The 125,197-nt window shown below is 41.0% G+C and overlaps 1 protein-coding gene across 2 annotated transcripts; it reads left to right on the top strand.

Annotated features, from left to right (window-relative positions):
* The first annotated feature begins 65,212 nt into the window (after positions 1 to 65,212).
* On the top strand, positions 65,213 to 124,442 carry LOC116986398 (translocating chain-associated membrane protein 1-like 1). 2 transcript variants are annotated; one of them, XM_033041884.1, is made up of 11 exons: positions 65,213 to 65,541; positions 89,978 to 90,041; positions 95,508 to 95,626; positions 105,271 to 105,387; positions 105,478 to 105,536; positions 109,287 to 109,371; positions 111,468 to 111,538; positions 114,708 to 114,812; positions 116,443 to 116,586; positions 117,981 to 118,138; positions 120,976 to 124,442. In XM_033041884.1, the coding sequence occupies exons 1-11, from the start codon at positions 65,422 to 65,424 to the stop codon at positions 121,047 to 121,049; spliced, it is 1,116 nt and encodes a 371-aa protein (XP_032897775.1). In that variant the 5' UTR covers positions 65,213 to 65,421; the 3' UTR covers positions 121,050 to 124,442. The 2 variants fall into 2 exon arrangements, with proteins under 2 accessions (XP_032897775.1, XP_032897776.1); XM_033041885.1 differs by lacking the exon at positions 65,213 to 65,541 and adding an exon at positions 75,606 to 75,784 and having other exon boundaries at positions 120,976 to 123,185.
* Positions 124,443 to 125,197: the final 755 nt, after the last annotated feature.

Genomic DNA, 125,197 nt, shown 5'->3' with positions numbered 1-125,197 from the left:
CTCCGAGTGCTCGTGTTTTCCTCCCACATCTCAAAGACGTGTGGGTTTGTAGTTTAATTGACCTCTGTACAATTACCCTAACATGCAGGGAATGGATGAGAACGTGGGATAACTGGCATGAATGGGTGATTGATGGTCAGGGTGGACTTGGTGAGCAGAAGGGCCTGAGTACATTGTTTCTCTAAACTAAACTGTTTATGAGATTGTTTATGCTCTACTATTAACCATTTTGCAGTTGATTCCATGGTTAGGTTGCAGATCAGAATTGAAGACCACAAAAAAACCCAAAGCATTATCAGTTTCTCTTTCCACAGATGCTGCTTGACCTGCACTGTTTATTTTACCAGCTTTTTATGTTTTCAATTTCAAATTTGGATGTTGTTCATAGATGGTCTTTCATTCTTCTTTATATTTTCTTGGTTTTTGTAATCAATTTCAAATTATAACCATGAAATAATATGGGGTGATGCAGCTTGATAAATTACAAAGTATCAGAGCATGAATTGGACACACTCGGATGTTACTATACCTGCTCTTTACTCGAATTGGCTAAACCAGGTTTTTTCTTCTTTTTTTTTGGACTCAATGATTCATCTTGTGGAGAATGCCCATTTGAAGATGGCTGCGGGCTAAGCTGCTTTCTTTTCAGACCCGTACGTTCTCCCGAACCAAGATCTGAAAAACTCTAAACATTAAACCAAGCAAGCTTCATTCATCATGGCAACAAAATGACCATGTTCTATTAAGAGAAAACATCTTCAGAAACCTAAGGAAGATTCTTTTTTCATCGTAATTGGTGAGTCTCAGTTAAGTTGACCCTTCTGTCCCAGGTAAAATGCACTATCATAAAATCAATTCTTTGTGTTTCCCCTGACCTAGTCGGAGTACTGTACCAACATGTACAAATATCCTTAGGCATGTTAATGAACCATAGGAAACTGACTACTGAATATTGTTATATAAATTTAAAATGGCAGTCTTATCAACCATAGCTATGGATCAAACTATCTGGGAATACAAATTCAAAAGTAGAAATCGTAAGCATAAGGAAAAAATTAATAATCATAGAGCTATACAGCATGGAACCATGCCCTTCTCCAACTTCCACATGCCGACCAGATGCCACATCAATGCCAGCCCCACTTGCCCATGTTTCGCAAACATTTCCAGCAAAAATGAAAATTGGCTGTGCAATATATAGTACCACAGACATTTGCTATGATGTAGTTAGCGTAAGCGAGTGCAGCTCCATTGTGTTAGAAGAGAGAAAACTAAAAAGGGTTTAAATATCTTTGTTTTGGATGGATTCTTATAACTTACCACCAAGTCATACATACATTTCTCAGTTAATTAAATATTTTCTTCAATATAATGTCTGTGCAGGTAAGTGCTAATGCATTACTTGCTGCCATTGTAAAGCAGATTCAAAGCTGCACATTTTTACACAGTGTACATCCTTTTTAATGACCAATTACTTTTGCCTCAACAGGGTGATAATTTACTCATAGTCCCCAAACCACTCTCTTTAGGTGGGCAGAAAACCCTGTTTCTGTAATTCTGTATCTCTAAACTAAACTAAGTGCATTCACCCTATCCATTTCGCCTCATGATTTTATAAACCTTTATATGATCACCCTTTAGCATCCTGCAGGTAGTCGGTAAGGACTCCATAGTCAGGATCGAATCTGGGTTTCTGGCGCGGTAAGGCAACAACTCTACCACTGTACTGTCCTGTCATAGAATCATATTGCACAGAAAACAGACCCCTTTAACGCAACACATCCACGTCGATCAAGATGCCCCATCTAAGCAATACCCAATTGCCTGCACATGGCATATATTCCTCTAAACCTTTCCTATCCATGTATCTGTCCAAATGTATTTTAGATGTTATAACCTGTGTGGGTCTGTATTTGGATCATACTTGCATTGTGGACCATCGGGGGGCGCCCGTAATGGCCACCTCAGCCAGCAGTCTGTCGTCCCTTCTCTGTTTTTATTATTTAAGTATGTCTTGAATGTTAGTTTTAAATGTCTCTTGGTATGTTTTATGTGGGGGGTGTGGGGGAGGATCAGGGGAAACCTTTTTCAGTCACTTACCTCGACTGAGATGCGATTTTTCTCCGTGTTGCATCTCTGCCCCCCTTTGCAGCCTACAATGTGGAGTGGTGCGGCCTTTCCTGGAGACCGGCCCGGAGCTTCAAGTCACGGGTGCTGCGCGGACTTACCATCGCAGAGCCTGGGATCTTTTGCCGAGTACCGCCAGTGTTGGAGCTCCGACCGCAGGGGCTGTGGACTTTTAAACACCGTGAAGCAGCGGTCTCCAGTAAGAAACGGCCGACTCAGGAGCTCCATAGTGTTCCGATCCTTCCTTACGACGGAGTTTCGATCATCCCGACGAGAGGGCTTGAACAGTGGACCGTCGGCAACGGCCCTGTTCAAAGGCCCTGACCATGGGTGAACAAAGGAGGAAGATGACTGAACTTTATTGCCTTCCATCACAGTGAGGAATGTTGATTCCACTGTGGTGGATGTTTATGTTAAACTTTATTTTATGTGCTGTGTGTATTTTTGCTTTTTACGTAGTATGGCTGTATGGTAACTCAAATTTCACTGTACCTTAATTGGTACATGTAACAATTAAATTGAATCTTGAATTTTGAATCGTGAACCTCAATTACTTCATCTGGCAGCACATTCCATATTCTCTGTGAAAACATTAACTCTCTGGATCCTATTAAATCTTTGCTCTCACTTTAAACCCTCTAATTCTTGATTCCCCTGCCCTTGGAAAAAGAGCACATTGGCGCAGCTGATGGAGTTGCTGTTTCAAAGCACCATAGACCCAGGTTTGATCCTGATTTCAGATGTTTTCTGTGTGGGGTTTGCATGTTCTCCCTGTGACCGCATAGGTTTCCTCCGGGTGCTCTGGTTTCCTCCCCCAATCACAAAGACATGCAGCTTTCTTGGTTAATTGGCCACTGTACAATTGCCCCTAAGGTGGAGGGAATGGACGAGGAAAGTGGGATAACATAGAAATAGTGTGAACGAGTGATTGATGGTCGGCATGGACTCAGTGGGCCAAGGGCCTGTGTCCATGCTGCATCTCTAAACTAAACTGTGTGTATTCATCCTTTCTATTCCCCTCATGATTTTATTCACCTCCATTAGAGGCAACTCCGGTAGAGTTGCTGCCTCACGACGCCAGAGACCCGTGTTCAATCTTCTCTATGGGTGCTGTTTGTACTGTGTTTGTACGTTCTCCCCGTGACCACATGGGTTTCTCCAGGTGCTCTGGTTTCCTCCCACATCCCAAAACGTGCGGGATTATAAGTTAATTGGCTTGTAAATCATCCCTAGTGTGTAGGATAGTGTTAGTGTACGGGGATCGCTGGTTGGCACGGACTCGATGGGCTGAAAGGCCTGATTGCGTGCTGTATATCTAAACTAAACTGAAATCATCGTTTAGCACGCTGCACTCCAAGGAATAATCCAAGCCTGCCCAACCTTTCCCTACATCTCAGGCCTTCACAGTTGTGATGCTCACTTTCAGATAGCTGACCACATCATCTCTTCTGTCTTCATGTCTCTTCTTCAGGTGCCCAAATTCGACTTGATATTTATCATTCTATCCAGTGCTGGCTCTCTGGTCCACATATCCTCACAGCATATGCCATCATGATGAAATTATTTAACACTTAATACATAATAAATGTCTATCCTTCATAATGCTACTGCATTAGATTTATTTAGAAGAAATTTGGGACTGAATTGTCATACTGTTTGCTTTTTTTTGTATTGTTTTTTCAAATTATACAGAGGAATTGGAACACTTTCACAATAGTGATATATTTTACAATAATGTTATCTTTCTTCTTATAAAGTGAAAACACAAAGATTTCTATCGCAAAATAAGTGTGATTCTAAAGGGCCTGTCCCACTTGGCCGTCATTTGCGCGCCATTTACGCGACCTGGTCGCGTGTGGGTAGCGCGGGATGGGCGCATGGAGTGGCGTGGAGGAGTGTGGAGTTGCGCGCGGTATTTCGTCCTGTATGAAATCTTCGCGCGCCACCGGCCTGTCGCATAAATGACGGCCAAGTGGGACAGGGTTACGTTTCGGGTCAAATGGGTGACGTTTCGTTTCGAGACCCTTCTTCAGACTGAAACATCATCCATTCCTTCTCTCCAGAGATGCTGCCGTTCCCGCTGAGTTACTCCTGCATTTTGTGTCTATCTTCAATTTAAACCAGCATCTGCAGTTCCTTCCCACAGATTAATTTGGTCTGCAGCTTGCTACTTTTCATTCACCTCTTTTTTTGAATAGGGGCATTACATCTGACGACTGTCGCGCGTCAGTCACTACCGGCCTGTCGCGTAAATGACAGCCAAGTGGGACAGGCCCTTTAGTCCAGTATTTGAAGACAATCTTGCCAGAACTGGTGATCACTGACTGTTCCCCTTATTTTTCCTTTTAAAAAAAGACAGGCACAATTCAAATGCCAATTATCACAAGAGGTATCCCATTGGTCTTTTACTTCTTTTGAAAAACCTTATGGTGAACAATAGAATCCAACTCTTAGTTTATTGACCAATAAACCACTTAAACAAGAATTCCTACAGTCATCCAAAAATTGAATATCAGAAAGCAATCCCCTCTAGCTTAAACTTCATTTTAAGCCAGAAGGCAGAAATGCTTACTTTGTTGCCAAATACGTATCTGACCAACTGGCAAAATCTATTAATCTTGCTCTAAAGGAAAAAAAGGTCTAGATTAATTCCCAATTAATTCCCAATTAAAACATTGGAAATCTTCTGCAGATTGTTCTGCATATTTCCAGTGATTTATAAGTTTACAATCTGCTCAGCACAACATAGGGCAGGAACAGAGACAATACTGACTGAATGTTAAACTATTTTTTAAACTTATCACAACTCTTGGAAACAGAAAAATTCTAACTGGTCAATAGTTTCTGAGGCCAAACTTGAATATCACTAAATTGTAACACCCTGAACTGTTCCATTGTTCTAGGATCAGTCATGGAAAGCTTATATCTGCAAGATCTGCATTTTCAAAGCCAAAGCCTGCATTCTAGAGCTTGGTGTTATTTCATGTGGTTGGTATGCCTAAAATTCAACCATGAAACATTCTGACACTAGGCCCAGAGAAAGTTTACATGTTTGAGGGTCAACTGCATAGAATGCCCAAACATATCTTCACTACATTATCAATATGAAGGGAAAACATATTTGTTTTGTTTTTTAAATCAGAAGGTAGCCAAGTTGTAGAAATGGTAAATTCTTATTCCAAGATGTAGCTAAATGTATCTTTAATACAAAAAAATGGTTTTGCCCCTCACTAGGTGTCCTTGAAAGAATAAGGCTTGGCTAAGAATAAATGATTGATTGATGATTGAAAGATACAGAATGGAAACAGGCCATTCGGGCCTGCTAGTCCACGCCGACCATCATTCACCCGTTCTGTGTTATTCCCACTTTGGAATCCACTACCTACACCCTAGGACAATTTGCGGCGGCAAACTAACCTACAAATTCCCACAATTTTGGGACATAGGAAACCAGAGTATCAGGAGGAAACCCACACGGTCACAGGGAGAATGTGCAAACTCCCTGAGGCCTGGCCACTGGTGCTGTAAGGCAGCAGCTCTAATGGAAAAATAGGCAAATGGAGGACAAAAACACATGCAGCAAGGAATAAAATCTAAACAAAACCTAAACAAAATCTATATTCTAAACTTTCAATTCAGATTTACAATAGTACAATATATTTTACAAGATCCTTAATAAAACAATCCAAACATGAAGTTTCACAAGAACTATCAAGTAAAATTTGACTCCATTGCACAAGGTCAAGTGATTAAAAGCCTGCTCAAAATGATAATCTGAAAGAGAGGCAGACAGCTTTAAAGATTGAATTCTAGGTTTTAGGTTTTAGCAGCTGAAGTTATGGCCAGCATAGGTAAGGACATTAGAATAAGTGTCAGGATGCAAGAATGAGAAATGTCCAGATACCTCACAAGGTTGCAAAAAGCTACATAGATTGGAATGGTGACATCATAAAGAGACTTGAAAACAAGGATCAAAACTGTAAAATAACTATAAACACACATGCAAACCAATATGATCTGACACATATAGACCACTCAAGAAAGCTAGGATTTCAATAGAACAAGTACCTCATGATTTTCACAATACATGAGCCATTCTAGATAGATGATGAGCAGATTAATATGAAGAAGTTTCTTGACCTACCTCTTGATCTGGTTGAGATCTCCATCCCCTTCACCTCCTCCTCCCCCCTCTCTTCTCCTCCTTCTTCCTCTTCCTCTTCTTCTATTTCTTCTTCTTCTTCTTCCCCCTCCTCCTCCTCCTCCTCCTCCTCCTCGTCCTCGTCCTCCTCGTCCTGTTTAGGCGGGTCCTCAGCCAAACTATACAAACGGAAACGAGAGACCAACACAGTTTTAGACAATCATCGCACAAAATTATATTTCACAAACAATAATATTTTGTTAAAAGCGTACATTTCATTCGAATACCATGCAAGAAATTACAGGTCTTCCGCAAATTACGTTGGCACAATTTATGGATGCTTTGTACATGCTAAGGAGTGGGAACAAGGCATTTCTGCTCGCCTTCTCTTCCACATCCCCACCCCTGAGCAGTAACGATGGAGGACTGGGTTGAGCCAAGCGGAGCTGGGAATGACCCACTCACTCAGAGTTAATGAAGTCGGTTGACGATTACTCTTCCCAGGACTGCTCACTCTCCCGACACACCTGCCTCTGTGATCCTCTCCCACACGCTGTTTCATTTCGTTTCTAGCTTACAAACAATTCTCAGAAAACAAAACTAGAGACTTCCTGTACCTTTTAATGCTTCCCTCAAATCCCTAACTTGAAAGCCTGCAGACTTGCATGGCGGATATTCCAAATAGCAACTTATGGCCAATGCTGTGTGGTTCCTTTGTCTTCAATAATAAAAAGAGACATTTCAGTTTACATTTGTCTAATCTCTCATTGTGCAAGACACAGCCCTGGAATTTTCAGTGGTATCATTAATCATCCTGTTTTGCAGATTCCCCTATGGTCTCACCCCTCTTAAACTTGGTCATGAAATATAGGGCTGGACAAAGTTATGTGTGCTCCTCAGTTCTGGCCTTAAGTCCATCTTGGCTTTCTTCCACTCTGTCTACCCATAACCATGCAATTCAATTTAATTTGTCAAGATCCTAAGTGGAAGAATGAAATGAAAAAAAACAATGCTGAAGGAACTCAGCAGATCAGCTAGCATAGACACAAAATACTGGGAGTAACTCAGCAGGACAGGCAGCATCTCTGGTGAGAAGGAATGGGTGACATTTCATGTCAAGGGAAACAGGGTCTCGACCCGAAACGTCACCTATTCCTTCTCTCCAGAGATGCTGCCTGTCCCGCTGAGTTACTCCAGCATTTTGTGTCTACCTTCTGTAATTTATTGTTAGTGTTCAGACTATGGGCACAAGTACCAAGATTGGATACTGTAAATGCTGGCAGCTATTTCCTGGCAAATAAATTGCATCCCAAAATTGTTATATTGGTGATGCATTGTTAGCATCTCACTGATGTTGGTCAGAAAAATGCTCTATAATGCCACGCAATGCCATGGGTTACACGTAGCTACTTCCTCACAATTAGGATTGATCATTTGCAATGTTTTTTTAGATATGGGTACACAATGATTAAATATGTTCAGTTTCAATGTTGAACATAGACAATGGCAGGTTGAGGTTTACGAACAAACAACCCTAGGAGTTGAAAACGTGCCGATATGTAATTCATACCTCAGGACAATTCAGAGCCTTCACTAGCAGAGGGAAAATCCCAGGGTAAAGAGAGTGAAAAAAAAGAGAAAGATTGTGACGAAGGAATGCACAATTAAATTGCCCGTGACATTCATGGGCAGCAGCCCGTGTCATTTGTATTTTTCAGTTCATTGTTTTCTCATCGAAATAATTTTGACTCAGTTGCAATGCTTTAATTATTTTTCTTTTACACAATGTGAATGAATCAAAGTCACTGCAAAGATAATTAACCGGCCCTGCTGGCAAAAACTGAAAAAACCTGTTAGGTTTTCCAGTCATTACAAAATATCCCCTATGTTTACTGTATTGAAAAAGACACAGGATATTTCTCTCTGTAAAATGATGTAATGGGATATTTTATAGACTTTGACCTTAAATAAAGATGTCAGTACAAAATAAGAAACCACAAGAGACTTGAAATATAATTTATAAAAAAGTGATTCTTTAAAAACCCCTAACATTGTCAGGGTCAGGGGGAAACAAATGCAGCTTTCATTTGGGTGGGTGAGGGAATTAGCAGATGTGACAAGCAGATGTAGATCAAGTCAACTCACAGTATTCCCTCAAAGGTATATTCTGCTCCCCACAGTGAATGGTTAGTGGTAGGCGTATTAGGCAAATTAACAGAACCTCAAATCTGTAGGTCTGATCTTTTTATTTTTTCTCTGACTATACATTACGTGTTATTTTGAATGAAACAGAAAACCTGCAATGATGTATTGGCCACAAAATGACTTCCTTGTGCAGTCATACTGAGCAAAGGTCTATATTCACATTACATACTTTGAATGTAAGCAAATTAATATTAACAGCATCATGCAATCAGCAAAGGAGTATATGATAAGGATCAATGAACATTTACTGCATGATAGTCATACCTTTAATATCTTATCTGTCCAAACTAACTCAAATGGGAAAATGCATTTATGGTTTAATTGTGAAATATTTCAACAGGAAAGAAGGGTCTTGATGCACATTGTGTCTACCCAGCACTTCTTATACCACATAACCATTAAAAAAAGTCCCAATTCATAAGCCAATTGTCCCTTGGTTTTAGAGGTAGTGAATAACCATGCATCAGCAGATTGCCATCAAAATATTTTTGCACTGGATGTATTTGCTTATTAAATATAAAAACAGAAATCATGTTAGCAGTGATTAACTGAGCTGCTTTGCATGTACCATTATCAACCATTTACTTGCCCTCAGTGCACAATGTTTACAATATGCAGTCTAAAAATGGAGCCTGGCACACAGTCTGTTCCTATCTGTGCCTAAAATGGTGGCACCCTCCATAATCACTTCAGCAATTGTCAAGCTTGCAAACCTGTACCACAGAACGATTTAAGATACAATTACATTTATTAAATCAAAAGATAACAACTGTATCAGATTGCACTGCAAAACAACCACTAAACTGCATGTAGCCAACACTTAATTCAGGAAATATTTAGCACAGAACATAAACAAAGTCAAAAGAACGTTTCACTGGTATTAAAAGCCAGTTAGAACCTTAAAGGAAAATATCTTTGGCTGTAAACTGAAGGCAAGTAAAATGTATTTGGTTCTGTACAGCTTAACAAATATAGCCCCAAATCTTAAAATACAACTGAAAAGATGTTTATGGCCTTGAAATATTTACAGAGAAAGCAGCTCTATTGTAGATACAGATATGGGAGACTTGTTCAAACTGGTTTGAACCAGCTTTTTACCTTGGGCATGACATCTGCTTTTCCTAGACACTGAATTACATCATTATTTTAATCAATTTAAAACAATTTTGCTTTTGGTCTCTGCTACAGCATTTACAACAATATTATGTAGAATTGAGCTGAGTGCACATCCCAAGAGGGTTCTGGGCATAAGGAGTCAATGCACTGGGCTGTCTGTTCTTGTCTCACAGTTTGTACAGCATATCCCATCAACACCAAATATAAACTGTTAACAAAACAGAAAAAATTGCTCATTTTTAGCCGTGTCGTGTATGTTACATAAATGACAGAGTATCACACCTTTTAACTGTTAAAAATATATAAAGTTCTTCAGCTTGGCTGAAATTACCTTGTTGTTGGTGGAACAAAGATGGAGGAAATTTCCAGAAGGCCTTTCTGAGTCCAGCTACTGCGATTGTCAATCTTTAACATATTCTGCACAGCTATTGGCTAAATGCTGCACGGTGAGACAGGATTGGTTTGCAGTGAAAAGCAGTACAGCGGCTGCTACCTTGTTACAGACAGCATCTTTCTGCATTGCAGCCTAGATTATAAGAAACAGCAAAGTATATGTGCAGCTGACTGGCAGACAGATGCACAGAGACTTTAGGGGAGTGAGAGGAAAATTTAAGCCTGCCAAAAAAAAACACAAATAAAGCCATGTTCAGTCATTCATGGCATAGCGTTGATACGGTTTCCACAATTATGATGGTCCTGTTCTTGCATGTAGGCCCTTTTGGCACAGCCATGTTTGTACTGTGCTGAAAATACTGACAAAAGAAGATCTAGGTAGGTCCTGCGAATGCATGCAATTCCCCAGGTACAGGAACTGTAAAGGCCATACCCTGTGCATTTTTGGAGTATAGGGGTTGTCATGCAGAGAATAACTCGAGTATGTATGATGCCAGCTGCTACATTTTAAACTAAGTTTGACAAAATATTTATATTTATACGAGATTCAGGCCTTGTATTGAGGATGAATATCTGAATGTAGCAATAAACTGATATGTCGTGTATTAAAACAATCTTCTCAGTTAGTAATCATTCCAACGTCCAAACAGATTCCAATTGACAATCGCCGTTTGCACAAAAATAAAGCTTACTCATGAGACAGATGGTTTAAGGAAAACATCAGATCATCTGACTAAGAGAGAATTACTAATTCTCTGTCTGATCTGTCATCTCTTTAGGCCCCCAGTAGATTTTTGAACCACATTTCTGTTATTTTCCTTTTGAGGAAAGAGAAAAAGGGTGGCCATTTTGTACAATAGTTTTAAAACTCAATTTGGTGCTTTTGGATGTTCAATTTAGTTTATTTCCTCGCTCCCTCCCCCACCTTGTGCTGCTGACTGCCTGCACAGATCCCACTTGAATTCAGCTAGCGTTACAATGAACACACATTGCCAGAGAGCACGCACTCATTGTCTTGCCTTCGAATCACTCTGACAAACAAAGACTTAATAATGCGCAACACCTCATGACTTCTTTTCCTCCTACAGTGTATGGCATATAAAAACGCAAAATGTACAGTAACACTACTTCCTGATCTAGCTGGTGCAATTAAGGCCATTCAAGTTTTTTTTTAGTCATGTACACCGTCAGTAATACATGTTAGTCAGCAGGCAAACTTGCTGTTAGATCACAACCATAAATCACACGTTTGCAGCATTGTCACAGACCAGGAAAGTTTTCTTGCTACTTGGGAACTACATTAAATTCTGCGTACACATTTGAAGTTAACATAAATGCTACAAATCTAACACTTTGAAAATTTACAAAATAAGAACTTTAAAACACTAACGTGTTGCAGACATTTTTTGAGGAGAGACAGCTGGAGGCGAGGTGTAACAGGAAGTTATTTCAATACAACTAAGAGCACAAATATTTAAAGAAGCCTGTAATACTGTGGACAAAGATAGCAGTGTAGATTTAGGAGAAACAGCACCAAGAGTCTGAAGTTAAACTCAAGGTATAAGAGGGATCATCATTATCAAAATCAATATGAATAATTTATATTTGTGCGGTTACTTTAATCATCTTCTTAAGAATGTTATGAAATAAAAGTTAACCCAAAGCCACAAAAATAATGACGAGAACTGATGACCAAAACCTTTGCAACAGAGACAGGTTTTTAGGAGCACGTCAAAAAGGACACTTGAGAGGCAAGGAGGAAACTACAGATCTAGACAATTGAAGTCATGTCCACCATTTGTGGAATGTTTTAAGTTCAGGAATGATCAAAATGCCAGAATCAGCAGACTTCTGGCATCTCATGCGATTACAGAACTGGATGACCCACATCAACAAGTGAGGCACAGAATGGGAATATAATCCAGAACAGGATTGAAAGGATTTGAAGAAAGTAGCAGTGGGGTTGAGAGTCTGATAGTTGCAATCATCATAGTGACCAATAAATATGAGCAATGAATGCATGGGAAATAACCTTAGCATGCATTTCATGTTGGATTTTAGATTAACTGTACAGTTTAAGTCAGTGACTTACCTCCTGACTTGTCAATATCTTTCTATCATCTAAAAAGTACAATTTAGAAGTGGGGTTGACATACACTCCAATTACCTGGATGATTGTGCTCTAACAATACAGGAGAAGTTCAACAGTGCCACGAGGACAACAGTGAACTACTTGATTAGAACCTCACACACTATCTTGCAAATTCATTCAATTTTACTATCTTACACTGTGGCTACTGTACAACTCCATCTATTGGATCCATTGCAACAACTCACTAAAGCTTCCTCCACAGTAGGGTTGCCAACTTTCTCACTCCCAAATAAGGGACAAAAGAACAAAATACGGGACAAATTCCTAACGGCAATTCGTTGACCGACTTGGCTGTGGCTGGGTGAATGATGAGTTTGCCCAGGTGCTGGACTGCACACAAAGCCCAGCCGGCCTGCCAGCTGAGGAGTTTTGGCCCGTGTGACGTCGCGTGCAAAGTCCAGCACCCCATCCAACTCATGAACCGATGATCAGCCAGGAGAAGGAGGGGTGGTGATGTCGGCGGTAAGCAAAGGTCCGAAGGTCGGACAGCTGGTCGGGCTGCCGAGGGGGCCATGGGCGAGGCACTGCTGCTGCACTCCATGGGCTGCACTACGTCGGGACGGGTGGGGTGGCGCAGGACGCGGTGCTCCGACCCGTCCCCTCGACCCGAGTAGTAGCAGTCAAATACGAGACAAGGGCGGTCCCCTACGAGACAAAGCAATTTAGCCCAAAAAACGGGATGTCCCAGCTAATACTGGACATTTAGTAACCCTACTCCACAGACATCCTAAAGCTGTGATCTCTACCACCTAGATAGTCTAGGGCAGGCCCCATCGCAGAAGCGTCCACGTCACGGGGCTGGAAACTGGAAGTATTCCGAGCTAATTCTGCTACCACCGTCATCTATTGCAACTTGATGGCTCCTACTGATTGTAGTCGGAAGCTTGCGTCCTTTTCAGGACAGACGATGACAGCGATGTCAACATTTGAAACATGGAAGATGAACACAAAAAGAAGTAGTAGTTCAGGACAGCAGATACATGCAAACAGCCAGCTCTCCCAGCAAGTCAACCCTCCATTTAAAGATTTAAGAGAGAGTTAGATAGAGCTCTGGGGTCTAGTGGAGTCAAGGGATATGGGGAGAAGGCAGGCACGGGTTATTGATAGGGGACGATCAGCCATGATCACAATGAATGGCGGTGCTGGCTGGAAGGGCCGAATGGCCTCCTCCTGCACCTATTTTCTATGTTTCTATGTTTCCATTCAGGGTTGGGTGGCGTATTATCAATCTACTGTGGATGCTCAGTTAAAAAAAAGTCACAAAACACCCAATGCAATTGCACCATGTAAATACCTTCAGCACAAGTATTGTAGCAGTTCACTAGCATTTTCTCACAGGCAATTTGAGATGGGTAATAAATATTGGCCTTAACTGCAGTACCTACATCTCATGAATTAAAAGCAATCACTGTAAAGGATACCGGCAAGGATGCAAACAATGGCAGCATTTAGGGGGGGGGGGGGGGGGGGGGGGGGATATCATGAACGGAATAAGGACATAAAGAATACCATAAACATTAAAAGGTAGAAATATAAGGGGCAAAATTCCAGTGTTGAAAAACATGCATCTTGATAAGAAAGAGTTCAGCTGAACACTGGTGAGAATGTCAAGGCTGTAGAAACAGAATGGAGTCAAAGCTAAAGACACAAAGCTGCCACTAAAGATCAGCCAGTCACACAAAGAAAATCTCTAAAATGTGTAATCTGGGAGGTCAGTACTGTTGCAAGAGGATGAATACGGGTTCACAAAGCAGCTTTAACATCGTAAAATCAAAATATGACAAATCCACCCAAGGAGATTTTTTATTAATTCAAACATAGGGTTTAATATGGCCGATGTGAGAGACAGTCAAAGACAGAGAGGACAAATGTAAGAAAGGAAATTTAGGAAAATAGCGTCCAGAAATCTGAATTCATGATGTCATGAGTCAAAATCAGAGTTGCAAAAGAACCAAAGCTGCATCAGCAAAGATCGCGGAGGGTTTTAGGCCTGGCTAATGTTACAAGGATGAAGAGTAAAACTATTGAGAGATTGCAAATATAAGGATTTTGAGAATGAGTGTATTGGTGGACCACGACCAATACAATTGTGAGCTGTGTACTGCTCGCTAAGTGGGATTTGATGCCAGTTAGAACATAGGCAATGTACTTAAACAAGCTTACGAAGCTGAAGCTATGGAAATGGATTTAAGAGATAGTTAGATAGAGCTCTAGGGGCTGGTGGAGTCAAGGGAATTGGGAGAAGGCAGGCACGGGTTATTGATAGGGGATGATCAGCCATGATCACAATGAATGGTGGTGCTGGCTCGAAGGGCCGAAGGGCCGAATGGCCTCCTCCTGCACCTATTTTCTATGTTTCTATGAAACAATTTAAGTTAACAAGTCTGCAGGTAGCAAAAACATGATTCAGGATTCCATCAGTAGATGACCAGGGACAGATGGAGGTGCAAGCAGATCCTTTTGATTACTGAGAGGATAACTTAAGTAAATTGGTTTAGCCTCACAGTGACCAGCAAGAGATGGAGTCACTTACAACTTTGATCGTCAAAATAATTGGGACAAAATTTCCACTTCTTCAGGAGTGGACATCAAACTAAAAGCAAGATAAATCAGAAACATTGCAGGAATTGAGAGATTTAGTTGGCCCAACTGTTACCAACATACACATTGAGCCCAATGCCTTTTCAGTTGATTGTATGAAGAGGAGGAAAAGAAAGTAGCTAAGGATTATTTCTCAAGGAGTGTGTAGAAAAGAACTGCAGATGCTGGTTTAAATCAAAGGTAGACACAAAATGCTGGAATAACTCAGGCAGCATCTCTGGAGAGAAGGAATGGGTGACGTTTCAGGTCGAGGTTTAAAGAAGGGTGTCAACCCGAAACGTCAATAAGTCTTAAGGAGGTTCAGATGTTACAATGCAGGAGTGTGAAGATAGAACATTGGAGGTGACTACAGCAAGAGAGAGACGAATGGAACCATCCATGGACTAATACGCACAACTGGCTGACAGATAAGTAGCACTGGGTCACCAAGACACATCAAAGAGAATGGATAGTTATGATAGTCAATCAGATGACAAACCATCATCTGTGTCTGTCTCTGGCACTGTAAGCGCTGCAAGGCAGCAACTTTACCGCTGCGCCACTATACCACTTGCTATAATCCAATTCTGGTTTCTGGATAGCATTCAGGTTCAGGGTCTAAGATGAATTTAATGCTTCACTGCTGTCCAACTGACATTGATTACCACAGCAAACATCAGGAACAGAATTTACCAGATCCTTCCGGACTCAGTGGGCCAACTCCATCTCAATCTGCACATGCATTTGGTCAATGAGCAATGAAGAACAAAGAGAAAGAAAGTGAAACATGCATTGTTTAGTTTAGACATATGCTGGTTTACAACAAAAAAAGACACAAAGTGCTGGAATAACTCAGCATGTCAGGCAGTATCGCTGGGTAACATGGACAGGCAGTGATTCAGGTCGGCACTTTTCTTCAGACTGATTGTGGTGGGGGGAGGGGAAAGTAGAGGGGGCAGGACAGTTTAGAGATAGAGCACAGAAACAGATCATTCTGTTATTCCACTTTTGCATCCATTCCCTACACATTAGGGACATTTTATTTACAGAGTCCAATTGACCTACAAACCCGTACATCTTTGAGACGTCAGGAAACCGGAGAACCTGGAGGAAAACCACGTGGTCATGAGGAGAATGTGCAAACTCCACATCGACAGCCCTCGAGGTTAGGATCAAAACTGGTGTCTGTCGCTGTGAGGCAGCAACTACCAGCTGCGCCACTGTGCCGCCCTTTCATTGTGCATTGGTCAACCACAAAAATATCTTTACTTTTACTTAATTCTTCATTAAACATCACTAGTGTGCAAATGTGATTAATAAAGTGAATTATGTGGTAAAGAGGAAAGTTTAATTTTTTTGTGCATTCTGCATAGGTCAACCAAACAAATATAAATCTTCTTTGCCCCTTATTTATTTATTAATCATCAGTATTGTGCAAAACAGTTTTATAAATGTAACTCACAGTATTTTGACTTACCACAAATCAAGTCATAGCCTGACGTGGCTCAAAAAAGATACTTCCTTTGTGCACACCATTGTTAGGATTGAAGAAACGTACAATACCAGGCAGTGGCAAATAAAGAGTGGTTGGGCCAGTTCCCCAGTTACTAACCTAATTTGTAATGAGTTATAAAATCAAATGATAAAGCGCATATTTTTAACTGACAAATGGAAAGAATGGAGCAGGCAAATTTACGTGAAACAATTTTACCATTATCCACTCAATCGGTAATCAGCTGCAGTATCTTCCTTCCTTCCAACATTACACTGTAAAATAAGTGAAATCCTTCAAATCTTGCCCAGTAAATATGCAATTTAAAATAAAAGGAGGCTGGAAGCGCAGTGCACATCAGCTGCAAAAAGCCATGGAGCTGACAGCTACGTGGTACTCTCCATGATTTCCGACGCGGGTTTTTCAGACTGCAGCTGTACCACTTCTGGGACAAACATTTGAAAATCTTCCCACCCGTGCCCATCCCCCATCACCCGAGGGCCGGGGGGGGGGGGGGGGGGGGGGGGGGGGGGGGGAGGAGAAAGCAGCAAGAGAAAAAAAAGAGTGAAGTCATTAGTATGATCTTCTTGAGCATCTCAACTTTCAATTCGTAATGACGTTAGCCTGTGCAGTTAAAGCAAAGGGCAGGGTAAATAAATAACAAGGTCTTTCATATTTGTGGTATAAAAAAAAGGTATTATAATTCTGTATCATAAGGTATTCTTAAAAACAAGCTTCAATTATTATTTTGATGCAGTTAATTAAAAATTGTAAGTGGAAGATGATTATAAAATGCAGATGTATTTTGTTGCAGTAGGCATGCATACTTGCACATCACTGTCAGGGGTAGCTTAATTCCTTATCTTCACAGGCTTTCCGAATTTGAATCAGATTCAGTGTTCATTATGGCACAGCTTGTGCACAATCTCACTTCTGATTTAGAAGTTTCTGAATTGGGCAGAACAATGGCACAGCTGGACGAGATGCTCTTCACAATGCCAGAGACCTGGGTGCGATCCTGCCCTCAGGTGCTGTCTGTGTGGAGTTTGCACATTGGTCCTGTGACCGTGTGGGTTTCCTCCCCGGTGCCCCAGTTTCCTACCACATCCCAAAGACATGCGGGTTTGTAGGTTAATTCAGCCTCTGTAAAATTGCCCCTAGTGTGTAGGGAGTGGATAGGAAAGTGGAATTAACATAGAACTAGTGTGATCAGTGTGGATTCTGTGGGCTAAAGGACCTGTATCCATGCTGCATCTCTAATCAAATTCATACACCACTCCAGGAAATGTGGTGACATTCAAATGCAGTAAAGGATGTTTTTCACATAGAGTAGTGACATCTTTGAGAGCCCATCCTTTTTTTAGGTAGATGTACTATTTAGAAGACGTGGGGTTATCCTCAGTAACTTGGAAAATATCTTTCAAACTAAACAATAGCACATCATCAGGACACCAACATAATCATGTTGATGGGAACTTAAGGGTGAATTTGTTGTTGCACATTACCATACTTCAAATGGGTAGGACAGAACTGCAGATCCAGGTTTACACCAAAGATAGACCCAAAATGCTGGAGTAATTCAGCGGGACGGGCAGCATCCCTGGAGAGAAGGAATGGGTGAGAAGGGTCTCGACCCAAAACGTCACCCATTCCTTCACTTCAGAGATGCTGCCTGAGTTATTCCAGCATTTTGTGTCTATCTTGCCACATCTCAAATCTTCTTTGCTATCTGTAGAAGGCTTTGGGATATTGTGAAAGGCACGATATAATGCGAATATCATTGGAGAACAAAATAAAGCATATTGAAAATATAAAAAGAAGAACAACATTATAACCTCATTGCACTAGTAATCTTTCCATCTGAATACCTATAATATGAATCCCATTCCACAAGAATGCAAGCTTGATTAGGAACAAACAGAAAAGTGCTCAGGAGGAAGAAATAATGATGACATGTAGGGTAGATGTTTATGCTGGAACTTCCCAATCAGGGAGAAAACCATATGAACCTGCAAGATTAAAATCCTCTTACCATTAACATTTTAAAAAATTGGTGCAGTAATGCACAATTTGATTGACGGATTGTGGAGCATCAAATATTCCCAAACAAAATGATTCTGTGCCATTACGCGCACAAATTAATCATGTTCATATTTTTAAGCAGTTCATTCATGAGCTTCTGAATGCACATGTATGTGACTCAGCACGTCAGCCTTTCTTGCACAAAGGCATTCAATATCACATGCAGGCAATATCTTAAAGCAGTCTGGTTCTGGGCTGTAGATATCACATCTACCTCAGGTATGATTTCTAAATTTCAGAGCATATGTTCCTTTCTATGCTACCTAAACTTCCCCCCAATGTTATTGCCATTTTGTCTTGACACTAAAAAGAGATATACTAAACTATAGAAACAGATCTAATTTTAAGCATAGCAGCAATCTGTATCCTACCTGGTGGGTGACGATGGTGATCTTGCCTGTAATTCAAACTAACTCTTACCAGCCTGCCTTGATTCCCTGCAGGGCAGAAGCCTGCTCCTGTGCTGCTTCTTCTATTTGCCCACCATCAGGCATGTGACTCTGCTACACAATAGGGCAAGGACCTTCTGTTAAAGAAAAGGCCACTTCAGTTTGATCTGAGGATCAAAAACTCTTGTGAGACTAAAGCCAATTCTCCCTTCTTCAGGAATATTTGTAAAAACCCAGATGATTGCACTTTAAGCAGAGTCAGTGCTTAGCAAGATGGCACTAACATGTGACCAAGGGAACAAAAAGTAAAAACACTGCCATTGTAACTACTGAAACTGCTTGGATTGCTGGTTTTTACAGCAGTCAGGCCACAAAAGTAAATGGAAACAGACTTTAACACTTTAAAAGTACACAGAATAAACTATTTACAACTTACCTCTGGGGTTGCATAGTACTGAAACACAGGGTTAAGTCAATACTTAAAAAAACATGGTGGACAGTAACTCAGTAGTCAGAGAAGGGCTTGGCACACAAGCTTGATGATCTGTCAGTCTGCAAAGTACCTCCAATGCAATTGGACGGCCTTCTTTACCAGCATATAAAATTGAGGCTGATTGGCTCATGCACTTCCTGAATGGTTTCTTCTGCACAGCATTTGCAGACAGAAACCATTCTCTGAAAATAATTTAAATTCAAAGCTTGGCTCGGTTTCAGAAACAGAAAGCAAAGATATCGAAGAAGTCGACTCTGATCAAACTGCTGTTCAATTCTAAAACAGCTAGGAATGTTTCAGCTCATTTTAACAGATTTAGTTTGCAAGCTGTCCTTGTCACTGAAGAAAAGAATGTCAAGAACTGCATTTTGTGGACAACATTTTTTTTTTTTTGCTGTGTTAGTCAAATAACTGTGATGTTTTTGGCTCTTTAAAAATAATATCAACAACACAGAGTTGTGAGTGAAAGGAAACTTTTATCCAGTAATGTAACTATTAGAAATGGAGGAAAATACACAAAGGGCCAGGGTATCTCAGCGGATAAGACAGCATTTCTGGAGAACATGGATAGATGACGGGTGGAGACCCTTCTTCAAACTGATTGGGGGAGGAGGAGGGGGAGGAGGGGGGGGGAGCCAGAAAAGAGGTGGATGCAGGAAAGTCTGGCAAGTGGTAGCAGGTTACAGGTGAGGGTGTGTGTGTGTGAGAGGAGGGAGGGGGAGAGAGAATGGGGGGGTTGATTGGCAGTTGCTTGGTCAAAGGCCAGAAATGTGAGATAAGGACGTGTGGTGAGATAAAGAGATAAGGTTGGAAGGGATGCAATTTGTGAAACTAAGTGGAAGGAATATAGGTGGAAGAGGACTGCAGAGGGAAAAGGGGAAAAATGGCTGTGAATCTAGATAGGGCATAAGGAAGATTTGGGAGAAGGAGGAGGGGGTAGGTGTTGCTTGTAGCTTAGTAGATCAGATAATTCAATGTTTATACCATCGAAGGCCCCGAACCAAAATTTCACCTATCTATGTCCTCCAGAGATGCTGCCTGATTTGCTGAGTTACTCCAGTACTTTGTCTTTTTTGTTAATCAGCACCTGCAGTTCCCCGTGGCTCCTTAGAAATAGAAGATATTTGTTGTAACAAAATGCATTATTGCAATACACTGTCAATGTCTTGAATGTATTTATAAGCCTTTTAAACACAGAAAACACCCTAAGGGGCATTTGTAGAGATGGAATTAGAAGAGGCAAAGAAAGGCAAATTGTGTGTGTGCTAGATGCTGATGTGATGTTTTCTCTTGTGGATTATCTATAACTGAACAATGAAGTTTCAAAATAAAGAATCAACAACTTAAGATGAGGATGAGAAACTTCTCCCCAGAAGTTTGGGAATCTTTGAACTTCACTGCAGACTTATGGAAGTAGAATCACACAATATATTCAAGTCTAAAATAAACTTATTTTTGAAAAGTAGGGGGGATGGGGGTCATGAAAAACTGGCAGGAAATTCAAAATGTAGCCAGGTTTAAATTAACCAAGATCTTATTGACTGACAGAGCGGTGGGGGTGGGGGTTTGTGGCCTACGTGTGGCTCTTGTTTTTTTTTTGGCCGTCTAAGTCTTAGGGACGATGTTAAAGAAAATGATGGTGTAAGTGTGACAGGAAAATCAAGGGGTGCATTTCCAGCACATGGAAATTAAGATGGCACCTGTCTGTGGCGACATGTTGCAAGCAGCACAACAGAAAAGAATCAAATGTAGCAGTTCTGAACGTACCTGGATAAAAGAATCAGATTGTTTACAGAGTACTACATTTACATATTCTACTGTGTGGCATCATGACTGCTCTTTCATTTCAGCATCACATCCGTATATCCGTTGATTCCCTTAACATCTAAACAACATCAGTCAGCAGCATGTGTAGGAAAGAACTACAGATGCTGATTTAAATCAAAGGTAGACACAAAAAGCTGGAGTAACTCAGCGGAACAGGCAGCATCTCTGGAGAGAAGGAATGGGTGACGTTTTGGGTGGACACCCTTCTTCAGACTGAAGAATGGGTGACGTTTCGGGTCGAGACCCTTCTTCAGTTGGAAGAAGGGTCTCCACCCAAAACGTCACCCATTCCTTCTCTCCAGAGACGCTGCCTGCCCTGTTGAGTTACTCCAGCATTTTGTGTCTACCTTCAGTCAGCAACATAATGGTTCAACTACCCAGCTGATTGCAGTTTAGTTCAGTTTAATATTGTCACGTATAGTAGTGAAACCTTTTTTTGGAGGATAATGAAATCCTCCGAGGAAATAGGAGAAAAGCCAGTAAAGATGGGCATAAGACAAGCGTATGGGGAAAGTCATTTTACATGAATGGCGAGGAAGCCACCTGGGTTTGTAGAAGAAATCCTGAAGATGAACAGGTCGATGATTTCCTGGCAGGGTCTATAGCACCAGAATGTTTCTGCTGGCTCACTGGGAAAGGTAAACAAATTGTTATTGACAATGCCCTGTCCATTTTCCAGTCCAAATTATTTTGCTGTAACATTTATCTGCAAGGAAAATTCCACGTTTCCCATGCACCCCTCCTCGTGTTGGACAACCAGAATCTCAACTGCATATTCATCTTAAGGATTCTCTGCAATCCAGAGGAGCCTCAGTTGCCTGCTGAAAAACAAAGTTTAATATTGTGACCACAAAGTCAGCTAAATCGCTACAGTAGCTACTCAACTGTTTATCCAGATTGTTTGCAGGGTTCATTTTGTTTTGATACTGCCTTGGAAATATGCTTCGGCAGAAGATTTCACAGTGATGCAATCAGCTAAAAAGTGATTGCTACTGATTTCATTTGACACTTTGTAATGATAGACAGGAGTAAAAGTACTGCCAGAATATCGCCCAATTAGAGTTTATGGCATGCCAATGTTTATAATCCATGAAAACTTGTTCAAAGCTATTTACGTCATTTCTTCCTGGCAACATATCATGATGACAACATATCATTGTACACCACTACAACCACATTTTCCCATCTCCACCCCTTTCTGCTTTCTGCAGAGACCGTTCCCTCCGCAACTCCGCTGAACATTCCCGCTCAGTCCACCTAAACCTACCCGATCTCCCGGTTGCTCAACAATTTAACCCCCTCCCATTCCCACACTGACCTTTCTGTCCTTGGCATTGTCAGAGTGAGGCCCAGCGCAAATTGGAGGAACAGCACCTCATATTTCGCTTGGGTAGCTTACTGGAAATTGGAGGAACAGCACCTCATATTTTGCTTGGGTGGTATGAACATTGACTTCTCTAACTTCAAGTAGCCCTTGCTTTCCCTCTCACTCCATCCCCTCCCCCTTCCCAGTTCTCCTACCAGTCTTACTGTTTCCGACTACATTTTATCTCTGTACCGACTACTCCCCTGACATCAGACTGAAGAAGGGTCTCGACCCGAAACGTCACCTATTCCTTTTCTCCAGAGATGCTGCCTGTCCCGCTGAGTAATTCCAGCATTTTATATCTATCTTCAACATATCATGATGATCCTTCTTCCCTCCTGTAATTAGCTAACTTCTGTCTTGATGCACCTATCCCATAGTCTTGCTGATAGTTGAGAGAAAGAATTAAATAGAAGGATTGGAAACAAAGAAGCCTGGTCAACATGAAATGTAGCTGTGTGAAGTGGGGTCACGCTGACCCTGTGACACCTGGTTAGTGTCGACATGGGAGCATACCTGAGACAGCTTTACAGCTGAACTTTCCTCTGCTGCTGAGCATGTTGAAAGCAGATAAGAATGTTCTGATATGAACTAAATCTTGGGACATTGGAAAGAATCAAAGCAATGTCTAGGAGGGAGGCAAAGCAATGGATTAAAAGTGAGTCTCACTTGACTCACCACTTCATATGGACATCTGATCGAGGTTATGGAAAATTTCCTCACCTTTGAATAATCAATTCAGCACATTCTCTTTTTTGCTTATAGTTTCTTATGACTTAACAAGGCGGCACATAGCAGCAGAGACCTCGGATGCTGTCCGTGTGGAGTTTGCACGTACTCACTGTGACCTGCATGAGTTTCCTCCTGATGCTCCGGTTTCCTCCCACATCCCAAAGGCATGTGGGTTTGTAGGTTAATTGGCCTCGGTAAATTTCCCTTAGTGTGTAGAGAGTGGATGTGAAAGTGGGATTATGTAGAACTAATGTGAACAGGTCAGTACAGACAAAAGGGCCGTTCCCATGCAGTATCTTTCAATCAATCCATAGATGCTCCCTTATCCACTATGCTACTAAACATCTCAAAGTAGTCAACTAGTCAAACATGTATCACTTCTTAGAAACAATCAGCTGGTATTTGTTCAAGTTCTTAGCTGCCCATGGGAAACTATGAGGAAATAGGTAACATTGATACACTGGGGGAATCCCCAAGAGCTGGGAATTTAAGAACAGGCTTCAATTTACTTTTCTCTTTGATTTCTTACTTATAGTTGACCAGATTGATGGACTGACTATCTGCCATGTTGGATAACAAGAGAGGACTTGGTTTAGGGTATGGTGTGCAAGAGTCATTTGGGAAGGAAAAAAAAATAATAGGTCACTAAGGAAGACACAAACAATCTCCCAGATGTACTAGAGGACAGAGGATCTAGACTGGAGAGACAGAGGAACTGAAAAATAATTGCATTAGGCGAGATAGAAACAAAGACTCCGGTAAGAGCAAAGGAGGGGGGTTATGCATCTATGTTCACACCAACTGGTGCACAAATACCACAATCATAGACAGACACTGTTCTGCTGATTTGGAGTACCTGATAGTTAGATGCAGGTCTTTCTACCTTCCACGTGAGTTTACCGTGGTCATAGTTACAGCTGTGTATATCCCACCGGATGCTAATGCTAGCATAGCCCTAGGCTACCTCCATAGCGCTATCAGCAAACAAGAGAACACCTACCCCAAAGCAGCCCATATCATAGCTGGTGATTTCAATTATGCAGACTTAAAATCAGTTCTCCCCAAGTTTGAACAACACATCAAATGTGCAACCAGGGGAGAAAATACATTAGACAAGGCCTACTCAAATATCAAGAAGGGGTTTAGAGCCACACCACTACCACACTTAGGCCAGTCGGATCACCTATCCATTCACTTAGCACCAGCATACACCCCCCTCAGGAGAAAAGCTTAACCCACCACCAGGACTGTTAAAACTTGGCCTGAAGGAGCTTCCTCACAGCTACAGGACTGCTTTGAAAGGACAAACTGGGACATTTTTGGAAATCAGGACTTGGAGGAGTAAACATAGAAACATAGAAACATAGAAATTAGGTGCAGGAGTAGGCCATTCGGCCCTTCGAGCCTGCACCGCCATTCAATATGATCATGGCTGATCATCAAACTCAGTATCCCGTACCTGCCTTCTCTCCATACCCTCTGATCCCCGTAGCCACAAGGGCCACATCTAACTCCCTCTTAAATATAGCCAATTAACTGGCCTCGACTACCCTCTGTGGCAGAGAGTTCCAGAGATTCACCACTCTTTGTGTGAAAAAAGTTCTTCTCATCTCAGTTTTAAAGGATTTCCCCCTTATCCTTAAGCTGTGACCCCTTGTCCTGGACTTCCCCAACATCGGGAGCAATCTTCCTGCATCTAGCCTGTCCAACCCCTTAAGAATTTTATAAGTTTCTATAAGATCCCCTCTCAATCTCCTAAATTCTAGAGAGTATAAACCAAGTCTATCCAGTCTTTCTTCATAAGACAGTCCTGACATCCGAGGAATCAGTCTGGTGAACCTTCTCTGCACTCCCTCCATGGCAATAATGTCCTTCCTCAGATTTGGAGACCAAAACTGTACGCAATACTCCAGGTGTGGTCTCACCAAGACCCTGTACAACTGCAGTAGAACGTCCCTGCTCCTATACTCAAATCCTTTTGCTATGAAAGCTAACATACCATTCGCTTTCTTCACTGCCTGCTGCACCTGCATGCCTACTTTCAATGACTGGTGTACCATGACACCCAGGTCTCGCTGCATCTCCCCTTTTCCTAGTCGGCCACCATTTAGATAATAGTCTGCTTTCCTGTTTTTGCTACCAAAATGGATAAACTCACATTTATCCACATTATACTGCATCTGCCAAACATTTGCCCACTCACCCAGCCTATCCAAGTCACCTTGCAGTCTCCTAGCATCCTCCTCACAGCTAACACTGCACCCCAGCTTAGTGTCATCCGCAAGCTTGGAGATATTGCCTTCAATTCCCTCATCCAGATCATTAATATATATTGTAAATAGCTGGGGTCCCAGCACCGAGCCTTGCGGTACCCCACTAGTCACTGCCTGCCATTGTGAAAAGGACCCGTTTACTCCTACTCTTTGCTTCCTGTTTGCCAGCCAGTTCTCTATCCACACCAATACTGAACCCTCAATGCCGTGTGCTTTAAGTTTGTATACTAATCTCTTATGTGGGACCTTGTCGAAAGCCTTCTGGAAGTCCAGATACACCACATCCATTGGTTCTCCCCTATCCACGCTACTAGTTACATCCTCGAAAAATTCTATAAGATTCGTCAGACATGATTTACCTTTTGTAAATCCATGCTGACTTTGTCCAATGATTTCACCACTTTCCAAATGTGCTGCTATCCCATCTTTAATAACTGACTAGTAGTTTCCCCACTACCGATGTTAGACTAACTGGTCTGTAATTCCCCGTTTTCTCTCTCCCTCCCTTCTTAAAAAGTGGGGTTACGTTTGCTACCCGCCAATCCTCAGGAACTACTCCAGAATCTAAAGAGTTTTGAAAGATTATTACTAATGCATCCACTATTTCTGGAGCTACTTCCTTAAGTACTCTGGGATGCAGCCTATCTGGCCCTAGGGATTTATCGGCCTTTAATCCATTCAATTTACCCAACACCACTTCTCGGCTAACCTGGATTTCACTCAATTCCTCCAACGCCTTTGAGTACACATCCACGGTACTCTTTTACATCCAGAACTGTGTTGACAACGTCACCGTCGACAAACTCATCCGGGTGTACCCCAACCAGAAGCCGTGGATGACAAAAGAGGTCCAAACTCTCCTCAAGGACCGCAACACCGCCTTCAGGTCTGGCGACAGAGCCCTGTACAGCGCTGCTAGAGCCAACCTGAAGAAAGGCATCAGGGATGCCAAAGCGGCCCACAAGAGGAAGATAGAGGACCACTTTAACAACAACAATCCACGGCGGGTGTTGCAGGGCATCCAGAAAATCACCAACTACAAGCCCAGCAACAGCACGCCGGCCGACGGCGACGCCTCACTGGCAGAGGAGCTGAACTGCTTCTTTGCTCGCTTCGAGGCAGAACCAGAAGAATTCGTCACCTTTCTCCCACCAGCCCCTAACAACAACAACTACACCCTCACTGTGCAGGAGCATGAAGTGAGGCGGGTGCTCAGGGAGGTGAACCCGAGGAAGGCTGCCGGCCCGGATGGCGTGACAGGAAGGGTTCTGAAGGAATGTGCAGACCAGCTCTCCGAGGTCTTCACGAAAATCTTCAACCTGTCCCTGTCCAAATCCATCATCCCACCATGCCTGAAGTCTGCCACAATCATCCCACTACCAAAAAAGCCTGTTATCAGCGGCCTTAACGACAACCGACCGGTCGCTCTCACACCAGTCATCATGAAGTGTTTCGAGAGGCTGGTCCAGCAGCACATCAAAGCCAGCCTCCCGCCCACCTTCGATCCACACCAGTTTGCCTACAGAGCAAATAGGTCCACTGAGGATGCCATCGCCACTGCTCTTCACACTGCACTGACCCACCTCGAACACCAGGGGAGCTATGTGAGGATGCTTTTCATTGACTTTAGCTCCGCCTTCAATACCATCATCCCCAGCAGACTGCTCACTAAACTCATGGATTTAGGACTCTCCCAACCCATCTGCCTCTGGATCAAGGACTTTCTGTCTAACCGCCCCCAGACCGTCAGCCTGGGCCATCACCTCTCCACCCCCATCACACTCAGCACTGGCTCCCCACAGGGCTGTGTGTTGAGCCCCCTCCTCTATGCCCTCTACACCCACGATTGTGCCCCCGCCCACTCCACCAACACCATCGTCAAGTTTGCGGACGACACGACTGTGGTTGGACGTATCTCAGGAGGAGATGAGACAGCCTACAGGGAGGAAGTCCAAAGACTGGCAGCGTGGTGTTCAGACAACAACCTCATCCTAAACACCACAAAAACAAAGGAAATTATCATAGACTTCCGTAAGAACAGTGCAGACCCCAAACCCCTATTCATCAATGGGGACTGTGTGGAAAGGGTCTCAGACTTCAGATTCCTGGGCACACAAATTACGGAGGATCTCTCCTGGACTACAAACACCACCACAGCAGTCAAGAAGGCCCAGCAGCGACTCTACTTTCTGAGGATCCTCAGGAAAAACAACCTGGAGGAGAAGCTGCTGGTGTCCTTCTACCGCTGCTCCATCGAGAGTGTGCTGGTGTACTGTATAACCACATGGCATGCCAGCTGCTCTGCAGCGGACAGGAGAGCCCTTCAAAGGGTCATCAACACCGCACAAAATATCACTGGCTGCCCACTGCCTTCCCTGAAGGACATCTTCAGCTCTTGCTGCCTTGGCAGGGCAGCCAACATCCTGAAGGACCCTTCCCACCCTGGACACAACCTGTTCCACCCGCTGCCCTCTGGCAGACGGTACAGGTCTTTCAAAACTCGCACAAACAGACTCAGAGACAGCTTCTACCCCATAGCCATACGTGAACTTAACAATGCAAAGTAAGAAATAACAATCACATTCAACTGAATGGTTCTACCTCAGCTGCTATTGTTATTTATCTGTAATTTTTTTTATATGTATATATTTTCACCTTTTCTTATATATTTAAAATTGCTCTTGTGAATCACACCGTGGGATTGACTTTTAAATTTTGTTGTACCATGTGCAATGACAATAAAGAGATTCATTCATTCATATAGTATTGGGTAGACTGATGGGATTGAAGGCTGATAAATCCACAGGGCCTGATGGTCTGCATCCCAGGGTACTCAAGGAGGTAGCTCTAGAAATTGTTGATGCATTGGTGATCATTTTCCAATGTTCTATAGCTCCAGGATAAGTTCCTGGGGATTCGAGGGTAACTAATGTTATCCCACTTTACAAGAAAGGAGCGAGAGAGAAAACAGGGAATTATAGACCAGTTAGCTTGACATTGGTCGTGGGGAAGATGCTGGAGTCAATTATTAAAGAAGTAATAACAGCGCATTTGGATAGCAGCAAAAGGATTGGTTCAAGTCAGCATGGATTTATGATGGGGAAATCCTGCTTGACTAATCTTCTGGAATTTTTTGAGGATGTGACGTAAAATGGATGAAGGAGAGCCAGTGGATGTAATGTATCTGGAATTTCAAAGAGCCTTTGATAAGGTCCCATACAGGAGATTAGTGGGCAAAATTAGAGCACATGGTATTGGGGGTAGGGTATTGACCGATAGAGAATTGGTAAGCAGACAGGGAACAAAGAGTAGGAATAAACGGGTCCCTGTCAATATAATACAATACAATACAATACGGTTTATTTGTCACATTGCACATAAGTGCAAGTGAAATGAATATGTCAGCAGCGGTACAATTATAAAGAACACACACAAAAACACAATAAAAATTTAACACAAACATCCACCACAGCATTCATCACTGTGGTGGAAGGCACACAACATTGGCCAGTCCTCCTCCATTTTCCCCCGTGGTCGGGACCTCAACCCTCCGCAGCCGTTGCTGCGGGTGTACAGATGGTAAAAGGACAAGGTACAAGTCCAGGTAAGTCCAGAGTCGGCTCTTCCCCACCGGAGACCGCGGCTTTAAGTTGGAGTAGGCCGCAGGTCGGCGGCCGAAGACTTAAAGTCCCCGCCGTGCCGCAGCCAGAAGCACCGCAGACCGCAGGGCCGGCGGTCGAAGCTCCCCTCCAGGGGTGATGGTAAGTCACCACCGCGCCCGCGGTAGAAGTTGGCCGCGGGCCGGCAGTGATGGCTTCTTCTTCAGATGGCAGATGACGCAATGGGCTAAGTGTTCGGCTGGCAACCGGAAGGTAGCCGGTTCGAATCCCGCTTGGAGTGCATACTGTCGTTGTGTCCTTGGGCAAGACACTTCACCCACCTTTGCCTGTGTGTGAATGTGTGTGAGTGATTGGTGGTGGTCGGAGGGGCCGTAGGCGCAGATTGGCAGCCACGCTTCCGTCAGTCTGCCCCAGGGCAGCTGTGGCTACAGAAGTAGCTTACCACCACTGAGTGTGACTGAGGAGTGAATGAATAATGCGATGTAAAGCGCCTTGAGTATTAGAAAGGCGCTATATAAATCCCATCCATTATTATTATTATTCTTCCCCCCGGGTCCCCCACGAGGGATCCCGGGCTGTAGACGCCGTGCCAGCTGGAGCTGTGCAGACCGTGCGCGGCTTCAGGCTGCGACTTCAGGCTGCCGGCTGCCCGGGCCAGCGAAACGGAGCGCTCCCCTCCAGCGAGCCCCAGTGAGGGCTCGCCCGCTCCGCGCTGACAGTCCACGGTGCACCCGCCGCTGAAGCCCCGGGCGCGTCTCCGGGAAAGGCCGCGCCAATCCTTACTGTTAGGCCACGGGGGAGGCGACCTGGAAAAAGTCGCCTCTCCATGGAGGAGGCGGCCAAAACGGTTTCCCCCTTACCCCCCCCCCCACACACAAAACACACAAAGAAACATTAAAAACATACTTCAAAACATACTAAAAAAATAAAAAAAAGTTGAAAAAACTAACGCGCTGCTGACAGGGCTGCCGCCATTGCAGCGCACCCACTGAAAAAAAAAAAAAAGAAGAAAAAATAAATGGCACCCCTTACTCCCATTGGAATCTTTCTTCCTCTTTGGAATGAACTGATCCTGCACCTGTATTATTCCCAGAATACCTGCCATTGTTCCACTGTTATCCCAACTAGGGTATCTTTCCAGAATGGCAGGCAGTGGCGAGTGGAGTGCCGCAAGGCTCGGTGCTGGGGCCGCAACTATTTACAATATATATTAATGATTTGGATGATGGAATTAAAAAAAACATGAGCAAATTTGCAGATGACACAAAGCTGGGTGGCAACTGTGAAGAGGATGCTAGGAGGTTGCAGGATGACTTGGACAGGTTGAGTGAGCAGATGCATGGCAGATACAGTATAATGTAGATAAATGTGAGGTTATCCATTTTGGCGGCAAGAACAAGGAGGCAGATTATTATTTCAATGGTGTCAGATTAGGCAAAAGGGAAGTGCAATGCGATCTCGGTGTCCTTGTACCCCAGTCACTGAAAGTAAACATGCAGGTACAGCAGGCAGTGAAGAAAGCTAATGGCATGTGGGCCTTTTGAGTATAGGAGTAAAGAGGTCCTTTTGCAGTTGTACAGGGCCCTAGTAAGACCGTACCTGGAGTATTGTGTGCAGTTTTGGTCCCTTAATTTGAGGAAGGACAATCTTGCTATTGAGGGAGTGCAGCGTAGGTTTACAAGGTTAATTCCCGGGATGGAGGGACTGTCATATGCTGAGAGAATGGGGCGGCTGGGCTTGTACACTCTGGAATTAAGAAGATGAGAGGGGATCTTATTGAAACATATAAGATTATTAATGGTTTTGACACGCTAGAGGCAGGAAACATGTTCCCGATGTTGGGGGAGTCCAGAACTAGGGGCCATAGTTTAAGAATAAGGAGTAAGCCATTTAGAACGGAGATGAGGAAACACTTTTTCACACAGGGAGTTGTAAGTCTGTGGAATTCTCTGCCTCAGAGGGCGGTGGAGGCCAGTTCTCTGGATACTTTCAAGAGAGCTAGATAGGGCTCTTAAAGATAGCGGATTCAGGGGATATGGGGAGAAGGCAGGAATGGGGTAGTGATTGGGGATGATCAGCCATGATCACATTGAATGGCGGTGCTGGCTCGAAGGGCCAAATGGCCTCCTCCTGAACCTATTATCTATTGTCACATCTGGAGTATTGAAGTTTTGGTCTAATTTGAGGAAGGACATCCTTGCCATTGAGGGAGTGCAGCATAGGTTCAGGAGGTTAATCCACGGGATGGCGGGCCTGTCACATGAGGGAAGATTGGAAAGACTGGGCTTGTATTCACTGGAATTTCGAAGGATGAGGGGGATCTTATAGAAACATATAAAATTATAAAAGGACTGGACAAGCTAGATGCAGTAAAAATATTCCCAATGTTGGGGAGATTCAGAACCAGGATCCACGGTCTAAGAATAAAGGACAGGCCATTTAAAACTGTGGTGAGAAAAAACATTTTCACCCAGAGAGTTGTGAATGTGTGGAATTCTCTGCCAAAGAAGGCAGTGGAGGCCAATTCACTGGATGAATTTAAAAGAGAGTTAGATAGAGCTCTTGGGGCTAGCAGAATCAAGGAGTATGGGGAGAAGGCATGCATGGGTTACTGATTGTGGATGATCAGCCGTGATCACTATGAATGGCGGTGCTGGCTCGAAGGGCAGAATGGCCTCCTCCTGCACCTATTTTCTATGTTTCTATGTTTCTAATTATGTCGGGTGTATGGGCTAGGGTTTAGTGGGTGGAAGGAAAACTAATATCAATCAGGAGAAAGAGAACTACATACTGGAGCATGTTGGAAGTGAAAGACGCTGGGGTTAATACTGAGATCTCTGCATTGGAATGTTAGGGTGTCAGAAGTTATGGGCTGAAGGCAGGAGAATGTGGTTGAAAGGGAAAGATAGTTCAGCCATGATTGAATGGCGGAGTAGGCTTGACGGGCCAAATGGCCTATCTCTGCTCCTAGAACATATGAACTTAGGAACTAATGAAGAACATATATTTCTGTAATAACTTTATGCTTAACATTATATTGAGAAGTCCATAGTTGCCTCATTTCTCCTTCCACTCCTTGGAAGGGAAAGGAAGGGGAGGGGTTTGTAGGTTAGTTATCGAAAATTGGAGAATTCAATGTTCATAGCATTGCTGCCCAAGTGGAATATGAGGTGCGGTTCCTCCAGTTTGTTTGTGGCCTTACTCTAGCAATGGAGGAGGCCAAGATGGAAAGGTTAGTATGGGAATGGGAAGGAGAGTTAAGATGGTTAGTAACTGGGAGATTCAGCAGGTCTTGTGCAAGTGTTCGGTGAAACAGTCACCAAATATATGCTTAATCTCATTGATGTAAACAAGGTCACATCGGGAGCACCGGATGCAGAAGATGAGGTTGGAGAAGGTGCACGTGAACCTCAGTCTCACCTGGAAGTGCTATTAGAGACAGTAAAGATGGTTGTGGATTGCAGTGGAATCTTGATCAGCTGGCCAAGTAGGCTGAGAAGTGGCAAATGGAGTTTAATTTAGGTAAGTGTGAGGTATTACATTTTGCTAAGTCAAACAAGGCAGGACCTTCACACTGAACAATAAAGCCTTGGGAGTTTTATAAAGCAGAGGAATCCAGGAGTACAAGTACATAGTTCACTGAAAGTGGCTTTGTGGATAGTTAGGGTGGTGAAGAAGGCTTTTAGCAGCTGGCCTTCATCAGCAAGGGAATTGAATATATAGAAGTTGGAAGTTTATCTTATAGTTGTGCATAAAGTCATGAGATGAATAGATAGGGTGAATGATTGTCTTTTATCCAAGGTAGGAGAATCAAGGACAGGTCTAGAGTGAATAATTTAATAGGGACCTGCGGGATAACTTTATATTTAGTTTAGTTTAGTTTGGAGATACAGCGTGGAAACAAGCCCTTCAGCATACGGGATCAACCGTACACAAGAACTATGTTATCCCAGGTTCGCATCCTACACACAAGGGGCGATTTAATGAGGCCAATTAACCTACAAAACTGCACGTCTTTGGAATGTGGGAGGAAACCAGAGCACTCAGGGGAAACTCATATGGTTACAGGAAGAACATATAAACTCTGTACAGACAGCACCCATAGTCAGGATCGAACCTGGGTCTCTAGCGTTATAAGGCAACAACTCTACCACGGCACCACTGTGCATACAGAGGGCAGTGGGCATATGGAATGAGGTGCTGGAGCAAGTAGCTGACACAGGTACAATAACAACATATAAAAGACATTCGGACGGAAAGGAAAGGTTCGTAGAGGTATGGGCCAAATGTGGACAAATGGTATTAGCATCTTGTTCAACCTGTTTATTTGCTGCATTATTCTATAAAAAGTACCAAGTCAACAAATCTTGTGATTCTCTGGAAATAAAACAAATATATTATGACAGAAGACTGATTTTTGTTATACTATGCTCTAAGGAGAACACCTCCACCTTTGTTTCTGCTTCCTTGTTTCCCTCCTCATTATATGTTCTGTTGAATATTTCTTGAATTTCCTCCTTTTAGTTTAGCCTCTGATCTCTTGACCTGACCAAGGTGTTCCCTCCCCCATCATTGTAAATTTCTGTGCCCCTTCAGGGCTTCTTTATTTCTCTTGAAGTATAGTGGGCAGAATTAAAAACAATATTGCAGTCAAGGATTAAACGGTGATTTATTAGGTTTTATTGTATCTCCCTGCTTGTACTACGTCTAGAATACAAATGCTCAAGTTTCAAAAGGGAGAAATATTGGAAGTCTACAATGGAAGCAGGGTGGTGAGCATTGCTTTATCATTACTTTTTCCTATTCTTCCCCACATTGCAAGATATTGAAATAATTCAGCCATTTCAAGATACAAACCCATGGACCTTTGATAACTGCCCTAAGTTTAAGGAAAAGCTATTTATTTTGTACTAGACGACCCGTGGACCCGTTGGGTCCCCATTGTGGCGCCAGTGATCCCTGAGACGTTCAGTTATTTCAAATTCCGTTTCTTCATTCTTTCTGGGAGCGGCTGACGGGCCCGGCAAGTGGGAGCACACTGCACAGTCACGACTGCCACATTGAAACTTGTCCCATTCACAGTAGAATAGAATAGAATAGAATGCCTTTTATTGTCATTCAAACAACTTGGTTTGATCGAAATTGCATTTTCTACAGTTTTTACATTACAAAAGAACCCAGGACCCACACTTAACACAGTTTACATAAACATCCATCACAGTGAGTCTCCAACACCTCCTCACTGTGATGGAAGGCAAAAGTCTTATCTCTTCCCTTTGTTCTTCTCCCGGGGTCCAGCAGTCCAACTGCAGCGTCGAGGCGAACTGGGGCTCCGATGTTAAAGCCCCCGGCGGATGATTGTATGTCCTGTGGCCATTTAAGCCACGCCGGGCGATGTTAGGCCTCGGCTCTGTGTCCTTTAAACCCCGCGATTCCAGCGGGAGAAGTTGCCGTTGCGGGAGCTCCGAAAAGCGGTCACCCACCAGGGAACTGCGAGTTCCCGATGTTCCTGTCCACCGGGCCTGTGGCCGGAGCCTCTGAAGCTCCGAAGTCGGGTCGCAGCCGCACGCCACCACAGCTCTTCCCACTCCGAAGACGGCCAGCTCCGCGATCTCAGGTCTGCAGGCTCCGTGACTGGAGCCCTCAGGCTAGTCTCGGGCCGGAGGCCGCCGCCGGCTCCACGATGTTAGGCCCAACTACATCGGAGACCCGACAGCAAAAAAGTCTGGTCCCCGTACAGGGAAGAGATTAAACGGTTTCCCCCACAGCCAACCCCCCCACCCCCCACATATACACAGCTAAAAAAATAATTAAAACTAGCTCAAGACATCCATTTAACAAGACAAAAATTTAAAAAAAGACAGATGACTGTAGTCGAGCCGCTGCCGTTAGGCGCCGCCACACTCACATTAAAGTATCAAGTACATTAAAGTTTATAAAGTTAATTACTTTTTAAAATATAACAAAACTTGATACTGCACACTGCAGGCGAATGGTGAGTAAGGTGCCCCTAAAATTGTTGTGCTATTGTGTACTGTCTTGGCTGTATTCCGGGAACATACATACACACATACATACATACATACATACATACATACATACATACATACATACATACATACATACATACATACATACAAGATGAGACTTTTAGTTATATATATATAGATGAAGATGATAGTATGCATAGAATATGTGACATAATTGAGAGTGTGACTTATTTTTGTTTTGTTCTGTAGTTGTTGCCATGGTAATAGGAGGAACTGTTTTCACATTAGGCCTTGTGTATTTTGCTCATTCGTTCATTGGCAACAGTGTGGTTGTTAGGAGAGCACTTGATTGCCTTGGGATTGTATGTGTAACGTGGATAATTTCTTGCTTCTGGAATTCATCAATATTAACACAGCTGACATATCAAATAGTTTGTACAAATTGTAATGGCGCTGAAAAGATTGATTATTAAGATTGGCTCAACTTATCTACTTGCCCTTCAGCAACTTGTCACCCAGAGCAAGGGCAGAGCAGTGTGAAGACTTGTGAAGGTGATTCAGTTGTGGTGACTAAATCTGGAACATTATTTAAGTAACATCTATGCATTCAAGGAAAGAATGCGTCCAACCTTTCCCACACATGTCTGTGTCTGTTCTTGTAGATTCTGAACCAGGTTGACATCTTCTTTCTCCACAATTTGTTCCATCTAAGCATTTTTTATGTCTTTGACAATGAGAATATCATTATTGCATAGATCTCCTTTATCCTTTTCAGATGGAAAATCCTATGCAGCTGACTGCTTGGTCGATGCATTCAACACTTAATGCATTCAACACTTCTACATTAATTGTTATGCAGTTCTGACTCCAATTCCACATTCAGCTGTGCATGTGCATCAGATAGTTCCATCTTGATAAAATATTAACAAATAAATCTTGAGCAAAGAAGAAAGTTGTGGAGGAACTCAGCGGGTCAGCCAGCATCTGTGGAGGCAACAGATAGACAACGTTTTGTCTTGAGACCCTTCCAATCAGTCTGCAGAAAGATCCCAACCCAAAATGTCATCTGTCCATTCCCTCCACAGATGCTGCCTGACCTGCCGAGTTCCTCCAACATTTTTTTCTTTCCTCAAGATTCCAGCATCTGCAGTTTCTTGTGTCAACAAATACATTTTTTCAGGTTTAGCAGTAGACCCTACTCATTATCAACAGTTCTGTTTAGGGTATTTTTGTAAACCCCACATAATTGTGCCAAGGGGATCACCAATAATGAAGAGCCTTCACCAACACCCCGTTCTAACAAGCAAGAGTCAAGAGACTCAAGAGTGTTTAATTGTGAGATGCTGGAACAATGACATTCTCTGCTGCTTAAGGTTTGTTTAGTTTAGAGATTCAGCACGGAAACAGGCCCTTCAGCCAACGAAGTCTGTGCCGATTGCTGGCCACATATTCACCATGCTTTTCCTTTGGTCCCTTTGCATTGCACCAAACTTCTATCTCTTGAAAATCTCTGAAGGTGTGAGTTAAAGCACTCACTTCACAATGTCCTCATCTGAATTTGTGGCACTTATCGGCTCACATGCATCTTGCTGTGCATGCAGCCCTGCCATCAATTAGTAACTGAGACTCTTTGCAGTAATCAAGGTTGCCATGTCCGCTGAATTGTCTGCTGCCTGCCAGCATCAATATACTACCTGGATAATCCTTTCTCAATTTACTTCACACATGGTTATTCCTTCAAGCACTCCTATGTTCCCAACGCCAATGTAATATATGGAGATTCTGTGGAAATGCTGCGTCATCAGGCAAATACGAGAGGTGGAGTTGATAAAATATCCTTTATTGAACATAGCAACTCACAAGTAACAGCAGTAATTGATCTACCAATGTATCTTTTTTTTTCTTAAAGGTGCAATAACTCTTATAAATGCTACACTATTCTCAACCTGTAACCAGGTATTGAAACAGCTGCAACATTGTGTATATAATTTTGCAACATGTAGGTTGCTTTCGTGTATACCAGGGTGCAATACTATCCCTAGTTCCCGTGAAGCTCAGAGTTCACAGTGTATATTACAGTAATGATAACTCCAACAATAAGTGCAAAATAGCAAATTGATGCAATATTGTGTGCAAAATTGTGGTGCAAAAAAATATGAAAGTACAATAACAGGATAATTGAATAAAATAGATTTAAGAGTAGTACGTGGCAGCACCATGTGAAAGAGGTGATGGTTTAGGGGTAGGATAGCACTGGAGAATAAGCTGTTCTTAAGTGTGCATATCAGAGCTTTCAGAGTCATACAGTGTGGAAACAGGCCCTATGGCCCATCTTGCCCACCAACCAAAATGTCCCATCTACTCTAGTCCCACCTGCTTATATCCTTCTCAACCTGTCCAATCCATGTGCCTGTCCAAATGTTCCTGTAAATTTTTCCGCAGGAAATTGAAGAGAGAAAAGAGAGAAAAGGAATTGGACAGGGTGACAGACATCCTTGGTGATACATCCAGCCTTCCTGATGCAACACACTGTGAAAATGGACTGGATGGAAGTGACGGGCCTGTGATGGATTGGGCTGTGTTCACCACTCTCGACAGGTTCAGGCAGTCAAGAGCAGAGCAGTTACCATACCAGGCTGAAATGCATCCCATCAGAATATTTTCCACAGCAAAACTATAGCAGTACGAGAGAATCCTTGTGGACATGCCAAATCTTCTCAGGTATCTAAGAAAGTGTAGACACTGATGCACTTTCTTGATACAGAACTTATCGGATGACAAGATGTTTTGAGATTCCTGTACAAGAAATTGGCTGAGACCCGCCTCCTCTCTTGTTGATATTTCTGAAACCCACTGCAGCATGCTTGAACATTCTAAGGCAAGATATTGACCTGAAGTGGACTTGACAGCAACATGTTAGTTTTAGCAGTTAATACTGTCCAGAATATTCCACTTACATTGTACTTATTCAATCTGGTGGATAAGTGGCTCTAAATTGACTGCATAGTATTGAATACAAGGAACTGCAGATGCTGGTTTACAAAGAAAGATACAAAGTGCTGGAGTAACTCAATGGGTCAGGCAGCATCTCTGAAGAACAAGGATAGCTGATGTGTAGGAAGGAACTGCAGATGCTGGTTTACAAAGAAAGACACAAATTGCTGGAGTAACTCAGCGGAACAGACAGCATCTCTGGATAGAAGGAATGGGTGACATTTTGGGTCAAGACATTGTATGGGTGATGGGGTGAGGGGGAGAAGAAGGCTGGAAAAAAGGAGTGACTGAAAAAAGGAATGGGCATCTGTCAAAATCCACCCTCAACTGTATCACCCTATTACCTGCCAAACAGTGTCCTGTCCCTCATTTCTTCCAGCTTTTTTCCAAGCCCCCCCTTAACAATCAGTCTGAAGAAAGGTCCTGTCCCAAAATGTTACCTATCCATGTTCTCAATGAATGCTGCTTGACCTGCTGAGTTACTCAAGCACTTTGTTCTTTATTTGCAATGTGTTGAATGTTAATTACCATCCAAACTCAATTCATGGGCAATTATTGGATGAGCCTTAAATGCTGACCTTGCCAATGACAACTATATCCTGAACATGAATAAAAAGAGCAAATAGTAAATATAGCAACTTCTTTTCTCATTCGTTCAATGTCATGTCTTAGTGTAAACAGCAAATTAACGAGTCAAGCATCTGATGCTATTTCAACTTTCTAAATCTTCCACAGCATGCAATAGGCATAGACTCTAATTGCTTGACAGCAATAGGAAGAAACCTTCATGACATCAACGTTCTAAAATAATGAAGCTTTACTTTTTGTATATAAAATCCATGGAAGACAAGGGAATCAGAAAATAAGTACCCAGGTTCTTGCCTGTAACATAGTCATAGACAGTAATGAATCTCTACAGCATGGAAACATGCCTTTTGGCCCAATTTGTCCATGCCAACCAAGTTGTCATTCTGGGCTGGTCGCCTTTTCCTGCATTTGACACATATCCCTCTAAACACTTCCTAATAGAATCCATAGATTGTTGAAAGTGCCCAGACTGATGATGTAACTGGCAACTGGCAAAGTACATCTGTAAAATCATTCCATTTTGGAAACTAGAGAAGGAGGTGTGGATTAAATACAAATTCCCTCCATAAATCATGTAAAGGGGGTGCGTCACTGACCCTCCACCAAACCTTCAAACTTCCTTCTGCCAAATTGCAAATCTCGATTCCCATTGCAATTAGTAACATCTCCTCAAAGCTGAAGCCAGCCCCAATGTTTTGGTCCCCCACGATTCCCATCAACTATATTTCTCCCAAAAGGAAATCTGCCCTGTGATTTGCCATGATGGTCCTCAAGGAATGCTCTATCCAAACTTCTGCAATGAATTTCCTGCTGGCAGCAGGGGAGTTTTTCAATTTGGCCAGCTGCTGGGTAGCAGAAGAATAGAAAGATTAGCTCAGTTTTTAATTTAGAGATGCAGCATGGAAACAGGCCCTTTGGCCCACTAAGTCTACACTGACCAGCGATCCCCATACAGTAATTATAACCTATGCATTAGGGACAATTTTACAATTTTACCAAAGCCAATTAACCTTCAAACCTGTAAGAAACCGGAGCACCCGGAGAAAACCCATGCGGTCATGGGGAGAAAGCACAAACTCAGTACAAGTAGCACCCGTAGTCAGGATCGAACCTGGGTCTCTAGCGCTGTAAGGCAGCAATTCTACCACTGCACCACCATGCCGCCCCAATGACAATGGAATTTCAGCATTCCAAGCTCGGGTTTCTTCTGCATTTTTCATGACCTTGAGTTGTCCCTGTTGCACTTTACAGGCAGTTAAATATTATTGTCATGGGGAAGAGTGGACAGTGACAAGGCATATTATTGAAGTATCCACCTGTATGCCTGGATGGGATCAGCTACCACAGTAACTCGACACATGCCGATCAAAGCAGTCAGATTGATTGACATACTACCCCAACAGCACAAGCTAGACATCTTAAGTACTGTCTATGAGATACCAACATACCATGACTTCTGCTAAACCCGTAACCTCTTCCATAGAGAAGGGCAAAAATAACAGTTGCATGAAATACCTCCAATTATCCTCGTCAAACACCAACATTTGCTCATCAAACCCATTCATGTTGTGCACTTCATAGGGTCACAAAGTCGTGCAGCCAATAGATCTGCTATCTTGTAACTCCAGTGACCCAGTTCAAACCTAATCCGTGGTGCTGACAGTGTGAAATGTGCTAACAGAGTAAAGTTTTTATGTTCCACCAGCTACCATGTTGATTTCCTCTTGGTCCCCTGGTTTTCTCACATATCTCAAAGACGTGCAGGCTGTAAAGCTGGGTGTTATCTCTTAACATGTGGAAATTATAGCTGTATTTTCATATGATGTTAACCAAGGGGCAGAAAGTGGTTGGGAAATAACAGGAGGCCATGAACTGCTTCTTGTGAGATGCCAACTGTAACGGTTGAGTATGAGAAGTGTTTACATGTGAGCTTCTTACTACAATTGCAATAAGCACGTAACAAGGTGAGTATGCGGGGGAAGGAAGGATGAGGGTGGTGGAGGCTTTGAAAAGGAAACGGTAGTGTGATAAATAGTATAAAATATTGAGCAGAGGTTGAGAGCAAAGAATAGATAAAATATTTTTGTCACAGACAGGATGTCATTACTGCCTATAAATTGATTTGAGGAGGTTTAAAAGGAGTTCAATGTAAGTTGACGATGAACGTGAAAGAGTGCAGTATATTCAAGGACTTTGGAGATGAAAAGGATATTGCAGTAAGGTCAACTTGCAAGAACATGTTGGTTTTGGGAGGAGAAAGTTGATAATAGCAAATTTGAAGGAGAGGGTTAGTCTCAAAGAACTGTTAATAATATCAGTTAACAAAACAACCAGAAAGGGAAGTTGGGTGGTCAGTAGTTTAATATGCAATGAGGAGGTAATTCTTATGGGCAAGATTAATTTGTAGTGAATGGGAGGAGAAAGGGAAAAAAAAGATGCAAATGTGGGACTAGGTTTGGAAGCATTAGAAAATTAGTCGCAAGAGTGACTTTTTTTGTAAACCAGTAGATTAGATTAGATTAGATTAGATTCGTTTATTGTCATTCAGACCTTTTGGTCTGAACGAAATTTTGTTTCCCTGCAGTCATACATATAATTTAAAAAATGACAAAAACACACAATCAACACAAATTTAACATCCACCACAGTGAGTTCACCAAACACCTCCTCACTGTGGTGGAAGGCAAAATCTTAAAGTCTCTGTCTCTTCCCTCTTTATTCTCCCTCTGCTTTCTTCAGTAGCTGCAGTTCGTTGTTCTACATTTAAAATTTTGTATTGAGGATTAAAGGAAGTGAAAGTGGTGGAAGCAGTCAACAAAATGTTCTCAGTCTCAACCACAAACAAACTCCTCCCACTATTGGCGTAAGGGAACGGTTTAAGAAGACAGTGTATACTGAAGAAAATAATCTGAGATTATCTTTTCAGCTCAAGATGATCTTGCCAGTGAACAGTTTTGGCAGTGGAGAGCAGTTTGATTAGATTTGAAGATCGTTCCATCAACTCTGTTATATCAAATATGTGAACCAATAAACTAAACTGATTAAAACCAGGCCAACTTGTTGCACACTTAAAATGTTTTTACAATATCAGCAAAGGTTTGTAGTGAACCAGCATAGAAAAACACATTAAATTGGAAAACTGTAAGAAAGAAGTTATGCGTGGTGTATTTTAAGAGAAAAACAGGAAGAATAATGCTCAATGATTAGCTGAACACCAGGAAAGTCATTAAGAAACAGCTAACCACTGTGTGTGGGCTGAAAGTCAGATTCCATTGTACTCGGTTGTTTAGAGCAGTTCAATAATGAAGCTGGTGGAGCTGATAACTACATGCAATCCATCCAAGATCTGAAATGCCTGAACAGACATTATAAAAGAGGCTACATAAAAGCACTAGTAAGTAAGTAAGTAAACTTTATTTATATAGCGCATTTTAAGCCAATTTGCATTGACCCCAAAGCGCTTTACATAATTTAAATAATAATAAGTTCCATTGCAAACCATAGAAAAAGGTTTTAAAAAAAATGAATAAAAATGGACACAGCATATTACAGGGTTCAACACAAACATCCCCCCACAGCAGAATCAAAACATTTCCACTGCGGGGGAAAGGCACCAGAAAGTTAAGTCCTCTTCCTCTGTGAAACATCCCGAGGTCAGGGCCCATCTGTGGCCGTGCAGCCAGTCCGATGATTTTCAGGGCCCTCTTGCCGTAAAGATGAAACATCGGCGTCGGGTGAAACATTCCTCAGCGGCTTGGAAAAGTCTGGAGCGGCTGTCCCCTCCCCGGAGAGCGGAGACCGCGGCACTCGTCCTCCGGCCGCGCCGGCTGGAGCTCCGACCCCGGCGAACTCGATCTCTGGCTCTGCGGCGCTCCAAATCCAAATCCAGCGCCGCCCGCGGCCGAACGCCCGCAGCCACAGCTCCGCGATGTTGGAAGTCGGCGACCAAAGCGCTCCGGAGCTTACCGCACGGCGACCCGGTAGGCATCGCCCGCTCCTTGTTGGTATCCCAGCGCTGCGCCACCGCCGCCGAAGCTGTAGTCCCAGCCGGTCCCGACAGGAAAACGCCGCTCCCCTTTCGGTGGTAGGCCGCGAGGACGGGGCGAAGAAACAGCACGGAGGGATGCTGCCTCTCCGACCAGGTAGGGGACTAAGAATAAAGTTTCCCCCTTCCCCACCCCCACCCCCCACATAGAAGACCTCCACTAACATAAAATAAAATAAAGAAAGGTGTAGAGGCGGACTGCGGGCAGGCTGCCATACACAGACGGCGCCCACTCCCGCACATCCGCCATCTTGACATTAAAAGTTTATTTCTTCGGAGTATCTAACATTGTTTGCTTCATTAAAAGTTGTTATTCTCAAAATGACAAATAGCTCTCTACATGTTTTTGGAAAAAAAGTTATTTTTTATTTGTTTTCCATATTTAAATAAAAAGCATTAATGGGTGATCCTATGATGGGTGAAATTCATCTACCTACCAACAAATGGTGAATGAAAGCAAGATTTTAAAACATTTGACGTAGCAACAAGCTTCAATGTTATGGAGAAATATGGAAAATCAGTCTTTGGGAAAAGCAAATAGCATTTTTAAAGAATTAACTGATATTTCGGTTTTACGGCATTAGTAAAACAAAAAATAACAAAATAGAAAGTTATTCCACCTATGTGAAAACTTTATGTGTTACTCCAGCTGCACTGGCTAAATTTCTTCCAATTTTTACAGTTTTAAAATTCATTTTCAACATCTGGATAATTCTGAGGAGACCATTATTTATTGCCCTTCTCTTAAAGAACACTCTTCATGGCAGACAGAATACACCAATACAGAAATGGCATACGCGTAGGGTGTGGGTCTGGTCAATTGTTCATTATGATGAAATTCCCTTAGGTAATGGTTAAAAAAAACTTTTAATCGCTCAGGTTCAGATTGTGTTTGTGTGGCCGTGGTTTGACTGGGGTCAGGGTACATTTATATTCAAATAGACCAAGCTATGACAGATATGAGTTAAATTGTATTCAAATTTATTGTATTCAAATTTATTGTCATTGTCTCAGTTAGAGACAACAAAATGAATTTCCCTTACAGGCAGTATCATAAAAATAAAAATAAATAAATAATAATAAATAATAAAACATATTAAAAATAAAATACAATTTAAAAAAAAGCACAAACACTGAAAGTCCACGACACAACATAACACAGTGGCACCAAGGTGAGGAAGGCACCATAGTCCAGCCAGCCTCCCCTCCGTTCTTCCCAGATGTTCACTCGTGGTCGAGGCCTTCCGAGCACCCGCAGTCGCCGCCCCGGGTGGCCCGATGTTCAGGCCCTCACGCCGGGCTGGTGGAACGCCGACGCCGAACCCCGACGGTGAACATCCTCCTCCTCAGCGGCCCGGACCTCCTGATCAGCCGCCTCCCGCAGCCGGAGTCCGCAGCTCCCGAGTCCGCAGCTCCCGAGCCGGGTGGAGTCGCAGGACCCCGCGTTGTTGATCAGCGCCGCCCGCGTTGGGAGCCCGCAAACCGCGGTATCCCCCGCACCGTACCCTCTTCCCCCACATAAAAGCATTATGGGAAGGGAATAGATATGAGTTAAAGCATTGTGGGAAGGGAATAGGGGATGTGGGGAGGTGGGGGGAACGAGATGCAGCAGCCTCCAATTCCTTTGAGCACTCTCATGTAATGAAACCATTTTGAGCTTTGGAATAAGCCAGGACCAAAAATCGTTGAACAGAGGTCACCAATGATATAGAATATTTCTCCAATGAGTGTAGGAAGCTGCAGGAAGTTATCTAGGTAATGCTGGCCACAAAATGATTCCCAGCTCCAAAACTTTATTTTAGGTTAAATTTTAGAAAAAACGCGACCATATATCGCTATGATTTTGGCCATCTTACTCACAGTCCTCCTCCGCTGAGTAGGCCCCGAGGATTTTTCCCATCGATGAAAAAAAAAAAAGTTATCGTTGAACAGAGGCCACGACTCTCATTCTAAGCTGTGAATCAACTGAACTGTGAGTCTACAATGTACTTGCAATAAATGATTTGTTTAATGACAATGCCATGAGTTGTTTGACCTGCTGCTCTGCCTGTGCTTGAAACTGCAATGCTTTTTCAGGTCCGACTGTGTTTGGAAGGAATAAATACTTTATTAGGTCCGACTGTGTTTGGTTCAAAAGTCCCGCTCATTCCGTGACTTCCACTTAGTGGACAGGTCGCGCTGATTGCGTAATTTCCAGTGAGTGCAGAGGTCGCTCTGATGGCGTAATTTCCGGTAAGTGCAGAGGTCACGCTGATTGCAGAAGTGCAGCTGACTGCAGAAGCCCCAAAGTGGAGTGGCCGCGCTCAGCCATGTGAGTATTCAAGAAGGTTTACTGCCATATATATGGTGTGTATCAGTGAGTGTATATGTATGTGTTTGTGAGTGTATGTGTGTGTGAGTGTGAGTGTCTCTGTGTGAGCGTCTGTGTGTGAGTGTGAGTGCATATGTGTGTGTGTGTATGTGTGTGTGAGTGTGTGTGTGAGTGTGAGTGTGTGTGTGTGTGTGAGTGTGTGTGAGTGAGTGTGAGTGGTCTCAGTGACTGAGCTGCCAGCCCAAGAATCCACTCTGGAAACCAGGCCCTTCGGCCCACAACACCATGCTAGCGCTCCTGATAGCATCCTCCCCCCTCCCCCACTGGCCAGCAATATTGGAATTGGTGGAGAGGTGGAATATTGCGTTGGGGACCAGCCCTCCCATGTGAAGCTGGGACCCAACGGGTCCCACGTAGTTTAGTTGCAACTAAAATTCAAGCATGCAATTTGCAACTCTTAAGGGATGATGACAACCACACAAAAAGGTTTGGCTCGTTTCAGTGACATATCAGTAACCACAATTTGTTCCTTCAGCAAACCTTATCTGTGGAAAATATGTTTTGAAATTTAAAGGAACTTCAAAAAAATACTGCTATAATACTAAATTAAATCTTTCAACTTTGAAATGCTGTTTTCTTTACAGTTTTGTGAATATGAGAGTTGCTGCCTTAGAAATCCCAGGCATTCAGGTCTGGTGTTGCAGAGGTGTATAAGAAGTCCAGATATGACCTTGACAAGGCCATCAAAAAGGCCAAAAAGGACTTCTGCTCAAAGCTGGAGGATGAGGCAGATGTTCAGCAACTGTGCCATCACTTCCTACAAGGCAAAATCAGAAGGCAGCTCAAGCGACAGCGAAGCATCACTCCCTGATGAGCTCAATGTGTTCCACACATGTTTTGATAGGGAGAACAGTGGTGTGCCTTCCCAAGGCCCCATATGCCCTGATGGTATCACAGTCAGTTACAGAGGCCAGCCTCAGAAGATCCTTCAAGATGGCGAACTCTCGGAAAGTGTCTGGACTTGATGGTATACCCGGTTCAGTTCTCAAACCAACTGGCTGGATGTTTTTGCGGACATTTTCAACCTCTCATCACTGAGGTCTGAGGTTCCCACCTGCTTTAAGAGGGCATTAATAATACCGGTGCCCAAAAAGAGTAAGGTGACATGCCTCAATGACTATCGTCTGTGGCACTAACGTCCGTGGTGATGAAGTCCTTTGAGAGGTTGATTATGACACATATCAACTAGTGCCTCAACAAGAACCTCGACCATCCACAGTTTGCCTACCGCCACGACAAGTCAATGGAGAATGCAATCTCATTGGCTCTCCACTCTGCACTGGACCACTTGAACAATAAAAACACACATACATCAGGCTGTTGGTTATCGACTACAGCTCAACGTTCAATACCATCATCCCCTCCAAGTTAGTTACCATGCTCATGGAACTGGATCTCTGCGCGTCCCGCTACAAATTGGCAGAAACACTTCTTCCTCAATAACAATCAGTACGGGAGCACCTCAAGGCTGTGTGTTCAGCACCCTGCTCTACTTGATTGATTGATTGATTGATTGATTGATTGATTGATTGATAGAATTTATTGCCACACAACCAGGGTCGGTGGAATTTTGGGTTGTCAGCAGCGGTACAATAATAAAGAACACACAACCACAATAAAAATGTAACACAAACATCCACCACAGCATTCATCACTGTGGTGGAAGGCACAGAACTTGGCCAGACCTCCTCCATTTCCCCCCATGGTCAGGACCTCCACCTTCCGCTGCCGTTGCTGCGGGCGTCCAGATGGTAAGGGACAAAGTCAAAGGCAAGGTAAGTCCAGGATCGGCTCTTCCCCACCGGAGACCGCGGCTTCAGGCTGGTGTAGGCCGCAGGCCGGCGGTCGAAGATTTAAAGTCCCCGCCGCACCGCAGCCAGAAGCACCGCAGACCGCAGGGCTGGTGGTCGAGGCTCCCCTCCAGGGGTGATGGTAAGTCCATGCCGGACCCACGGTAGAAGTTGGCCGCGGGTCGGCAGTGATGGCTTCTTCTTCCCCCGGGTCCCCCACGAGGGATCCCGGGCTGTAGACGCCGCGCCAGCTGGAGCTCTGCAGACCGCGGCTTCAGGCTGCCGGCTGCCCCGGGCCAGCGAAACGGAGCGCTTCCCTCCAGCGAGCCCCAGCGAGGGCTCACCCGCTCCACGCCGAGAGTCCACGCTGCGCCCGCCGCTGAAGCCCCGGGCGCGTCTCCGGGAAAGGCCACGCTGATCCTTGCTGTTAGGCCACGGGGGAGGCAACCTGGAAAAAGTCGCCTCTCCGTGGAGGAGGCGGCTGAAACGGTTTCCCCCTCACCCCCTCCCAAACCACCCCCCACACAAAACACACCGAGAACATCAAAAACACACTTTAAAACATACTAAAAAAATAAAAAAAAGTTGAAAAAACTAACGCGCTGCTGACAGGCTGCTGCCACTGCAGCGCCCCCTACCTACCTATACTCACTCTATGCTCACAACTGTGTAGCTGGACACAGTGCGAACTCCATCTTCAAGTTCGCCAATGACACCATTGTTGTTGGATGAATTACAGATGGTGATGAGTCAGAGTATAGAAGTGAGAATGATCGATTGACCAAATGGTGCCAGCACAACACCCGGGCTCTCAATATCAGTAAGACCGATGAACTGATTGTGGACCTGGGAAGAGGAAGGATGAGGACCCACATTCCTGTTTATATCAATGGGACGATAGTGGAGAGAGTAAAAAACTTCAATTTCCTGGGCGTGCATATTTCCGAAGATCTTTCCTGGACACAGCACTGATGCAATTATAAAGAAAGCACATCAAAGCCTCTAATTCCTGAGAAGATTACGGAGATTTGGTATGTCAGAGAGGATATAATTGGACTTCTACAGGTGCACAGTAGAGTGCATATTGACTGGTTACATCATGGCCTGGTTCAGCAACTTGAATGCCCAGGAGCAAAGAAGACTGCAAAAAGTTGTGAACACTGATTTCATTTGATTTGATTCAATTTATTGTCATTGCACTTTTCAGTGCTACAAAATGGTTTAGCCTGCAGTCATAACATAGAATAAATAACAAGCACTCAACGCAGTTTAAGTGTGTCCATCACCGGCTTTGACCTTCCCACTATTGAAGGGATTTACTGGAATCACTGCCTCAAAAAGGCAGCTAGCATAATCAGAGACCCACACCACCCTGGCCACGCACTCGTTTCACCTCTGCTATTGGGAAGAAGGTACAGGAGCCTGAAAACTGTAACGTCTAGGTTCAGGAACAGCTTCTTCCCTATGGTAATTCGGCTATTAAACACTAACCTCAAATAAGCTCTGAACTACATAGACTATTATTGTTATTATTGCACTATTATTGGTTGATTTTTTGTGTGTACGTATGTGTGTGCGTGTGTGTGCATATATATATATATATGTGTGTATTTGTGAATATGTGTATATATACACACACTTAACTTTTTTTTCTCTCGTTTATTATATTGTTTACAGTGTACTATGTTTACATATTCTGTTGTGCTGCTGCAAGTAAGAATGTCATTGTTCTATCTGGGACATATGACAATTAAACACTCTTGTGTCAAAGTAGTATGAAAAAGGAATTGGATAGTGAAGTGAGTCAGATAGGTTCCAATTCATTTCTGATCGCTGGGATGCTTTCTTCCTCTATTTCCCTCCAATATTTAATACAAATGATCATCAACATTAATCCTGAATTTGGGAGAAGGCATGAGAATGGGCTTAAGAGGGAAAGATAGATCAGCCATGATTGAATGGCAGTGAACTCGATGGGTAGAATGGTCTAATTCTGCTGCTACAACTTATGAACTTAAGAAGAATTTTTCAACTTTAATGGGTCCTTTCATCATTAATGTCATTTAGAATGTAGCTAGCACACCCCTGGCAATGGTTTTTAAGTACTATTTTGCATTGTTAGCTTCAAAGTTATAGTCATACTGCACAAGAACAGGCCCTTTGTCCATGCTGACAACGGTACTGCATATGAGATAGGCCCATTTGCTTGAGTTTTGCCTATAACCCTCTAAATCTTTTTTATCCAAGTACCTGTCCAAATGTCTTTTAAATGTTGTAATTATACCTGCCTTAACTATTTCCTCTGGCAGCTGTTCCATATACCCACCACATTATGTTTGGAAAAAGTTGCCTCTCAGTTTCCTATTAAATCTTACCCCTCTCGCTTAAAACTCTGCACTTGTTCTTGATTCCCCAACAATGAGAACCAAAACCTGTGCATGCTCTCTTTCTATTCCCCTCATGATTTTATACAGCTCCGGAAGATAACCCCTCAGCCTCATGCACTCCAAGGAATTGTCTTTCAAGAATCTCTAAAACTGCTTTCTATATATAAATCACCTTTAAAGCAGTAAGACATTCTATACTTTTCATGGGACTATTATCCAAGCCTAGTGTCACATAAGTATGTGTTTGGCAGATGGCCAAAAGCTTATTCAGAAAGGTAGATTTTAATATGAGTTTTAAAAGAGGGAAATGAAATTGAGACGTTGAGATACTTTGACAACGGGCTGTACCCCAAACATCTGTAGAATTGTAGATTGTAGAGACAGGGAGGAGAGTCCATCAAGATTGTATTGTATTGTATTGTATTTTAATGACCACACAGCCAGGTTGGTGGAATTTGTTTTGACAAAAAACTTTTTTTTAAATCACCATATTGCAAACTATAATTTATCATCTGAACGAAAACCAGCTTTCACGTGTATGTAGAAGACACCACCTCTAAAACCTCCCTGGACCCTCTGACTACTTTTGTATGGTCAGATTCCTTGCTAAATGTTCAGTTATGGATGAGTAGAATTTCCTCCATCAATAATATCAATGTCATTACCTGAGGCCATGCCACAAACTGCAATCCCTAGCATGTACAGTTCAGCAATTCACTATAGTTTGTGGTGTTTCATACATTTTACTTTCTAATCTGATTTGAAAGGTGCAGTGATGAAGGAACTATATTTGTTTGAACAATTTGGCATTAAGAAGAATTTGCTATAGTTTGCATAACATCACCATTAAAGACACTACTTTCACATTTCTGTAAAGTCTTGCCGTTTAGAAAGAAAATAGGAATACAATGTGTATAGAACATTATTTTTTTCTCATTATGTTTTTTTCCTCAATTACTTAGGCATTATACAGTTTAAAAAAAATAATGAGGCCTTTTTATTTCAGAATAGAGATCAACTAATTTGATGGGCTTCTTCAGTTATCATCCTCATTTGACAAGGCTGTCCTGAACAGGATTCAGTCCAGTTTAATGCAATGTTAGATGTTGATCTTAAGATTGAGTGTTTGCACTTCCAATGGCCATACATAAATAATTTTTGTCCCATTTTTTAATCTGTGCCTCACTTTTATTAGCATTTACTACTCACTTTAATAATGTGGTAAAGGGCAATAGTATTTATTTGGATCGCAATGGTATCATTGGCATGTGTATTAAATTTAAGATAAAAAGCTTACTGTTAAATTTCCAAAAAAGACAAAAATACTGCACAAAACTAAAATGTTCTAATGACTCATTAATTTAATACATACTATCAGCATAGTGTTTGCATTATGGTTTAGTTACAAAGCAGTCATGTTTGATGAAAATGTTATGATATGAATGCAAGTAAAATGATAGAATAACCCCAAACATTTTATTATTGTTCTGATGACATTCTACAGAGATGCTGCCAGGCTGATGTCTTACCTTAGTATTTTCTCTTTTGATTTCAGATTTCCAACAAGTGTAATATTTTCCTTTTAATAGAGAAAAATAATTGATGATAAGGTCATTAAAGTCCTGCAGTTGGTTTGATTGAAATAGTGATATAAACAGTAACTCTTATTTAGGATAAGGTCCTGGGTTCGATAGACTATGAATGCTGTCTGTACAGAGTTTTACGTTCTTCCCGTGACTGCCCAGGATTTCTGCAGGAGCTCCAGTTTCCTCATACACTTCAAAATATGTACAGGTTTGTAAATTAATTGGCTTTGGTAAAAATTATAAATTGTCCCTAGTGTGTAGAATGGTGCAAGCGTATGGGGATCACTGGTCGGCATGAACTCGGTGGGTAGGGTTGCCAACTTTCTCACTCCCTAATAAGGGACAAAAGGTCAAAATACGGGACAAATTTCCGATGGCAATTCGTTGACCGACTCGGCTGTGGCTGGGTGAATGATGAGTTGGCCCGGGTGCTCGACTGCACACAAACCCAACCGGTGGGCCAGCCGAAGAGTTTTGGCCCAGGTGCCAGGAGCATGAGCAAAGTCTGGCATCCCATCCAACTCATGAACCGATGATCAGCCATGAGAAGGAGGGGAGGTAGTGTCGGCGGTAAACGAAGGTCCAAAGGTCGGCAGCCCAGCTGGCTGGACCGATGGGGCCACGGGCGAGGTGCTGCTGCTGCACTACGTCGGGAAGGGTGAGGCTGAGCCGGATGCAGCGCTCTGAGCCGACAGTCCCCTTGGCCCGAGTAGTAGCAGTCAAATACAGCACAAGGGTAGTCCCGTACGTGACAAACCAATTTAGCCCAAAATACGGGATGTCCTGGCTAATACAGGACAGTTGGCAACTCTATCGGTGGGCCAAACGGCCTGTTTCTGTGCTGTATCTCTAAACTGAATTAAACCAAAAAGGATGTTTTTTTCCCCTAAAGTAGACTATGCATAAAATGTGCAACTGTACAAACAGGACATAGCATTATCTTTAATCATTGTAGAGGACATTAATACATTCTCTGACAATATTTGCAATACTGTCATTAACCTTTCATTTCCAAATATTTCATCAGTGAAACATGCCACACAGGGCCCAGCCCCTTGGCATCCATTGACGGGACGGCCTTTCTGCAATTGGTGGTTGGTGAAGGCAGGTACGATAGCAGCGTTTAAGACAGTGCCAGATACGTTTGTGGCGTTTAGCCATTTTAAGGGACACATGGTTGTATGTGAGAGAAATTCTGTCTCACTAGTTAAATTGAGTTTTATGAATAAGTAACTAAGTAGGTTGATGAAGGCAGGCTGGTAGATATTGTCTATGTAAACCTAGCAAACTTAGCAAAGCATTTGAGAAGGTCCTGCATGGTAGATTGATCCAAGAGATTAAGCTGCATGCAATCTAAGGCAAACTGGCTAATTAGATCCATAATTGATTGGTGATGGGAGGCAGAGAGAGGTGGAAAAAAATCTGTGACCAGCAATGTACTGCACGGATTGATGCTGGGACCTTTGTTGTTCTGATATATATTAATGATTTGGATGTGAATGCAAGAGATACGATTAATAAATATACAAATGAAATTAAAATTGGTGTTATTGTGGACAGATACGAAAGTTGTCTACTGTTACAGTAGAAAATTGACCAGATGGAAAGTTAGACAGGAGTTGTAGTATTACCCATGTGTAGGGAGGTTTTGAGAAGAGTTTATTTGCTATTCAGGATCATCACCCCTTTTATGTCCTTCAGAAAGATTCAGCAAATGACTGAATAAGCACACAAATAAGTCAGAAGATAGAGAGGTTTTGCATCCAGAAAAGATAAATGTTAATAATGAGAAACAATTGCACCAAACGAATAAATGTAGAAATGAATGATACCGCAGAATACATTTGAATTATTCTGATTATGGTACAAGTAAGAAAATGCATCTTTTCATTAATTTCCTTTATTCATTCTTTTATATGTACATATTATAGAACAACCCAATGGTTTGTGTGAGAGTTGGCAATCCGAATTTGACATTGAATCACATCTCCGGTAAAGGTGACTGAAATTTGGTCAAAGATCAATGTTTTAGAAGGAAATTAAAAAAGAGAGAAGGGTAGAGAGGCAGAGAATTACAGTTGAAAACACAGGAAGCTGAAAGCAATGTCACAAGCGATGCAGTGATGAAAATTGAGGACTTAAAGGGTCATGCGCAACAAGATGATGGAACTGAACCAAACTACTTTGTAATCTTGAAATATATCTATAAACATTAAGTAAAATATAAATATTGTGACCAATGTCTGTGGTTTGTTTTCAGAATTATTTTCCCCCCAGTCATGCAAATTATACAAGTACCAGACAGAATAAAAGCAGCTGATCCATTGAGTTTCTTCTGTTCAATCACTTTGTAACCAAGCAACACAATTCCTATTATTTTCCATCTGCCAAGAAGCCCAGCTATTTCCGAGAAGAAGCAAATCATTTTTATGAAAATCTGGCACAAAAACCATCTAGGAATTCCTCTCATACCCAAATGGCAAGTAAATATGCACAGTATATAAATTTTTGGTATGTTGCTATTGCTGGGAACTCTAGCATTTAGTGCCCACCCTTGCATGTACAAGAAAGATGGAGGGTTTCATTCTTAAATACCATTCTAGTGATGTGTTATTAATCACTGACATATTTAGACCAAATAAGAATGGTCTAGCTTCCTTCTCCAAGGACACTAGAAAAAACAGTTAAGATTTTACAACAACCACATTATTTTTAAATCACCTTGTAATTACTACCAGCTATGTGCAATGCTTTTTAAATTAAATATCTGAATACAGGTGACTTCACTTTCAGTTTGAGTACTTTGTTGGTTTGATAGACGAATCTCATGTTGCACTCAAGTGATTGCATTATTCCAAAGTTCAAAGCTAGGGTCACCCATGTTCTTTATAGCCATACATCAGGATCCTTGTAGGTTGCATATGTCATATGAGGCATTTGTCCTCATTGCTTTATTGCAGAAGTCAAGCATAGCTGTACTGACGAAATGGGGAACCTCCTAATTCTTCCAAGTGCAATGTTTGGATTCATACCAGGAATAGTCCTTTGGCTTCACTGGCAGCTCCCAGGGATACAGGCATTTATAGATACACTTTACAGACATTACCTTGACAATTCCATGCTAAGAGTACCATTTCTTTAGTCAAATGTCTTTTGCCAGTTTCTAATACACTTCTGCTCAAAATCAAATCAGTTTTGTTTTGACAGATTTCTACTGGGATTATTTTTTTCCACTTAATTCTCAGATCAACTCGAGTTTATTGCCTTTTGCTCCAGTTTGGTGAGGTACAGGCACAATGAAAATTATGTTTGCAGCAGCATCACAGGCACAGACTCTGACAACGCACAAAAACATAAATAATATTAAAATTATACATAAAATACATAACATTCTATGACATTGAAAAGACAACTTCAGGAAAACAAGATATTAGTGAAAAACACAAATAAAAATAGTAAACCCGTGGTAATGAAAGACGTGGTCCATAGTGTTCTGTGTTTAAGGTACGTTTAGGGTTGTGCAGGTCTGTTCAAGAACCTTATGGTTGTAGAAAAGTAGCTCTTCCTGAACCTGGTGTTATGGGACGTCATGCTTATGCACCTCCTGCCCAATGTTAGAGGTGAGAAGATGGCATGGCCCAGATGGTGGGGATCCGTGAGGATAGAAGTTGCCTTCTTGCAGCAGCTCCGATGTAGATGTTTTTGATAGCGGCATGTATCCATGATGGACTGGGCAGAGTCCATCAATCTCTGCAGCCACTTTTATTCCTGTGCATTGGAATTGCCATATGAAGCCATGAAGCAAGAAGTCAGGATTCTTTCAACAATGTGTCTGTAGGTGTTTGTTAGATGTTTGGTGACATGCTGAATCTTTGTAAACTTCTAAGAAAGTAGAAGTGCTGGCACACCTTCTTTGTGAGTTAGAATTATTGAAAAATAAACATGATTAAGGTTAAGAATTTCGACATTTAAAAAAAACTTATTGGTCAGACGTTGTAAGCCAAATACATAATTCTTTTTTTAGAGAAACAGCATGGAAACAGGCCCCTCGGCCCGCTGAATCCACACTGATCATCGATCACCCATTCCCACTAGTTCTAAGCTATCCCGGCCTACATACTAGCAATTTACAGAAGTCAATTAACCTACAAATCTGCACTCTTTGGAATGTAGAAGGAAACTGGAGCACCCGGAGAAAACCAGGTCACAAGGGGAATGTACAAACTCTGCACAGACAGCACCTGTAGTCAGGATTGAATCCAAGTCTCTGCCGCTGCGAGACAGCAGCTCTATCGCTGCAACACTGCGCAGCCATGATAAGTTGATTTCTGTGATCTTATGGAACAGATTATGGATTTGTGATTTATCTTCTGATTTCTGTGTGTGAACTAGGTTGCAACAGATTAAGCCACTTTTTCTTAGAAAGCAAAACAACATTAAAAGTCATTTGCACTATTTTGTTAAGACTATCCACGTTGTAATTTGTAGTGAAGGACAGCAGAGGGCAGACAGGCAAAACACCAATGCATTTAATGCTGCTCTGGAAACAACCAAGAGAGAGAAACCTGACAAAAGCCTCTTAGTCATTCAGTGACTAATTGCTCTCAAATGCACTTGACCTCTGCCTGATCTTGCCATATGATAGCATTGTTACAGATTTTGTGGGTTTATAAAGCATTTCTAAAATAGACTCCACAAACATCCTTCAATATTTTGATTGTTGACAATGCTTTTCAATGGCAGAAAGTATTTACAAGGTGACACCCTTGTGCTTGTGCAAGTACTTGTGACTCCCTGAAAATCCTCAAAATGTTACTGATTTATGAAGAAAGGCCAAAAGAGTATTATTTATTGCTGTTCAGTTTGGATCATGTCTATGCATTCATTTTACTGCGTGAGAAAAACCTCATTCGAAGTGCCATTATAACAGCAGGCAATGACTGGGTCTCATTGATGGCAGCTAGAGACAGCCAACAATGCCGCTGAAAACATAAGGATGAAACTTTTTTGATCCAGCACTACTCTAGTGAATTAAATAAAGTCCAAATTTATTGAAAATTTGAATACTATTTTTGTGAATTTAAGTGACATTTAAACAAAATACTGTAAGTATTATATGTAGGAAGGAACTGCAGATACTGGTTTACACCAAGGATTGACACACAATGCTGGTGAAACTCAGCAAGTCAAGCAACATATCTAGATAAAAGGAATAGGTAACGTTTTGGGCCGAGACCCTTCTTCAAACTCGAGGGAACTCGAGGGAGAGGGAAACTCGAAGTAAGGAAGATACAGAACAAGTCAGATGGACGGTGATCCATCTTTCCAGAGATGCTGCCAGATCCACTGAATTACTCCAGCATTTTGTATCTATCTTCGCTGTAAGTAGTATGTTGTACTATGTAATGTTATGACCCAAGGGCTCCTGCTCTTATTTGTTCAGTATAAAATTATTTAAATTAATCAACCTGACAAGATGGTACGTGTAGAATATGACAGTGTAAAGAAGGTTTCTTATGGAAATAAGTTGGGGATGGTGCAGTGGAAAAGCAGAAATTGGCAAAGCTAATTAATGCAAAATTAATATGACAGGTATTTTGTTTTTCAATGGTAGCAATGCTATTCTCATTATCCCCTATTGTGTAAATAGAGGCAGAACTACAGATTCTATTTGCGAGAGATTTGGAATTTGATAATCACAATTAATTAGAGAATGTTTGAGAACAGGTTATGTTTGGAACAAAATGATACATTTCTAATGAGGAATGAAGACGAACTGAGAATCCTGTCTTTGTCTTATGTTATGAAATTAAGTAGACCTGTGCTGTAATATTACACAGACAGAGACCTGTGGGGCCACAGAAGCAAAGCTGTCAATTTCAACCGGCTAGCAGAAACAGCACTGTAAAAATATATTTTGGCATCTTTTGCTGAAAGCAGAGAGGCATTTCCAGATGTTCTGGAAATGTCTGTAAGGTCTCATTTGCCTTGACAGATGGAATCTCGGGTGGGAAGCCTTCAGGGCCCGATGCAATAAGATGAAGACTTACAAGATATATAACTTGCAAAAGGAAATAAAATATATTTCAAAGGAATTAACTTAAATAGGGTTTGCAAAATCAATCCTAGAGAAATATGAATACCAGTATGTGTCTTTCAAAATGGTATGTAAAATGGTATTAATGTTGGGGATTATTTCTAAGGCTCGACAGGAACTGAATTATTATTAATAAAGACTGTGGACGTTATGATTTAATTTGGCTGATCTGTATTTAAACATTAAATTGATCAATAATATTAAGACCAATGTATGGTATTAAGTTCTCTAGCTAACTTCTATATTGTAATCAATGTGCAACGGAATTAAATTTATTGTTGAATACACTTTCAACAACACATAAACAGCATTTTAAACACTTTGAGCCTAACCTTGATTATATGTAAAATGTGAAGCCGCACAGACTTATTTAAAGTATCATCAGCTATACATTCAAAAATATGCAACATGCTCACTAGATAGAACATCTTTTTCAAACAAGGCTCTTTCAAAGAAAGATTCCCGAGGAACAGCAGAACCTGTACTGATATTGGAGGGTAGGGAGATTCAGAGCACCCAAATAAGTAAAACTGAATAATGAAGAGATCCTTATAATTGAAAGCACTTGTCTGTGTAGGGAGATATAAGGGTGGCAGAGCTTTATGGGGTTACAGTATGTGGGTCGGAAGGGACACAGTATAAGAAAAGGTGCCAAGGGGCAAAGTGAAGAGTATATTCCACGAGGTCACTGGAACTCTCCTTCATGCTCGAGGGAAGTTCCCACATACTCGCGGCCTCAGTTTGGTAAAGGAATATTTTTCAGCACGAGTAAAAATTGGTCGGCATGGTTCTTTTGAACTCATATTGCATTGCATAACGGCATATAACGGCAGCGGCTCGACTACAGTCGTCTGTCTTTTTTTATTTTTGTCTTGTTAAATGTATGTCTTGAGTTATTTTTTATTATTTTTTTTAGCTGTGTATATGTGGGGGGTGGTGGGGGGGCTGTGGGGGAAACCGTTTTAAATCTCTTCCCTGTGCGGAGACCCGACTATTCCTTGTCGGGTCTCGGATGTCGTTGGGTCTAACATCGTAGAGCCGGAGGCGACCTCCGGCCGGGACTAACCTGAGGGCTCCAGTTGCAGAGCCTGCAGAACTGACATCGTGGAGCTGGCCAACTTCGGAGCGGGAAGAGCTGTGGTGTTGTGCGGCTGCGACCCGACTTTTGGAGTTCGGAGGCACCGGCCGCAGACCCGGTGGACGGGAACATCGGGAGCTCGCAGGTCCCTGGTGGGAGACCGCTTTTCCGAGCTCCGCAACGGCGACTTCTCCCGCTGGAATCGCGGGTTTAAGGACGGAGCCGGGGCCTAACATCACCCGGCGTGGCTTAAACAGCCTCAGGACTTACCATCGCCCGCCGGGGGCTTTAACATCGGAGCCCCAGTTCACCTCGACACTGCAGTTGGACTGCTGGACCACGGGAGAAGGAACAAAGGGAAGAGATAAAGACTTTGCCTTCCATCACAGTGAGGAGATGTTGGAGACTCACTGTGATGGATGTTTATGTAAACTGTGTAAAGTGTGGGTCTTGGATTGTTTTGTAATGTAAAAAACTGTAGAAATTATATTTTGTTCAAACCTAGGTTTGAATGACAATAAATTGCATTCTATTCTGTTGGAGTGGGGTCACGAGGCAGTCGAGGAAGCCGTAGGCAATCTCCTTTGCTGACCGGGCATTTTAATTGGCTCATTGGAGTTTTCAGAAGCAAGGAAACCCGACCGGTAATGTTAAATGCCCGCTAAACTTTATTAAAAGTGTCTCCACTCCTTCTCCCCCCCACCCTCCGCACTCTCTAAAGGACTTACTGTACATTCTGCCAGCCATCTTTTACCTTCCTGTTCAATGCGAGTGTGAATTTCAGACAGCGCTCCCCGCTTTCTCTGACCCCTTCCTTTGCCATGTGTTTGCGATGTGTGTGTGTGTGTGTGTGTGTGTGTGTGTGTGTGTGTGTGTGTGTGTGTGTGTGTGTGTGTGTGTGTTGACGGTCGATCCAGCTCGCGGTTTCATCGCTGACGGTCGATCCAGCTCGAGGTTTATCAGGCGAGTGCCCTCGAGCTTGAAGGTTGAAGACAGTCGCTGAAAAGTTGCGTTAGTGGAACAGGCCCTTTACCTTCCTGCGTATATCAACAAGTACCATATTGTACTTAATCATTATTAAACTTCTCATCAATCATCAATTTGGTTTAATCAGAAGTAAAAAGACATCCTTATTACAGCCATGTTTCAAGCATGAAACCAAGAACCCAACAGTATGAACATCGGACTTTCCAATTTTAAGTAACTAATCCACAATAGCATCCTTCCCCGACCCTTTTCTCTCCCGATCCCCCTTTCCTCCCTTCCCCGCCCCCTCCCCATCCCCTTCCATCAACCCCTCTCTCCCGAAACCTGGCTAACCTTCCTTGCTACATACTATTTACATTGGATACACAATTTGCAACTTTTGTATCCCCAACCTTAACAATTCGCAACTCTTTATCTTCTCTGGCCCACACCTGTCTCCTCATTGCCCTTCATCCAATACTCTGCCTATCAAATAATCCTCTCGCCTGTGTTCACCTATTACCGGCCATGCTCTATCCTGCTCCTCCTCATTTCCAGGTATCTTCCCCCCCCCCCCTCTACAATCAGTCTGAAGAAAGGTTCTGATCCAAAGTGTTTCCTATCCATGTTCTCCATGGGTGCAGCTTGATCTGCTAAGGTGCTCCAGCATTTTGTGCCTATCTTCAGTATCTATCTATCTTTCCGCAGTTCCTTGCTATCTGCAGTTCCTTGATATCACAATTGAAACTATTGTATTCCATAGGTGGCCCAAAAGTCACTGCCCTTAATATCAAGGACTATTGTAACCAAATTTGGTACTGAAGAGGACTGGAAAAAGTTAAAACAGTTCTGGTTATATCTTGCACAAAGGAAAGCTGCTGGATACCAATCACAACAGCCCCAGGGTATTAATGCAAGATCCTATGCTGAGTATCCAAGCCACTTCATCGTGACATTCCTTCCAAAATGTTAGAACTTGGGCAGTTTGTCAAAGATTGCTCAGTATTTCACCCCATATGTAATGATTCCAGTAATGAGGCAGTGTACTATCCACAAAAAGGATCACAGCAATTTGTCAAGGCATCTGTACAGTATTACCCTGGGCTCCTCACCTCCACCACCTGGAAACACAAAGTCAGCTGTAGTTTAGACACAGCAGCTCCATACATCCGATTGTTGCTGGGTTAAAAAACAAGGAGCACTGTCCCTATTAACATATGTAGATCTCCAGTGCCGCGTGGACTGCAGAGGTTCCAGAAGCAGATTAAATGCCTTTCCAGGTAGAATAACTATATTGTATCTTTCATCTTGATTTTTTTCCCCCATGTTTCTTATATGATCAATTTGACAGATCCGTAAAGGAACCACACTGAAACACACGAGTCACATATTGAAAGCTAAAGATCATTCTCATAGTCATTGCAAATTCAAATTCTATGAGTGTTATCAATGACATGTTCATGGTTCCTGGAAATTTTCCAATCTGTGATTTTAATTTAACAAAATCTTGATTGGCATTTCAAAAGATACAAGTTACAAGAAATAGGTTAGTGAACTTATTTTACCTAATATTTATATAGCCCAGTGCTAGATCAGGTTACAATGACATTAAGAAAGACTTTTCTTACTCCTTGGTAATTGTACGTTCCCAGGTGTTTGAGATATACTATAAATCTGTAATAGCTGGCAATAATTGGAGCTTAAGTGTCCAAATAATTTGCAGCCCATTCCAATTATTGTACTGTTACATATATTCCTCTAGTTCTTCCATTCATATGGGATATCATTTGCTGGAGTTTAGAAAATAACTATTTTTGAAGAGTGTCAGTTTAGGTGCTATATCATAAATCAGAAACCAAAATCTCTTATGACACATTAACAAATGAAGAGCAGTATTGATTTGAAACTTCATTGTGACTTGCAAAGCTCTGTAAGAAATACCTTGTTGTCTCAAAGATAAAGGGCTTACATAATGCAAGTTTAAAGATCTGCAGATATGTGTTAGTGGCAAAGATCCTGTTAACTTTTGAAATTTTCCCCTTCAGGGATGCTCTGGGTCTACACAGCTCAGCCAAACTGTGAAAGTAGGAATTACTGTCATATTCCCATGTTAAACCATCATTACTGCAATGTGTTTATATATCATGTCATATTTAATAGAAATAAATATTTAGATAGTGTCTTCAAATATTTTCTACGTTCCAAAGAATTCCTGCTTTTATTTCTTATGTTCTTATGTTCAAGTGAAAGTCAGCACTAACTCGCAGTCAAATATTAAAGAGATCACTAAGACACACCTGAAAGTTAGTGATAAAGCTATGGTATAAAAACTGTTAAAGTAATGGTTTATTTTTATTTGAAAGAAACTAAATGTCCTTGGAAGGATCAGTAATTTATGTAATTATTGAATATGTCTATTTCACATATTTAGAACAGCATCTATCTGCTATATGAAAGACAATTTTTCAGAACACAGTGCCTCATGATGACAGCAAAATATCTAATTTTACAAAATGGAAGGTTACATATCAATAGTAATTTATAGGCCGTCAAATAATGGTTGTAATGTTAGGCACAAGATAGCTCAAGAAATTGGAGGAGGAAAGGAAAATACTGTAATTATGGGGACTTTAATCGACATAAACCAGACAAGTAAATTAGCAGATTAATTCACGGAATGTACACAATATGGTTTTCTAGGTCAACATGTTGAGGGAACAACAAAGGATTATTTGAGATCTTGTTTTGTACAGTGAGAGAGGGTAATTAATAGATTTCTCATAGAGAGGTCTTTAAGTGGGAAAATCGACCATGAGACAGAATTTTTTAAGGAATTTGAAAGTGATGTAATTAATCTTAAACTATATAGTCTTAAATGTATATAAAGGACATTATGAAATTATAAACGATGGGTTTGACATGCTTGAGTGGTAAAATATGTTGAAAAATATGATACTGAGCATAGAAACATAGAAAATAGGTGCAGGAGTAGGCCATTCGGCCTTTCGAGCCAGCACCGCCATTCAACATGATCATGGCTGATCATCTAAAATCAGTACCCCATTCCGGCTTTTCCCCATATCCCTCGATTCCTTTAGCCCTAAGAGCTAAATAGAACTCTCTCTTGAAAACTTCCAGTGAATTGGCCTCCATTGCCTTCTGGGGCAGAGAATTCCACAGATTCACAATTCTCTGGGTGAAAAAGTTTTTCCTCATCTCAGTCCTAAATGGGCTACCCCTTATTCTTAAACTGTGACCCCTGGTTCTGGATTCCCCCAACATTGGGAACAAAGTCTGACAAGCAATGACTGGCATTCAAAGAAATGTCAGAACCTGTCGATGTTTCCAGTCAATGACCCTTCCTCATTTGGTAAAGAAAATGTACTTTATCAGTTGAGTATAAAAGTTTAAAAGTTGTAAAATCATGCTGCAGCTGTATAAAACTTTGGTTAGGCCATGAGGAACTGGTTTACAAACAGAGACACAAAGTACTGGAGTAACTCAATGGGTAAGGCAGCATCCCTGGAGAACCAGGAAAGGTGACTATTTGGATCAGGTGGTTTCTTGAAACTGAATGTAGTAGGACGGAAAAAGCTAGAAGAGAGGTGGGGGCAGGACAAAGTCTGGCAAGTGATAGGTAGATAATAGGTGATGGGGGAGGGGTTAAATGGCAGAAGGTTGGGCAAAGACCATAAATGAAAAGACAAATAGTAAGAGACAAGGCGATAAGGATAAAATAACCCAAGAAAGGAATATAGGTGGAAGGGGACAGAGAGAAGGGAGAAATGGGTGAGCATCCAGGTTTCCCCTGCAACTGCATGAGGTGTAACACTTGTCCCTTTACCTCCTCCCTCACATTCCTCCAGGTGCCTAGGAGTTCATCCAGGTGAGACAGAGTTTCTTGTGCACGTCCTCATCTACTATATTTGGTGGTCCTGATGTGACCTCCTTTATATCAGCGAGACTAAACATAGACTAGGCAACCCTTTTGGTGAACACTTTTGATCGGACCACCAAAGCCTGCTGGATCGAACAGTTACTAACCACTCCCCTTCCCGTTCCTATACTGATCTTTCTGTCTTGGGCCTCCTACATTGGCAGAGGGAAGCCATATGCAAACTGAAGGAACAGCACCTATTTAGGGCAGCACAGTGAAAGTCCTGGATAGAGCGGATGTGGAGAAGATGTTTCCACTCGTGGGAGAGTAGGACCAGAGGTCATAGCCTCAGAATTAAAGGACGTTCCAATAGGAAGAAGATGAGGAGGAATTTCTTTAGTCAGAGAATGGTGAATCTGCGGAATTAATTGCCACAGGCGGCTGTGGAGGCCAGGTCAACGGATATTTTTAAGGCAGAGATAGATAGAATCTTGATTAGAACAGGTGTCTTGGATTATGGGGAGAAGGTAGGAAAACGGGGTTAGGAGGGTGAGATAGATCAGCCATGATTGAGTGGCAGAGTAGATTTGATGGGCTGAATGGCCTAATTCTGCTCCTATCACTTCTGAACCAATGAATTTATGAATGCGGTGGCACAGCACCAGAGACCTGGGTTTGATCCTGACAATGGATGCTGTCTGTATGGAGATTGTACATTCTTCCTGTGACCATGTGGGTTTCCTCTGAGTGCTCCGGTTTCCTCCCACATTCCAAAGACATGCAGATTTGTAGGTGTGAAGAAGGGTCTCGACCTGAAACGTCACCCATTTCTTCTCTCCAGAGATGCTGCCTGCCCTGTTGAGTTACTCCAGCATTTTGTGTCTACCTTTGATTTAAACCAGTCTCTGCAGTTCTATCCTACAGATTTGTAGGTTAATTGGCTTCTGTAAATTATCCTTAGTGTGTAGGATAGAACTAGTGTATGGGTGACCACTGTTCGGCGTGGACTGGGTGGGCCGAAGAACCTGTTTTCTAAACTAAACAAATAATCTGCCAATCAAAACACCCCCTATCTGTACACTCATATAATTTGCCAGGCTTTGTCCAGCTCCTATCTGTCTTTCAACTTACTCCCCCCCCCCCTCACTACTACCATCAGTCTGACGAAGGGTCCTGACCTGAAACATCGCATATCCATGTTTTCCAGAGGTGCTGCATGACTCACTGACTCCAGGACATTGTGTCTTTTTTTGGATCAGCTACATTTGGAGTACTGTTTGCAGTTCTGGACCGTCACCAGCCACATTTGGCAGAAGACTCCAAAACCAGAAGTAGCTGAGAATTTGGCTATTCAAGGCTGAGGGCAAATTTTTTCACACAGATCATGAATTGTATGCTTTTATAACCAGGAGATGTGCCGAATGGTGATGAGAAGGAACTGCAGGCACTGGTTTGTACCAAAGATACAACACAATGTGCTGGAGTAACTCAACAGGGCAGGCAGCATCTCTGGAGAAAACGGATAGGTGATGTTACGCCCCGAAATATCACCTATCCATTTTCTCCAGAGATGATGCCTGAACCACTGAGTTACTCCATCACTTTGTGCCTATCTTCAGAAAAAAATGTGTTGACTTTCATGAGCCATGATCTTGATGAAATACAGAGCACCTCTATTCTTATTTCGTGTTCGGAAATAAAGGTAAAACATTCATATTCCTTTGGCATTAGCACGTGTGACTAAGTAACGAGGTGTAGGGGTTTTGGATATAATCTCGTAAATGTAAAAAAAATTAAAAGGGATGGGTTACATTTTAAAGTGAACTGTACATATATTATTATATATAAATAATATATATATAATACATTATACTATTATATGAATTATAATATATTATATAGGAATATCATATAATATATTTCTATATAATATATATAAATAAAATAATAATATAAATATTATTATATAAAATAATGCAAATTATATTATATATAATAATAAAAAATATACATAATATATATATTTAATATATATAATACAATAATATATACAATATAATACATTATATTCCTGTTATTTTTTTTGAAATCATTTAAACACTATAGATGAGGATAGAAACGTAGTTGGTAATAGTCTTATTCTTTATCACGAAATTTGATATATGGCGCAAATTCCTACTAAATCTACAGGGATAAACTCACTTCCCCAACTAACGACTTGACAGTTGATGCTTTACCTGACGATCCACCGGGAAGCCATTTGCACATGCGCGAGGAATAGGTGGTCGGCCCGCCTCCTCCTTCCGTTCGCGTTTCCGATTGGTTGTCCGTGCGAACGGTGGGCGGAGATCACCTGTTGTGATTGGCTAACCGCGCTGTCAAGAACGGAGAGGGGGAAGGGCGGGTCCTTGGAGGCAACCTCCCTCTCGTCGATTGGCCGGGCTCGCTGTCAATCATTCAGCGTCGAGAATGGTAGGCGGCGGTGCCGGGCAGGCGGCGTCAGTGCCGTGTAGTTGTGGGAGGTGGGCAGGCGAGCAAGACAGACGTGGCTTCGACAGCGTCGAGGAGCTGAGGGGATTTAAACAAAATATACACATTTGTACCGTTCACGCCAGGGCTATTTAAAACAAAGAAAAAGCAAAACAGTTTACATTTTCATCCATCATGGGTCTGAGGAAGAAAAGCAAAAACCCCGCCGTCTTCAGTCATGAATTCGTGATCCAAAACCATGCGGATATCGTGTCGTCCGTCGCAATGGTGATTCTGCTGGGGCTGATGTTCGAGGTAAAAGAATAAGACACAAGGGCAGAGGCCCAGGTTCGATACGAGATGACCCCACCACCCCTAATCTTTTCTGGAAGACAGGGTAGAATATGTAGGGGATTGTGATGCCCAGAAATGGAATAGGCCAGGTGTACAGACAACAAGTACGATGTGTATTTTATTATAGTCGTTTGCAGGAAATTGTACACATTCAATATTAGCTTGTTTGTCAACTAATCTTGACTCGTGTCCCTTTAATATTTTGGTGAGTTACAGGTGGGCGGTTTCTCAGCCGTTAGAGGTACGCGGTGGTGGGACAAGACATCTTAAGCTAGAGGATAATGGCTGTTGATTAAAAAAAATATATATTTCTAAAGCTAATTCGAAAGTCTGCTTAATGAACACTTGGGTTTTCCCCATTTTGTTAGATTTATGAACTTCCAAAAGAAAATCCTGCTATGGTGAAGAGGTTTGAACGAATATTTTGTTGCCTATTAATTGTTTTGAGTTATATTAAGGAATCGTGGTATTTATCTGTAACTTTCCACGTTATTTTAGAAAGATATGTATGATAAATATTACCTTTAGCTATGGGTTATATCATAATGGGAGGCTAGACTGTAGTGCAAATCTGAAATTCACTTACTAGGAATAACTATAGCAATAATAAAAACAATGTTGGAAATATTCAACAGGTCAAGTGGTATTCATGGAAGAGGAACAGACCCAATTCTGATAAATAATCAGAATTGGGAGAGTGAGAAAATGTCAAATTTCAGGGAGGGTGGGGAACGATAAATGGGACAAAGTTAGTATTTCTGAAGGGGTGAGACCAGGCTTGCTGAGGTGATTCCAATGTTTACTGAGCTGTCTGGTTAATAGATTAATGAGGGAAGTTCATTTATTTTAGATTTACAACATCACTTTTTTTTACTTCAATTAAGTTTGTCTTGCAATAAGTTTTGCTTTTTCTTTGATGAGAATTTTTCAGAGGTAGCAGAAGTTGATGAACAATGTATATTAGAAGTGTTAAGTATAAATTTAAAACTGCAATTTTTTTGTACTTAAAAATGACATGATTTCTTTCGGATCTTGCAGTTCCTAATTCCCTATTTGACACTTGATTATGGATGACAGCAGTGGCATACTAATTATTAGCTAGACTGAATAATACTTGTTTGAGTGAAAATATTGTGATCCAGTAGCTATTATTCATGACTAGTTTATTTATTGTCACGTGTACAGATACAAGAAATGTGTACAGATACAAGAAATGTGAATAATGTTTAGTGCAAGATGAAGCCAGTAAAGTCTGATCAAAGATAGTCTGAGGGTCTCCATTGAGGTAGATATTAGTTCAGAACTGCTCTCTTGTTGTGGTAGGATGGTTCAATGGCCTGATAACAGCTGGGAACAGTGTTACTGATGTTTAACAGCGTCATTAAACATTGGAATCACCTAGGCTGATAAGTTAGTGTAGTACTGCTGCATCATTAGAAGCGATGTGTCTCTTTTGTTTGAGATGTTGAATTTGGGTATTTGCCTGTGCTTATGATTCTAAAGAAGAAATGCAGGAACACTTTTCAAACAAAAATAGCAGGGAGTTTTTCAAATATTCTGATTAATAATTCAACATCTACAAGCCACCTCTTCCAAATCAATTTAGATTGTTATACATTTCATTGATGTTTTTAGAAACTTGTTGTGTGTGCTTTAACTGCTTTCACCAACTGAACAATATGCTGATGTAATTAATTGACTCTAAAGTGCTTTGTGACATTTAACATAAATGTCCACATAAAAATGCAAGTCTTTTTCTTTGTTAACTACTCAGACCTATGTTATTCATGCATTTATCTGGATGCAAATTTGTGGTTGATATTATAGTAGATATTATTTCGGAAAACCACAACAATATACAGGAAGGGGAGCAGAATGCTAAGGATATAGCAAGAGAGTGCAACAAGAATTATGTTGATGACTGAACAGAGAAAGAGAGAGTGGGTAGTATGTGCCATTTTAATCACATTGTTAAATTTCAGATATTACAGATTCAATGAAAAGAGTTACAATTGTTATAGTGACTTAAGAAATCAAGCTCCAATTTTAATGTGCACATTTACATTTTCTATTGTGTGTTTTGAGATGACGTGAAAAACATTATCTGCAAGGGTGCAATGGGATAGGGTGTGCCTACCTCCCATGGCTTATGAGAGGTCCAATCAGTAGCCTGATAAACAGCAGGAAAAATGCTGTATTTGAAATTAATGGTATGTGCTTTTAAGCTGCTTTATCTTCTGCCTGAGAAGAGTGGAGAAGAGGGAATGACTGGGGTATAAGTGGTCTCTGATTATGTTGGCTGCTTTGAGGCAGTGTGAAATGTAGATGGAGTCGATGGGCAGAGGCTGGGTTTGTGCAAATTTATTATTGAACTGAAAATTGGTTTATTGTGATTCTGAGTAACAGTAATAGATTTTCCTTAATTTTTACAATGTATTAACATCACACTCTAGGAATCTTCCCACTATTCACTTCAATGGCAAACTGATCATAGGTAGAATTAGTTTTGACTCAGACTTTGTATATCAGAGCGGATTTGACTCGGATATTTTCAAATTAATTCTCAAGATTGCTGGCAGTATTAGGACATTCTCTTCTGCAATTTACTCATTGTTTTGATGAATCTTCTCTGTGGACCACTTGGATGGAAAATCTGCTTTTTGACCAGTTGATTGACAGGTGTCTGTACACCATTACCAATGACAAGCATTGGAATTTTGAAGATAGTTCTAAGCTGTGATAGATAAGCTGGTGCGTCAATCATGACATTATTGAGGTTTTTTTCCAGCTGCAAACTGAATGCATCCCTTCAAAGCCATAACTTGTTTGATGGGAGATTTTGGAGAGCCAGGAATTGAGTTGCTCACAAGCGAATGTGACATTCATTTGAGTTGCTGACCAGTGGTGATCCCAGAAATATTATGATTGTTGGTGCAACAATGTTGTTATTCCTGTATTTCAAGTCCACATGATTAGGTTGTATAGTTAGAAAGAATAACATAGAAATGTGAGAAAATGGAAAATGCTTAAGACCTTCAAACCTACTTTGTTATTTATGATCATAGTTGATTATTTGTGATGTGTAGTCCTGTTGTCCTCCGTAGGATCCATGATACTTTTGTTTAGAAATGTATTTATCTATTTACATATTTCACAGGTTTACAACCCACAGACACACGTTTGGCAGTTCACCAGAGAATGCCTCTGAACTTCTGTAGAGAGAGAGAGAGAGTGTGTTTGTGTGTGTGTGCAACATTGTCAAAAAAATTGTTTTGTATTGTTGGAATGTAACATCACTTAAGGGCCTGTCCCATGTGGTTGCATTGAGGCGCACGGGCATCGTATGGCCGCGCGGGGCCGGTCCCACTGAGAAGCGCGGAGGGTTATGTAGTTGCGCGCGACATGGCGTGGGGCTCCGAATTTTTTGTAGCGAACAAAATCTTCGTGCGTCAACGGCCTGTCGCGGAACTGACGGCCAAAGTGGGACAGGCCCAAGACCCTGGCACGACGCAACGTCTCACCTTCAACGGCAGCAGAAGCCGGCAAACGATCGCCGAACTCGGCCTGGGGCTCACGGCCGTTGCGGTCCGGATCTGCCCTTTAGTAAGATTCTGTCTTTTTCCTTTAGGAAATTGGTTATTACAAATTTAAATATAATTTAATACACTCGACATGTTTTTGCCTACTCACCCAATTTTTCAGTGTCATTTTGAAGGCTCTTTCCGTCATCCTCATTGTTCACATTCCCACCTAGTGTAATGTCATCGGCAAACATAGAAATCTTACTTTCTGTTCCCTAAATCAAATCACTGATGCTGTTCTTTGTATCTGTAATGAACTGTTGATGTCTAAGCAATGATCACAGCAGTGCCCCACAAGTAACACCCTGCCACTCTAAAAAATACTAATTTATTCCAAGTGTTTTGTGTCTGCAAACCCCCGCACTATGCTATATATCTACAAAAGCAAAGCATATAAGCAGTTTAGGATTTAAAGTGCAGGCAGAAATTGACCCTGTTGAATTATATAATATTAAATAAAGTGAACTATTTTGAAAGCAGTTGAAAGAAACGTTAATTTGAAACATTGTATATCAGGGTGATATTCTATAGCATCAGTACAACATGCATGTGGCTAGTTTATATACCCTGGGTCATGTTACTTCCTTTCAATTTCACTTCATTCTGCTTCTCCCTGTCATTACACAATTTTTGCTTTCTCCTGTTACCTCTTCCTATTGATTCAAACATTTAAATTTCTTCCTTCTTCCTCCTTCTGACGTATTTATAACTTGGCGCTTGTGTCCCAATGATTTTTCATTGTTTTGTCTGCCACAGCATATAAAGATAAAGTATAATTAAAAATACTTTAGCATGTCACCAAAAATATAGGATTGTACAACAGGAATTATGTAGAATGGTTCTTGAACTTGTGAGTCTCTCCTGATGTTCACTTGGTTAAATGTTATTTGTTTTCATAGATTAAACCTGCCTCAAGTCCTGGTGAAATTTGAAATTAATTTGTAGTGGTAAAGTTCCATAATTTAAAATTCGTCACCTTGCACAGAAAAAGCATTGTGATTGAAACATTACAATAAAGCCACTGGAAATGTCAATATTCTAAAATGTGTGAATTTGTGAGAACCAATAGGTTAGACATATGAATAGAGCTGGTGTTATTAGATATATTTTGGGCATATTTTTCAAGTTAACAGAAACCAAAATCTACTTTTTATCTGTGTATGATTTGCATATTTGGATTAAGTAGTAGCAGCTTAAATCAAGACTGGCAAATTACATTTATTTTGGAATAATTGAGGATATTCTCATTTTTGGTGATTAACCTAAGTTTAAGCTATCAAAGGATTAAAGTTTAAAACTATTTTCCACTCCTTGGGTTTCAGTACTATTGATGTTCAAAATAAGTTCAAGACAGTAGCAGCTCGAAGTTTACTGCATGACAATCGCATATCTATAACTCGATAGAAGATTTGTGAACCTGTTATTTGAATGGAAATTTTTAAATATCACAGATTGGATTTCCATTTACAGATAAAACATAGTTATACAGCATGCACAGGCCATTTGGCCCACCTTGTCTATACCTACCAAGTTGCATCTTGGGCTCTTCTCATTTGCCTGCTTTTAGCTAATATCCCTCTAAATCTGTTGTCATGTTTTCAAATGTTTTTTGAGAATGGTATTTGTATCTGCTTCTAAAGCTTCCTCTGGCAATACATTCCAGATATTGACTAGTCTCTGAATGGGAAAAAGTTGCCCCTGAGGTCCCTTTCAAATTCTCCTCTCTCACCTTAAGACGTTGCCTCTAGATTTTGAATCCTCTACCTGGGGGGAAAACCCGAGCATTCACCTCATCCATTCCCTTTATGATCTCATACACTTCAATATGGTCACCCCTTGGCTTCTTACATGCCAAAGAAAAGTCTCAGCCTATCCAATCTCTCTCTATAACTCAAGCCCAGGTAACATTCTGGTGAATCTCGTCCATAGCCTTTCCAAATTAATGTCATCCTTAAATATGGTACTGCAGATAGAGCAAATATATGTTACAGCAGATTTCCTTGTTCATTATTTTGTAAGTTTTGAATTTGCATTTTCATTTGAACTATTTTACAAATAAAAAATATCTTCCAATAGTCTATACTATTACCTATGGTGAACATGCAAAAGATAATTTTAGAAAACACATTGTGTACTGTGAACGGATAAGTAAGCCATATTTTTTACTTAATAGCTATCAATGTAAATATATATATTGCCTACGGTAAAATGTGTGCATGGTTGACAGTTGAGGGCAGCTGGATTACATGATAGTGCACCAAATTTCACTGTTTGGATTTGCATGTAAATAGTGGCATTAGTCCAAAAGATGAAAGTAATTCGTACGCATTCTTGCAGGTATTGGCATAGCAAGAGCCAGTATGCAGTAAGACCAGAAGTGTTCATGTGTCATCTATCCTATTGTGCAATGGTTTCATAATTAGTATTGTGCATGGTTACTCTCAACTCAACTCTAGTCAGTATGTTTCATAAACATCTTTGTACATCAAGGTGCAATTTTGGTTTTCATATAGTCACTTCCACCTGCAGGAAAAGAGCTGTTAGTGGTGAAGTGGAACACTTTCATGCTTCACTATCATTTTTCCTTATTCAGACGGTCATAAAGTCGGCAATCTTTTGGTTTACTTGAAAATTTGCTCTGTTGCCCAGTTATTTTTGTATTTCTGTGTGGGCTAACTATAAATGTTATGTATACATGTGTCCTGAAGTAATTTTCACAATTAATAACGTTGTACATTGCCATTGAAATAATGTGGAAAGACGTTTGGAAGAAACAAAGCCATATCTTTACTGACTTTATACAGAATTTGTGTTATTGCCTACCTTTTGCAGATAGATTGAATGTGATCCCTTCACATGTAATAAATAAATCTGTACCTAGATGGTTATAGGGTCTTGAATAATGCCTCATAGGGCTTAAATCCTTAATCTTGTTAATTGTTGAAAACTCTTCCTTTTAAGTACTAGTTTTTTTTATTGCTATTCCTTACTTGTGGCCTTTATAGCCAAATAGGCTAGACTACAGTATTCATGTTAATTATTATAAAGGAAATATTCTTCCTACTCTAAAATTAATTAAATTTTACATGAATTGGAATGGAAAACTACCTCTGTTTATGACTTTTCCTTTTCCACTATACTGGCACAAAGAGGTTTCAGTTAGATAGTATATAATGCATTTATATAAAAAACCCATTACATGACACTGTAATACTCAGCTACAGTTCTGTTGGTGTTGACCTTTCCCTGAACCCTGTCCTGTTGGTCTTGGGTGTAAGTCAAGTTTTCAGCAGAATGCCATTAACTGGAAAGGTCATTAGTGATTCCATGCTGTGCATATCTCATGTGCAGTTTGGGATGAAGTTGAATTTTTGGGAAAATGTTTTTACATATTTTAGCAATCTAGCAATAGATGTTTCTAATGTAAAGGTGAAGCCATTTCCAGACTTTGCCCATGTCTTTATCAGCCATCTTTGTCAGCAGTTTGTGCGGTATCATAAATGTTATAATTTGCTAGTAGGTTGACCCACTTCTTTTACGCTGCATTGCCACAATTTTGTAAATTGAATTTTGGCTCATGTTTCGGAGGTGAAAGTATGTTAATATTCTGACACATAGCTAGTTCCTGAATGCATCGTTCACAATTCTTCTCATGAACATTCCAGAAGCTTGCTGGATGTTTTCTTCTATTTGTTCAATTTTTGACTTTAAGAGCTTCAAAACATCAAGAGGAAAGTGCCTGCAAAACATAGCCAACAGTCCTTTGTGGAGTGAATAGATTGTAGTTGCTTGCTTACATTGAGTGCTCCATCTTAGTTCCTGATGGGCCTGTCCCACTTAGGCGATTTCTCAGGCCACAGACACAGACACCCCCCCCCCCCCCCCCCCATTATGCTGGCAGGGGACTGGGCAAGCGGGGGGAGTACTGTCTGAGTGAAATTCACCCAGTCCAAAGCCAATGTGATACTGACACACACTGCGATGAACAGGAAGGTTGGCGCTGTAATTAAGACGGTGAACGCACAGTGTATGGGAGGGGTCACGCAGGTCCTTTAAAAGAAGAGAGGGGAGAAGGAGACAACTTTTAAGAAGCCAGAGATACAAGGCTGTGAAGCTCGGCGGACATTAACATTACTGGTCGGTTATCCTTGATTCTGAAAACTACTGTTTACGTTTTTTTTCCCCAATGAGCCAATGAAATTCACTGGTCAGCACCGGCTACAACCTATGACAACCTTCGACCTCCTGGCAGCCCACTACCACTGCACCTACGGCACGAGAATTTTCACTACTCTCCATGACGGCTTCATTCTGGTCACCGCTAATTTTTCAACATGTTTCCAGAATGCGGCAACTTGTCATTTCTTCACTGCGTCTCACCCTCTCCAACTTTTGGCATAGTCTCCTCCTTCAGCCATCTCGCCGAAGACTCTTGAGCCAAAGAGTCGCACTTTTCTCACAAGACTCTCGTGCCAAAGACTTGCACTTTTCTCACAAGGCACTTCCCTCGACAAGGCCGCTCCCCTGGAGCAAACCTTGCTTACATTACCTGATAAATTGAGTAATTTGCTAACTAGCCAATTTGCTAATTAGATTCCTCAGCCAATCCCGGCCCTTGCTCCTTCACCTGCCGAAACCTCTGCTGACCTTGAAGGTATGTGTTGCAGGCTGGCCCCGACTGGTTTTTAAATCGCCCACTTCTGAATAAAAAATACTGAAAAACTGTCCAAGAGATTACCTTCTCAGCCAATCCCCGCACTCACTCCTTCACCTGCCGCTCCTCTGCTGACCTTGAAGGTACTTCTCTTCATTTCTCTTCTATCTTCCTCTGACACCTTTTTGTCTCCTTTTCACCAAGCTTTTGTCAATTACTCCACCTCCCAGCCAAATCCCTTCACATGCATCCACCCGTCACTTGCCAGGCTTTGCCTTGCCCCCATCTCTCGTTTCCCAGTTTCTCCCTCCTACTTCATGAAGATTTTCTAAGAGTTGTTGCCTGCTTGAACTTGCAATGATATGTGAGAGCTATAAGGATGAAAATGTGTGGTTACAATCAATCCATTAACAATCTTGAAACATGCCTTTATATTTTTGTTCAGAGCATTATGACCAAAATTCCTTATTGGATTTCCACAATGTGATGATCATACTTCTACTTTCTCTATGCTTTGTTTTCACATGAAGATTGTTTTCACATGAAGAGCTGCTGCGATTATGAGTAATCATTTTGAAAGCCAATCGATCATTTGTTTAGCTGCGTGGTAGGAAATGGTGAAGCGCAAACTGTGACAAAGGATGATTAACTGTAAGAAACCATGTATCAAGATGCTGGAGTCCAACTGAACTACTGAGGTAGCTTTTACCTCGCTGCAGTTCCAGTTTATCACCCTGAAGAATTTTACTGAGCAGCTGTACTGATTGGTTTAATAAGAAAATAAAACTCTTGCCTTCATAAAAATCTATATATAATGGGCCATAACTTGCAGTGTGTGGATTTGTGAATGTAGTTATTTCTGTCCTTGGGTGGACTTGCTCTTCGGCTCTTCAATACAAAATATTTTGAACTGCAAGTTGCTAGAAAGTTGTGTACTGAAAGACTTGGTGAGAGGTCAGAAATCTGTGATGAATAGCTCTCCCACAGCCCACTGTCTCTGCCTTCTTCCTTTCCGACCCCCACATCAGTCTGAAGAAGGGTCTCGACCCGAAACGTCACCTATTCCTTCGCTCCATAGATGCTGCCTCACCCGCTGAATTTCTCCAGCATTTTAGCCTACCGATTGTTCCAGCATCTGCAGTTCTTTCTTGAGAAACCGATATATATCTTGTTAATTAATCAGACTGACGATTTGTGAAACTATCTCACATGAGCTGACAAGGAAGTGGAAATTAAAATAGAAAAATTCCATTATAACTCGAGTACGGAATAATAACGGAGAAAGAGAGAGGTTTGGATTAACAAGAAAAGCAAAAATTATTTTGTTTTTGATATTTAGAAAATAATCAACAAAGCTCGCAGTGTAAAAATCTGGATGGTTTGGGGGGAGCGTTGTAGCCTTTCTAGAAAACAGTGTATCGCAATTTTCTATCATGTGAAGCCACTTCATTTGCGCATTCATCAAGAAGTGTGCGTTGAAAATATAAATTTTGTTTATTTATTTCCATTTTATGCATAAATTTAAGAGAACATTTATATTGTTTCTCAAGTTTTCTGCAAGTGATTTGTGAATTAGGGCGAATTTCTGTTACCCAAACTGCTGGAACACAGGATTGCCTGCAATTGTTGTTGGTGTAAGAAGTTTTATTGGCAATAAGAAGCAATTGGCTCTGTTTAAAAAAATAATCCGAGAGCTGATTAATTGTGTAAGAAGGGAATTTAAAATAGCTTCAAAGCAGACTCTTGGTGTCATTTCAGGTCAGCTCTCTCTTGAATGAGTCTTGCTTCCACCTAAGGTGCAAGTAACTGTGCCTCTGACATTTCAGCGGGGGAGCTGGACACAAAGTTTTTGAGAAACTGAAAATGTTGTTGCAACCTGGAAAGCATTTTTGGATTTCTGGTGTCTGCAGTCCACCTGATGTTGCAAAACATTTGCACAAAAATAATAGCGTACATCTTGTTTCAACAGGTAGCTTTTGAATAGCAAATAATAGTTTATTGTGTTAAAATATCTGCATATTCTTGTGGCATTTTAATTATAAATTCACATGTTATTAACATTCATAATAGATAACTTAATTTGTTACCCTGTTAAATGTAATCTCAGCTACTAGAGATTTTATAAATACGCACAATGTTTTTATTGTAATATTAAAATGTATTATTAATTGCATGTGGATACACATGCACAAATATGTTTGCCTGAAGATTGTTATCTTGAATCCCATGTAAAATATGGAAGGGAGATCTTTGATGTAAAAAAATAAGCTTCATAAATTTGAGAAGCCATTTTTCTAATCTGTTTCATCAAATGGACAATTAACATTTTGATGATGTATGGTTCCACAGATGGTTTGCATTTCGACTCTCCATTCAACACCATTTATGTGTGTACTTTAATAGTAGATTTGGTGTTGGTTTATTATTGTCATATGTACCAAGATAAAATTTTAAAAAAAGTTGTGTGCTATCCAGTCAAATTATGCTTTACAGTGTTATGACATTACAGTTACAGAGAAATGTTAGAGTTACAGAGAAAGTACAGAACATACAAATAAAGTGTAAGTTTTACACTGTGCTAAAATGAGAGATTAGGACTATGTCCCAGTTTATGAGATGACTGTTCAGTAATCTGATGACAATGGGGAAGGAGCTGTTCCTAAATCCTATGACACGTGTTTTCAAGGTATTGCAAGGCATGATGAGAGGGGAAAAGATGAAAACACAGGGGTGAACAGATTTAAGTGCAGAAGGCATCATAAACGCAAACGAAAACCTGTAGGAGCTGTAAATTCAAAGTAAAAATTGAAAATGCTGGTTATTATAAGCAGATGGGGCATTTATGGTCATGGAAGGGTCCCAACCAGAAACTCTATCTATCCATTCCCTTTACAGATGCTGCCTTATCCGATGAGTTCCTCCAACACTTTGTGATTTGCTCAAGATTCCAGCAACTGCAGTTTCTTGTCTCACCATTCTATGGTTTTGATATTTTTCCCAGTGTATGGCGACCAAAAACAATACTCCAGCTGAGATGTAACTGCCTTTGAAATGTGGAAAGTGGTGGAGATGGGAAGATATGACAAGTGGTGGGATCATGTTGGAGGTGGCCATCCCATCCAAATCACCCACTTCCCAGGCACTTCCCCCTGCAACTGCAGGAGATGCAACACTTGCCCCAATACCTCTTCCCTTGACTCCGTCTAAGGACCCCAACTGTCCCGTCGGGTGAGGTAGAAGTTCACTTGCACCTCCAACCTCATCTACTATATCTGGGTGTGGACTCCTATACATCGGCGAGACCAAACGCAGACTGGGCGATCATTTTGCCGAACACCTTTGCTTAGTTTGCCTGAGCCTATGCAATCTCCTTGTTGCTGAACACTTTAGCGTTGCCTCCCATTCCCATACTGACCTTTATGTCCTGGGCCTCCTCCACTGTCAGTGAGGCCAAACGCAAATTGAAGGAACAGCATCTCATATTTGGCTTGGGCGTCTTCCAACCCAGCCGTATGAATATTAATTTCTCTAACTTCAAGTAACCTTTACTTTCCCTCTCTCTCTGTCCCTCCCCCACCTAGTTCTCCGAATAGCTTCACTGTCCTGATTAATTTTACTGTTTGTATGCCTTGTCACCTTCCCCTCAGCCAACAATGTATCATTGCACATTTCCCTGATCATCGTGCACTTTGATCTCCTTTCACACCATATATGCTCTTTGTACCCTTCCATATCTCCAGTTTCCCTCTCCCCTGACTCTCAGTCTGAAGAAGGGTCTCATCTTGAAATGTCACCATTCCTTCTGTGCAGAGATGCTGCCTGTCCTGCTGAGCTACTACAGCATTTTCCCTGTCTTGAAAATGGGATGCCTTTAAAAGTGTGATAGTGAGAGCTCAATGCATATGTTTCTGACAGAGTGAAGAGCAAGACAGGTAGGAGTAAGGAATCCTAGATGACATGAGAATTTGAGGCCCTGGTCTGGAAAAAGTAGGCATGGTTTTAAGTAAGGCAGCTGGAATAGAGTGTAACCTGGAGGAGTAAAAGGGATTGAAATGCATATTTAAGAAGGAAATCAGGAAAGCATAAATTAGATATGAGATCGCTCTGGCAGAGAAGATTTAAGACAAATCCAAAATGATTTTACAAGTACATTACGAGAAATGGGGCAACTAGAGAGAAAATAAAGAAAATCTGAAACTAAAGTGGTCATCAACATGTACAGGTGCAACAGGTAATTAGGAAAGCTAACTAACTTATTGTTCATCACTGAGAGAGTTAAATACATAAGAAGGGAATGTATGCTTCTATTATATCAAGTATTGGTACAAACTGTTCATGAGAATGGAATTCTGTCGTAACCTGGGGTGGACCCATGATTTGGATGAAGGGATTCAAAGTAACATTAGCAAATTTGCAGATGACACAAAGCTGGGTGGCAGTGTGAACTGTGAGGAAGATGCTATGAGAATGCAGGGTGACGGACAGGTTGGGGGGGGGGGGGGGTGGGGGGTAGGCAGATGCATGGCAGATGAAGTTTAATGCAGATAAATGTGAGGTTATCCACTTTGGTAGCAAAAAACAGAAAGGCAGATTACTATCTAAATGGCGTCAAGTTGGGAAAAGGGGAAGTACAACGGGATCTGGGGGTCCTTGTACATCAGTCTATGAAAGTAAGCATGCAGGTACAGCAGGCAGTGAAGAAAGCGAATGACATGTTGGCCTTTAAAACAAGAGGAATCGAATATAGGAGCAAAGAGGTCCTTCTGCAGTTGTACAGAGCCCCAGTGAGACCATACCTGGAGTATTGTGTGCAGTTTTGGTCCCCTAATTTGAGGAAGAACATTCTTGCTATTGAGGGAGTGCAGCGTAGGTTTACAAGGTTAATTCCCGGAATGGTGGGACTGTCATATGCTGAGAGAATGGAGCAGCTGGGCTTGTACACTCTGGAGTTTAGAAGGATGAGAGGATATCTCATTGAAACATATAAGATTGTTAAGGGCTTGGACACGCTAGAGGCAGGAAACATGTTCCTGAGTCCAGAACCAGGGGCCACAGTTTAAGAATAAGGAGTAAGCCTTTTAGAAAGGAGACGAGGAAACACTTTTTCTCACAGAGAGTGGTGAGTCTGTGGAATCCTCTGCCGCGGTGGAGGCAGGTTCTCTGGATGCTTTCAAGAGAGAGCTAGATAGGGCTCTTAAGGATATCGGAGTCAGGGGATATGCGGAGAAGGCAAGAACAGGGTACTGATTGGAGATGATCAGGCATGATCACTTTGAATGGCTCGAAGGGCTGAATGGCCTACTCCTGCACCTATTGTCTATTGTCCTGCAGTAATCCCAAAATCATGGAGAAACATCGATGGACATGCTTAATCTACACCAGTAAGCTAAACTTTGGTATTTGTTAAATGTAGACAGAAGCAATCTCCTTGAGGATTGGTAATTTTGTTACTTGGTTCCTTTTATTGCCAGAGTGAGCAACACCGGAAATTGGAGGAACAGCACCTCATATTCCGCTTGGGGAGCCTGCATCCGGCGGGCATGAACATTGAATTCTCCCAATTTTGTTAGCCCTTGCTGTCTCCTCCCCTTCCTTAGCCCTCGAGCTGTCTCCTCCCATCCCCCAGCTCTCAGGCTCCTCCTCCTCTCTTTTTTCCCCCTTCCTTCTCCCTGCCACCCCCTATCAGTCTGAAGAAGGGTTTCGGCCCGAAACGTTACCTATTTCCTTCGCTCCATAGATGCTGCTGCACCCGCTGAGTTTCTCCAGCAATTTTGTGTACCTTCCTTTTATTCACTGTTCTTTTCAATTATCAGATCATGTCACATCACAGCTCCCAGTTGATGCAAGGTTCTAGCAAAATTGCTGTTTCAGTTGCTTAAGCAACCTTAAACCTATTGTCATAGAAAACGTTTTGCCATTTCTAATTAATGTAAGCTACAGCATTTTAATTTCTTTATTTGACTTGACATTCTACAGTTTCTGAGACTCCATGTTGCAGTTTTGTATTGCAAATGAATTGAACAATTCAATTTAAGTATGTTTTGTGCAATTTTGTGTTTAGATGGTCTTGGATATACAGTGCCCTCCATAATGTTTGGGACAGACCTCTCATTTATTTATTTGCCTCTGTACTCCACAATTTGAGATTTGTAATAGGAAAAATAAATCACATGTGGTTAAAGTGCACATTGTCAGATTCTAATAAAGGCAATTTTTACACATTTTGGTTTCACCGTGTAGAAATTACAGCTGTATTTATACATAGCCCCCCCCCCCCCCCCATTTCAGGGCACCGTAATGTTTGGGACACATGGCTTCATAGCTTTACAATTGCTCAGGTGTGTTTAATTGTATCCTTAATGCAGGTATAAGAGAGCTCTCAGCACTTAATCTTTCCTCCAGTCTTTCCATCACTTTTGGAGACTTTTATTGCTGGTTATCAACATGAGGACCAAAGTTGTGCCAAAGAAGCCATTGGGACTGGCAGGCCAAGGAAGACCTCCACAGCTGATGACAGAAGAATTCTCTCTATAATAAAGAAAAATCCCCAAACACCTGTCCGACAGATCAGAAACACACTTCAGGAGTCTGGTTTAGATTTGTCAATGACCACTGTCCACAGAAGACTTCATGAACAGAAGTACAGAGGCTACACTGCAAAATGCAAACCACTGGTTAGCAAATAGGATGGCCAGGTTACAGTTTGCCAATAAGTACTTAAAAGAGCAACCACAGATCTGGAAAAAGGTCTTGTGGACAGATGAGACTAAGATTACCATATATCAGAGTGATGGCAAGAGCAAAGTATGGAGGAGAGAAGGAACTGCCCAAGATCCAAAGCATACCACCTCATCTGTGAAACACGGTGGTGGACATGTATGGCTGCTGATGGTACTGGTGATGGTAGTAGCATAATGAATTCTGAAGTGTATAGACACATCCTATCTGCTCATGTTCAACCAAATGCCTCAAAACTCATTGGCTGGTGCTTCATTCTGCAGCAAGACATTAATCCCAAACATACTGCTAAAAGCAACAAAGGAGTTTATCAAAGCTAAAAAATGGTAAATTCCTGAGTGGCCAAGTCAATCACCCGGTCTGAACCCAATTGAGCATGCCTTTTATATGCTGAAGAGAAAACTGTAGGGGACTAACCCCCAAAGCAAGCATAAGCTAAAGATGGCTGCAATACAGACCTGGCAGAGCATCACCAGAGAAGACACCCAGCAACTGGTGATGTTCATGAATCGCAGACTCCAAGCAGTCATTGCATGCAAAGGATATGCAACAAAATACTAAACATGACTACTTTCATTTACATGACTTTGCTGTGTCCCAAACATTATGATGCCCTGAAATGGGGGGACTATGCATAAACACTACTATAATTTCTACATGGTGAAACCAAAATGTATAAAAATGGCCTTTATTAAAATCTGATAAAGTTCACTTTAACCACATGTGATTTTTTCAATTACAAATCTCAAATTGTGGAGTACAGAGGCAAATAAATAAATGATGGGTCTTTGCCTCAAACATTATGGAGGGCACTGTAACTAATGCTAGGTTAAGTAAGCTAAACAGGGTGGCAGTGTCCTTTGTATTCCCGACCGTGGAGTAGAACATTGCTGAAGTTCTCCCTGTCATTTACCACCATGGATGTTGGCGATATCTAGTAACAAATGTTTAGATCCAGATTGCTCTATTTGACAATTAAAATATTGGAAAAGGCGAATGAAATGTTGACCTTTCATTATAAAGAGAAGAAAGCTGTGCTTTGAGTGCACTGAATCTCATCTGCAATATTGCTTTTAGTTTTGGGCACAGTATTTGGAAGAAGATGTACTTTTTTTTGGAAAGGGACTAGTGCAGATTGGCAAGAACTGTTTAACATTTTAAATTGCGGTCGAGTTACATAAATCAGTTGTTTTTAATGTGATGGTAGCAGGGTAACCTGAGGTGTTTAAAATAAAGGACATTTATAAATACAATATAGCGGAGATGTTTCCTCCAGCTGGAATTCCAAAGATTCCATATTCTTAGCAATTCAAGAATGAAATCAAGAAGCACATTTTGGCACAAGAGATGTGATTCTATTAGGAAGTTTGTAAACAGTTCAAGCTTAAGTAGAAGATAGATACATAAAGCTGAAGTAACTCAGTGGGACAGGCTGCATCTCTGGAGAGAAGGAATGGGTGACGTTTCGTGTCGAGTCTGATGAAGGGTCTCGAACCGAAACGTCACCCGTTCCTTCTCACCAGAGATGCTTTCTGTTCCGCTGAGTTACTCCAGCTTTGGTGTCGCCTATCTTCGGTTTAAACCAGCATCTGCAGTTCCTTCCTACACAAACCTAAGTAGAAGTTGTTTCATATCATTTGTGGGATTTTTTTTCCCTATTTTCTCTTCAGCTGTTTTGTTTGTCTCTGGAGCAACTTATGATTTGTGTTGAAGTGGGTTATTTGTGGAAGCATTTGTCACACCAAATTATAAAGATGGGAGACGTCAAAATTTCAACCTCCATGCATGACTCATCCATAAACATTTGAAACTTGCTGAAGCAATGCAAACATTTGGCTTCATTTAATGATGATGGAGAACTTGTATCAATAACATGCCCTAGTTGGGGTCAGTGCAATTATGGGAATATTTCCTCACTGAAGTTACTTAATTATTCAAGTAATTTGGTGACAAATTAGCTGAACTTCCTTTAAGATTTACATAGTGGTGGCTTGGTGGAGCATGTAACATCATGCCGTTTACCCATATGTTAATTCACATAACTTCGCCTGTACGTATACGTGAAGTTATCTAGTTTGGAGATAATAGAAGGGTGAGAAGCAAATGTCTCAAGTTATGATCAATTTAAGTATCTAGTCTGAAATCATTATTAAGAATAGAAACTTAAGTTGTTCTATTTTGAATTGTTGCATGACATGCATTGCCAACTTTATCTGTGCTTTTCATTTCACATAGAAACATAGAAAATAGGTGCAGGAGTAGGCCATTCGGCCTTTTGAGCCAGCACCGCCATTCAATATGATCATGGCAGATCAACCAAAATCAGTACCCCGTTCCTGTTTTTTCCCCCCATATCCCTTGATTCCGTTAGCCCTAAGAGCTAAATCTAATTCTCTCTTTAAACCATTCAGTGAATTGGCCTCCGCTGCCTTCTGTGGCAGAGAATACCGCAGATTTGCAACTCTGGGTGAAAAGGTTTGTCCTCGTCTCAGTCCTAAATGGACTGCCCCTTATTCTTAAACTGTGACCCCTGATTCTAGACTCCTCCAACTTCTGGAATATTTTTCCTACATCTCGCCTGTCCAATCTCTTAAGAATTTTATGTTTCTATAAGATTCCCACTCATACTTCAAAATTCCAGTGAATACAAGACCAGTTAACCCATTCTTTCATCATATGTCAGTCCCACCACCCTGGGAATTACCCTGGTGAACCTATGCTGCACTCCCTCAAAAGCAAGAATGTCCTTCCTCAAATTAGAAGACCAAAACATAATTTGTGACATTTACAGTTTTTAGTTATAGGGTGAGTGTGGAAATAGCCCTTTGGCCCAACTTGCCCAACTTGCCCACACAGACCAACATGTCCAATCTACACTAGTTCCACCTGTCTGAATGTGACCCATATCCCTCTAAACCTATCCTATCCATGTACCTGTCCAAACGTTTCTTAAACATTGCTATAGTACTAAAATACTCTAAATGCGGCCTTGGATGACATATATAGGGCCCGATGCTTGCCACAAATATCAAGCAGGACACATCCCACCCTGCCAACTACCTTTTTACTCTGCTACCCTCTGGGAGGCGATTCAGGACTCTGAAGGCTCGCACCGATAGACTAAAAAATAGTTTCTACCCATGTGCGATAAAAGAGCTAAATTCCAACAGAGAATGCTGGGGAAGCAAAATGTAATTCCAAGAAATGCCGCCAAATTCTTTTAAATTCTTTTAAAATACCTATTTATTTTTTACTAATAAGTGTACATATGTGTTAATGGTTGTCGTGTTTGTATTTTTTTTAACCGGAGGAGATGTAATGGAATTTCGTTGCACAGTATTGTGCAATGACAATAAACGTATTCATTCATTCATTCATTACCAACGTCTTGTATAACTGCAACATGACCTCCCAACTTCTTTACTCAATTCTCTGACTGGTGCAGGCTAATATGTCAAAAGCCTCTTGACCACCTTGTCTACCTGTGGTGTCACTCTCAACCAGCTGTGTGCGTGAGCTCCTAGATCCCTCTGCTCTACAAGTAGTTTGCAGACTTTTTGAACTTGGCCCTCCTCTAATTCTTTATTGGCTTGTTCTTCAGGAATACTTTAAAAAAAAAAAATTTTTTAAAATCATTGTCTGTATGTACATGGAATTTACCCTGTTGACTTGCAGATCATTATTTTCTGTAAATCAGGAAGGTCCCATCTTTGATGCTCGACATATATTGAGATAACTGAAATATTAGTATTTGTAGCAATTGTCTCTAGTAGAAAATCCAGCGCTTTATTACCACGGCCCCCGTTTCTGAACCTAATCATAGACGATGCTGGATGAGGATTTGTTTTGAATCTTTACTTGGGAAAATATCCCAACATTTAAGAAAGTTAGACTGATACATGGATAGGACAGGTTTGGTGGGATATGGACCAAAAGCAGGTAGTGTAGCTGGGACATGTTGGCAGGTGTGGGCAAGTTGCACCGAAGGGCCTGTTTTCACTGTATCACTCTAGGACTACATTATACCTCCACCATACTTGAATGCTTCAAAATCAAGTGGTCGAGTTTTATTGCCATATACTCCAGCAGAGAAACATAGAAAATAGGTGCAGGAATAGGCCATTCGGCCCTTTGATCCAGCACTATGATCATGGCTGTTCATCTAAAGTCAGTACCTCTTTCCTGTTTTTTTCCCCATACGCCTTGATTTTGCTATCCCCAAGAGCTAAATGTAAAGCAGCTTTTTCACGGGGCGACTTGACGCAAGAGTTAACCAGAGTTTAACATCGTGGGAACCTCGTGCGATAACAGTACGGCATTCGTGGACCACCGTGGACCACCGTGGCGCTAACGGCAGGTAATCGTGTAACTTGGTGACTCGGGAGAAAATTCAAGCAAGCTTGAATTTCTCCAAGAGTGACTTGTACACTAGTCGTTCGGTGCGAGTTGATTAAAAAGTGTTTGGAAATTTCAAACTTCAAATCAAATGTCTCTCAGACCTGCTAATTGTATCTGATTCCACTTTTCGGAGCAAGTTCCACTTTTCGACACAAAATGCTTGAATAACTCAGGCAGGAAGCATCTCTGGAGAACATGGATATCTGAGCAGGACCAAACTGAAGTATGCCCCCACTCCAACCTACCTCGGAGTGACCCTTGACAGGACCCTATCCTTCAAGGAACATCTTAAAAGAACAGCAGCTAAGGTGAAGTCCAGAAACAATCTCCTCAGTAAGCTTGCTGGCTCAAAGTGGGGGGCAGCAGCCCCCACACTGCGCATTTCAGCACTAGCCCTTGCATTTTCTTCAGCCGAATATTGTGCCCCTGTTTGGTCCAGGTCATCCCACACACACCATGTGGATACCCAATTGAACTCAACAATGAGGATCATCACAGGAACAATCCGCTCAACACCACTCCCCTGGCTCCCTGTCCTATCCAACATAGCCCCTCCACACATCCGGCGAGTAGTCCTCACTCAAAGGATGCTCCAAAAGACCAAAAACTCCCCTCACCTGCCAATTCACATGGACATCTTCAACCCACCCACTGCTCGACTTCCATCTAGACGACCAATTTGGAAGAACCCACCACCAGCTGATTTCACCATCCAATCAGCTTGGAAAAGGGAATGGGAGTCCAAGGACGTCCCAAATAAACATCTGGTGTCAGACCCCACCCTACCGGTCCCTGGCACCAATCTCCCAAGGAAGCAGTGGACGACGCTGAATAGATTCAGGACTGGACATGGCCCCTGCTTGGCCAGCCTTCACAAATGGGGCAGCAGTCCAACCCCATGGTGTGCTTGTGGAGAGCAGCAAACAATGCAACACATCATTGAAGCATGCCCTCAACAAAGACTCAAAGGAGGACTTGTCACCCTTCATACAGCAGATCAAGAGGCAACTGCTTGGCTAAAGGACTTTGCATTCGCTAAATAAATAAATGGATAGGTGACGTTTCGGTTCCAGCTGGGAAAGAGGAGGCAGGATCAAGCGTGGCAGGTGTCGGAAGGAACTGCAGATGCTGCTTTAAATCAAAGATACACAAAATGCTGGAGTAACTCAGCGAGTTATTCCAGCATTTTGATCTCTGGATGGAAGGAATGGGTTTCCCAAACTCACCCATTCCTTAAACCCATTCTTTCTCTCCAGAGATGCTGCCTGTTCCTCTGAGTTACTCCAGCATTCTGTGTCTATCTCAGGTAATAGATGGACACGGGCGAGGGGGCAGATGGTTTGAACAAAGACCCTAGATTAAAGCATAGTCTGTAAGATAGGATTGTGAAGCATGGGGAAGGAATGTTTGGGGGGGGGGGGGGGTGAGAGGGGTGAGGGGAGGGCTGAAAGAGGTGCGAGTCTAGATGGGCCACAGTGGGGTGGGGTGCGGACGAGGGAAGGGTAAGAAATGGGAGGAGAGAGAGGTTGTTAGAGGTTACCTTGTGGCTAGCATCCGTCCATCCATGAGAGATGATGGTGTGGCTTTAGAAACATAGAAAACAGGTGCAGGAGTAGACCATTTGGCCCTCCGAGCCAGCAGCGCCATTCACTATGATCACGGCTGATCACCCAAAACCAGTACCCCGTCCTGCCTTCTCCCCATCTCCCCTGATTCCGTTAGCCCTGAGAGCGAAATCTAACTCTCCCTGATAGGAGTAGAATGAGGCCATTCGGCCTATCAAGTCTACGCCATTCAATCATGGCTGATCTATCTCTCCCTCATACCCTATTCTCCTGCCTTCTCCCCATAACCTGTGACACCCGCACTAATCTCTGGGTTAGGCAGCAACTCCACTATTGTGCCGCAGTGCCGTTCCAAAATTCCCTGTCTGCGTGTGTTTTAATATCCCAGCCCAGCTTTAAACCTGGGAAGGGTGATTTTACAGAAAATAGAACAATACAGGAGGGGACCAGTAAATGGTGAATTTGGGGAACGCACCAGTAAATGGGGAATTAGAGGAGCGCACCAGTAAATGGGGAATTGGGGGAGTAAATGGGGAATTAGGACAGCAGCAGTGATAGTCATTGATTGTGTTATGTTATGCACGGATATTGCACTGGTGTGAACTTGTATAATACGCTGTGCAGCAAAACTGGACCATGATTTGCGTGTAAATTGATATGACTGATAGACACAAAATGGACCCTTCTTCAGACTCTCTCCAGAGATGCTGCCTGTCCCGCTGAGGTACTCCTGCTTTTTGTGTCAATCTTCGACAGATTGGGTTTGCTGTTAATGTCTGTATGTTAATATGTGTGTCTTTTCCTCTTGTGCATTACTTTGTTTCTGTTGGTGGTTCCACATTTTATGATAGCCTGAAGTGTGATAAAGCTTTTACCTCAGCAGTTTGATTGTCAGTGCTTGTTTACCTCATTGTTAAATAAATATATTTTTTACTATCAGCTTGATGTCTGCAATTCTTCATTAACACATCACTACAAGATGAATGTCTCTAATGTTATAATCCCTCTCATGCTGAAACACAAAATAGTTGAAGGGAGGTGATATAATCACATTTTCATTAAGTTTCATTTTTGAGTGTTCAGGTCCATCAATTGTTGAGCTATTTAAACGTTTGAAAGTTTCACCTCTTGGTAGAAAATAAAATAAGCCAATCGGCACGGTAAATGTGAGACAAAGTCTTTATTCCTATTTGACAATATAAAAAGACGACTTCTTGCACATATTGAGAGAAGGTGCATCACACCAAACATTTGTCTATAAAAGGGCCTCGCAAACACGAAAATCAACAAATGAGGCACGCTAGATTATTTTAAACACATTATATTCATTAACCTCCGCAACAAGCCTAAACTCAGGCATTAAAAGGGACAATGCAATGTGCTAAATGGCAGGTTTTGCAGACGAACATCTTATAGGAAGCACTTTTCAGAGGACAACACTAGAAAGTCAGCTTATTTGCTATGCATTTCTGCTAACATGCAGTAGTGTTCCTGTGGTCGGCTACCCATCAATATAGCTGTCCTGCCACGACACACTCCCCAATTGTGAATTGTAGTAAGCGCAGAGATGGCCTCTTTGCTCTTTCACACCCAGTGAGACTTCCTCTTAATTCTCTTTTTAATTAATCTCTCCCTTCACGCAAGCGTCCTCGATGCACATAGTGGGCTGCTGCATACAGCGCGTCAATGAAAAAAACCACCATCCTGTACTCGAAACTACTTAGTATAGGCATGTCTCCAAATGAGCCAATTCAACCAAGGGAGGATATTTATAGTGTGTGAAAAAAAAAGTTACATCATTTGTGCCACGTGTAGTTCACAATGTTCATTCAAGATTTAACGGGAAAGCTCGGGAGACGGACAAGTCACTCGCACAAATAACGGAAATGCCGAGTACCGTGGGAACTCTTTATCTACACCACGTTATACCGTGTGATATCGTGCTTAACCACGACCACTTCACTCTGGTTACATCTTGCGTCAAGTCGCCCCGTGAAAAAGCGCCATTACTCTCTTGAAAACATCCAGTGAATTGGCCTCCACTGCCTTCTGTGGCAGAGAATTCCACAGATTCACAACTCTCTGCGTGAAGAAAGTTTGTCCTCATCTCAGTCCTAACCAGCCTACCCTTTATTCTTTAACTGTGACCCCTGGTTCTGAACTCACCCAACATCGGGACCATTTTTCCTGCAGTTACAGTAAGTGAACATCTGGCAGACAAGCAGGATGCTTTCTCCAACCACCCCCATTTGAAGGCCACTATCTTCCACTGTTTTTACCCAGTGCTTGGTACTTACTTCCAGCAGCTACTGGTTGTCCTCCAGGATGCACCGAGCCGCAGCCTGATCCATGCCGGTCACCTGGGCAAATTTGGCACAGAGACTCTCACGGCAGCGGCGCAACGCTTCCGACGCCTCCAACGACCCGGGACTCTTGCACTGAGGCTGCTCCATGGCCAGAGCTGCAGCAAGCAACTCGCCAGCCCGGCAAACACTCGCCAGACCCGGTTTCCAGTTCGCATCTGTCCCTGCCGCTGCTGCTGCTTCTATCCCTCCCTCAGCCCTGGCTCTCCAACACCCACGGCTCATGCAATTGATATGAGTTTTGAAATTTTCGTTGATCACAGAATTTCTCACGACAGAGCGTGAGAAATTTGTGATCAGCGTGAGAGCGTGAGAATTTGGCGAAATGCGTGATTCTCACGCTCAATGCGTGAGAGTTGGCAGCTCTGATTCATGAAACTAACTAAACCATCATCTGTAGCTCCTTGTTTCTTTTTTTATTTAGAAAACAGTTCAGTGAACTGATGGTAATTTCAGATTGTAACTTGATTATTGGGAAAATAATCTGCATCAGCCACACCTTAATTTCTTCTTGATGCAGATGTGTAGAAAGGTGAGAAAGTCAAGGCTGGATCACTGTAATATACTATTAATAGTTTAACACAAAGGAGAATGGGAAAATGACCAAAGAGAAGGATTGGGATATAACCATATGGGATATTCTTTTAAATATAGATCATTCTGAATGTTTGTTTCTCTCATTTGTGTTGCTGACACTTGAAAGAGATTACTATTTCTATCACTTTCACCCATTTCATAAAAATCTCCAAAACAAACGTGTATTAAATAATGGGTAGACAAAGCTGGAGAAACTCAGCGGGTGAGGCAGCATCTATGGAGCGAAGGAATAGGCGACGTTTCGGGTCGAGACCCTTTTTCAGACTGAGGATGATGAATTATTTGGACTCCATTATTCCTAACATTTTGATAATTCAGCTATCTACTAAATGGGCTCTTGTTTGAAGAGGCTCCTTTACGTGTACATTCAATTCCAAGAAACTCATGTGTTTTCATTTTATTGGGATGACTAATAAGAAAACATATTTTGTTGTATTTCCATAATGTTTCTGTTTGATTCAAAGACATGAAAAATAAAAGTCTCATTTTGTTTTTCTGCAGGTCACGGCCAAATTTGCCATCATGTTTATAACCGTACAGTACAATGTGACGTACACAGATATAGGTAAGACAAAGCTGTTGGATATTTAATTTTGGGGCAGGAAATGGTGTATTGGATATCTTTGAGGAATCGTTACTCTTCACAGCAAATCTTTATATTTGACGTCCATGATGGGCTGCATTTCATATGCGGTCAAATAGCCAGAAATTACAATGTGACCAAGTAATAAGCAGTGACTATTGAATTAATAATGCCAACTGGAGGAAATTGTTTTATAAATTATGATTGAATGGTAAACTCTAAGCAGTAAAGTTAGTGGCTGTTCGCAAATTGATGCATCAGCCTATTCTGTCAGTCTGCCATTCTTGAGGTTGCATTCATGCCTGGATATTGTAGGAGGGAGAGCACGGCAATGAGAACTATACCTATTTATGTTCTTAAATGATTTTCTTTACAATTATACAATTTTGGTAAGCATTTGTTAACATGGCAATGCAATACCTATACATTTTTTCCCCTGAGATCTGTGCGTTTGGGAGAAGGTTCTTGGCCTTTACATCCGATTTCATTTCTCGTATTGATTTTTCTTTGAAAAGCTTTTGTTGGTACTCTTGGACACTTTAAATTATTGATGTAACTCTATCTGGATTGCTTCTTTTATCCCTTCAAGTGATATTTTAATTTTTTATTAGAAACCACATTTCACAAATATTAGCCAGTAACTATTAAAAAATCTGAAGCAAAGGTTTAGGATTTCTCAATTTGGATATTGTTTAGGCTTCACAGGGCTTTTATCATATGAATATACCGTGGCATGTTCACTTTAAGCCAAATTAAGTAATGTAATTCATCAAGATCAGTATTGCTTTTGAAGCCAAGAGCTATAATTGCTTATGAAAAGAATGTTGCATTCGTCTACAGGTGAGGTCACAGAAGAGTACCACATTTATTTGATTGGGAGGTCAGTTAATAAGCTTGAGAGCGTTTGAAAACAAGATGTTCTCTGAGATAATAAGCCAAAATAAACAACGTGAAGAACGCTTTGTATCTCGGAGGAAGAGAGCCAAATTTATGATTTAAGTGCAAGTTACTCTGATCAGCAACTCCTTTCTTTAAAGAAAGCATCAGCTTTCCAATATTAGTACATTGGAAATTCAATTTACATGCTTCCTTGAATTATTTTTATCTGGCATGCTACAGCATATGAAACAGTGAGATCAAAGTTGGGAAGATCTGCATTGGAAGTTGATCAGGAAAGGAACAACCTAATTAAATGTGGCCAAATAAACTGGCTAGAAAAACATTAAACGTGATTTTAAAATGTTACAAACATTTAACAACAAAATGTCAACAACATTGACAAGCTGTTAAGTATGTGACAGCAATGCTATTTTGACATGTTTTCATTTCTGTCATTTATTGATGCATTCGGTATAATTGTTGACATTATTGTGATAACTTTTTTCAAAGCTTTTGTTCAGAATAATATTTGTAAAAAGGATTGGAAAAATTGACCAAGGAAATGTTTGTATTAGTTGTGGAGCTTGAAGACATTCTGGCCTGTGACTCGGAATGGATCTATTAAATAGTGTGAGTCGGATGAGCTTTTTAGTGGGTAATGCCATTACTTGGGAGCATGAGTTGGCAGAGAACTGGACTAGTGTAGTGTGAAACAAAACACATTGCTTAAGTTGAAGTAGATGTGGAACAAAGATATTGCCTTGGATGACGTTTCGGGTCAAGACCCTTTTTTTCAGACCTGAAACGTCACCAATTCCTTCTCTCCGGAGATGCTGCCTGTCCCACTGAGTTTCTCCAGCTCTTTCTGTCTATCTGGTTTAAACCAGCATCTGCAGTTCCTTCTTACTCAAAGATATTGCCTTTTTACTTAAGAATTCAGTTCCCCAAATACCAAGTAGTCATAAGCATTTTGTGATAGTGACACATTAATAATAAAAAAACATGTTTTTAACTATTGTTCATTATATTATATACCTTTATATACCTTTGCATTGGTAAAGTTGTCTTGACCTACTTAACACTCAACCTATAACGATTTTCAAAATTGACACCTAAATATGAAATATGTAGGAAGGAACTGCAGATGCGATTTAGAAGATTGAGGGGGGATCTTATAGAAACTTACAAAATTCTTAAGGGGTTGGACAGGCTAGATGCAGGAAGATTGTTCCCGATGTTGGGGAAGTCCAGAACAAGGGGTCACAGTTTAAGGATAAGGGGGAAATCTTTTAGGACTGAGATGAGGAAAACATTTTTCACACAGAGAGTGGCGAATCTGTGGAATTCTCTGCCACAGTGGGTAGTTGAGGCCAGTTCATTGGCTATATTTAAGAGGGAGTTGAATGTGGCCCTTGTGGCTAAAGGGATCAGGGGGTATGGAGAGCAGGCAGGTACAGGATACAATACAATACAATATACAATACGGTTTATTTGTCACATTGCACATAAGTGCAAGTGAAATGAATATGTCAGCAGCGGTACAATTATAAAGAACACACACAAAACACAATAAAAATGTAACATAAACATCCACCACAGCATTCATCACTGTGGTGGAAGGCACACAATTTGGCCAGTCCGTCTCCATTTTCCCCCGTGGTCGGGACCTCAACCCTCCGCAGCCGTTGCTGCGGGCGTCCAGATGGTAAAAGGACAAGGTACAAGTCCAGGTAAGTCCAGAGTCGGCTCTTCCCCACCGGAGACCGTGGCTTTAAGTTGGTGTAGGCCGCAGGCCGGCGGTCGAAGATTTAAAGTTTAAAGTTCCCGCCGCGCCGCAGCCAGAAGCACCGCAGACCGCAGGGCCGGCGGTCGAAGCCCCCCTCTGATGGTAAGTCGCCGCCGCACCCGTGGTAGAATTTGGCCGCGGGCCGGCAGTGATGGCTTCTTCTTCCCCCGGGTCCCCCACGAGGGATCCCGGGCTGCGGACGCCACGCCAGCTGGAACTGTGCAGACCGCGGCTTCAGGCTGCCGGCTGCCCCGGGCCAGCGAAACGGAGCGCTCCCCTCCAGCGAGCCCCAGCGAGGGCTCACCCGCTCCACGCCGAGAATCCACGCTGCGCCCGCCGCTGAAGCCCCTGGCGCGTCTCCGGGAAAGGCCGCCCGATCCTTGCTATTAGGCCACGGGGGAGGTGACCTGGAAAAAGTCGCCTCTCCATGGAGGAGGCGGCCGAAACGGTTTCCCCCTCACCCCCCCCCCACAAAACGCACAAAGAACCATTAAAAACATACTTTAAAACATACTAAAAAAAAAAAAAAAAGTTGAAAAAACTAACGCGCTGCTGACAGGGCTGCCGCCATTGCAGCGCCCCCACCGTCAACTGAGTTGGATGATCAGCCATGATCATATTGAATGGCGGTACAGGCTCGAAGGGCCGAATGGCCTACTCCTGCACCTATTTTCTATGTTTCTATGCTGGTTTAAACCGAAGATAGACACAAAAAGCTGGAGTAACTCAACAGGACAGGCAGCATCTCTGGAGAGAAGGGATGGGTGAAGTTTCAGGTCGAGACCCTTCTTCAGACTGATTAGGGATATGGGAAACGAGATATAGGCGATGATGTGGAGAGATAAAGAACAATGAATAAAAGATGTGCAAAAAAAGTAACGATGTTAGCTGTTTGTCGGATGAAAATGAGAAGCTAGTGCAACTTGGGTGGGGGAGGGATAGCAAGAGAGAGAGGGAATGCTGGGGCTACCTGAAGTGAGATAAATCAATATTCATACCACTGGGCTGTAAGCTGCCCAAGAGAAATACGAGATGCTGTTCCTCCAATTTGCGTTTAACATCACTCTGACAATGGAGGAGACATAGAACAGAAAGGTCTGTGTAGGAATGGAAAGGGGAATTAAAGTGCCTGACAACCCGGGAGATCAGGTAGGTTCAGGCGGGCTGAGCGAAGGTGTTCCGTGAAACGATCGCCCAGTCTACGTTTGGTCTCGCCGATGTACGAGTCCACATCTTGAACAACGGATCAGTGGATGAGGTTGGAGGAGGTGCAAGTGAACCTCTGAGTAACCTGAAAGGACTGTCAGGGTCCCTGAACAGTCGAGGGAGGAGGTATTGGGAGAGGTGTTGCATCTTCTGCAGTTGCAGGGGAAGGTACCTGGGGAGGGGGTGGTTTGGGTGGGAAGGGATGAGCGAACCAGGGAGTTGTGGAGGGAACGGTCTCTGCAGAAGGCGGAAAGGGGTGGAGATTGGAAAATGTGGCTTGTGATGGAATCCCGTTGGAGATGGCAGAAATTTTGGACGATTGTGTTGTATGCGACGGCTGATGGGGTGGAAGGTAAGGACCAGGGGGACTCTGTCTCTGTTGCGACTAGGTAGAGGGGGAGCAAGGGCAAAGCTGCGGGGTACCGAGGAGACACGAGTGAGGGCCTCATCTATGATCGAAGAAGGGAACCCCTGTTCCCTGAGGTATGAAGACATCTCGGATGCCCTGGTATGGAACACCTCATCTTTATCCCTAACCAGTCTGAAGAAGGGTCTTGACCTAAAACGTCACCCATTCCTTCTCTCTAGAGATGCTGCCTGTCCCGCTGAATTACTCCAGCTTTTTGTGTCTATCCTAAATATGAAATTCCTGATTAACCCCCTAACACAAAATCATTACCAGTCTACACTTATTTTGATTGCTGTCACTCAGATTTAGCAAAAATGTGATGGATGAAATGACCTCTCCTTGAAAAGGAGTCAAACTCAGAAAAGAAGTTTCATTACTGTGCAGTTTTCTGACATGATACATTTTGTCTCCCTAACTGAATCTGGAACCAACTAATCACAGCCAACCAACCTGTGAAAATCTGTTTATACCCACTTTTGTTTTCTGTCAGAGTTCTCGATTCTCAATCAACATCAGTATATTACCCCTAATCTCAAATGTGGGACTTTATTATAAAGCCTTGTGAAAATCAAAAATAGTCACATCCACTGGTTCTCTCCAGTCTATTCAATTAGTCTAATCCTCAAACAACAGTAGATTAGTCAAATATACTTTTCTCTTTTGAATCCATGCTGACTATACTCAGTTCTGTTGCTTTCAACGTTTTCTATTGTGTAAACCACTTGAATTTTCCTACTACTGACCTTCCCTCGAATCATATTTTACTGCTATGCTGTCTTTATAAAAGCAGATTATCATCTTCTATGATCATAATGTTTGTGGGATTTTGTTTTGCACATATTAGCTGTTGCATTTCCATTAGTTACAATGCTTTAAGTATTTAACTGGCTGTGAAGAATGATAGGGGTTTCCTTGATTTTTGAAAGATGTGACAAATGCAAAATATTTAGTTCCTTTAATTGCAACTTGGAGCTAAATAAGAACTTGCCTTCATGGGAACAAATTTTGGATTTTCCCAGGTACAAATAGTAAATCTGGACCATGTTGCACAGAAATACAATGCAACATAAGAGAGACACTCATTAGTGTTGAGTGTAGTGGCCAGCAATGTTAGATTACAATGTAAATTTATTTTATGTGCTGAACATTTTCTTTTCTTCCTTTACAGATGAGCGAAATGATTCTATAAACTACTATGCGTACGGGTTTAAAGACTTGGCCACCATTTTCTTTTATATGTTGATAGCTATCATTCTACATGCTGTGATACAAGAATATATTTTGGATGTAAGTGAAAACCTTATCTGTATTTTCTTTTTGGCTCTTTGTATATTTGATTCAAGTTTTGAGTTGATATCAGTGACTCAAATATAATGTATCTGTCTGTATTTGTCTATCTCACATTTACTGCATTTGTCAAAGTAGCATTACCATAAATCCTGATGCAATGTTCAAGTAGTTATTTTCCAAAGTTACAGCAGTTAGTAATATGGATTCCAGATGTGGTAAGCAGTAAAACAGTTCCGTTAGTGCCACACTGCAAATTAATGAGTAGGTAAAGAGTACAAATCTTTAAGAACAAATATTTGTTGCAGGTATGAATCAGAAGGCCAGGTGCTAAAACCTGCACACTATTAACGTTTGAAGCCTGATTTGCTTTCCTCTGTTCTGTTCTCTTTTCTTTCTCTTAGTCACCTCTCTTCAGCCTCTGGCTCCCCACATCCTATCTTGCGATATTGATGTTAAAAGTTTTCAAGTCCCTCTTGCAAACATCTTTAAACCTGAGGCTAGGTTGGCTCAGCAACTTTGAAGCATCTGCAAGCTCTTCATGCAAAAAGATCCCTTGGAATACACCCATCTTCCATCCAATGTAGGTGATCAAGCCACTGAAAGTGTAAATATATGACCAAAGTTAATTAGACATGACAACACCTTCCTGAAGAACTTCAGTGTCATGAACTTCAAAATAAGATGGAGAAAGCGGGTGTGGAAAATAGTCTTCTCCTATACCTGCAGTAGGTAGCCAAGATCTTGTTGACATATAGCTGCCTCCTCGTTGAGTGGACCAATGCCAGGCGTGTTCATTGTTCGTTTTCTTTTCTTCCCCAATGCATGGTTTATCTGTTGGACAAGTATTTTTAATGACCTTTCTGCTGCAAGAATTTAGCTTGAACTTTGGCATGAATTCTAGCATTTGGTTAGCTGCTGGTGCAGTCAATGCGCACTGTGCCATGATCATTGACTTTCTTGAGATACTGTCTTTCTTAATTGCTGATTAGATCAAATTAATCACAGAAAGATATGGAAGTTTAATATGGGGGTTATTTTCCAGTTGCTGAAGAGAATTGGTTGAACCCATTCTTCAATCAGATAAGATCCTTCCATTGTGAAATCTAATAAAAGCTAATTCATCCATTTTGAAATCTTCGTCTTAATCTTTGAAAACATGGATGTGTTCAATACTGAGTATGTTCTTTTCTGTGCTATTTTCTTTCTTGCTGACATTAATCTACACGATTGAAAGGTTAAACAAAAAATGCCTGTTATTAAAAGGACTTTTTTGTTTTCCATGTGTCAAGGATTCTAAAGTTTTAGGAGTGCCCAAGTATTCTGGCTTGAATGTGGGATTTCCCTGGATGGTGCTGTGGGAAGGCAAAAGCACCTTTGGTTTTGAATAGTAACTCTGTGTTCTAGAGGGATAATCCCTCAAAACTCCTGGGGAGATCTTGGGCAGGAGTTAGGTCGTGTGGCATTGGAAGAACTGAGTTTAGACACTGGAGAGGTTTTGCTTTACTTTTCAATGGGAGTCTTGGTTTGGCTGTTGTGCCATGCCCCTCAAAGGCAAGCAATGGTGTCATTCTTGGCAGTCAGATATTCTAAAGTGAAGATTAGTTCTCCAAGCAACTAAAATGCCAGCCTCATCTGTGGAATTAATGATGTTGACAAGAATGGAATGGACAAGGTCAAACACTGGGTATAGCAAATGCACAAAGTAGAAAAATTGAAACAGTCAATGTCATGCGACTAACTTGCAAGGGTAGAAAGAATTGAAAGGGAGGAGTGATTGGGTAAAATGAGAATCGTGAAGATGAAAGCGAAGTTCATCTGATCTGATATTGGGATGGAAAGATGCCAAGGCAAAAAATAACTTGGCATTGTCATATATCGAATAATTTGAAGTGAAGCAAAAAGAGGGGGAAATTTGTAGGAAAATGTAGGAAATTTTGCAAAGTTCTGCAATTGTCAGCTGTTGATTCTGTTAATCCTCAAAGAATGTCATTGAATCTTAAACCGTCCTCATAAATTGATTGCAATTAACTTTTACTGTGGTTAGATGCTGTTCAATTGCTTCCTTTTATCATAAATTAATACTTTTTTTTAAATGTTCAACTAATAGGATCATAAATATCACCGATTTCTCCTGGTCCAACCACATTGCGCTCTAATGCTGAGAATATTTGCTCTACCTATTGTACTTGAGTTTAGCTTGATTGTGTTTAAGTACAGTATTATCAGATTTGACTGGATAGCATTTAAAACAGCCATTCACTGTACCTTGGTGCACGTGATGAAAATAAACCAAGGCATTGACGCTATAGGCAAGGAAGCACACCGACATCCTCAGAAGGCTCAGGAAATTTGGAAGATTTCTAATGATTCTTAACTTTTTCTATAAATGTACCATAGAAACCATCCTTTCAGGTTGCATCACAGCTTAGTATAGCAACTGCTCTGTCTGTTTGCTGCAGGAGCATGAATTACATAAAATAAAATGCCTACAGAACCTGCACTCTTTCTAAGTCTTCAATAAAGTCACACAGAATCCTGTGGCCTACTTCCAAATTGAAAAAGTTCTGTTAAGTTTCTGTTAAAAGTTCTAATATAGTTCTCAATTATGCGAGGCCAATTTAAAAATAAATGTATTTTCAATTCGCATCGATCTCCCTCTCTGTTTCTAGAAGAACCAACTTTCATATCTATTTCCTCTAATTCAGACTCATTGACCACAATTGAATTTAATTGCTTCATCATTGGTGACCTAGCCGAGCGCTGCCAGGTTTAGAAAAGGCTTTCCCAAAATTCTACATCTTCCTTAGCCCTTTCCCTTTGATAATTCATAATCTACATGGATATTTCTTGGTAATTCCTGGGCTCACACAGGACTGAATCGTGTTTGATAATGTTCTGAGAAATGCTGTTGCGCTAAATTTTCGGGGCAAATAGAAATACTCGGCCAAAGCAAAAATTGTTGGAAGCACAGAGCAAGTCAAGCAGTATCCATGGAGAAATAAATGGAGATGATATTTTGGAACTGAAAAGTGAGAAAACTATTCATGTGAGGGTTGGAGCGATAACAGAGAATATTCATAATGGTGTGCACATTAAATGTGATATTGGTTTATTATTGTCGTGTGTATCGAGATGCAGTGAGAAATGTTGTTCTGTGAGTTATTCAGGCAAATCATGAATAGGTATATAAGTTCTTCAAGACAGCGCAAGAGAGAAAAGGAAATAGAATATAGTGTTACAACTACAGAGAATGTATAGGGAAGATAAGTGCAAGGGCCATCACAACATTGGGAGATTAGGAATTTATCCTGGGAAGAAACTGTCCTTGAATCTGGTGGTACGTACCAAGTTTTTGCATCTTCTGTCTGATGGGAGAGGGCAGAAGAGAGAGTGACTGGGTTGTGAGTGGTTTTTGAATCCGTGGCTTTTTTCTAAGCAGAATGAAGTGTTGGCAGAAGGGGTGGTGGGTGGGTGCAGGTGGGCACAATGGACTGGGCTGTGTACACAACTCTGCAATTCCTTGCTACTACGCCAGCTCTCTCCGTTTCATCATTGTTTAAAAACTGGCCTAGTACAGTGGAGTCATCTACAAACTTTGAAATAATTTGGCTGAGATTACTTTGTAGTCCCTTATAGCATGCAAGCATTGCCACAGTTGACAACTATATGTGTGGTTAGTCTGGCAACTCTAGCTTGGTCTGTTATTGACTCTTGGCATCACCGATGGCCTTGCAAATGTCATACCTAGATTTCCTATACAGGTTTGGAGCCCTCGGTTGAAAAACTCAGTCTTAAACTCAGTTAGGGATTGGATCTCATGGTATGCCCATGGGTTGGGGAACACTTGGATCGACTACATTGGCATGCAGTCCTTTACACACTTTCTAATAGTCTGTAACAGCAGTTGCTTATTCATTTCTGTTGGATACTGAATCTTTGGTTGAGTATCAGTAGTTGAGGACAGGAGATATGTTAGTAGTATTTTGGTAGCACTCTAGAGGTTGGCTGGGTTGAAGTTCCCGTACATGAAATGGGTATAACATTTGAAGGCTATCAGTATATGGTTCAATGTATAGTATAGTAATTGTTGTCAAGGTGACAATTATTTAAAAAATACATCAATTGAAGACAGAATATGGGAAATAAAAATGAATTGAAAATACAGGTACTATCTATATATGATGAGTTGAGGTGACGGGGGACTGTTCAATTTGATATTGAGTCCAGATTGAAGATGTGATACTGTTTCTCAAGCTTTCATTGTGCTTTGGAGCAGTGGAGAGAGCTGAAGGAAGAGGTCAGAACTGGAATGGAATAGAAAATTCAAGTGCTAGGCTGCTGGAAATGTTGAAGTGCCTTTGAATATTGAATGGAAGTGTTCTGCAAAATTGTCACTCAATCTGCAGTTGGTTTCTCCAAAGTAGAAGAGATCACATAGTGAACATCGAATGCAGAGCCTTAAAGTGGAGGAAGTTTCAAGGTTTCAAGTTGAATTGCTGCTTCACCTGAAAGGTCTGTGTAGATCCCTGGATTGTGGATTCAGAAACATTAGAGGTGCCTGCATGAGCAGAGGAAGTGGTTGGTGGAGGTGAAAGAATAAATAAAGGATTTGTAGAAGGATTAGACCTTTCAAAATGCTGCAAAGGCAGTGCAGGGGGGAAATGTTGCTGGTGATAGAATTCCTTTGAAAATGTTGGAAATTATGGATAATGAACAAAGGTGGAGGCTGGTGAATTGGATACAAAAGGAATCCCAGAAGGACAGGGGTGCAGAGGCTGAGACAATCAGTGCAGGAAATGGAGGTGAAACACTTACCCTGAAGCACCAGTGCCGTTTCCTTCTCAGATGCAGTTTGACCTGCTGAGTAGTTTAATTTAGCTTAGCGATACAGCGCGGAAACAGACCCTTCGGCCCACCGGGTCCGCGCCGATCAGCGATCTCTGCACGCTAACACAATCCTACACACACTAGGCACAATTTTTACATTTACCAAGCCAATTTACCTACATACCTATACGTCTTTGGAGTGTGGGGGGAAACCGAAGATCTCGGAGAAACATAGAAAATAGGTGCAGGAGTAGGCCATTCGGCCCTTCGAGCCTGCACCGCCATTCAATATGATCATGGCTGATCATCCAACTCAGTATCCTGTACCTGCCTTCTCTCCATACCCCCTGATCCCTTTAGCCACAAGGGCCACATCTAACTCCCTCTTAAATGCAGCCAACGAACTGGCCTCAACTACCTTCTGTGGCAGAGAATTCCAGAGATTCACCACTCTCTGTGTGAAAAATGTTTTCCTCATCTCGGTCCTAAAAGATTTCCCCCTTATCCTTAAACTGTGACCCCTTGTTCTGGACTTCCCCAACATCGGGAATAATCTTCCTGCATCTAGCCTGTCCAACCCCTTAAGAATTTTGTAAGTTTCTATAAGATCCCCTCAATCTTCTAAATTCTAGCGAGTACAAACTGAGTATCCAGTCTTCATATGAAAGTCCTGACATCCCAGGAATCAGTCTGGTGAACCTTCTCTGTACTCCCTCTATGGCAAGAATGTCTTTCCTCAGATTAGGAGACCAAAACTGTACGCAATACTCCAGGTGTGGTCTCACCAAGACCCTGTACAACTGCAGTAGAACCTCCCTGCTCCTATACTCAAATCCTTTTGCTATGAATGCTAACATACCATTCGCCTTCTTCACTGCCTGCTGCACCTGCATGCCTACTTTTAATGACTGGTGTATCATGACACCCAGGTCTTGTTGCATCTCCCCCTTTCCTAATCGGCCACCATTCAGATAGCAGTCTACTTTCCTGTTTTTGCCACCAAAGTGGATAACCTCACATTTATCCACATTGTACTGCATCTGCCATGCATTTGCCCACTCACCCAGCCTATCCAAGTCACCTTGCAGCCTCCTAGCATCCTCCTCACAGCTAACACTGCCCCCCAGCTTCGTGTCATCCGCAAACTTGGAGATGTTGCATTCAATTCCCTCGTCCAAATCATTAATATATATCGTAAATAGCTGGGGTCCCAGCACTGAGCCTTGCGGTACCCCACTAGTCACTGCCTGCCATTGTGAAAAGGGGCCAAGGAAAGAGCGTTCACGTCGCGGCCCTGTTTCAACCAATCTTTCCACCACCACGCACAAGAAGCACAAGAAGCGCAAGACAGACACCATTGGGCAGATGCCGAGAAGTGTGTTCAGCTCTGGCTGAACAACTTCAAATCTTGTGTGTGGACTCGATAAGAAGAAGATTGTGAAAAGGACCCGTTTACTCCTACTCTTTGCTTCCTGTCTGCCAGCCAGTTCTCTATCCACATCAATACTGAACCCCCAATACCGTGTGCTTTAAGTTTGTATACTAATCTCTTATGTGGGACCTTGTCGAAAGCCTTCTGAAAGTCCAGATATAACACATCCACTGGTTCTCCCTTATCCACTCTACTAGTTACATCCTCGAAAAATTCTATAAGATTCGTCAGACATGATTTACCTTTCATAAATCCATGCTGACTTTGTCCAATGATTTCACCACTTTCCAAATGTGCTGCTATCCCTTCTTTAATAAGTGATTCTAGCAGTTTCCCCACTACCGACGTTAGACTAACTGGCCTGTAATTCCCCGTTTTCTCTCTCCCTCCCTTTTTAAAAAGTGGGGTTACATTAGCTACCCTCCAACCCTCAGGAACTACTCCAGAATCTAAAGAGTTTTGAAAAATTATCACTATTGCATCCACTATTTCTGGGGCTACTTCCTTAAGTACTCTGGGATGCAGCCTATCTGGCCCTGGGGATTTATCGGCCTTTAATCCATTCAATTTACCTAACACCACTTCCCGGCTAACCTGGATTTCACTCAGTTCCTCCATCTCATTTGACTCCCGGTCCCCTGCTATTTCCGGCAGATTATTTATGTCTTCCTTAGTGAAGACAGAACCAAAGTAGTTATTCAATTGGTCTGCCATGTCCTTGTTCCCCATGATCAATTCACCTGTTTCTGACTGCAAGGGACCAACATTTGTTTTAACTAATCTTTTTCTCTTCACATATCTATAAAAGCTTTTGCAGTCAGTTTTTATGTTCCCTGCCAGTTTTCTTTCATAATCTATTTTCCCTTTCCTAATTAAGCCCTTTGTCCTCCTCTGCTGGACTCTGAATATCTCCCAGTCCTCTGGTAGGCTGCTTTTTCTGGCTAATTTGTACGCTTCATCTTTTGTTTTGATACTATCCCTGATTTCCCTTGTTATCCACGGATGCACTACCTTCCCTGATTTATTTTTTTGCCAAACTGGGATGAACAATTGTTGTAGTTCATCCATGCAGTCTTTAAATGCCTTCCATTGCATATCCATCGTCAACCCACTAAGAATCAATTGCCAGTCTATCTTGGCCAATTCACATCTCATACCCTCAGTTACCTTTCTTTAAGTTCAGGACCCTTGTTTCTGATTTAACAATGTCACTCTCCATCCTAATGGAGAACTCAACCATATTATGGTCACTCTTGCCCAAGGGGCCACGCACAACAAGACTGCTAACTAACCCTTCCTCATTACTCAATACCCAATCTAGAATAGCCTGCTCTCTCATTGGTTCCTCTACATGTTGGTTTAGAAACCTATCCCGCATACATTCCAAGAAATCCCCTTCTTCAGCACCCTTGCCAATTTGATTCACCCAATCTATATGTAGATTGAAGTCACCCATTATAACTGTTTTACCTTTGTTGCACGCATTTCTAATTTCCTGTTTGATGCCATCCCCAACTCCACTACTACTGTTAGGTGGCCTGTACACAACTCCCACTAGAGTTTTCTGCCCCTTAGTGTTTCGCAGCTCTACCCATATCGATTCCACATCCTCCAAGCTAATGTCCTTCCTTTCTATTGCGTTAATCTGCTCTCTAACCAGCAACGCTACCCCACCTCCTTTCCCTTTCTGCCTATCCCTCCTGAATATTGAATATCCCTGGATGTTCAGCTCCCAGCCTTGGTCACCCTGGAGCCATGTCTCCGTGATCCCAACTATATCATAGTCATTAATAGCTATCTGCACATTCAACTCATCCACCTTATTACGAATGCTCCTTGCATTGAGACACAAAGCCTTCAGTCTTGTTTTTACAACACTCTTACCCCTTATACTATTGTGTTGAAAAGTGGCCCTTTTTGATTTTTGCCCTGGATTTGTCTGCCTGCCACATTTCACCTTGCTACCTATTGCTTCTACCCTCATTTTACACCCCTCTGTCTCTACGCTCACACATTTAAGAAACCCTTTCCCTTTAACTCCATCCTCAACTATCCCATTCGACACTCCACCCCCCTTATTCAGTTTAAAACCACCCGTGTAGCAGTGGCAAACCTGCCTGCCAGAATGCTGGTCCCCCACCTGTTAAGATGCAATCCGTCCCTTTTGTACAGTTCCCCCTTACCCCAAAACAGATCCCAGCGATCTAAGAATCTAAATCCCTGCCCCGTGCACCAGTTCCTCAGCCACACGTTCAGGTCCCGTATCTCCCTGTTCCTGCTCTCGCCAGCACGAGGAACTGGAAGCAAACCGGAGATAACAACCCTGGAGGTCCTGCTTTTCAGCATTTTTCCGAGCTCTCTAAAGTCACGCTGCAGAATATTCATCCCTTTCTTTCCGACATCATTTGTGCCGACATGCACTACCACTGTTCACCTTCGCCCTTGAGGATTTTCTGCACTCTGCCCGTGACATCCTGGATCCTGGCACCAGGAAGGCAGCACACCTTCCTCGAATCCCGTCTGTTGCCACAGAAACCCCTGTCCGTACCTCTCACAATGGAGTCTCCCACTACAATGGCGTTGCCTGACTTAGGCCTTTTTGGTTTTGGCTCAACAGCCCTATTCGCATCGCAAGCCAGTCCGCCGCTCAGTGTAAAAACGTCTTCTGTCCCGACAGCTTCTAAGTGAGTGAACCTGTTCACGAGAGGTACAACACCCGGGGACGTTGGCATTCCATGCTTCCCTCCCTTTCTCACTGTCTCCCACCTTCTCTCTTCCAGTACCTTAGGTGTAACAATCTTACTGTAGGACTTGTCGAGGAACGACTCCGTCTCTCGGACGAACCTGAGAAAAGCCACGCGAAAACGGGAAGAACGTACAGACATCAGTGCCACAATGCCGCCCCTTGCAGTACTTGCAGCATTCTGTTTTTGATTCACATTTCCAGCATCTGCATTTAATTTTCCCCTAAGTTACTGCTAGTTGCTTGTTTGTGTACCAAATGCATCAGCATATGTTTAGTGGCATGAGGATTTCACAGTGAATGACTGGAATCTCTGTGCTGCCAAGGATAGTAATGGAAGCAGATTCTATAGTAGCATTGAGTTCGGCAGGGGAATAGGACTGGTTGGATTGTACTTAAATTAAACTAGTATAGATGTAACGGGCTGAATGGCATTCCTCCATGCTACATTAATTGTTTGATTCTGTAGTTGGTCTGCTGAAAATGCATTGTCCAATTATGTCATTTGAAATAAAGGAGGAACAAATACTCTGAACATGCCTTTCATTTTTTTTTTAGCTCTAGTATGGAGCATCATGTTTTTTTATCTTGAGTGTATAGAACATGTATCTCAAGTTCTTTCCATATCACTTCTTTCAGAAAATAAACAGACGACTGCATTTGTCCAAAACCAAGCACAGTAAATTTAATGAGTCTGGCCAGCTCGCATTCTTCTATTTGTTTTCTTTTATATGGGGAGGAAGCATATTGACAGGGGTAAGTATAATTTTTTTTCATTGTTTCTATAATTTATACTAAATAACTTTAAATTTTATTCACTTTCTTTAAAAAAAAATTGCTTTACAGGAAAAATTTGCAACAGATGCTACACTCTTATGGGAAAAATATCCACATGCACACATGTTGTAAGTATGTTTTTCTAAGTTTTACATGGAAAAGTTGTTTTGAAAAAGCATTATACATGGTACATCTGAAACCAGAATAATGATTTCTTGTGAAAGGCACTATTTTTCCATGTTTAACTTGACAGCATTTTGTTCCTTCATTCAAATTGAGGGAATGTTATGGGGTGATGTTGGTTTCTGCTGTTGTTGGCATGTATCATATCTATATAGTAACATTGTGAGATTATTGAGCAGCTGTGATTTTTATTTAAATTATGTATGGTTAGTTTGCTATAAAGCATGTTCAATGCAAATCGGATATAATGTGATCAGTGATATTTGGTTCGGATTTAGAGACAGTCAGATTTGACTTGGAGGTCACGTTAATCTTATTGATCTAAATTAGAGCATGAGTTGAGTTGTAGAGTAAAGAAAAAGAGACATATCCTAATTGTGGATGTGAAATTCATCCCTTAATGAAGAAGAATATTTGTTTATTTTGCCCCCGATAACCTACAAAAGTGCGTACATTTGAAATGTGTATTTAAATTGTACTTTACTTGAGAAAGTGAGTTAGAGTGGGGTAGTTAGTCCCTCAAGCTCGCTCCACCATTCAATATGATTATGGTTGGTTTGTCCCAAACCTCATCTCTTCTGTGTCAGTTACCTTCAGCCATCAATTCCCAGATCTTTCAAAAATGTACCTGCTTTTTCTTTAAATGCTCCCTCCCTCATAATCCAGCCTCCACAACCCTCTGGGATGGAGAACTTCAGAGATTCGCTATCCTCAGCAAAATGTTGTTGCTATACACCTCAGTTTTAACTAACACCCTTCCTTGTTGCGATGTCCCCTTATTCACGATTCTCTCAACATTTCAACATCTGCCCTGACATGTCCCTAAAGGATCTTATCTGTTTCAATTTGATCACCCCTCATTCTTCTAAGATGCAAAGAGCTTGGATCTAATTTCTGTAGCTACTCACACGATGACAACTCTCTCTTCCCAGGAATTAGCTGAGTGAATCATATCAGCATGCCGTGAACTAACCGGTGGAAAATAAATATTGTTTTTTTAATTTTTTGGGAGAAATTTCAAACCGTTGTCAGCCTATTGATTTTTGTTCAAAAATGTGTGGAGGTTAAGACTAACTTTTTAATCACACTTCCCACCACCAATTAATGTATTCATACTTGTTCATAAATGATCACCATCTCGGTGGAATTTTGGAGGTCTCTGGACTTCACGGGTTTGAGCAAGAGTTAAAGCTTTAGAAGAAATGAGGAAGAGAATATAGCTTTGACATTTGGCCTTACTCCATCATAACATCAGAAATGGCGATGTTTGCTTTTTTAAAATGCTTTGGTCTACTTCACTTGCAACACTTTGTATCATGAAAAAGGCCATACAGCAAGAACTGGTCAAAGTTCAGACTCAACTGATAACTGGCACAAATAGAAACATAGAAAATGGATGCAGGAGTAGGAAACATGGCCAATTGAGCCAGCACCACCATTCAATATGATCATGGCTGATCATCCAAAATCAGTACCCGGTTCTGGCTTTTCCCCATATCCCTTGATTCCCTTAGCCTTAAGAATTGTTAGCTGTTGGTGTTAGCTGTTTAAGTGCTGGGCAATGTGATAGGCCTTTCTCACGGGGTGACTTGACGCAAGAGGTAACCAGAGTGAAGTGGTCGTGGTCTAGCACGATAGCACACGATATAACGGGGGTAGATAAAGAGTTCCCACGGTACTCGGCATTTCTGTTATTTGTGCGAGTGACTTGTCCGTCTCCCGAGCTTTCCCGTTAAATCTTGAATGAACATTGTGAACTGTGAAGTGTTGTTAAATCATCACGTGGCACAAATAACGTCACTTTTTTTTTCACACACTATAAATATCCTCCCTTGGTTGAATTGGCTCATTTGGAGACATGCCTGTACTAATGCCGTGACTTTACTGCAGGAAGATGCCACATTACTTAGACGATGTTAGTTGCGCCCAAGTTTAAATTTCCAACGTGTGTTTCAGAGTAAAGAGTCAGCGCAGAATCCTTGATAATCAAAAACTGTCTGAATCAGCAAGTTAAACACAAAATGCTGGAGTAACTCAGCGGGCCAAGCAGCATCTCTGGAGAAAAGGAATAGATTCCATTTTTGGTCGGGACCCTTCTTCGGGATGATTGTAGGGGGGAACTGGAAGCAAGAAAAGACCGGGACAAATCAGGGCCAACAACAGATGAACTCAGCAGGGTATTTTGAAGAGGGGTCCTGACCCGAAATGTCGCCTAACCCTTTCCTCCAGAGATGCTGCCGGACCCACTGAGTCACTCCAGCACTTTATGTCTATATTTGGTTCCCTGATAGGCCAATTGTTGGCTAGGGATAGTGTGATCCCAAGAGGGAACCATCGTTGCAAACCTTGGACTGGTTAACCGACATTTACTGCATGGGGGAGGGGGCGGGGGAGAGAGAGAGAGAGTGTAAGTTACCTAAAATTAAATAATTCAATGTTCATAGTGAACACAGACACAAAATGTTGGAGTAACTCAATGGGTCAGGCAACATATCTGGAGAAAATGAACAGGTGGCGTTTGTGTCTATCTTCGGTAAAAACCAGCATCCGCAGTTCCTTCCTGCACAATGGATCTCAGTGTCAGTCTCTGACTCCCGTTGGCAGGCCATTCGGCCCACAGTTGGCGCGGACTCGGTGGGCCGAAGGGCCTGTTTCCGCGCTATATCTCTAAAATCTGAAGTTAGGTAATGTCTAAAGGAACTGCAGATGCTGGTTAATACGCACAAAAGGACACAAAATTTTGGTGTAACTCAGCAGGTAAGTCAGATCTGGGAAGAAAAACATAAAAAGCTGGAGTAAGTCAGCGGGTCAGGCAGCATTTCTGGAGAAAAAGAATAGGTGGCGATTCGAATCGGAACCCTTCTTCAGACATCCTAATCGGAATTGAGTCTGAAGATGTGTCTCGTCCCGAAACATCACCTATTTTTCTCCAGAGATGCTGCTTGACTCGCTGAGTTATTCCAGCTTTTTGTGTCTGTCTTCGGTTTAAACCAGCATGTGCAGTTCACTCCTTACACGGGTCTCTGGAGAACATTGATTGGTAGCGTTCCGGACCCTGCTTCGGAAAGGCATCGATCGCTAGTCGGCGAGGACTCCGAGCTGTATCTCTCAAAGAAGTACATGTGAAAAATTTCTCACGGACCATAAAAATGCGGGACCTTTCAGTAAAGTCCCTTTTAAAGACTATAGTTATTTTCTTGAATCTCATTAACATAACTCATGAATAAGTTGATGTCCATATGCGGATGCAAATCTTTATTTTTTAAATTCAATCCCACAGAAGACAATTTTTACTCGCCTTCTGTCCCCTCTGTCCAGCTTCCGGGTTCACCGTTCGCAGGAGTTCCCACGGTAAACGCAAGAGTTATTACGGATATCGCACTGGCCACTACATGCATATAATGTTGCAATGTTCAACCATAAGTGTACAAGTCACTCTTGGAGAAATTCAAGCTTGCTTGAATTTTCTCCCGAGTCAACAAGTTACACGATTACCTGCCGTTAGCGCCACGGTGGTCCACGAATGCCGTACGGTTATCGTACGAGGTTCCCACGATGTTCAACTCTGGTTACCTCTTGCGTCAAGTCGCCCCGTGAGAAAGGCCTATTAGATTCTTCTTTGTTTCACAGAAACTGTAACATTGGTACTATTATTTATATAACATGGTTTGTACTTACAATATTGTTTGGTTCAGCTTTCAGGTGAAATTTTTCTACATTTGCCAGATCGCCTATTGGCTCCATGCGTTACCAGAGCTCTATTTTCAGAAAGTTAGAAAGGTGATTATATGCTGATATTATTTTTACACTTTTTTTCATATTTAAAACTAAATGCAACAAAATAATTTTCAACTTCTGCACACTTACTGTGGAATGATAATTGGGTCATGTTCAGAAATATATTTTTCTATTAATACTCTGGTTCCCCTGGGGAACATTCAAGAAGAATCTTAAATCAAATTCCACTAGATCCAACACTCCCTTCCTTGCTGGGATGTAAGATTTTCTTTTCTCCATAAATATTGTAAAACTCATAAACATATTTTTTGAAAAGCAAATGACTATCACTGTTGTGGCTGCTCCTTTATCAGTAATGTGGCTCATAAAAGGGCTCTTTTATTCTACTTTTTCCTTTCCTAAGACCTTTTTTGTAGACCAGGTGATTATTTTTATTTTCATCTTCCTTTTGGACATTGAGTATAATGCTAACTGGTGCAATTAATTTTATTTTTGAAATGATGAACAAAAGCTGAGTTAAAGATGAGAAAAATAGGAATTAGCACAGCAACTGCATGAAGCAATTATTTTGATATTAACTCATTCTTGTTTTCATGGTCAGTGAAACTCTGTGAAGTTCAACTTTTCTATCTGATGGTTCTGCAATTCAGTTGGTTACCTTACATATCTTTCAGTGGCTATGAACTTGGATACTCATCAGAAATGATTACTGATATTTGTTGTATAGTTTCTGCTAATCAAGATTTATCTCTACAGGAATCAAATATAATCATGTTGATTCGCAAACGATCAGTTAATGACGATACTGGTTGATTAGATGAATAAGGTTGAGATAACTTCCTGATGGTGTGTCTATATTTTGGTGAATCTTTCTGTGGCAGATTAGTTCATCCATTCCTTGACCTAGTTAAATCTTATGTGCTTTAAGAACAATGTTAAAAAAAAAATTAAGTCTGATTCAATAATTGGAATGATACTGTAAACCTGCCTTTTACGATCTGATTCTTTCCTAATTGCCTCCGGATTCTTTCCTAAATGCCTCCTTATTGGTATGACTATGACAAATCAAATTCCTTGTATGTTGCAAAACATACTTGGCTAATAAAGTATGATTATGATGATAGCATTGGATGTCAGTATTATTGTGAGTAAAATGCTCCTTGCCAAACAAGCCTTACCAGAGGTTTATGTTAAGAAATGGCGTGGATTTAACTGCAGTGTTTATGTGCAATTGAGAATCCTAGATTTTTTTGCCTCAGCTCAGAATTTGGTTAAGTGGAACATGGCCATATGTTTAGAGAAAAAAATACACAATTTGTTCAGGAAACTGCAGCAGCCTATTTTAATTTTTCATTAACCTGGCTTATAGATTCTTACAAAGGTTACTGTCCACATTCACCAGCTGCTCAGTTGATCAAAGAACAAGAAAGGATATGGAATTCAAATTAATATCCTTATAAATTTTGCTGTTTTTCAACATGAGCAAGATAGTTTGCAAATGAATGCTTCCACGGCAAATTTAGAGTAAATTAATGTGTTTGTCAGAATTTTATTCGTTGAACCAAGATATTCAGCTGACTTAACAGACCATGAAGCGGTGTAAATAATTAATTACTACTTTGATGAAGTGGAGTTATACATGCATTGATCTACACAAATTCCAGAATGCTTTTGGAATAGATTTCAAATTATGGCTAAAACTCTCATTTTAATTTTGACAATTAAGGAAATTGATTTTGAATGCAAGGAAATGATGTGTGGATTTTTTTTTTTTTTTGCATCACTGTGTATCATTTATTTTACTGGTAAATTATGTTTTTATTTTCATGTTCCTTGAAGTCCTCCCATGCCATTCCTCCAGTAAGAAAGTAGGTGGGCAGAAAACAGCAGTCTGTTTCAAAGCCTCATTTAGTTCTCCAACTTCCTTGTAAGATGTGCAACAATGGCTGAAGCGATACTCCTGACTTCTCCCTCCCTCCAGGGAATTTCCTCTCAGCATTATCTTCTGGCATTTTGAACAGTATCAGTTTTGGGGAAATGTAGAACAAATCTGCATCCCTGCTTCATGATGCTCATTGTGTCTTTTCAACTTTTTAAAGTTCTGTTCCTCATTTGTTTCAAATTGTTAAATCTTACAGGAGGATATCGCTCGACAGCTGTACTACATTTGCCTTTACATATTCCAAATCACTGGTGCCTATATATTAACGTAAGTTTTTAACCATGTGTCTGGTGCAGAATTATTTTAGAACATAATTTAGAACATAATTTGGATTTATTTTTGTATAGTGGAACTTTGATTATCTGCCAAAAATGCAAAAATAATCTCTGATCCGATTCCTTCACTCCATATTGTTTTGGAAAATGGTGGGTAATCGAGATTCCCTTGAGCAAAAATGGTTTGTTCCACCTTGCATTCTGTTTCTTTTTGGATCTGTATTGAGCTCCCTTCAAGGTTGCAGTTCTTTTGAATAGAAACACAATGTCAAGAAAACTACCTGTTGATCAGTACACACCGCCTGCATCCCTTTTCTCTACTGATCTCTCCTGACTGCTGCTGTTAGTGCCTTGCTCCCTTTTACACATTGTTCTCCTTGCATTCTTTTCCTTTAAAATCTTTTGACTGGTAGAAAATATAACAAACTAAAAGGTTTCAAAAGAAGTGGTACACAGTTAGCCCATTCTGAAAATATGTGTTTTCAATAATCTCTGCTGGAGGGCCTATTCCTTTTTGCAGTTCTGATAGCTCTTCAAAATGAAATGAGCACATATGATCCAAATTCCATTTAATTTTATCAGGATGCATATCTTTTATATAATATTATGGCTTAAAGAATGGACTTTGCCTTTTAAATATTCCCCAACCTTAATGATTCTGTTTAAACAATTTTGAACGTGGAATATTGACAAATACACTTGGTCTCAAATGACATTTTTTCAATGTCCGCTAAAAAGTACAGGCAAATTGACATTTGCTCTGATGTAGTTTATCCATTGGTTACACATTAAAATTTGCTAAATCAACTTTGAATAAACCTTTTTCATGCAAGTTGTTAAAATGCAGAGAAATGTTTCCTCACAATATAAATTTTTATGGCTACATTAAACCAATACTCAACTTGGTAGCAAATATGTTATAATTAAAATTTAAAGCAAAATATCGCAGATGTTGGAAATCGTTGATAAAACACAAAATGCAACAAATACTGAACAGATCAGGAAGTATCTGAACAGAGAGCTCTTATTTTTCAGGTTGATGATATTTCATTATAGCATGAAAGGTTTGATTACGGATGGCACAGTGGTGCAAAGGTAGAATTGCTGCCTTACAGCGCCAGAGCCTGTGTTCACCTGACCACCTGTGCTGTCTGTACGGAGTTTGTACGTTTTCCCTGTGACTGCAGGGGTCTTCTCCGAGTGTTCCGGTTAGCTTCCACTTTCCAAAGACGTGCAGGTTTGTAGGTTAATTGGCTTCTGTTAATTGTTCATAGTGCATAGGATAGAACTAATGTCAGGCTAATTGCTGGTCGCTGCAGACTCGGTGGGCCAAAGGGTGTGTTTCCATGCTGTGTCACTAAACTAAACTAACTTAAAACAAATTTTAAGGAGCAGAAAAAAGATGAGTGAGGTAGAAAGAACATGGGACATGCAGGAAAGATTAAATTTATGAAATAAAATAAAGAGCAAGGTTAAAGTGGTGATAAAAGCATTGGTGTATAACAAAATTTGTAGGGTGTACAAATGGATATTGGAAATTGCAAGCAGAATAGAATTTTTTTTTTTTGTAAATGTGATTTATGAACACTGGATTGGTACCTCCATATAAAGCATTATATTTTTTCAAAGCAAATAATTTCAGAATTGATGTATGTAATGAAACCGCTAGCAAGAGGAAAACAAAATATAGAAAATGAGAGAAATACTCAGTCAACTAGCATCTCTGGAAAGAGAAACAAAGCTTACTTTCAAGTTCATAATCTTTAGGTATAAATTCAGTTCATTGATCATCAGCTTAAAACAACGGTCTGTCATTTCTAAGTACTGTACATGTAATTTCGGGACTCAGCTTAAAATGGATACTGGAGTTTACTTTATGTGCTTACTTGTTGACTTCCCCTTGGGCAGAATCATGCATAGATTCCCCATAATTTGGGCTGAGAAATTAGCTCTGTGCTGTGTTAGTCCTGGCGCAGGACCAGAAAACTCATTTATTTTCATTTGGAAAAATGGCCTACAACGAGGAGAAGGGAAAGAAAATAAAGGTGAATTTAAAATATATATATATATTTATTGTGGTTTAAATTATAATTTGGTTTAGTTGAGTTTTGTTTACAAATGATTAATGAATCAAATTATAATTTTTAGCGGTGAAAATTTTGATAGCCACATCCCCAGATATGCTTTCTATGTTCACTATCAAGGACTTGCTTCCAAAAGTATTTCATGACCAGGATTTTTTTTCTGGAATACTTACCTATTGTTGGAGGCCTGTCACTGCTCAGGGCCTTGCTGTTTACTTCTGGCCCATTTGGACAAGCAGTTCTATTTCCAGCAAAGTTCATGGGAATGGGGGATATGGGCAATGAGTAAAATCAGGTCCTTTAAATTTGTTTCTGTCGCCACAGATGCTGCTTGTACTGCCGAGTATTTCTATCATTCTGCTTTTATTTCAGATTCCCAGCATCTGCTGTATCTTGCATTTATGTTCTCTGTTGTGGGACTTGGCCTTAGTGACCATGAAGCTAACAGCTGGAAATAGTCGAAGGTTAATTTTCCCGTACATTATCCATGCCTTCAGCTGGAAGGTGTAAGTTGATGTTGGGCAAGGACACCATACAGTTTGTAAGTCGGCTACATAGTCAGCCTGCAACAGTTGTCGAAGCTTATTCCCATCAGCAACTATTTTGCTTAATATATTAGAAGGCACCTCATGAAAGTTATTCATTGGATTATAACTCCTTGGTAAATATAATGATCATTGGTCAGATAGAGGAACTAATAATAGTTTTAAACAAATTGTTTACTGGGATCTGTGGTTTTGCTTTATAGTATTCAGAGGAGTGACTTTGTTGCTTCAGGTTAGTAGTCAATGCACTGCTTTAAACACCCTTGCCTCTTTTTAAACGTATTCCTTGTATATAGTAATGCCAAAGTTTACCATGTCCAAAATGAAAATATATTGTGCATGTTTTGTCCTTGTGATAGCTTTAAATAGACTATTTATACCTGTGAACACTTTTCAAATGAAATGCACTAGTGTGCCTGTTTCAAGGTTGGTATTTTCTTTAGAATGAAACGGTTATTCTAGCATATTGTTTAGATGTATCGAGAACCTTTATTTAAGCTTGAGTTTTATTTGTGCTTTGTTTTGGTCACAGCCTCCACAGATTGGGTTTGATTCTCTTGGTGCCGCATTGCCTGGTAGAGCTTTTGTTTCATGCATCACGACTATTTTACTTCAGTGATGAAAACAAGCAAAAAGGGTAAGAGTACTTTTGTTACCTTTCTTTGGGAATATGATCTGTCAAAAGTTTTGGAGTACAAGCAGTCATTGTTTTTCTCTGTATTTAGGATCATGACTCTGCAACTTTATCCAGTAAGAAGTACCTGTAGCTTCAATCTTCAGTCCCGGTTAACTCTTGGGCTGGAGAGGAGAATGATTGTTTGTGTTTTGTTATTGATAAAATGCAAGTGTTGAAGGCAAGATTTGGTTCAATCAGCATCCCTTCTCGTCAGAAATCGTGTCCGTCTTTCCACATAAACAGTAGTAAGATTGCTGTAATTCATTACATGACATCGGAGGGGAAGCTCTGGTATTGTGAGAGCAGGAGAGCATGAGCATTTGGGGTTGAAAAATAGCCAGTTGAAATAAATGGGAGATTTTAATGAAGAAGAAAGGACAAAAAATAGACATGGATAAGAAAACTAACAATGAGAAAACAAACAAAAACATTGGCTCCAGATATTTGCAATATAAACAGATGTGGTGGGAGACAGAAGAGAGGGAGAAACATTTAATGTTTTAAAGTAATTGCATTAGAACTGGAAAAGTTAAATATTTTCCGAGGCAGAGAAGGGAGAACTAGTGAAATAATTAGGGCTTGATCTGGAGGAAGTGTAAGTAAGACTAGTGGCGATATAATCTAATGACAGCTCTCTCAGTAAACGCACCTACTGTTTAGTAATTGAAATTCTGAAGCTCACCTTGTTGAATGTGCAAGGCTATAAATTTTATAATTGAAAGATTGTATGCTGTCCCTTGGGCAGCAAGGTCACAATTAAAGTGATGAGTGACTATGTACATATAGTTTCTAATCATTTTAAAATCCCAAATAAATTCAGGGTTATGATTGTGGGTAAAATGGAGGTTAGATTTCAAAATGCACTCATCCAATCTGATTTTATGCTCCTTGCTATAATGAGGCGACTACCTGGGAAATATGTAAGTTCTAAATTGTTAGAAATATAAATAAATCATTGTTTCACGAGGAAAGATATCTTCTATACACTGGTTTGTTACAGTGGATCTTTGTTGGCGAAATATGGAAATGTCACTTTTTCCAATTGGGAAATCTGTCAAAAGTTATCATCGATTTAAAATAGTCGCTATGTTTATGGATGGCGAATTTAAGAAAATGTATGCTCCTGGACTATAAAATGCTTTACCACGGTGTAGTTGACGTAAGATGAAAAGTTAATAAATTTTACTACATGATGCCATTTAGTTAGAAAGCAACATACAACTGATGATGACGGGAATAATTTCAACACTACAAAATGTTGAATGAGCACCTGAAAATAGATTGTATAAATAACTTCATGGAAAATTCTGGAAGCATTTTCCAAGTCGGGCAGCATCAGTGGAGGGAAGAACAGTTTGTATTTGTGTTGACTTACAATAGCTGCGGTTTTAGAATGATCGTCTAGAAATGTGAACACTGTTTCACTCTCCACAGATGCTACCTGATGTGCTGAGCATTTTTAACAACTATTTTCATTCCAGATTTCTAAAATCTGTAGCACTTTGCTCTTGGATACGAGTATCTTCATCCTTTTCATTGATAAAGTTAAAGTTTAACAATCAGTTTAAAAAATGCGTTTCTTTTCTCCTAGTTTCACTCTGTGGGCTCTGCTTTTTGTAATGGCCCGCCTTCTCACTTTGACCTTGTCTGTTCTCACTTTTGGCTTTGGCCTGGCGAGAGCAGAGAATCAAGACTTTTCAATAGCAAATGGAAATTTCAACACATTGACTGTCAGGTATGCTAAAAGAAGTAGTCCAATATTTAAAAAAATGTTGCACCCATTGTTAGAATGAAAATATGGTTGTGATATTTGGCATGGGTAAAAATTACTCATCATAGAGAGGGAAAGAGTCATATGGCAAAGAAACATTTATGTCAACCTATTCCCACGAGGCATAAGATAGTATGTACGGGCTATACATAAGTTTGGTGTTCATAAGCTGGGGAGAATGTGTGCTCTGAGGGTTAGGTGAAGTCGGGTTGGTAGGACCACTTATACCATTACAAACCAGAAGAGCCAAATGGCATTTTGGATTGCATTTCTTGTGCCTTAGTTCCAATAATTTAGGGTATTTTATTATACTAATACGACTACAAAAGATTGCCCAGACTAGCTATTATCTGTCTAGCTAATTTAATACTAGTTTGAAGTAAAACAAGGTAATCCCATTTTTAAAGGATGAATATGATTTTTTTTCTTTATGTTTAAACATGCTATGAATTGACAAGCAGGTTGAAAACTTATTTTGTTTGTGCAAGATCCCGCTATAAGAAAACTTTGTGTTGTGGGATAAGTAATGGAAAAGAAAACATTAGTTTAGTTGGTCATGAGTCTTGCCATAGAACAAACGTTTGTTCATTTGACCACCGCAGAAAGAGTTTTCTAAATGTCCTGCTTCAACTAAGGTGCTCATTGGCTCAGATTTATTTGTGTACATTTAACCGGTCTTGACCAGCTAACAGCAATTGTGACGGAACAATTTATTTTTCAATTTTGATAAAATTGAGAAGTTTTAGCTTTTTTGGAAGCTTTTTTTAGTATAACAGATCATGTATGCAAGGCAGCAGTAGTTTTGTCAGTGTCTTTTCCTTTGGGAAATTTGGAGGTATCGATTTTAGACATGCTTCTTGTCGGGTATCTAATTTCAATTACATGTATTTAAAAAAATTGTGGGAGTACCCTTCCTAACATTACAATAAAGATGGAAGATAAAATATGATATAATGTTGTATATATGACTACTTTCTAAGACGTCCCATGCTAATCAGTAACTCGCCACTAAAAGCTGAATGAAGGTTCTCTTGTGTTACTTGCCCTCAGAAATGTACTTGTTTTTTGGAGGGAAACATTGCAAGGACAAATGACAACAGATATACAATTAGAAAATCAGCATGCAGAAAGTTGTGTTTGGCCTGTAACAGTTGTGCTATTAAACAACTTATTACCCAGTTTTAGTTGTGAGTTACAAAAACATTTTGGAATTTTATTTCCAGATGATACATTGGTAAAGAAATATAATTATAATTTGTGTTATCAGTTAGTGGCATGGCCTTCTAAATTCCATATTCGTGTTTTTATGTTGAATAATCAAATGGTTCATTAACCTGCGGGTGTCTCTGTTTGAACAGGATTAGTTGCTTAGCAGCTATTTGTTTAACACAAGCATGGATGATGTGGAAGTTTATTAACTTCCAGCTGAAGAAGTGGAGGGAGCACACTCAGAATCAAATCCCTAAAAAGAAAGTAGCCAATACAAAGAACAAACCATCAAAAAAAGAATACAAGTGTAAGTATTAAAACAAAAAACTTTAATTGCATGTGGGTTGCTAATTTTATTTTTAAGCAAATCTCTGAGCTATCAAAAGTGATTGTCTTAATTACCCAAACAGGGATATAAACTTTCTTGCCCATCCCCTATTTTGTAATTCATGCTGGTGTTCCAGTACATTGCGGGAGGACTTCTCCAGACCTAGATGTTTGCATAAGCGATGGAATAGGCCTCGGGCCACGGGACCCCATGCTGCATTGGTATTTTGAACATATTATACACTTCTCAAAATTACATATACTTTTAAAGCCCTTCAAGACCACTCCACCATCATCATCCCAAATTTCCTTGGCATCCAAAAAATAAATACATTTAAGACCTTTAATACATTGTTGAACTTTATTAGAGTAATGTATTCTGTTACATCTGACTTTCTGCAACAGCGTGTTGTGTGGCTTTATTTTGATTACCATGAAAGATCTGAAATATAAATGAAAATTGCCAAGCTTACTAATTGGCTTGTAGAAAAGTTATTCTTTTAAAAATATAAAGTTTAAACCATTTACTAATTACTTTCTTTTCATTGGTCTTTTTCCTCAAGGCACAAGTGGTCACCACAATTTTTCCATTGATTCTGATAATTAAACTGTTCACTTTTCCTGATATCATGGCGTAGGAAAAACGTATAGTCTGCCTTAAGACTCTTTAATGATGTTATTAAACATGTCAATGAACCTTTAATGCACAAAGAGTTATGCTGCATAGGAAGTTAAACTATTATTATTCGTATGTAATTGCTCATGAAGCAAACATTGAAAATCAATATAAATTTGTATCATTTAATTGCAGCTTGATAATACTGTGGATTTGGGATTCCTAATTATTTATTGCTAAATTCAAAGATTTCTATTGAATGTAAACCTCTGTAAACTCAAAGGCTTTTTGCAGCAAATCGATTAAACTCTGTGCAAAAATAAATTATTGATTTTACATCTTTAATAGCCAGACGTTGCCTACTCCTACAGTGGAAATTTCTTAACCCACCCTCTGTGTCACGGTGGCTCAAAGATGTAGTTTTTTTTCTTAAACTTGAGAAAATTAAATATACATTGAGGGGACGTTTTTTTCACAAATGGCAACCTTTTTTATCATACCTTACAGACTTGCAGGTTCTGCCAGACTAAGGGCTGGTTTGTTAAATTTTGTTATGTGTATGTGCACTCTTAATTAGCCAGGGTGGGGTGTGTGACTGATGGTTGCATAATATATATATACACACATATATATATATATATACACACATATATATATATGTATATGTATATGTATATGTATATGTGTATATATATATATATATATGTGTGTGTATTATTATTTATATATTTTATATATTATTTATATGTTATATTATTTATATATCATATATTATTTATATCATGTATACATTTATATTATTTATATCTTTTATGTATTTTATATATTTATATATTATATAATATATATTCTTTATATATCATATATTATTTATATATTATATATTATTTATGTGATATATTATTGATATATATATATATACACATATATTTATATATCATATATATATATATTATTTTTGTATATCATTATATATGTATATTATTGTGTGTGTGTCAATTCTTTATTAGATAATATTTGTATATGATCTTGAATTAGAATCAATACTTCCAGCCCACCCATAGATATTTTAGTCACTGTTTTGATGATTGCATTGAGTAAAATGACAAGTTAAAGACTCTCGATTCATTTGTATAGAATGACTTTCCATTTGTCTGAGAAATTCCTAGAAATTCGTCATATTGCCTCAACTATGGAATTAAATAGAGGGATAATAATAATAATATTAACAAGTGATAACATTGCAGTTCTTTCTGCGTTTAAGTAGGAATTAGTGTATAGTGGATTGGAAAGAATTATTTAAAACACACCGTTTCCTTAATTTACGTTTTATTGCAGTCATGCATTTTGGTGGTAGGATTAAAGGCATAGACTATTTTCTAAATGGGGAGATAATTCAGAAATTGGAGATACAAAGCGACTTGGGAGTGCTGGTGCTGATACAGGATTCCCAAAGTTAATCTGCAAGTTGAAATGGTAGTAAAGAAAGCAAACTCAATGCTAGAATTTATTTCAAGAGGGCCTGTATACAAAAACAGGGATGTAATGCTGAGGCTCTATAATGTGCTGGTAAGGCTATTGTAAGCCTTTTGGAATATTGGAAGCAATTTTGGGCATCATATCTGAGGAAGGATGTGCTGGCTCTGGAGAGGGTCCAGAGAAGGTTTGCAAGAATGATCCCAGGAATGAGTAGGTTAACCTATGATGAGCATTTTCCGGCACTGGGCCTGTACTTGCTGGAGTTTAGAAGAATGAGGGGGACCTCATTGAAACATACAGAATAGTGAAAGGCTTGGATAGAGTGGATGTGGAGAGGATGTTTCCACGAGTGGGAGAGTAGGACTGGAGGTCACAGCCTCCGAATTAAAGGACGTTCTTTTGGGAAGGAGATGAGAAATTTCTTTAGTCGGAGGGTGGTGAATCTGTGCAAGTCTTTGCCACATAAGGTTGTGGAGGCCAAGTCAGTGGATAGTTTTAAGGCAAAGATAGATAGATTCTTGATTAGTACATGTGTCAGAGGTTAAGGGGAGAAGGCAGGAGAATGGGGTTAGGAGGGAGAGATAGATCAGCCATGAATGAATGGCGGAGTAGACTTGATGGGCAGAATGGCCTAATTCTACTCCTATCACTTATGACCTTGCATGTTTTAAGCAGATAGCTTTTGCATTCTTAACAATGTTGTGTTCCAAATGTTTTTGCAGCAAACGCATCTAATGGGACAGTGAAGACAGAATGTGGAACATCGCCACGGGCAAGGAAAGCAAAAACTTCATGAAGTTGGATTTTAAAATGAGAAATTTTCAAGAGAAAGAAAACTGAATAATCTCATTTGTTCCATCATGGCTCGCCCTTAAACCACTCTACTTTCATCATTTTTGCAGATCTGAGTTAAGCAGACAAATTGATGATGACCCCACCCCCATGAGAGGCTCTTCTGATTGTAGGCTTTTGCAAAGAGAAATGGTGTCGCACACAGAGCTGTTTGCCAAATTCTCAAATGATAAAGCTCTACTCTGATGTGCATTTTTTTTGTGCTGTTGTCAGTTTTGGATGGACCTAAATGATGAAAATGTAGCTGTGGTAAAGGGGGTGAGAGAATTCAGCCAATTAGATGCCTCTCTCAAGGGCCATCATGGGCCTTATTACCAATGCAGCAAGTGTGAAATTCAATGAGTTAGGCACATGGACAGATGACCTTTTGGGTTGGGATCTTTCAGACACAGACTCAGTTCCTCCAGACTTTTTTTAGTTTTTTTTCTTTTACTCAAGATTCCAGCACCTGCAGTTTCTTTTATATCCAGTGAGTTTTTTTGTGCTACTTCATTTGAGGGACTGTGTATCATACCAGTCCCCAGCAAATTGTTAGCACACATTGAAGCATGAAATGTAACATTTCTTCGTACTATATTTCTCTCTGCATCAAAAGGAGAACACCTCCTCACCCACCAGTTATTGTGTGACAGTCTCCTGCATTACACTAAAGATGCTTTGATCCCAAGAATACAATGTTGAGTAATGCCCATTTTATATTTACAGACATTTGCTCTAATCAAATATGTAATTTATTTTGCTGCAGATAATCACAACTCATTTGGGTTTCTCAGCCTCTTTGGGCACCTGGGTGTTTTTAAAGGTTGGTAAATGCTGCCATTAATACCCTAACATTTTATACATAGTTTGTTTTACTTTTATGATTTAAAGGAAATAGTCTGTATGTGTTTTGACACATCCCTGATGACTCCCTTTAAGTTTATTCAAGTGTCCTTGATTTTACTTGTAAAGAATGACCATCCAAAAATAGCCTTGTTGCAGCGACAATGTAACTTGGCTCTTTTTTTTAAAGTTAACGGAGAAAGGCCGTCTGTTCTTGTCTATATACTGTATTCTTGATCATTTTAGCCACTTTATAAACTTGCCAGCACAGTGCTTTGCGATTGATGCATAATGGGTTCTGTGCCTTAACATGACAAATGTTGTCTACTTCTGTAGTCTTAAAATGACAAGGCATCAAAGTTAAACCACTATCGGCACTATTTATTCTTTCATCAGACAAACAAGCTTTTACCTTGTGTTTTAATACCGTTTTTAACAAAAAGGATTGTTTACAAAGTAAAAAGTGTTTTACTGTTCTAAGGTGACAGATCTGGCTTGTCTTTAATGACAACTGCATCAAAAGTATTTTACATGACAGATGTTAAGACTTATTTAAAGTAGATTATTTTCCAAACATGCTTAATTTGGAAACAATCTTGTCCTTTATGTTTCCTTCTAAGAGTTCAATGCTTTCAAACAGCTCTTTCTCTCAGGACATTCTTCTTGTTTAGGGTAATCTTTCTTCAAATCTTTACTTTTAGTCCCTTTACCTGTCTTAACTAAAAGATTCTTTGCGGGATTTTGATTTTTTGGGATAGTTAAGCCTGTGGCTGATGCAACTTCCAAGTTTTATTTATCTTCAAAAGGTATTTTTTTTATCAATCTCCACTGTAATTAAAGTAGTGTAATGGGAAAATAACTCCCAATTAATTTGGTTGATTTCTACTATGTGCTGTAATAACTTGGTCAATTCTCAAATTATTTAAAAAAAACCCAAGGGTATTTTAAAAGAATTGATGAATGAAGGCTTGTGTAAGTACTTGTCTTTTACAAAATTCTTCACATCCATACATACTAAATAACATTTGTGTTTGTGTGCATTAAATCTACCAAATGAGCATGCATACACTCAGTTGTCCAATTAAAACAAATCACCACATATACACAAATATATACTAAATCGCCTTGTGTGCAAGCCTATACTGACTCATTTGTATTGAATCACTGCATCTGGAGTTAATATCGTTTAATCGTAAAATATACTGCATTGAGAATTCATTGACCATGTGCCATATTGTTGTGTATGTACATAAAAAAACAAATGGATATGAAGTACATTTGTGCACACTCCATCTATATTGAATCACCATCTTTGTCATTTGTGCAACAAAAAAAAAGACTGCACTCGAACACTGGTATAATGCCACTGAGAAGAGTAAACATACCTGTTTTGTCTTTCTATAAAGATAGGAAGCTGCATTGTTCTTGTAAAATTCTATGAACAATTCCATGAATTGTTTCCTAACACAAAGTTTGAGGTAAATCCCACTATTTCATACTGATTAACACAATGTGTTGGTGGCCACATTGGAGCATAATCCATGTGTCTTTCATGCTGCCTGCCTGCTGCTGTGAATGTTGCATGTACAATCGACATACAAGAAAGTAAAATTTACTGTTAGTTTTTCTCAAACACTTGTGATAGGAGTGGAGGACAAAATGTACATCCTGCCAGTGATAGCACTGTTTTCAACCTCTTGTTCTATTCCAGCTCTGACAAAGGACTATCAATGGGAAACATGCCCTTACTGATGTGATGGTTGGAGTAATTTGCATGTAGTCGATAGATGTATTTTCTCTGTGGACTGTAAAAAATATGATTACTGCTGCACTTTGTTAGTGCTTTAAGGAGACAGGACATCCCGTGTGACTGACAGGATGGGCAGATTTGAACAGAATATCGATGTTATCCTTGAGGAAATTCTGAAACTCCAATGGGATATCTCACAAAGCAGTTATTTCCCCAGTCTATTTTCATGCAAGTGTATATAAAATGTAATTGTCCCTTTTTGGAAATAGAAAGGGAGGCTACTATGGGTAAAGAGCAGATTAAACTTCATTATATTATGACCTGAAACATAACCACTTAGGTGGTTAGTTGAAATGAGAATAGTCCTGAATGTCAGAAGCTTTTCTAAACTCAGTCATGTAAATGTTAATTTGTTTTTCTAATGCATTTTGTGAATCAATGTAACTGTAACAGCTTGTTCCTGATGCATTTATTTTTAATGCATCAAATCCCCCCCCCCCCCCTCCCCCTCTATTGACAAAACAGAACATAGTTCAAGATGACTTTTATTTAATTCTACATGGTTTGTCATTTGTTACATTTAGTTGTGGGTTGTGGAACATGGTATTGTGTTTCTTTTTGGTCGCTACTTCAAACATCTTCAAAAGCCAAGCTCTGTAAATGTATGTTTGGCAGCAGGGGCTTGTAGGTTGAAAATACACTTTGAATCTGTAATAAAAGCACTATTTCTGTAATTTGAAAATAAACTTGTTCCCTCATCTGAAACATTTTAGTGACCTTTCTTCATTTTGACTTTTATGTTCTAAGGTGCCAGTATTTTCTTTGAAGACATGTAGTGATTTGATTTGGAGAAATGTCATATTTGATATGAAGAATTACCTAGCGCATATAAGTGTATACAATGGACTATTGTGAGCTCCTTTGCCATAGGTGCCGGCTCTGATTTGTTCTATATCTTTTCATACCTCTAGTTTCCCTCTCCCCTCACTCTGTCTGCAGAAGGGTCTCGACCCAAAACGTCACCTATTCTTTTTCTCCAGACATACTGCCTGATCTGCTGAGTTACTCCAGCATTTTGTGTCTATCTTCTGTGTAAACCATCATGTGCAGTTCCTTCCTACACTGTATAATATACAGCACAAAGAAACTGGTTGTGTATAAATACTCTCTTAATGCTCAGTACATGAATGTTGCAGTTAGATATGGAGCAACAGTATTGCGTAAAGATGCGGAAGTTCTGACATTGCCCATTGACTCCATGTCAAATATTCAAATGTTCTGGAACTGAATTATCTGATAGAATAATTAGTGATGCTGCTGTTAGTTGTGTCTGTGGTTGAACATGACATCGAAGCTTTGAATGTTATCCAAAAGCATTGCATAATCTTATTGTTGGTGGCCCCTAATGGCCAAATTAATTGGTTCATCAGCAACAAATGAACAATACCATGCATTTACCTGACACTTTTAACATAGTAAAAAAATCCAGAGGATTTGGAAGATCTTTATCAAACAAAATT

The sequence above is a fragment of the Amblyraja radiata genome, chromosome 23 (genome assembly GCF_010909765.2).
Source record: "Amblyraja radiata isolate CabotCenter1 chromosome 23, sAmbRad1.1.pri, whole genome shotgun sequence".
In the NCBI taxonomy this organism is placed as follows: domain Eukaryota; kingdom Metazoa; phylum Chordata; class Chondrichthyes; order Rajiformes; family Rajidae; genus Amblyraja; species Amblyraja radiata.
Note: the sequence above shows the minus strand (reverse complement) of the source record. Positions and strands in the feature narration are given on the sequence as shown.

Excerpts from the sequence above, each read along its gene's own strand:
- LOC116986398 (XM_033041884.1), top strand. The coding sequence starts at position 65,422 with ATGGGTCTGAGGAAGAAAAGCAAAAACCCCGCCGTCTTCAGTCATGAA. Across the intron at positions 65,542-89,977 it reads TGCTGGGGCTGATGTTCGAG|GTCACGGCCAAATTTGCCAT; the intron begins GTAAAAGAATAA and ends GTTTTTCTGCAG. Across the intron at positions 105,388-105,477 it reads GAGGAAGCATATTGACAGGG|GAAAAATTTGCAACAGATGC; the intron begins GTAAGTATAATT and ends ATTGCTTTACAG.